This window comes from Boleophthalmus pectinirostris, unplaced genomic scaffold (genome assembly GCF_026225935.1).
Source record: "Boleophthalmus pectinirostris isolate CB_2022bp ecotype Guang Dong unplaced genomic scaffold, ASM2622593v1 HiC_scaffold_1, whole genome shotgun sequence".
Lineage (NCBI taxonomy): Eukaryota > Metazoa > Chordata > Actinopteri > Gobiiformes > Gobiidae > Boleophthalmus > Boleophthalmus pectinirostris.
In genome coordinates this window covers 31,322,981-31,463,013 of record NW_026570970.1, presented here as the reverse complement: position 1 = coordinate 31,463,013, position 140,033 = coordinate 31,322,981, and the positions used below count along the sequence as shown (strand labels likewise).

At 39.7% G+C, this 140,033-nt stretch overlaps 1 protein-coding gene across 1 annotated transcript; it reads left to right on the top strand.

The window, feature by feature from the left end:
• The first annotated feature begins 57,580 nt into the window (after positions 1 to 57,580).
• On the top strand, positions 57,581 to 129,000 carry LOC110158187 (inactive dipeptidyl peptidase 10-like). Its single transcript, XM_055150268.1, has 27 exons — positions 57,581 to 57,630; positions 58,773 to 58,782; positions 62,482 to 62,590; positions 62,672 to 62,767; positions 65,223 to 65,317; positions 66,130 to 66,204; positions 83,148 to 83,200; positions 83,314 to 83,395; positions 87,845 to 87,965; positions 90,628 to 90,782; positions 99,061 to 99,158; positions 101,532 to 101,655; positions 102,054 to 102,092; positions 105,335 to 105,442; positions 107,525 to 107,616; positions 107,802 to 107,849; positions 109,586 to 109,707; positions 111,474 to 111,521; positions 114,260 to 114,358; positions 117,904 to 117,973; positions 119,461 to 119,655; positions 121,385 to 121,439; positions 121,533 to 121,632; positions 123,214 to 123,272; positions 123,647 to 123,719; positions 127,058 to 127,131; positions 128,863 to 129,000. Exons 1-27 carry the CDS (start codon positions 57,581 to 57,583, stop codon positions 128,998 to 129,000), a joined length of 2,388 nt encoding a protein of 795 aa, XP_055006243.1.
• Positions 129,001 to 140,033: the final 11,033 nt, after the last annotated feature.

The following is a 140,033-nucleotide window of genomic DNA, read 5'->3' as shown; positions in this document are numbered from 1 at the left end:
ACTGACTGAAGTGACAACCAATCACTTATTTACAGGCAAAATTTATACTTTTATACTGTTATTTATACTAAAAAAACCCCAAAACAAAACAAACTAAAAAAACAACAACAACATTATTTATTTACATTTATTATCACATCATTCATCATTACATTTACCAAACAACACTGAATAATCTGCGTAGTAAAGGTACACTGTGTAACATTTTGGTTTACGATCCACCAGCTGCTTACCTCCATAGAGATGTTATTACTTTGTTTGGAATGTTTCACAGTATGGTGTTAAATTTCTCTATTTCCATGGGGACCAGCCAAGGTACAGTTCCATCCACAGTAAGAATGCATGTTTGCAACACTTAGTTTTTTTTTATAACAGTGACCTTTAGAAAAAAAACAAAACAAAACAAAAAAAAACCCACAAAAATTCAAAACAAGCTTGTCGACCTTTAAATAATATTGTATTCCCATCTTTTAGATTACATCTTCATAACAGTGACTACACTTGCATTGCTATTACTGCTGTGAGAGCGTGTATTTTGACATGTGTATTATGAGCTCTTTAAAGATATATTTTTAAATAAAGTTGGATGGATGGTAGGTTTCTCAGGTGGAATTTGGTGTTTAACTGTGTTGCAGACTTGCTGACATGGTTTATGGTGATGGTATGGTCTGTTATTACGGTTTATAACACTTTTCTTGGTTAGTAAATAAAAGTAAAAAAAAATAAAAAATAAAAAAAATAAATAAATCACTGGTTTCAGAAAGTGCTTCCATTATCCAACCTTTTATTATTAGTCTGTGTACGTCTCTAAAGCTCCACATGCTCTGTTCCACCTTGTGATGTCATGTAGTCATATAGTTTTTATTTTTATTAGGCTTTTTTTTTTTAGACCAAGAGTTTGTTTTCATACCGACTGATCACTAGCGCTCTTCCTCAGAGTGGTCACGTGATGTTGCTGTGACACGTCCAGCTGATTTATACAGGTTTTGGCTGGTGGAGCTGGGATAAGAGAAAAATTGACCATCTCTGAACACTGTAAAAGTGAGAACCACATTATGGACTGGGACAGAGCAAACATCATTGGGACAGAAGAAAACAAACACCATCACTGGATTAAAGAGGGACAAGAGGACTTTTTTACTCTCACACACCTGGGATACTGTCATGAGAAAGTCGGACTGCAGATGGCGCTGTCGTCCTGCCTCCACTCGTAGGAAGACAGTGCCAAAAACTGTATAATTCAGCTGATTGAACACGTCACAGCAACATCACTCTGAGGAAGAGCGCTAGTGAGCAGTCAAAACTGTCAGGTATGAAAATAAACTCTTGGTCTGAAAAAAGAACCTAATAACATAAATTATTGGAAGACCAAATGAACCTCATTGCACTGTATAGTTTTCAAATTAACAGCTACTTTTATTAACCTTCAGTTCAGTAGAAATGGCCAATTCCGGGGCAGAAATCATCCAAATAATTCTACTGAATAGGCAGGAGGTTTCTGTATTCCTAACCACATGACATCAAAAACTAGAATACAGAAATCTGCAAGGTTTTTGTGTTAATATAAATCAGAAAATAACGTAATTTAGGCCATTCACGTTAGGATAAAAAGAAGAAAACAATTTGGTTATTAGTCCCATTGCAAAGGTGACAGTGTGTAAACAAAGAGGCCAGTTTCCCAAGGACTTAAATCACTCCCCTGCTCCAATTAGCCAGTGCCTAAGAACCATAGCGTCGATAGTCTTAACTGGGGTCAAACTCACGACCTCCTTCTCTAATAGACCGTTTCCTTTCTATTGAACTTTCAACTGCACTGTCTCTAAACAAATCCCCCTGGCTTTTAGTGTGTAGTGATTTTCAGAAAACCAGATGCCCTCCCTAATAATGTGTTCATCTTGTGTAGTTTGCATAAAAGGTGCACTGTGGGTGAGCTTGTCTCCATGGGGATGTTATTTCCATTTCACAGTATTCAGTAGTCAGTAACAGGAGACTTTTTATTACCATAAAAAACACCTCTTCACAGGTCTAAACTAAGACCTATAACTTGGCTGCTTGTCTCCCTCAGAAAAGTTAAACAGTGGAGGGTCTATCAAAAGCTCTTCTCCATGGACGTGTCATTGCTCTGCCTGAAATGTTCCAGCTCTACCTTATGTTTGTTCAGTTAAGGGTGATTTTATAGCTCAAAAATACCACAAAAACTGTGAGTGGGATCGCCTTTCCACAGATCTGCCCTGTAACTTGGCCTGGTTTTATCGCCATGAAGATAGAAAGGTTTTATACCATACTGTGAAACATTCCAGATTTAAAAAAAAAAAAAAAAAAAAAAACTTGGAGAAAAGCATTTGATGCACCCTCCACCAGTAAAGTTACGCAATGCAGCTTTAAAGAAGACCTGTTGTGCTTGTGTCTGCTATGTACCGTATTTTTTTGGACTAAAACTTAAAATCCTTTACGTGTGTTGTGCTTACTGACCTCAAACTGATTTTTTGTGGTACACGGTGCTCAAAAATCTGTCAAAATGTTTCAGTATGACTTTGGTAAGCTACAAAGTAGAGGGCTGCACAGGACAGAAATTTCAGCCTGCACCCACATTATGCAATCCAGTTCAGGCCTGCGCCCACAAAGAATTGTAATTTACATTCCCACCTGCATCTGTGATATTTTGTACCGCTTCTGCCCGCAAATTTCGCAAGATGGAGATGTTTGCTTTCTTAAGATCTATCACACACGGAGAAGCAGAAAGGAATTGTCTCAAATGTGCGCGAGATTAGACCACATCTGCCAATTTAGGCTGCTGAAAATGTTTTTATTAATGCCAAATAACATATCCAGCACAAAGTTTGTGTGATATGCATACATTAATCATTTGCATATTTTATTAAACACTTAAATTTAGTTTGCGGGACTTCAGTTTATCATCCCATCCGCCTGCAGTTCTGCTCCTGCCTGCGCCCGTAATGAGCTTTCAAAATGTGTCCTGTGCCGCACTGTTTTGCGTCGGTTCAGGGTGCAGGGCTCTACTACAAACCTGCGCCACTTGATTGTTTGTCGGTGCAGTACAGCTACCATAGTCAGGAGCCTCGTGGAGTAATACACTTTCAACAAATGGGTAGGCTACTATCTGGTAATGGATCGTGGATGCCTGGGTTAAGGATCAGTCTCAAGTGTCGTCCGTTTATTTCACTGAAAGGTTGTATAGAGGATTTTCCAAGGAACGAGAAATCCAGCGACTGTTTGTCCTTTTTCAAATGTTGCGCATGCGTGAAACCATCCCCTACAGCTCCCTACATAGAAACGCCTTCTCCCGCCTCCTCTTTACGCCAGAAACATGTTTGTTTACAGCCGGTGCTGCACATGACTTGTAAACAACTAACTACAGTGTTGGTTAGGCAAGGCGGAGAAGTGAGGAGCAGGGGGAGCGGGTGTGCGGACATTTCGTTCGCGGACGAGAAGTGAGGAGCAGGGAGAAGAGCGGAGCAGGGAGCAGGGAGAGGAGAGAGGAGAGGGGAGCGGTGCGCAGAGATTCCGTGCCCGGAGAAGTGAGGAGCAGGGGGAAGAGCGGAACGGGCAGCGGGGACAGGAGCAGGAAAGGGAGCAGAGAAGGTTGCGCGGAGATTCCGTGCGAATGAACTAGCTACAACACGCAGCAGCAAGCGGACTCTTTCTTTGCCTTGAAAATTACGTTTTCAGACATAGGATATCGCTTTCGTGTCCTGAAAAACGTTTGTCTAGCTCTTGGAAATAAAGTACATTTTCATAATAAGCAGAAGTGACCTGTCCAGGAGTAATTTGGCGACCAATGCGTCAGTCTTTAGACCCTGCGTCTGCTTCAGTCGCGCCATCGCTGGAATGAATCTTCAAGAATCACCTTAGTTTGGCTTCGCTGCTTTTCCCCTTGTCTTCTTCTTTCAGCGACCTCAAAAATGGACTTTCCTTTGCGGCTAACTGCTCCTGGATTCTTGTCGCCATTGCAACAAACTTTGTGCTAACTGCGAGGAAGATATAGGTCAAAAAAAGCCGCTAAGAACTGTTGCGTTGGTGGAGTAAACAGCGTCTGTGCGGCTTGCGTCTGTGGCGTACGTAAACCACGTACCGGCGGCGCACAGGCAAGTCAGTTACGCTAGAAACGTAGGGAGATTGATTGACAGCCTGTCAGCTCACAGATAACGAGGCAGTGTCGTTATCTATTGGCAAATGTTTAGCCCCACCACGTCCAGAGTTGATGAATTTTTATTCTCTTTTTTTTGGTCATCATAATTACAAGGCTACTGCACCTCTATAATGCTATCATTGACAACTTGAAACAAAAAAAAAATCCTCCATACAACCTTTAATACGCCTTATAATCCTGTGCACTTTATAGTCTGAAAAATCCAGTAGTTAAAATGTATGACACCCATGGATCATTGTGTTATAAATTTAAATCACAGTATTCATCTAAAATAAATTAATAAAGGAAACAAGTTTGCTGATTACTGCGTTAGAAAACTGCAGTGCCTAGGGGGAGCTAACTTCGGCGTAAATGTCATCACAACAAAGAGCCGTGAAGCTGTGACTATGCGATGCTGCCAAATTCGACCGATATCACAGATTAAAAAATAAAGTTGGAGAACAAAGTAAGTAGTGAGCAGTGGGCATATGCCGGTGGTGGGGAAAATGGCGTTTGCACAAATCCCAGTGTTATAGTAGTTTTATTCTGTCATTTTGCAGCACTACAAAACAAAACAAAACATGGACTACAACCCAATGAATCATGACCGAAAGGGTTTAGGCTCAAGTAAAAAGTACTTATGATGCCAAACCCTTTTAAACAATGACAGAATTCCAAGAAAGAAAGCAGCGTGTGAACAGTAAGTTTGCTTTTACAATTTCACTTATGACTTACTGTACATATAAGAGACAAAATATAAATTAAAACAAAGTAAACTTAATGCATAATTCATTCATTCCTGAGCTCTATATCTTTCAAAACATAAAGCTTTATACTCTTTTTTAAAGGCTTCTACAGTGTTAGACTTTTTTAAAATCATCACTGAGATTGTTCCATATACTAACCCTCTAACAGAAATACAATCACAAGATTTATAATTTATGATCATATCAAAATAAAAGGTGATGTTAAAGAAAAGCATGTTTAGTTAGTAGTCGTGGCTAAAAATCACTCCAAATACAACTTTAGGTGAATAAATGAGAAGATGAATCAACTCTAACATGGTGAAAAGCTTTGAAAGGTCAAGTTTGCAAAAGTTCTGCTTTACTATTATTATTTTTTTACCAGTAGACAGCAGATGTGAAACCTGTCTCCCCTGTATATAACTTTGAGCCACTTTCATCAATGCAATATTCCCTTCATACATAGGAGTCATTTGCAAATGGATTGTGAAATGACAGAATAACCTGCAGTTGAATAGACCATCTATAGAAATAATAGGCAATTTCCTGAGTCATTCAACGTGACGTCTGTCCTCGGCTCATGTCTAAAAATACCCTCTAATAAATAAAGCTTGTGATGATAATTTGGTCTGTATCCAGGCACATATGCTGGCTGGACCTGTGGCCTGAGCCCTCATCACTTTGTCTGTGAAAATAAGACCTGAATATTCATGATTTATGCACCAGGACCCCAGTGGATTGTGGGTAGTGGCGAGCCGGTGGAGCCCATCTGTTCCTGCAGTTCAGAGATAGAGCGGTGCCACAGGTGCTCCTCTGACACGCGCCCAACCAGCCCGGCCAGAGCAACAGGGAGGAGGGCCTTTGTTTGGCTATAAAAGTGCTGGAATGTTTTTAATGTTGAAATTTCACCTGTTCAACCTGAGCACAGTAAATAGGTTTAAAAGTGCTCTATGTGGTTTGTCTCCAAGGAAATGCATTGCTTAAAATGTTCTGCAGTATGGCATTAAATGTATCTTATCTCCTTGGGAAGGCCTGGCATGATAATTACTATATCGACACAATTCAGTGTATGTTGGATGGAAGAATACATTTTGTGTGTCAGTGGGTACTTTTTTGTTGTACTAGTGGCAAACGTTTTGTAATTTTATTGTACTATGAAAAGATTTGAGCTGTACAAGGATGAATAAATAATTTTGATAGCTCATTATAAAGACTAAGTACTCAAGTATTTCATTCTGGTATTTATTTATTTATTAGCAGTTTCCATGTTTTTAACTATATTATACCTTTTGTATCTATACCATATTTTCCAGACTATAAGGCGCACCAGATTATAAAGTGCATTATCAATAATGTTGAATTCTCTTGTCTATTTTCATACATAGGGCACCCTGGATTATATGGTGCATTAAGTGAAACAAACGGACGACACTTGAGAATGATCCCTTAGCTCAGCCATCAACGATCCAATGGCAGACCGTGGCATAACTCGCCTGGCGTTGCCTCCCTGTCTTTTATAATTTTATATAAGTTATATAAGTTTAGATAAGTTTTTTTTATTTTTTTTTAATTTCCTACGAGGACTCAAATATACATTGAGTAATAATGTGTTTAATTCAGCTTTGCGCACATTTGTTTACGTTTTACAGAAACGAAACTTAAAACCACATGTCTAATTTGCATAAACTATAAACGCTGAAAAAAACAGCTCGCTCCTTGTGCGCTGATGCGGTTCAGCTTCTGTCAGACTAAAGGACATGACTCAGTGGAATATGAGTGTTATTTCTGTGACAGAGGATGTGCTGCTGATGGTGAGTCTGTTCTGTGCTTCTATCATGTTGGTGATAGTTCATGTGAAACTTTTCAAAGATTATAAGTCTGCAGGTCATACTCATAGACTGTATATATATGAATGGACATATATTCTCTGTAGCATTTCATTGATGTGATAAATGCTCTGACAATCCATTAAGCACTTCGTAGCTTACCAAAGTCATACAAAAACATTTTGACAGATTTTTGCGTGTTGTGTACCACATAAAGCTGGTCGAGGTCAGTAAGCACAACCAGAATTAATACATAAAGTGCACCGGATTATAAGGCGCACTGTCGATTTTTGAGAAAATTAAAGGATTTTAAGTGCGCCTTATTGTTCGAAAAATACGATAAATGATAGTCAACTTCGGGCAGTGTGCACGCTTCCCAGTTACCTCGCTCCAGTCAGCAGGGTGAATCCAGCTAGTATGTAGGTTTTTGTTTGCTTTTAGCCTTTTGTTTTGGCCTGGTGTCCTGCTTTCAGCTCTTTTTTGGGTTTAGGTTTGGGTTCAGTCAGTGGAGCTGGCACAGGCTTGGACGGGCCTGTGCAGGGTTGGGCCAGTGCTGCACGTTTCTGTTCCATTTTGCCGGATCATCAGGTCCATATTTCTGTTTATTTATTTATTTTTTGTACATGGCAGGGTTTCTTAATAATTTCTTAAAAAGAATCAAGAAATAAAAACAAGAAGAAAACTTAAAAATAAAAGGCAAGGCAAGTCAAGGCAAGTTTATTTGTATAGCACAATTCGTACACAAAGTAATTCAAGTGCTTTACAGACTAAGAAATACAAGAGAGAGAGAGACATTACATTAGAGAGGAGAGTGTGGAATGAAAAAATAAAACCTTTCAGTCAATTAAAAGAAAATTAAAAGTTAACCCTTGATTCCTATGTCCTTTAATTATGTTTCAGCCTTCAGATCATAGCAACTTTTATTATAAAACCAATTAAACACAAGAGAATAGCTCTAACTAGGATGAACCCTCACCAAAAAAGTTACATAGTGTACTTTTATACAAAAAAAAAAAAGTGGTCTCAAAAATCGAATTTTATTTCTGTTTTTTTAAGAGTTGCTGTCTGTTTTGCTTTTCTGTATCTATTAAATTTCAATATAAACATCATTTCTCTTTTTAAATTACAGCTTGAGAGGCCCGCGCTTTGAGACAGAATTCTACCGTTCACAAAACACTTCCAAAAGAGTCTGGTCCCTCGTGTCTGCAGGTAGACGATTATATAAGACCGGGGAACAGCGTTAGAATGATAGTCCCATTAATGTATCCAAAATCTGTACAGACGCCAACATTCACATTCAACTTGTACTGAAGATTTATAAAGAAACCTCAAGTGCTGCTTACACTCAATACCTCTCCCATCATTATAAATATCTCAGTGTGCATTCCAATGGCTCTGTGTAAACTGCCAGTCCATTCACTCTAATGGAGACAGAAGACAGAGCAAATGAGCTCTTATGGATCTGTACAGTCGTTTATTCAAATGGTCTTTTCTTGGGGAGGTGTTCAGAACTCTTGATAATGATCATACATAAAGACTCGTGTTTTGCGCTAACTGGTTAATGCCACAGGGAAAGTTGCTGATGTCGAATCGAAACTGGAATTGTAAAAATGTCATTTACAAGCTCCTTGTATCCCTGGATTATTTCAAAATGAATCATGCGCTTTTAAAGGTGTACTGCATAATTTGGCTTGACTGCATGGAGACGTAATTGCTTTGCCAAGAATGTTCCACAGTATGGCATTAAATTTGTGAAGCTGAATGAACTCTGTGAAGTATTTGTTTCATTATGGGAATCTTGTAACTTGACCTGTAACTTGGTCTCGTGCTTGGCCTTCCTCAAAGCAAGAAGGTCCCAAATCTGATTCCCAGGAAGCTATGGAGTTTGCATTTTCTCCCTTTGTTTTATGTATTTTTTTAATTCCCTCTCATTTCCCATTTTCGGAAGATTAGATTTTCATTTGCGTCAGTTGCAGTGAAGGATGAGTCAAATGCTGATGACATATTTCTTTAATAAAGTGTGACTTATCTTAGATGTTAAAGGTCCTGTATTACCTGAATTTGACTCTTCTGACCTTTAAGTCATAATGTTGTTACCTCATCAAAAAAATATACCTGGAGTTGTGTTTTGTTTCATTCACGCATGTTTAAATACCGTAATTTGCAGACTATAAGCTGCTACTTTTTTCTCTCACTTTGCAATGCAGCTAATATATGGACGGATTATTTGTTTGGCACATTGTCCATTCATATATATGGTCTATGGTTTGGTAACACAGCGGATGCGTGCAGCCTGAGTGCAGAAAACATCACTGTCTGTGCGGTTACACATGGATCTAGGGTTCACATGAAGTTGCAGTGTTAGCTAGCGGTGTTATCTGCGCACTGAAACAGTTTATCTCCATGTGATAAAATAAGTTATGATGCTAAATGAACTTTACTGAGTGGGATACGTATTATTCATTTGCGTTAAATGCAGGTGAGTGCATAACTGATGAGAAGAAACGTCTCAAATTTCACTTGCAGGACCTCCACTCATACATGATCGATACAACTAACCTAGCTCCCGGGACAACCTGAAATCTGGTGAAATCCTACAAGACACTGACATGATACCAAACAGCACAGTGACTCTTTCTGCAGGAGACATGCACAGTAGAGCACGGGAAGAGACGGGGGTGAGACGCTGAGGAAGATACCGTATTTTCCGGGCTATTAGATGCGCTCTTAAGCCTCCAGCCCCATCAAAAAACGACTGCCCGCCCCACAATCCATAGCGCCCTATACACGAATCCACTCGGGTGTCCCAGCACGACTTCAGTAAACTACAAAGCCGCACCACCCACAGAACACGCAAACATGCACGGAGCAGACAGCGACCGCGCCGCAAAAAACACTTCTAGCCACTTCTAGACACAACTGAACAACTGAGTCACTGCAAACACGCCGACAATCCAGCAGTCCCAGACAGCACCCTCCCTACACGCCACGACTGAACAAAGACCAGAGTCACCGTGAACACACCAAACAAAGTCTGACTGAGCCATCTAACTGTTGTGTTTCGTTTAAAGTCCGGTGTGGTTTATATGTGAAAAAAGTTTGAAAATAGTCCATTCTATGACAGTGCGCCTTATAATCCAGAGCGCCCTATAGTGTGGAAAATACGGTACTAGTTTGATTGTGTTTTGAACATTTATTTTGTGCTTCATACACACACCCTCCTCATGGAAAACACACTAAGAAACGCAGATGATGCAGCTTTTAAATTAAAGGCAATTGATCTGACTGTCTAAGAAGGAAATAGAGCTGCTGCACGTGAGCTCAGCATCGATGAGTCGATAGTGATATGTCAGGACTCAATGCAGAAGGACGACAAAATCTTTCAGAGGAGATAAAAGCAGACGGCCTGAACTTGAAAACATTCTTGAAGACGAGGGCACCTGCGACTTATATTCAGGTGCAGCCTATATCTCTCTCTCTCTCTCTCTCTCTCTCTCTCTATATATATATATATATATATATATATATATATATAGAGAGAGATATATAGATAGATATACACACACACACACTATATATATATATATATATATATATATATATATATATATATATATATATATATATATATATATATATATATATATATATATATATATATATATATATATATATATATATAAGATGTAGACAGACTAATGATAAATTTGATTGCCGTAATTTCCGGACTATTGAGCGCACCTGAATATAAACTCAATTTTAACTATATATCAATTTTAACTATATTTAAAAATTGTATGTATATACAATTGAATATAAACTCAATTTTAACTATATTTAAAAATTGTATGTATATATATATATATATATACATACAATTTTTAAATATAGTTAAAATTGAGTTTATATTCAGGTGCGCTCAATAGTCCGGAAATTACGGCAATCAAATTTATCATTAGTCTGTCTACATCTTCAAATCTCAAAATGCTCTGTTCTAACTTGTGATGTCATTAGTGGTAGTGGTAGATTTCATTTAACAGTTTCCTTTTACCTTTTGTTCAGTAAAGTTTGGCAGTTCCAGAGCTGAAATGATCTAAGTGATTGCAGTGAAGGTGTATGTAGTTTAAAAACACAATGGAGCATGTCCTGTATTACGACGTTACAAGGTGGAACAGGGTGGAACAAAACACAACTCCAGGTATTTTTTTGATGAGGGAAATGGTGTAACATAGCTCTTTAAATTAGTGGAAAGAGTTGTGCCTGAAAGAAAAGTATGAAACTTTACATTGACTCGCACATAAAACATATATATTTTAAGCCTGGTACATAGCGCTCTGTTTCATTTTTCTGCATCAATAGCCTGGGTACGTTTTGTCATTTTAGGATTACAGCTCCACACGTCTCTGACACGGCTGAAAACCAATCAGTACGCGGCCGTCACACATAGTGTACTTAATCATGACAGCGCTAATTAAAAAAGACCGCAGAAACTTTAACTCAGAGGCGGCGGCCGGTTCTGCCTTATCACAGCGAGATGCTTCGTGCTTCCTTCATGCATGAGGCTAAGTGCACTACATATATTACAGGTCCTGTCACTTCTGCTGATCGAGCACTCTAGTGGAGTTATTAGAACTGTACATGCCTTTGTTTGCATTTTATAGAGGGGGTATTAGGCAAAATCTTTTTTATTTAAATTTAGATTTCTCCCATATTTAAAGGGCCATTACTCCATGTATTCTGAAAAATGCTATGATGTTGTTTCCTCATCACAAACAGATTTCTTCTCTCAATCTGAAAAAAAACAACAAAACAAAACAAAAAAAAAACTGTTCCACCTTGTGATCTGATGTGGTAATACAGACGTACAGTTTCACTAGAATAATTTGGATGATTTCAGCTCTGGATTTTCTACTTTTCTACTGAAGTAAAGGTAAAAGGCAGATGTTTCTTGAAAACTACCACTTTATGACATCACAAGCATTTTAAGCTTTGGAGACGTAGACAGACTAATAATATTGAGTTACGCAAACATGTGTGAATGAAACAAAACACAACTCCAGGAGGAGGTAAAACATTATAAGAAAGCTTAAAGTTTTCAAGAGAGTTTTGCACACTATAGGGTCTTAAGGCTACATTCAGACTGCAGCCTGAAGTGACTCAGATGTTTAGTTTATTTAGTTTAGTTTATTTATTTAATGAGACAGGGACAGTGCACAATCTACATCTTAACAGGAGAGATGCATTGTACCAGGTTGTAGCACCAGTGCTAATTTCCACCTGTAGTCCCTTCGCAGATTAATTGATTGATTGAATTTAATTGACCTTAGCTATCAGCTGTTCTTCCGGGAGACCTATGTACCATGTTTTGGCTGATTTTTTCTCCCCTATGTGACCTGTATCTGATCTTTTAATGACATTCTGAATGACACAGATAACATTTTTAAAAATGCGACCCAGGCCACTTGAATATGTGCTCCTAAAACGATACATATTGGATCTTTTGACACGTGACTTCAGTCTGAACAGCCAGGTCGCATTCATCCCACCTACACGTCAGGCTCGGAGTCTAGTCAATGGAGGGAAAGCGAGGTTTGCGAGTTTAATAATATTTGGGGGGATCGCTGTATTCAGGGCAATTGGAGGGCAGTTTTTGAAATGATTGCCAAAGAAATGGCCGAGCGCAGCTACAGGCGGTCCTGACTCCAATGTCAATAAAAAATAAAGAGCCTGAGAGCCAAATGCAAGGAGACTAAAGACTCAAACAAACGAAGTGGCCATGGACATGTAACCTGTCCATTTTACAAAGAACTGGACCATATTTTGGGAGACAAGCTCAGCGTTTAGGCTATTTCCGTACACACTGGCACACTCACTGCATGTGACGTCATCGTGTCCTCCAATGTACATGCAGGACACTTTCGGGGCATTTAAAGTTCATTACATACAAGTTTCATTTAACTGGAAATGTGAACGACCTCCCAAAAACAGTCAGATTTCACAAAAAAATCTGAATTGAGCATTAAACCCTGCAGTCTGAACGTAGCCTTAGATGTTGTTCCCTCATCATGGATAGTTGTAAGATTCTGTCTGAAGTTCAGTCCACAAATCTACATCACCTATGCTCCCACATGACAATTCAACATAAATGTGCAAAAGCATCTTTCAAAACTGCACACAACTTCACAACCTGATGCCAAGTGAAGTACCGTATTTTCCACACTATAGGGCGCTCTGGATTATAAAGCGCACTGTCATTAAATGGTCTATTTTCAAACTTTTTTCACAAAAATAAACTGCACCGGACTTTAAACGAAACACAACAGTTGGATGGGTCAGTGGGACTTTGTTTGGCGTGTTTACGGTGACTCTGGGCTTTGTTCAGTTGTGGCGTGTAGGGAGGGTGCTGGCGTGTTCACAGTGACTCAGTTGTTCAGGCTAGAAGTGGCACATTGCACTCGCTTTTTCGGTTCGTTCCTCCGTTCCGTTCCTCATCCGCATGGAGTGATGAGTGGTGGCTGCGGGTGTTTTTGGCTGCGCGGTCGCTGTCTGCTCCGTGTGTTTGTGTGCAGGCGGCTTTGTAGTTTACTGAAGTCGTGCTGGGACACCCCAGTGGATTCGTGTATGGGTGCTCTGGATTGCAGGGTGCGCAGTCGTTTTTTGATGGGGTTGGAGGCTTTTGAGTGGTATGGTGCGGAAAATACTGTAGTTTAAATAATTGTTGAGACTGCGCTCTGAAGGGGGAGTGACTTAATGCAAGGGTCAAAAGGAAGGGAGACCCCAAATGTAGAAATACAGTTTGAAATGCAGTTCTGTATTAGTCAAAATTATCAATCACAAATTTCTACTTTGATAACCGCCATTTAACAACAGAAATACTCACTTTTTTGTCCATGACTTGGCAGATTTTTACACCAGATGCCCTTCCTGCATATCACAACCAGCCGTATTACTGGACAGGATAGGGCAGAACTATCTTACTGAGCCGTAAATAGCTCTAGGTCTGGAGAGATTGCATCGCCACGGTCGCCCACTGCACCTTGACCTTGACAGCAGCATTCACCTCGAGCACGATTTGATCCCGCAACCTCCCCGTCGCAGGGCTAATGCATCACTCGCTGTCCCAATATGCATAATGGATAGAAACCTAATTAATTTTGTTTGTTGTTTAGGCAAGCAGAACGTGTGTCTGGATTGATGGATTAGCCTGCCTTATTTGTGTCTAAATGTTTGTGTTTTTATCCCTCTGACTGCTTTACAAATGCAGTGGTAGAACGTCCAGTACACGTTGAAATAGCATGTGGGTTGTGATTCATTAGTCCGGGGCTGAATGCGGCGCTCGGTGTGAAACTGATCACAAATATGACCAGGTGTTCTGAGGGACAAACCAAGGCCTTTTTAATGACGCACCAATATTAAATCGCTGCTAATCCTCTTTGTTAAACCACATTGGATCCCATTCTGTTGCACGCCGGTATTACGCAGCGCACTTGTCACTTGTCAGACAGGAGCTGACAGGAGCAGACAGGGACAATGTGTGGGTTATTCTGTTGTTGAAATGCTAGAGGTCATTTTAAAAAAAAAAAAAAAAAAAAAAAAAAGATCCAAGGACTAAATCAGAAAACATTTGGTAGAAATTAATTAGAAAACTGATCCAACCTGCTTGTAATGGAAAAAAAAAAAAAAAGAAGCTAAGCAGGTTTGGGCTTGGTCAGTTTAGGAAACCACAGTGAGACAGTGTTGTTGTGTCCTTAAGCAAAACACTTCACCCATATTAAGTTGTATGAATGTGGAGTGTGTGAGTGATTGCTGGTGGTTGGAAAGGCCATTGGCACAAATGAAATCCAATGCATCATCATCTTGATTTAAGGAATAAAAGTGGACTACACTGATATAAAGATAGTTTAAAGCCCTGTTTACATGTACATGGGTATTTTTAAAAACTGAGACATTGCCCTTTGTTTGTACCCATCTTTTACATGCAACAGCGAATTTGCCTCTCAAAATGAATCTTTCTAAAACCTCCTGCTAGAATTAAGATTCTGGAACAGAGTTTTAGGCAGCTGACGCACCAAAAGTGCAACCAGTGTTGATCACGATGATGATCATGGAAGTCGTGTTTCTTCTGATGCAAACACTTTTCATGATGTGATGTATCATATCGATGAGCAGAGACGAATGAGGCTCGGAGGTCAGCAACTTCTTTAACATATCTGTGGAGAGGCAAGCTCACTCAGTAATGCACATTTTTCAAGGTATTTTTGAGTAATACTTACAACTGTAATGAAATAAATGCTACAGGTTTGAATCTAATACAGGTGCTGGTGCTCTATACTGTATTTATGTGGGATGATGTAAATGAAAGCTTTTTTGAAAACGATGCTATGTGCACAATATTATTTAGGAAAACAGAGAGAGGGAAATATTTGTTTCTCAACATACCTGGCTATGTGTAAACGTAGCCTAAACTATCCATCCATCCATTTTCTTCCTCTTATCGGGGCCGGGTTGTGGGGGCAGCAGTCTAAGCAGGGACTCTCAGATTTCCTACACCCTGGACATTTCCTCCAGCTCCTCCGTGGGGACCCCAAAGCGTTCCCAGGCCAGCCGAGAGACATAGTCCCTCCAGTGTGTCCTGGGTCCTCCCTGGTGCCTCCTTCCAGTGGAACATGCCCGGAAAACTACCTGAGGGAGGGGCCCAGGAGGCATCCCGAACAGATGCATGAGCCACCTGTGCTGACTCCTCTCGACATGGACGAAGCCTAAACTACTGTAGTGCTAATACAATATAGGACTTACTAGGATTCTAATCTATTAAAACGATTAAGACTTAACTGAGAATTAAACTTTGTCTACACCAGGACTAAACCCATCTGAAAACCAGGTCTGAAGTAGTCAAAGGACTGAGAGTACCACCCACAAAGCCCAGTAAACAGTACTTTTCCACCTTCAAGGCACTCAGAAAGCTTTATATCAACTAACCACTCACCCGTTCATACCTCAGTGTATGCAGACACTGGGGCTGAGGTATGTTAAGTGTCTTGCCTAAGGACACAACAACAGCATTCATCTGTGGGAGCTGGAATCACACTGCCAACCTGTGGGGCAGTGGCTTTGGCTGCTTAACCAACGATGTTTATGTCGAGAGCAGGATTCAAACTGGCAACCTTTGGATGAGTTTAAACTACATTAGAGCTAATATAGGACTTAATTAACCAGGTCTATTCAAACAAGAGTTAAAATAAGAGCTGAATCATGTCTTCCACCCACAAAAAAAAAACAACCAAACAAAAAAACAAAACACTGTACTAAACAAATATATCATCTTTCCTTTTTGTCACAGCTAAAATCATAAACAAAATCTTACACATTTCCAACATTTACAACCTGTTTTGTGGTACTGTTGACTCCAAAATGCACCCTAGCTTCTGTGACACCATTCTCATGCTTTCCCATTTCTCTGGTATCACATGAACGCCCCATAATGTAATGTGAGAGCTCTTTACTGCGCATCACTGACCTTCTGTGTGTACTGAAGTGTGTCTGAAGCTTGTATAATACATATGATACTATCAAAGAGAGCGGGGCTGTGCATGCGACTGATCACACGTACAAGTACAATGAATGCACCCACCGGTGAGCCAAAAAGAACCGTTTGACGCAAATAGGATTGAAAGATGAATTGCTATCAAATTGAAATCATTATCTAGTACCATTATTTCCCCCACAAATAACAAAATATCCTGTCTTATTCTGCACACAAACTGCTAACCCTGTAGTTTTGATCTACTGTATACGAACACGTTCTGAAACTTAATTCTTGAGTTAGTTTGTCAATGTATTTCATTTCAGTCATTGTCAATTCTTCTAATAGGTTTGAAGAGCCTGTCTCAGATGTATTTATTTTTTTATTCAAAGTATTTGAGCAAAATTTGCAGTGGGAGCAGCAGTCTAAGCAGGGACTTCCAGACTTCCTTCACTCCAGACACTTCTTCCAGCTCCTCTGGGGGGACCCAAAGGTGTTCCCAGGCCAGCCGAGAGACATAGTCCCTCCAGTGTGTCTTGAGTCTTCCCCAGTGCCACCTTCTGGTGGGACATGCCCGGAACACCTCTCAAGGGAGGCGCTCCTCCTCTCGACGTGGAGGAGCAGTGTCTCTACTCTGAGCTCCTCCCCTTATCTCTAAGGAAGCACCCAGCCACCCTGCGGAGGAAATTCATTTCGACCACTTGTATCCACGATCCTTTCCTTTAGTTAGATATTTTTATTAAATACTTTTTACACCAAATGTGGCAGAAGACCTTCCAGAAGAAATAGGGAATGTACGATTTCATCACCAACAAAAACAACAAAGCAGAGTAAGAGTAAGGCCTTTCCTGTTCGCCTGGCTCCCCCTGGACACTGCTGTAATGCAGCAGGACACAGGAGAGGAAGTGCATGATGAGCATGCTAGTTGTTGTTAGCTTTTCCGTGATAACAAAACTCTGCTTTGGCCTGTGTGAAAAGCGTTTTTAAACTCATTGGGGACGCTCGCAATGCATAAGGTGAGAGAAACTTTGAACCACTGCAAACTGTTTAAAAATGAACTAGACAATAAAAAGGAGCTGCGCCTTTAAAATGTGAACTTTGAACTGAATGGTGTTATTAAAACATAAATCACAAATCGAATGGCAAAGCTTCAGAGCGAAATCATTTGTCTGTATACCCAAATCCTATTAGGTGCATACCATTACTGTGTCAGGCCGTCTGTTTGCAGGGCTGTGTAATCTGATGAGCTCAAAAACAGTTAGAATGGATTGGCTGAGTGGAGGGCCCTCTGGCTACAGCCTGCATGAAAACAAACCCCGAGCCTGTTTTACTCTGGGGAGGCTGAGGCTGAAATAAATGATTTGATAATTAAATCAAACGCGGAGGTTGCCACGCCGATGGATTTCAGCAGTGTCACTGGAGGAGGGAAAATGTGAGATTCCTCTATAGAGATCTCTGTGGAGTTTCATGATAGAAAATGCATGGGTTTAACACGCAAAATTCCTCCCTCAATTTGTTTTGATCTAATCTTCAAGTGGGCTGACACGATTTTAATGAGAAACTATATGTGCATTTTACATCAATAAGGCTATTTTAAAGTCACTGTAAAAACATAAAAACACTTTAAAAACATGAAAACTGGCTAGATTCAAACTGTTTGCAGCAATCCAAACACGCTTCCCAAATGAATTCCGAGCATCCCATTTTTTCTCTTATAAGTGCTTTTCACAACTCTGTGACGGAGGGCAGAGTTTGACTGACTACAGCTAAAATGCTAACAGTGCACTTCCTGATTTTCAGAAGCAAAAAAAGCTTTAGAATTAAATGCTCATTTCAACTCAAACAGCTGCTTTTGCAATATACTTATACTTCGTTTTACTGAACTACATAGAAAAAATGGGTGCAGCCACTTAAATTACATTGTAAATCATTTAAAACTCACACAAAAGGAAGGCGTCCGAGTGCAGCCGAAACTGTCAAGGTATGAAATAAATAGAGATGTGTACATAAGAATCTAAAGTATACTCTCACAAAACATTTGGCATTGCTCTAGTATCCACATGCATACATAGTACATGCACAACTTTAGAACGGTGTATATTTATTCATTTATGTCAGGTACACTAGCTTTTCATTTTACATAGTAATGTCGGGTAATATTAGCCTGATTCATCAGACGATTTCACTTCGTGGAAACCGTCTGACCTCACAGCATTAGAATTCGTTCGCTTGATGGTACTTCAAAATGGGTACGTTATTAATTTAACAAATCGCTGCTATTTGGTCGTGATGTATGTAATGCGCGGCCAGCAGGGCTATATTAAGCTTTTCCCAAATCCCGTAGGAAGAAGGACAACAATGTCTTTCCCCTTGATAAAATTCACCGAACATTCTCTTTGTTCCGGTTTTAAATCCTCGATCTCAGGAATCGTTGACAACACAAAATGTCTGTCTTCATCTACATCCATCTCAGCCGTTTTGTTTACTGTTGTGCTGTACCACAAAAAGGAAAGGAGTTTGACGTTGACGTCATGGCTTCACACCTCTACACTGATTGGCCAGTGTGCAGTCTACAACTTTTGGGGTTCTTGCAAACCGTCTAGTGTATTCCGATTCCTGACCTAGTCACTGGAGAGAAATGAAATTGAGTGGAGGCACTAGGTGGTGCCAGCCTGGCTAGAGGAGTATGGTGTTAAAAACTGATTCACAATCTCATCCATGTGACAATATATATATTTTGGTGATATTCTCATAACATTATTTAGTTTTTTTCTGTTTATTGCAACATTACGCTCAAATAAACACTTCAGCCACTCACTTGTCCTATTGGTCAACTTCCCTAAGCCTCCGAGTGAGTGACGGATGGAATTAACCAATCATAATAATGTGTGAACTCTTTATTTATCACTTCATTACATAGTCTACATTATTTTTTCTGTATTAGAAAATCTAGAAAACTGTGATTTAGACTTTTGGGTATATGGCTCACCTTTATAATGTTACCCATATGGTTGTGATTACATGCAGTAAAAACTTACCAATAATAGTTATATTAAGATCCATGGCCAGCAGTCGTACCTCAGTATACTGTACCATGCACATCATACCCTGCTTCACTCCCTTTGTGTCTCTGTATTTTGTCCCTGTATTTGGTGCCCCCAGCCCTCCTCTCCTGCAGAAGACTGGCGGACATGTTTAGCCCCAGCCCTGCTCATTTGGCCTGTCAGCTCTCAGCCCAGACGCTCAATGAAGATGAATTATGAGTGCGTTGTGTTGGCGTTTCCGCGGTAATGGGACATGCCCCCCTCCCTCCTCCACTGTCACCTCCACTTTGAGTCTCTGATCACATGAGGGCCCAGCATTAGCTCCACACCTGTTCAGGTCCACTCTGGTATCCTCAGTGCAGCATGTGGTGCTGCAATCTGTCCACAAAGGCAGGAAATATACTAATCAAGGCTGTCATGTATTAAGCTCTCTATATAAATCTACAAAGCATTTAAAATACTTGAGTACACACGATTGCAAATGTACAATACGAAGCAATATGTCTTTAGTTTTATGAGTCAAAAGGCAAAGCTCTTGATTTACTCATCAGTCTACGTTCTTATCCTCTCATATGGTCACGACAAGATGTCAGATACAAGTGGTCGCAATGAGTTTTCCTAATTTTTGCAGGGTGGCTAGACACTCCCTTAAAGATAGGGTGATGCGCTCAGTGACACTGGAGGAGCTTGGAGTGGAGCCGCTGCTCCCACTGGAGAAGCTGCCCAGCCCAAGATACAGCAGAAGAAAATGGATAGATGGACAATATGGAAAGTAGAACTGTTATCCCAAATCCCGAAGGTTTGAATCGTGCTCCTTCAAATTTATGTAGTCTTCTTGTTTGCTTCAGCCAAACATTCTAGCAGTCGAATAGAAATGTAGCCTGAGATTTGTGCAGAGGCAACATACTCTATCCACTATATTTTAGCACATTTTATTAGCAAAACAGTTTGCAGCAAGTGCTGCACACATACATATAACAACAAAAAACAACAACAAAAGATATAAATGCTCAGTGTCTAACACAGTAGTAGTTAGGTCCTCCCTTTAGACAGACAGAAACCAGTGACTCACCTGTTCCCTGTCACAACTGAAGAAGCCTCTGTGAATGATTCACTCTTTTGTTCAGGTGACACAATTCTATTTTCTTTTGCAATGCAGTGAAAGTTGATTTACCATCAGTACTGGTCCTGGACACATGGACGCTGAAACACATTGTGACAGTAGTTTTGCCTTTTTAAGCCTGTGCTACTGTTGTACTTGTAACATAGGTTTAAGTATCTTAGTACATAGTGCACCTTTAAAAGGTCTTGTATGTGCAGAAACCATTCTGTAGTGATAAAAATATACAAAAAAAAATGTATGCAAAGAGAAATGGATGCGCAAATATAACCACTGCCTTATTTTAAAGCATGCAAACTTAGCTGTGTACATCGTAAACATGTCTACAAAACCTGCATTTTCTTTGACTGACTCCTCTGTACATTACTGTGATTTAAAGCAGCCTGCTCCCTGTTCCTCCTGATCTCTGTGAAGATGAAAGAAATCCCTCTTATGTGTTTTTGTGCTGTAGAGATGACTGGGAGCTGTGTTACTTTGACAAATACACTTTAAATTGCTCCATCACAATAGTCAGTGTGTCCTATTTCTCCCAATAGTCCATTAGCTTTTAAAGAACAAGCCACCAGGAAACTTCAAAGAGTATTACATATTACCTTCCAGTACTTCTCCAAAATACAATATGTTTATTTATTTATTTGAGCAAATCCTTTGAAAAACAGATCTATGCTTCAACTAAACTGACAAAAAAACAGAACACTTATAATTGTATAATTATCTACATTCATTGCTATATTTAATTTAGCTTTGTAATTTAATGTAGCTTTATCTATAAATATTAAAGGGCCCATATTACACTATTGTACACAAATCCTCCATATTTAGTACAAGTTTTTCTCTCAAACTGAAAACATTGGTCCATCTTGTGACGTTGTTTGGCCATACAAGAAGTGCTCCACTGTGTTTTTAAACATTTGGATAATTTCAGCCTTGGAACTGACAATCTCTACTGAAGAAAAAGCAAAAGGTAACATCATGTTTGGTCAAAAATTTGTTCATGTCATTTAGTTTGTATTTGAGACCTCCTTTATCATGTGAATAAATATAGTGAAAAATATTGAGCTCAAAATTGACCTTTGATACTTATTTGTCAGTTACTTGATTCTGCCTTTGTATCATGAGCCAAAAATAAAGAGTCGTACAAAGGCAAAAGGCAGTAACTGTGTATGTTTGGTTGGTGATTTACTTCATACATATATTTTATTTTTAAAATCCAGCCTCTCGTCTCCTTCTTTTTGTTGTGGCCTTTACACAGGGTCTTAACACGTCAAATAAATATTCCTTTGTATTCAGTTATACTTAAATTATCTATAATGTGAAATCATTTGGTGTATTTATTCATACTGTACATACGATACTGCAAAGTCACTTGTCTGTCAAACTGTTTAACTTTGTAAGTGTCGCTGCACGATCCTGATCAGCACTAAACAAGAAATCCAAAGCTCTTCTGTATAATTTCAAACAAACACCATCATGACTCGACCTTGGTGAGGTGTTTTTCTTATAATGGAGGAAAGTCTGGTGAAACTCAAGCAAATAATGATCAAGTCAGTTAGTGCCTTTTGCCCTTTCACGACTCCTTATTTTTGGCTCATGATACAAAGGCAGAATACAAATAAGGGTCAAACATCAATTTTGAGCTCAATATACAAATATTTCTACATTATAACAACTAGTTGTCAAGATGGGAGCCCTACCTATTCAATATTGTTGGTCTGCGGAACATAAATGGGCATTTCTTCTTCTAAACGGGGAATGCCTCCCGCCACTGTCAACATCCAGTCTAACATATATGTCAATGTAAGACTTGTTAGTATTGAAGTAAGAGTTGTACACTGATGTTAGCATTAAACGTCATGTAGTAAGGGTTAGGGTTAGTGCAGATCTGAGAAAAAGCGAAAAAATGCAAACTCTTTCTGACTGGTTGATTACACGCTACAGGAACGCCCATTAGGGAGTTTCTGTGGCACGTCTGGAATATCCACGCTGCAGATCGACACTCCTCTACCTATTAGACTTTTGTCTGGACAAAACAGAAACTCTGAAGTCACTTTTCTCAGTTTCACTCTCTGGAGAGTAAAGGTCTTTTGTCGTTTTAGGGCAGAGTTGTTAACTTGAAAACTGCCTCTTTGTGACATCACAAGGTGGAACAGAGCATTTTGAGCTTTGTAGAAGTAGACAGAATGATAATAAAGAATTATTCACGCAAGTGTGAATGAAACAAAACACAACTCCAGGTATGTTTTTGATGAGGTAGCAGCATTATAACATGGACAAACTCTCACAAAGAGTCAATTTTTTCGTAATATTGGACCTGTAATCTACAAATATTAAAGCCCTTGTAATCTATAGTCCATTGATCTGACCTGTAACTTCTCATCACTTGCTTGTTTTTGTGGAGATAGAGTTTAATGTCACATCATATTTCGATTAATTCTGGCAGTGGGCGAAGTGTCTTGCCCAAGGACCATCAATATCAGCTAGTTTGGTCTTTATTATGATTCATACCCTGCATTAATGTAAACCAAACATCTCAACCTTTTCTCCATAAACCTGCATCCTACAGTTTTCAGAACATATTGTATGATCTATTCATGGATGTCGACTTCCTGTTTATTCATGGCTTTCAAAGTGATGTGATATTACCACAGTTGCCATAGCGATTGACAATCATATATCTTTTGAATGCTGAACAGTCCTCAAAATGTCACCTATGAAGATTGAGTTGAAACCCATGAATAGCTGACATTTTGAGAACATTTCACCATTCAAATTATATAATATTTATTTTTGAATCTTTAGCAGATATGGCTATTTTTTCCTCACTTCAGAACCCATGGAAATGTTTTTTTTTTTTGAGAGTTGTTATTATCTTAAAGCCCTGTATGACTTTTCCCATTCATGTGAGCAAAGCAGTAAGTCTTTTTTTAACACAGAAAAAAAATAAATACAGCACCTTTATTTAACACTACACTAGAAATGATTGACATTTTAGATGGATTGAAGAACAAATATCAGAGCAAACAAATACTCAAGAAATAGTAAAAATATCACATGAAAAAATTCAACTTTAGTAAAGTACAGATACCAAAATATTTTTACTTTAGTACTGTACTTTACTAGCTAGGCTGGTGCCACCTAGTGCCTCCGCTCAATTTCAATTCTCTCCAGCGATTAGGTCTGGAATCTTAATGCACTACACAGTTTGCAAAAAACCCGGAAGTTGTAGACCACGCACTGTCCAATCAGTGAAGAGCTGTGAAGCCATGACTGAGTCCCTTTTGTGGAACAGCACAACAGTAAACAAAGCGGTCGAGATGGCTGTAGATGAAGCCATACTTTCTGTGTTGTCAACGATTCCGGACATCGAGGATTTTACCTGTCTGCTTTGTTTGTTGTTGTACCAGCAATTACTTGGACACCACTGAGCTTCCATCCCATTACATATGTAATGACCAAATAGCAGAGATTGGCTAAATAAAAAATAAAAAAACTACCAGTGTATCGTCGAGTGAACGAATCCTAATGCTGTGAGGTCAGACAGTTTCCATGAAGTGAAAGCGGCTGATGAATCAGGCTAATACTTTACTACTTGTACTTTGTTACCTTCCACCACTGGCTTTGACTAAGACTATGTTTAGACTGCAGCCTGCAGTGACCCAAATACATTTTTTGGACCCCTATGCGACCTGCATCTGATCTTTTAATCACAGTCTGAATGACACAGATCCGATTTTTTCAAATGCGACCCAGGACACTTGGATATTTGCTCCTAAAACGAATACATGTCCGATCTTTTGACTGAAGTCTGAACAGCATTCATCTGACCTGCATGTCACAAATGTACACAAACGTTCTTCTCTTCATACAAAAATTGTGTATAAACTCCATGTCAGTGAAGCAAACTTTGCACCCACACGTTCCTTTCTACGCTGCCACTCTCCCACAAAATGCCATGGCCAAAAACCTCGTCCTTCTCCTTCTCTATCTCCTCTTTAAAACAAATAAGCTGTATATGTTCTGGCTCCTGTGCAACAGCAACTTTAAAATTGCCATTGCTCATGTTTATGCTACTTCCCTAAACACTGAGTACACTCGCTGTGTGTGATGTTGTCCTGTCCTTCAATGCACATGCGGGACAATTTAGGGGCGTTTAAAGTTCACATTGGAGATCACATACACGTCACACTTCATTGGAAATGTGAACAACCTCGAAAAAAATCTGATTTCACAAAAAAAATTGAGCTTTAAGCCCTGCTGTCTGAACGTAACCTAAGATGTGAAAGGTTGTAGATGGTAGATGAGTGTGTGTTTGTGTGATTGTGTTTTGTATTTGTTTGTTTGTATGGGTGTTTGTGCGTGTGTGTATTTGTGTGTCTTTGTGTGCGCGCTGTTCAAGGTTGATTCGCACTTGTGTTGTTGTGGAAGTTGATGAATTGTGTGACATTTTGAGCGGTCTGGGCTGGAGTCTCGCTGGTAATGAGAATTCAGACTGGACAAAGCCGTTCAGTGCATGTAACAGTGTCACAAAGAAGGCCAGCGTGTGATAACAGAGCTCTATAATGATATGAACATGCTATTAGAAACACTGACATAAGCTACTTGAATACTGACCTTTATGTTACATAAGGGATTATACAATAGTGTTGTATTGTGTGTGAGTACACTGAAGTGGAAAAGTGGCTGAATGTTCTTGCATATTGAGTTATAAGGTAATTCTCTCACACCTTATTTTATAGTAATTACGTGGATTACGTGATGGAGGCAAATAATATGATGTAGCATAATAAAATAAAGAAAAATAATCATAATCCATTTCCTTTAGAATACACAACAAACAATTCTGTCAGTAAATTTGCATATGAAGACAAGATACCATTTCCACAAAACGAGATGAGACATGAGATTAGATCTGCGAGAATGAGACAGAATGAGATTTTGACCTGATTTACAGTTGTTGTTTTTTTATGTGCACTCCAGCTCGCAATTTTGGCCTCATAATTTTTCATGTTTCTGCTGTCAGTTCAACACTGCTTTTTGGGACTACGGCTTCTCAAAAAATGTAACTTGTTAGTACTTGACTCCACTTTTTTTCCCAGTCCAAACATAAAAACAAAATCTCCCAAGATGTGGCAGTTTTGTCTCGCAAGATCTTGTGACATAATATCTCGCACTAACCTGAAGGATAGGTAACCTGACTTGGCCTAGTAGAGGCAGAGAAAGTAAATAAAGGTACAGCATTTTCCCTGTTTAACTTGCTTCTCTCCTCCTGGCATGATGCTCTTATCAATATCCCTGTGATCATGGTTATTATTTTACTTTTGTTACTGCTTTGTTACTTACTTTTCTCCTGCTTGCTCCCCTGCATCTTTAAATCCTTCAGTAGGATGATGGCGGCTCACTTTGTTGTGACTCAAGTGCTTGCAGATAGCCTGGGCACTCCTACCTTGAAGCATGACCTAGATCAGGGGTCCTCATCCCCTGGGCTGGAGACCTGTACCAGGCCGTGGGTCATTTGGTACCGGGCCGCGAAAGCCACCTCCCATATGCCACGTGGACCGTCCCCCCTCCCGTACACTGCGTGGACCGTGCCTCCTCCCATACGTTGCGTGGACCGCGCCTATTCCCGTACGTTGCGTGGACCGTGCCTCCTTCTGTACGCTGCGTGGACCGCGCCTCCCCCCGTACGCTGCGTGGACCGCGCCTCCCCCCGTACGCTGCATAGACCGGCCCCCCCCTCCCGTACACTGCGTGGACCGTGCCTCCTCCCATACGCTATGTGGACCACGCATCTTCCCGTACATTGCGTGGACCGTGCTTCGTCCTGTACGTTGCATGGGCCACGACTCTAAACCAGAACTAACCAGAACTCAAACCAGGACTAAACCAGGACTAAACCAGGTCTGAACTAGGACTAAAACAAGATTTAGCCAGGACTTAACCATGCCACCATGCACCGTGCCTCCTCCCATACACCCCCTCCCCCGTCCGCGCAGATATTGTCAGATATAAAACCAGTCTGTGGCGCAAAAAAGGTTGGGGACCACTGACCTAGATTATGTCTCCAACAACGACGACTACATTAGAGAACTTAGGGTCAAAATAAGCAAAATGTAACTCAGTGTGCTGGGTCTCACGTAGAGGCTGTCAAGTGAAGGCACATGAGTGTCCAGTAACATGTGACATGCTGAAAGAGCTCCCGATTGATTCATGCACTAATCATTTTAAGTTGTTTTGATTACATTTGAAAGTTTGAATTGGGATAAAATAGAAAAGCATTTGAGAGACTTTTTTTTCCCCATGGATATGAGCTAAATTTGTCTTGCTCCAGATATAGTAGTATTGTATAAACAGTCCTCAAGGTCAAAATAAGTCCGCTGCATGCTGTCTTCATCTAATTATAAAGCGTTTCATTGTCCAGTGATCAGGAAGAGTGTATTATTAGCATGTTAGTTGTTGTTAACTTTACCATCACAAACATACTTCGCACCGATCTCTGAAAGCTGTAAAAAGCTTATAAACTCGTCTACTAACGCACCACTGAACTTTCCTCCCTTTCATTTTTACTCCAACAACTTGTGAGCCACATTGGTCCAATATTTTCAATAGATTTATCCTATTCAAAAGAAAAACTAATTCACTTCTCAAGGTAATATTCTTAATGCTAACCCTGCAAGAAATATTACTGCGTTTTGACATGTTTCATAAAATATCGACTAAAAACCTTGTCTGCCGCTGTCTACATTTTCAAACACAAACGGGCCAAGCCTATTTTCAGAAAGTAAATTCCACTAATTGCTTTTTTTCTTTTTCTTTTTTTTTTGATAAATGATTTCTCCTTGAGTATTAATGGTGATTCTTCCCGGTTGAGACAGATGTGCAGGGGACTTGAGAGTTTAATTAAAAGCGGGTTGGGAGGAGATGATTGGTCAGATAACATCTCCACCTGTCTTCTGACCTCAATTTGGTTTCCTCACCTCCGTAATGAGTCTGCGGGAAGTGTCTGAGGAGAAAACTCACTTCGGTTTAAACTGTCACATTAATGCATCAGGGCTTATGCACAAGTTTACTTTCTATTATCTTTTATATAAGGGGAGGAGGATGCGGTGAATCGGTCAGGACGGTATAGAAATGAGAAGGTAGATCTTATTAGACTGTGTAATAACAAAGTGTTGAAAAGGTCAAATTTATACTGCCTTTGTGCAATAATTTAAGGTTAAAGTTCGAAAGAAAGGTTTTCATGTTTTTCGCAATTTAATTTGATGGCTTAGTAATAGGGGTATAACGGTACACAAAAATCATGGTTCAGTCGATTCAGTACACAGTTTTGAGGCCACGGTTCGGTTCATTTTAGGTTCAGTATGGGAACAAAATGGAAAAACATTTGCTTATTGTTGTGTTTATATTTTACAGACTCCAAACCGTACACAGAAGGACACACCCACAATATACTACATTCAACTAATAAACCCACCAGCACACACACACATACACATGCCCACACACATAAAAAAAAAACATAAGGTCCAGTAGATTTAAACCAACAACTTGTTTTAACAATATACAAATGGGAAAATAAAATAAATGCAAAGTGCTGCTTGGTAATACTAGTAAGTTAAATAAAATATTCTCAGATAAGCAACAAATGTATGAAATATTATTAAAAAACAAAACTTTTCATAAATTAAAGCACAGTACTAACAGTTCCAGGTTGATTTACTCAGTCTTCATATTTTTGGCCAGAAAAAAAACTGCTTGTCCACAGTGTCAGCAGTAAGTGCAGATCTGCTGGGGGGGTGGAGATTCCATTCCGGCAAAAGGCAAAAGTGAGGAAAGAGGCGTTGTAGCTTTGAGAGGATTCACGTGGTTCATGGTGGGGGCAATTGCTGTCAAGATGCCTTAACTATAAAGCGCTGCAGGAAACACTGCCACCCCAATCACGGGCAAATTCCCTCCTGAATATTAAAGACCCGAGCCTTTGCACAAAATCACTCGTGCACAACCACGTACCGAACCGAACGTCCCGTACCAAAACAGTCCGGCACGAATACATGTACCATTTGTAACGGACTAGGGCTAGGAGGTGGCAGCGATCTGAGCAATCAGAATAAGGTCCAGCAGGAGTGAAGGTGTGTGAATTAAACAAATAACACAAAATTAGTTCAAAGGTATATATTATATAAATTTAGAGTATAAATATATAAGGGGTATGAATGATAGAAACTTATTTATATTACATTATTATTATTGATATGTATATATATATATGTGGGTATGATTTAACAGAAACAAAATAGCACACACAAAAAAATGACAAAACCAGTAATAGTCCTTTGAAGTCAAGAGTCCAGTTAATATCAGATGGTGATATAGTTCATCAAGGTTATTGTAATCCCAGAGAAGAGTTGTTGTAATCCGAAAGAGAGTAGGTTCCGTTGCTATGAAAGGGTTATTTTTGTCCTACCGCGATTTCATGCGGCGTTCTTAGCTCGCCATCCAGTGTAATGTTGTTGATGTGTAGAGAGAATGATCCAGAGTGGGGGAAAAAACCTGACCTGGAACAGGGTCAGTAAAACAAAAATTAGCCATGAAATAAATTAACTTAAATTAGCCTTAGCTCGAGTAATAGTCCATTACTAAAGGAAATGAAAATTCAATACACACAATAAATAAACATCTGCTTATCATTTGATCAATAATTAATAAACTAAAATAATACTTCAAAAATATGGTGCACCTTTAAAATATCAATATCAATCAAGTATTATCAATTCAGTATTGTTGCGCAACCGGTTGCATTCAAAATAATCATTGCCGCTTGGGCTCGCGTTGAAAATAGGTTATTATTCTATTAATAGTGAGGTAAATAGATTCAAATTTGGCCGTTCAATGCGAATGACGTTAGTGAAGCATTCGGGTTGATTGAAAAAAAAATAAATAAAGTGGGAATTAAACTAAAAAGTAAATTTGTTTGTCGCGCTGACGGCGTTTGTTTCCGAGGGTAGTGGGCGTTAGCTTAGCTGGCTACTTGGGTGTAGACAGGTACGCACAAACTGCAGATATCTTACGGGAGAGGTAATTCTGTCACTCACCGTTGAGATGTGTTCTGAGGTAAACGTAAGATGTATCGGTCCAGTAAATCTTTATCAGATCCTTGATGAGGCGTCCTTATCCAGCGATTAGCAGCAGCGCTGTAGCAGCGGAGGAGAGGAGCAGGAAGGGAGTGTGTGTGTGTGCGGCACCGGAACTTAAGGAGAGTTATCCCGCCACAGTAAGGGTGCCACCGGACGTGGTGTTACGTAACGTTGGTTACACCTTCCCCCCCTGATCCCATGTTCGTCCTCGGACATGGACCAGGCTGGTAACAAATAGTTGGCTGACTGGAGTATGAAAACACATTATCTTCGTCCTCCTGAACAGCAAAGGTGAAGGCAGTGCTTAAACCATGAAGCAGGGTCTGAATGCTTTTTAAAAGTGGATGGCCAGGCCTTGTGTACTGCAGTCGCTCAGGTGGGTTTCTTGTGCGGGCAGAACGTCGTAAGGGTGGCGGCTCAGATTCAGGGCTCGACGGTTCTAGAACAGCAGGTGAATTGGGTTCTGGATTGCTGCTAGAAGACATGGGAGATGTGGAAGGATTATTTTCTTCTATGACTGAGTCTTCAGCAGGATTGACTTGTCCAGATTCAGTGTCAGGTTCAGGTTCTTCTGTGCCTTCAGCAACCTGAACTTCCCCTTCAGCTACTGGAGGCCTTTCATCCACAGGCTCATAAACCACAGATTTGTGATGCTCTGAAGTGGTAGAGGCTTGGGGTGCAGGAGGGACAGCAGGTAAGTTAGCAGAGGAAATAGGCAGCCGGGCAACAGGTAGGTCAATGACAGTAGAAAACGTTACAGGTTCGTTCCTGGAGGGAATGTACACAGGTAAGATTTCATCTTCTGATTCTTCTTCGACAGGTACTGGAAGAGGTGATGCTGGAGAAGGTGGTATTTTCTTTACAGGTAGGTCTTTGATTTGAGCAGGTAGATACCCACAGGGCAGGAGAAGATCTCTGTGTAAAGTTCTCAGTGGCTTGATTTTGCCTTCAGGTTTCACTGTGTACACGGGGAGATTGCCGGCTTTCTTCACCACAATATACACTTCGGGCTCCCACTTATCCGCCAGCTTGTGTTTACCTCGCAACCGTACATTCCTCACAAGAACTCGGTCTCCGACGTTTAATGTAGCTGTAGTGACATGGCGGTCAAATCTGATTTTGTTTCGGTCCATCAGTTTTTGGGCATTCTCGATGGCCAATTTGTAACTGTCTTCCAGGTGGGATTTCAACTTCTGGACATACTGCAGGTGAGAGGTTGGTTTGTCCTCACTGAGTGGCAGTCCAAATGCTAGGTCCACAGGAAGTCTTGGTTGGCGGCCAAACATAAGTTCATAGGGTGAGAATCCCGTGGCGTCATTCTTTGTGCAGTTGTAGGCGTGCACAAGGGGTTTAACGTGATCTTTCCAATGTCTTTTTTCTTGTTCGCTCAGTGTTCCCAACATGTCCAATAGCGTCCTGTTAAATCGCTCTACAGGGTTGCCTCTTGGATGGTAGGGAGTTGTTCTTATCTTGTGGATGCCAGCCATTTCACAAAGCTCTCTGATGGTGCGAGATTCAAAGTCAGTGCCTTGGTCACTGTGAAGCTTTTCTGGAATGCCATAATGCACTAGGAAATTGTCCCAAAGACACTTGGCAACAGTCTTGGCCTTTTGATTGGGAGTTGGCACAGCGATGGCATATTTTGTAAAATGGTCTGTCATAACAAGAATGTCCTTGGTTCTGCCATCTGGTTCCACAGACAAGAAATCCATACAGACCAGCTCGAGGGGACGCGACGTTCGGATGTTGACAAGAGGTGCAGCATGTTCAGGTAAAGACTTCCGTCTCACACACCTTTCACAGGCCTTGATTTTGTTGACCACATCCACAGACATCCGCGGCCAGTAGAAGCGGGATCGGGTCAAATCCAGAGTTCTTTCGATTCCCATGTGGCCCATCTGGTTGTGGAGTTGGTGTAGCACATCTGCTCGGTACTCTTCCGGTAGCACAAGTTGGTATGTGTGCTCACTTCCCACCTGTCTCCTCCTGACGAGAAGGTTGTTACGGAGCTCCAATTTGTTTGCTTCTCTCAGTAACAGAGGCAGGTCAGGTAGCTGTTCTCTCAGCAGTGGTGGCGGCGACTCTCCACGTTCGAGCTGTGCGATAATGTGCTGGATGGTGGGATCAGCCCGCTGTTTGGTGGCAATGTCAGCGGCTGAGAGTTGAGGGAGTACAGAGGAGGCGAACTGTGTATCATTCAAAAAACTGTCTGGTACACTGTCAGCGTGGATGGACATGGATAAGACAAGGGCTCTAATGGGATCGGCAGTTTCTGGATTGAACACTAGGTGGCGGTCAGAAATGGCTTTAACGGTGAGCTGGTCAATAGAAGCATATTCTGGATCTTGGAGATGTTGCTGGGCAAATTTCAGTATTCGCTCTTGTTCTTTGTGGGAGAGGGGGTCATCAGACAGCTCCCCATGGGGACGGCGTGAGAGCCCATCAGCGTCCGCGTTCTGCTTGCCTGCTCGGTAGACGATTTTGAAGTTGAAGGTGGACAGGGCGGACAACCATCTATAGCTGGTGGCGTCAAGCTTGGCTGATGTCAGAAGATAGGTAAGTGGATTGCTGTCTGTGACAACGGTAAACTGGGCACCGTAGAGATAATCAGTGAACTTTTCAGATACTGCCCACTTGAGAGCGAGGAACTCGAGCTTGTGAGCGGGGTACTTTGCTTCGCTCCGGGAGAGACCTCGGCTGGCGTAAGCCACAACTCTGTTCTTGCCATCTTGTTCTTGATAGAGCACGGCACCTAAGCCAGTGGAACTTGCGTCGGTGTGGAGAGTATAGGGCTTGCAAGGATCAGCAAAGGCGAGGACTGGAGCGGAGGTAAGTTTATCAATGACTGTTTCAAATGCTTTCTGGCACTCTGGTGACCAGCGTCCTCCGAATGGCTCTTTTGGATTCAGATAGGTTTGTAGTGTGACTTTGGACTTAAACCTTTTCTGTGATGGAGGGTAACCAGCAGTGAGGTCATGGAGTGGCTTTGTAATGGTGGAGTACCCCTGGACAAATCGGCGATAATACCCAGCGAACCCAAGGAAGGATCTCAGCTCCTTTAAGTTGGTTGGGACTGGCCATGTCGTAAGGGTCTTGATCTTATCTGGGTCGGTCTTTACACCATCCTGGGAAACAACATGCCCAAGATACTTCACAGAGGTCTGGAAGAACATACATTTTTCAACTGACAGTTTCAGTCCAAACTCTTTCAACCTCTTCAAGACTTTCAGTAGTCGTTCCTCATGCTCCTCAAGAGTTGGCGCAAAGACAATTAGGTCATCAATAAAAACAAGGACCTCCTTTAAGTTTAGCTCTCCCATACATTTCTCCATCAGCCGTTGGAACGTGCTTGGAGCGTTGGTCACACCCTGCGGCATCCTGTTAAATTCAAAGAATCCCAATGGGCACACAAAAGCAGTTTTAGCTTTGTCGGCTTCTTCCATCTCAATCTGGTAGTAACCAGACTTTAGATCAAGCACTGAAAACCATTTAGATCCAGACAAGGCAGAGAATGCATCTTCCAGCTTAGGGAGGGCGTAAGCGTCTTTGATAGTCTGCAGATTAAGTTTGCGATAATCGATGCATAAACGCACACTCCCATTCTTTTTGCGAACCACCACAATTGGAGAAGCAAATGGCGACTCAGACTCGCGGATCACTCCAGATTCCAACAACTCCTGCAGGTGCTTCCTCACAGCGTCGACATCCTGAGGGTGGATTGGTCTGGGCCTTAGCTTGAAAGGACTGGGATCAGACAGTTTGATCTGGTGTTTAACTTTGTCTGTCCGGCCAAAATCCAAGTCATGCTTGGCGAAGACTTCAGGTATGTCATTCAGCTGGTTGATGATGCGTTGTTTCCACTGCGGAGGGAGTGGTGAGTCTCCAAAATCATATTGCAGTTGGGAGGGTGGTTCTGTAGACTGGACTTGGTGATGAATGTTTTGTTCTTTGGACTGAATTATCTGGAAGGCACTTATCTCCGCGATGACTGCTTTTGCGGGGATGGTAATGGCATGGTCGGACTCATTGGTGACAATGACTGGCAGATGGCATGGCCGTCGTTGGGGAAGGTCAGCAAGACAGGATTTGACAATGAGCCCACCAGGGAGAGGACAAGATGCAGGGTGTTCAATAACTACTGCCCTTTCAGCTTGCAGCAACCGGGTGGCGAGGAGTCCCTCGACGACACTGGTTTGACCAGCAGAGATGGTGTATGATTGGTCAGACTGCAAGGGGACTGTGACGTACTGTTCATCCATACTTTGATGGTGGCGGTGCTGTAGAATTTTGATGACAGCTTGATAACCAGAGGCAGTAGGCTGGAAGAACTGGTCAGGGTGCATGTCGGCATATTTGTTGTAGGCAACGTCGAGAGTGTTGGTGCCAATGAGTATTAGAGGGTGAGACTGTTTCACGTCAGGGACAACAAGAGCAAGAGTGTCCAGGTCAATAGAAGTTCCCAGAAAGTCGGGTGGGAAGGTCAAGGTCAGTTTAATGTACCCCAGGTATGGCACAAATTGTCCATTTGCCCCCTCTATTTCCAGTAGATCATTCAGCGGCTTGATCTCATGGTCTGATAGGTAAGTATTGTAAAATGAATGCGGGATTGTGGTAACCTGGGAGCCAGTATCGAGGAGACAGTTGAAATGATTATGATTGATTTGAATTTGACCAGTGCTCTTTGTTCCCACGAGACCTTTTGGCAATGTTGACATGTATGGATGTTTCTTGGGACTGTTCATGGTGGCAGCTTCTGGGCGTCCCTTCACAAAAGCTGCTTCTAGTTTAAATGAGTGTTCTGAGTGCTCTGAGTGTTCTTGTGGGTCCATGCTTGTTGCTTTTGGCGTAACAGTTTTTTCTTTTGCTCGACCAGAGTGGGGTTCGCTGCATTAGTGCAGGAGGGGGAAATGTGCCCATCTTCACCACAGTTGAAGCAGTACCATGGCTTTGGCTTTGCTGCGGACTGAGGTTGGGGGCGGTTGGACTGGCGTGGTGCAGGCTTAGACTCAGTGGGCTTTGTTTTTGACAGAAGGGCAGACATTTGGCGCTGTAACTGTTGCATTTGTTTTTTCAGTTCTTTGAGCTCCTCATTAGAACTTGAGGAATGGCCACATGCACAGGTGCTCTGGGACTGGATGTTGACTTTTTGCTTTGAAGAACTGGCGTTGATGTGTCTTTTCATTAATGACGCTTTGGCTTGTTGTCTGTCTTCTTCTGTGCGTAATAACAGTAGGAGTTCTGAGAATGAAGGTGGGATGTTTTTTTTCTGCTCAAGTTGTAGCTTTGTTATTACAGTGTTGTCCCAGCATCCACGCACAAATTGCTTGACTAGATGTTTGTTCATGTCCACTGCTTTGATTCCTCCCCTCTTGACAACTGTATTGAGCATGAGCTGCAGCCGCTGGAGGTATGAAGATGGTTGCTCTCCTGAGTTTTGTAAGATATTGAGGTATTGGGCATACAACTCCTCTCCGTCCTGTACGGTGCCGAAAGCTGAATCCAGTACACGAAGCAGAACAGTGGGTAATGTCTCTGGGCCCAACCCTTTAACCAAGTCAGCAGCGGGTGACAGCAGGCTCTCCATAATGCGTCTGGTGACATGTAGTGCAGATAGACTCGGGTCAGCGAGCAATAACTCAATTTGTGTACGCCATGATTCAAAGTCCACTTCATTGCTTGGCTTTGGAATGCGTCCAGAAAATGAGCGGAGTCGAAGTGCACTGGGAACACTCAGATCTGCATTGCGGACCACATGTTCCACAACCACTCTCTGTATTTCTGGGGGGTTGAGGTCATTGGCAGAGAGTGACACTCTTTGTGTGAATCCAGTTTCAGAGGGTCTCGTTTGGTGGCTTTGTCGTAGTCGGGCCCCCTGGTGGTCAGTGGTGGACAGATCAGGGGGGTGGCAGAGAGATTTGAGGCACAGGCAGCAGTGGCACTTGAGGTTCAGATATGGGCTGAGCATTAATCATGTCCACTGTGGAATCCTCTTCTTCCTCTCCATCATTATTTCCATCATAATGATCATCATCATCATCATCATCATCATCATAATCATCATCCTCATTTGCTCCTCTTGTGTTCAGATGTTGACTGATTTGACTCATCACTGTTTTGAGCATGACTTCAAAACGTATGCCTCTTTGATCGGCCATTTGTTTGAGTCCTTGGAGGTAGTCGGGGGTGGGATTACTGCTTCCCGCTGTGGCTGAGTATTCGTCCGCGAGAGCAGTGACACGGAACTCACGGTTAGCAGCAATAGAGGTGTATGTGTATGGTAGAAGCGGCTTTATTGCGATAAAAGCTGTTGCTTCGTCAAACTCAACGATCAGGTTTTTATGAAAACTGCTAGTGGGATCATTAACAGGCAAAATGTTTTTTAGCGTACCGTATGCGCGCAAACAATCAAGTATTTCATCATCAGAACTAGAATTAGTTACACCGGAAATCATCACACACTGTGATATATTAACACCTGATTGCGCAACAAAATCCATATTGACTTTTTTTTTCCCCAGTATACAAATGGATATTTGAATATTCGCACACTTTGACTCCTGGCTGGCAGCTCGCCAATTGTAACGGACTAGGGCTAGGAGGTGGCAGCGATCTGAGCAATCAGAATAAGGTCCAGCAGGAGTGAAGGTGTGTGAATAAAACAAATAACACAAAATTAGTTCAAAGGTATATATTATATAAATTTAGAGTATAAATATATAAGGGGTATGAATGATAGAAACTTATTTATATTACACATTATTATTATTGATATGTATATATATATATGTGGGTATGATTTAACAGAAACAAAATAGCACACACAAAAAAATGACAAAACCAGTAATAGTCCTTTGAAGTCAAGAGTCCAGTTAATATCAGATGGTGATATAGTTCATCAAGGTTATTGTAATCCCAGAGAAGAGTTGTTGTAATCCGAAAGAGAGTAGGTTCCGTTGCTATGAAAGGGTTATTTTTGTCCTACCGCGATTTCATGCGGCGTTCTTAGCTCGCCATCCAGTGTAATGTTGTTGATGTGTAGAGAGAATGATCCAGAGTGGGGGGAAAAAAACCTGACCTGGAACAGGGTCAGTAAAACAAAAATTAGCCATGAAATAAATTAACTTAAATTAGCCTTAGCTCAAGTAATAGTCCATTACTAAAGGAAATGAAAATTCAATACACACAATAAATAAACATCTGCTTATCATTTGATCAATAATTAATAAACTAAAATAATACTTCAAAAATATGGTGCACCTTTAAAATATCAATATCAATCAAGTTCAGTATTGTTGCGCAACCGGTTGCATTCAAAATAATCATTGCCGCTTGGGCTCGCGTTGAAAATAGGTTATTATTCTATTAATAGTGAGGTAAATAGATTCAAATTTGGCCGTTCAATGCGAATGACGTTAGTGAAGCATTCGGGTTGATTGAAAAATAAAATAAAGTGGGAATTAAACTAAAAAGTAAATTTGTTTGTCGCGCTGACGGCGTTTGTTTCCGAGGGTAGTGGGCGTTAGCTTAGCTGGCTACTTGGGTGTAGACAGGTACGCACAAACTGCAGATATCTTACGGGAGAGGTAATTCTGTCACTCACCGTTGAGATGTGTTCTGAGGTAAACGTAAGATGTATCGGTCCAGTAAATCTTTATCAGATCCTTGATGAGGCGTCCTTATCCAGCGATTAGCAGCAGCGCTGTAGCAGCGGAGGAGAGGAGCAGGAAGGGAGTGTGTGTGTGTGCGGCACCGGAACTTAAGGAGAGTTATCCCGCCACAGTAAGGGTGCCACCGGACGTGGTGTTACGTAACGTTGGTTACAAAACTGTTCTAAACACAAACAAACCAGCATCTTCCTCGGCGCATCACCCCTGTCTCTCCCCAGCTTTACTGCGCATGACTCCTGCAAGAGCCGCTGTCCTGTCTGTAACATGTCAGAGTCTTAGAGGATTTCAGCAGATTTCAGGCTGTCTTGGGGTGCTAGGCTAGTTCTGTCAGTCAAGTATGAGTGGATGTCCGGCGAATTAAGTTTGAGATGTTTCTTCATTTGCACCCCCACCTGCATTTTACGCATACGGGTAAGATGTATACCCCTCACTAATGTTCATTTAGCATCATTACTTGTTTTATCACATAGCGATAAACTGTTTTAGTGCACTGATAACATCGCTGCACTGATAACATCGCTACAGCGGCGCTTTCTGCACTCAGGCTGAGCGCATCTGCCGTGTTACCAAACCATAGACCGTATATATGAATAGACAATGTGCCAAACAAAGAATCCGTCCATATATTAATCGCATTGTTCAAAATGTGAGAAAAAAGTAGCAGCTTATAGTCTGGAAATTACGGTAAATCTTTCACTCCAGAATTTGTGGTGGTTGTTACTATTGTCCATTCACACTGGGCAAAGGGGGTAAAGTGTCTCGCCTAATTACACAATATCAGTACTTAATCCGGACAGGAATTGATCCTTAGCCCTTCAGGGTTGGTGGACGAGAGCTCTAACCACTGAGCCACCATCCAACAGGGTAACACTTCTTTCTCCATGGAGACAAGCATATGGCCAAGTTACAGATCAGATCTATGAAAAGTTGATCCCACTCACACTATGAACACAGTTTATCCAAGTTAATTTTATTAGAAAGAAAAGCACCTGTAATTATAGTTATCAACTCAAGTAATGTAAGTGTAATGTTCTTTGAAACATTCCAGGCAAAGCAATAACAAATACAGAGGACAAATTTCCCCTAAAGATCAATAAAGTTTATTTTAAAGACATTTGTATCTGACTTTCACTATCTTAAAAACATGAAAAACAGAACTATTTCACTTTTAACAGTTATTTTTTACTCACATTACAAGCACTTTTCACTTTCAAAGGCCAGAGCAGAGTTTTACTGTGACAGTAAAGCACGCAGGGTAAACATCAACTAGCATGCCAACATGGAGTTCCTGATTATTGGACATTAAAATGCTTCCTAATTGGATGGAGACAACAGTGGATTAATTTTTTCACCTCAGTATCTGTACTGGGCGTCATCATCATCATCATCATATATCATCATAGACCTGTGACCATATTTTTTTCTCAGCAGATCCAAATTTAGAAATTCTTCTCTTAACAAATCACTCGGTACTACACGTGCATACAGCTTTATCCGTGCAACATCTGAGCCACAACAGAGTTAAGTAAATGAGCTGTAGACATGCAGTGACTCTATCTCCGCTGGCGGCCGGTGTGCGAGGGACTTGATAAGAGCATCCTCAAGTGGATTTCTAAACACAGGTTACACACATTACTGAGTTGGAGGAAGTGAGCCCAAACCCAACCAGGTGGAAAGGAGCCAAGAGGATCAGGAGCTGCAGGGGAGATGGGGAGCTGGTGAAGTGTGGAGCAAGTCTGAAGATACTGCTCATTTTTAGATGACATCACAGCATCCTATAGGCTAACAATATTTAAAGTGAATATTTAAAATGACAGGTTAGACTACTTGTACAATAACCTTAACACCATATTATCAGCGAGTTAAACTAAAATAGCTGGGGTTACTTAGCTTTTTGAATCCCTTAACCCTGGTTGTCTCAAAATTTGAATCAATTAATAGCTAACATCATTATATTTATATATATTATGTGCATAAAAGTGAAGATTTCTGTTTGCAATTGATCAGTAATTGTGCCTGAACTGATTTGGAATGTTTAGTAAGCATTGGTGTTGATGTATTGTCTTGAAAGGGAGGCAGATAACATAAGATTTCTCTTCTTTCTGCTCCTTTTCATTCATTTCTTGTATGTCTGATGTTGTGACACTCTTGATGTCTTTCTATATTTTATGAATGAAATAAATAAACAAATAAAATAAAAAATTAAGATTTTGAAAAAAAAAGTCTTATCCTACTTAGACTTCTTCTTTTTCTTTTTTAATTTTTATTTTTGGTTAGAATAATTTTACATTCTGGTTGGAAGCAGATAAGACAGCTGTAGAGGTAATTCCATAATTACCAATACAGCAACTGCAGTGTTAACAAGGGACAAAACGTGTCTAAATTACACAATAGTTATCATAAGACTAACGCATTTATTTTNCCAAAGGTGTTCCCAGGCCAGCCGAGAGACATAGTCCCTCCAGTGTGTCTTGAGTCTTCCCCAGTGCCACCTTCTGGTGGGACATGCCCGGAACACCTCTCAAGGGAGGCGCCCAGGAGGCAGATTCCCAAGCCACCTCAGCTCCTCCTCTTGACGTGGAGGAGCAGTGTCTCTACTCTGAGCTCCTCCCCCTATCTCTAAGGAAGCACCCAGCCACCCTGCGGAGGAAATTCATTTCGACCACTTGTATCCACGATCCTGTCCTTTAGTTAGATATTTTTTATTAAATACTTTTTACACCAAATGTGGCAGAAGACCTTCCAGAAGAAATAGGGAATGTACGATTTCATCACCAACAAAAACAACAAAGCAGAGTAAGAGTAAGGCCTTTCCTGTTCGCCTGGCTCCCCCTGGACACTGCTGTAATGCAGCAGGACACAGGAGAGGAAGTGCATGATGAGCATGCTAGTTGTTGTTAGCTTTTCCGTGATAACAAAACTCTGCTTTGGCCTGTGTGAAAAGCGTTTTTTAAACTCATTGGGACGCTCGCAATGCATAAGGTGAGAGAAACTTTGAACCACTGCAAACTGTTTAAAAATGAACTAGACAATAAAAAGGAGCTGCGCCTTTAAAATGTGAACTTTGAACTGAATGGTGTTATTAAAACATAAATCACAAATCGAATGGCAAAGCTTCAGAGCGAAATCATTTGTCTGTATACCCAAATCCTATTAGGTGCATACCATTACTGTGTCAGGCCGTCTGTTTGCAGGGCTGTGTAATCTGATGAGCTCAAAAACAGTTAGAATGGATTGGCTGAGTGGAGGGCCCTCTGGCTACAGCCTGCATGAAAACAAACCCCGAGCCTGTTTTACTCTGGGGAGGCTGAGGCTGAAATAAATGATTTGATAATTAAATCAAACGCGGAGGTTGCTACGCCGATGGATTTCAGCAGTGTCACTGGAGGAGGGAAAATGTGAGATTCCTCTATAGAGATCTCTGTGGAGTTTCATGATAGAAAATGCATGGGTTTAACACGCAAAATTCCTCCCTCAATTTGTTTTGATCTAATCTTCAAGTGGGCTGACACGATTTTAATGAGAAACTATATGTGCATTTTACATCAATAAGGCTATTTTAAAGTCACTGTAAAAACATAAAAAACACTTTAAAAACATGAAAACTGGCTAGATTCAAACTGTTTGCAGCAATCCAAACACGCTTCCCAAATGAATTCCGAGCATCCCATTTTTTCTCTTATAAGTGCTTTTCACAACTCTGTGACGGAGGGCAGAGTTTGACTGACTACAGCTAAAATGCTAACAGTGCACTTCCTGATTTTCAGAAGCAAAAAAAGCTTTAGAATTAAATGCTCATTTCAACTCAAACAGCTGCTTTTGCAATATACTTATACTTCGTTTTACTGAACTACATAGAAAAAATGGGTGCAGCCACTTAAATTACATTGTAAATCATTTAAAACTCACACAAAAGGAAGGCGTCCGAGTGCAGCCGAAACTGTCAAGGTATGAAATAAATAGAGATGTGTACATAAGAATCTAAAGTATACTCTCACAAAACATTTGGCATTGCTCTAGTATCCACATGCATACATAGTACATGCACAACTTTAGAACGGTGTATATTTATTCATTTATGTCAGGTACACTAGCTTTTCATTTTACATAGTAATGTCGGGTAATATTAGCCTGATTCATCAGACGATTTCACTTCGTGGAAACCGTCTGACCTCACAGCATTAGAATTCGTTCGCTTGATGGTACTTCAAAATGGGTACGTTATTAATTTAACAAATCGCTGCTATTTGGTCGTGATGTATGTAATGCGCGGCCAGCAGGGCTATATTAAGCTTTTCCCAAATCCCGTAGGAAGAAGGACAACAATGTCTTTCCCCTTGATAAAATTCACCGAACATTCTCTTTGTTCCGGTTTTAAATCCTCGATCTCAGGAATCGTTGACAACACAAAATGTCTGTCTTCATCTACATCCATCTCAGCCGTTTTGTTTACTGTTGTGCTGTACCACAAAAAGGAAAGGAGTTTGACGTCATGGCTTCACACCTCTACACTGATTGGCCAGTGTGCAGTCTACAACTTTTGGGGTTCTTGCAAACCGTCTAGTGTATTCCGATTCCTGACCTAGTCACTGGAGAGAAATGAAATTGAGTGGAGGCACTAGGTGGTGTCAGCCTGGCTAGAGGAGTATGGTGTTAAAAACTGATTCACAATCTCATCCATGTGACAATATATATTTTGGTGATATTCTCATAACATTATTTAGTTTTTTTCTGTTTATTGCAACATTACGCTCAAATAAACACTTCAGCCACTCACTTGTCCTATTGGTCAACTTCCCTAAGCCTCCGAGTGAGTGACGGATGGAATTAACCAATCATAATAATGTGTGAACTCTTTATTTATCACTTCATTACATAGTCTACATTATTTTGTCTGTATTAGAAAATCTAGAAAACTGTGATTTAGACTTTTGGGTATATGGCTCACCTTTATAATGTTACCCATATGGTTGTGATTACATGCAGTAAAAACTTACCAATAATAGTTATATTAAGATCCATGGCCAGCAGTCGTACCTCAGTATACTGTACCATGCACATCATACCCTGCTTCACTCCCTTTGTGTCTCTGTATTTTGTCCCTGTATTTGGTGCCCTCAGCCCTCCTCTCCTGCAGAAGACTGGCGGACATGTTTAGCCCCAGCCCTGCTCATTTGGCCTGTCAGCTCTCAGCCCAGACGCTCAATGAAGATGAATTATGAGTGCGTTGTGTTGGCGTTTCCGCGGTAATGGGACATGCCCCCCTCCCTCCTCCACTGTCACCTCCACTTTGAGTCTCTGATCACATGAGGGCCCAGCATTAGCTCCACACCTGTTCAGGTCCACTCTGGTATCCTCAGTGCAGCATGTGGTGCTGCAATCTGTCCACAAAGGCAGGAAATATACTAATCAAGGCTGTCATGTATTAAGCTCTCTATATAAATCTACAAAGCATTTAAAATACTTGAGTACACACGATTGCAAATGTACAATACGAAGCAATATGTCTTTAGTTTTATGAGTCAAAAGGCAAAGCTCTTGATTTACTCATCAGTCTACGTTCTTATCCTCTCATATGGTCACGACAAGATGTCAGATACAAGTGGTCGCAATGAGTTTTCCTAATTTTTGCAGGGTGGCTAGACACTCCCTTAAAGATAGGGTGATGCGCTCAGTGACACTGGAGGAGCTTGGAGTGGAGCCGCTGCTCCCACTGGAGAAGCTGCCCAGCCCAAGATACAGCAGAAGAAAATGGATAGATGGACAATATGGAAAGTAGAACTGTTATCCCAAATCCCGAAGGTTTGAATCGTGCTCCTTCAAATTTATGTAGTCTTCTTGTTTGCTTCAGCCAAACATTCTAGCAGTCGAATAGAAATGTAGCCTGAGATTTGTGCAGAGGCAACATACTCTATCCACTATATTTTTAGCACATTTTATTAGCAAAACAGTTTGCAGCAAGTGCTGCACACATACATATAACAACAAAAAACAACAACAAAAGATATAAATGCTCAGTGTCTAACACAGTAGTAGTTAGGTCCTCCCTTTAGACAGACAGAAACCAGTGACTCACCTGTTCCCTGTCACAACTGAAGAAGCCTCTGTGAATGATTCACTCTTTTGTTCAGGTGACACAATTCTATTTTCTTTTGCAATGCAGTGAAAGTTGATTTACCATCAGTACTGGTCCTGGACACATGGACGCTGAACACATTGTGACAGTATTGCCTTTTTAAGCCTGTGCTACTGTTGTAGGGAGTATTATACCATCTTGTATGTGCAGAAACCACATTCTGTAGTGATAAAAAATATAGAACTTGAAATCAACAAAAATGTATGCAAAGAGAAATGGATGCGCAAATATAACCACTGCCTTATTTTAAAGCATGCAAACTTAGCTGTGTACATCGTAAACATGTCTACAAAACCTGCATTTTCTTTGACTGACTCCTCTGTACATTACTGTGATTTAAAGCAGCCTGCTCCCTGTTCCTCCTGATCTCTGTGAAGATGAAAGAAATCCCTCTTATGTGTTTTTGTGCTGTAGAGATGACTGGGAGCTGTGTTACTTTGACAAATACACTTTAAATTGCTCCATCACAATAGTCAGTGTGTCCTATTTCTCCCAATAGTCCATTAGCTTTTAAAGAACAAGCCACCAGGAAACTTCAAAGAGTATTACATATTACCTTCCAGTACTTCTCCAAAATACAATATGTTTATTTATTTATTTGAGCAAATCCTTTGAAAAACAGATCTATGCTTCAACTAAACTGACAAAAAAACAGAACACTTATAATTGTATAATTATCTACATTCATTGCTATATTTAATTTAGCTTTGTAATTTAATGTAGCTTTATCTATAAATATTAAAGGGCCCATATTACACTATTGTACACAAATCCTCCATATTTAGTACAAGTTTTTCTCTCAAACTGAAAACATTGGTCCATCTTGTGACGTTGTTTGGCCATACAAGAAGTGCTCCACTGTGTTTTTAAACATTTGGATAATTTCAGCCTTGGAACTGACAATCTCTACTGAAGAAAAAGCAAAAGGTAACATCATGTTTGGTCAAAAATTTGTTCATGTCATTTAGTTTGTATTTGAGACCTCCTTTATCATGTGAATAAATATAGTGAAAAATATTGAGCTCAAAATTGACCTTTGATACTTATTTGTCAGTTACTTGATTCTGCCTTTGTATCATGAGCCAAAAATAAAGAGTCGTACAAAGGCAAAAGGCAGTAACTGTGTATGTTTGGTTGGTGATTTACTTCATACATATATTTTATTTTAAAATCCAGCCTCTCGTCTCCTTCTTTTTGTTGTGGCCTTTACACAGGGTCTTAACACGTCAAATAAATATTCCTTTGTATTCAGTTATACTTAAATTATCTATAATGTGAAATCATTTGGTGTATTTATTCATACTGTACATACGATACTGCAAAGTCACTTGTCTGTCAAACTGTTTAACTTTGTAAGTGTCGCTGCACGATCCTGATCAGCACTAAACAAGAAATCCAAAGCTCTTCTGTATAATTTCAAACAAACACCATCATGACTCGACCTTGGTGAGGTGTTTTTCTTATAATGGAGGAAAGTCTGGTGAAACTCAAGCAAATAATGATCAAGTCAGTTAGTGCCTTTTGCCCTTTCACGACTCCTTATTTTTGGCTCATGATACAAAGGCAGAATACAAATAAGGGTCAAACATCAATTTTGAGCTCAATATACAAATATTTCTACATTATAACAACTAGTTGTCAAGATGGGAGCCCTACCTATTCAATATTGTTGGTCTGCGGAACATAAATGGGCATTTCTTCTTCTAAACGGGGAATGCCTCCCGCCACTGTCAACATCCAGTCTAACATATATGTCAATGTAAGACTTGTTAGTATTGAAGTAAGAGTTGTACACTGATGTTAGCATTAAACGTCATGTAGTAAGGGTTAGGGTTAGTGCAGATCTGAGAAAAAGCGAAAAAATGCAAACTCTTTCTGACTGGTTGATTACACGCTACAGGAACGCCCATTAGGGAGTTTCTGTGGCACGTCTGGAATATCCACGCTGCAGATCGACACTCCTCTACCTATTAGACTTTTGTCTGGACAAAACAGAAACTCTGAAGTCACTTTTCTCAGTTTCACTCTCTGGAGAGTAAAGGTCTTTTGTCGTTGTTAGGGCAGAGTTGTTAACTTGAAAACTGCCTCTTTGTGACATCACAAGGTGGAACAGAGCATTTTGAGCTTTGTAGAAGTAGACAGAATGATAATAAAGAATTATTCACGCAAGTGTGAATGAAACAAAACACAACTCCAGGTATGTTTTTGATGAGGTAGCAGCATTATAACATGGACAAACTCTCACAAAGAGTCAATTTTTTCGTAATATTGGACCTGTAATCTACAAATATTAAAGCCCTTGTAATCTATAGTCCATTGATCTGACCTGTAACTTCTCATCACTTGCTTGTTTTTGTGGAGATAGAGTTTAATGTCACATCATATTTCGATTAATTCTGGCAGTGGGCGAAGTGTCTTGCCCAAGGACCATCAATATCAGCTAGTTTGGTCTTTATTATGATTCATACCCTGCATTAATGTAAACCAAACATCTCAACCTTTTCTCCATAAACCTGCATCCTACAGTTTTCAGAACATATTGTATGATCTATTCATGGATGTCGACTTCCTGTTTATTCATGGCTTTCAAAGTGATGTGATATTACCACAGTTGCCATAGCGATTGACAATCATATATCTTTTGAATGCTGAACAGTCCTCAAAATGTCACCTATGAAGATTGAGTTGAAACCCATGAATAGCTGACATTTTGAGAACATTTCACCATTCAAATTATATAATATTTATTTTTGAATCTTTAGCAGATATGGCTATTTTTTCCTCACTTCAGAACCCATGGAAATGTTTTTTTTTTTGAGAGTTGTTATTATCTTAAAGCCCTGTATGACTTTTCCCATTCATGTGAGCAAAGCAGTAAGTCTTTTTTTAACACAGAAAAAAAATAAATACAGCACCTTTATTTAACACTACACTAGAAATGATTGACATTTTAGATGGATTGAAGAACAAATATCAGAGCAAACAAATACTCAAGAAATAGTAAAAATATCACATGAAAAAATTCAACTTTAGTAAAGTACAGATACCAAAATATTTTACTTTAGTACTGTACTTTACTAGCTAGGCTGGTGCCACCTAGTGCCTCCGCTCAATTTCAATTCTCTCCAGCGATTAGGTCTGGAATCTTAATGCACTACACAGTTTGCAAAAAACCCGGAAGCTGTAGACCACGCACTGTCCAATCAGTGAAGAGCTGTGAAGCCATGACTGAGTCCCTTTTGTGGAACAGCACAACAGTAAACAAAGCGGTCGAGATGGCTGTAGATGAAGCCATACTTTCTGTGTTGTCAACGATTCCGGACATCGAGGATTTTACCTGTCTGCTTTGTTTGTTGTTGTACCAGCAATTACTTGGACACCACTGAGCTTCCATCCCATTACATATGTAATGACCAAATAGCAGAGATTGGCTAAATAAAAAATAAAAAAACTACCAGTGTATCGTCGAGTGAACGAATCCTAATGCTGTGAGGTCAGACAGTTTCCATGAAGTGAAAGCGGCTGATGAATCAGGCTAATACTTTACTACTTGTACTTTGTTACCTTCCACCACTGGCTTTGACTAAGACTATGTTTAGACTGCAGCCTGCAGTGACCCAAATACATTTTTTGACCCCTATGCGACCTGCATCTGATCTTTTAATCACAGTCTGAATGACACAGATCCGATTTTTTCAAATGCGACCCAGGCCACTTGGATATTTGCTCCTAAAACGAATACATGTCCGATCTTTTGACTGAAGTCTGAACAGCATTCATCTGACCTGCATGTCACAAATGTACACAAACGTTCTTCTCTTCATACAAAAATTGTGTATACACTCCATGTCAGTGAAGCAACTCTGCACCCACACGTTCCTTTCTACGCTGCCACTCTCCCACAAAATGCCATGGCCAAAAACCTCGTCCTTCTCCTTCTCTATCTCCTCTTTAAAACAAATAAGCTGTATATGTTCTGGCTCCTGTGCAACAGCAACTTTAAAATTGCCATTGCTCATGTTTATGCTACTTCCCTAAACACTGAGTACACTCGCTGTGTGTGTGATGTTGTCCTGTCCTTCAATGCACATGCGGGACAATTTAGGGGCGTTTAAAGTTCACATTGGAGATCACATACACGTCACACTTCATTGGAAATGTGAACAACCTCGAAAAAAATCTGATTTCACAAAAAAAATTGAGCTTTAAGCCCTGCTGTCTGAACGTAACCTAAGATGTGAAAGGTTGTAGATGGTAGATGAGTGTGTGTTTGTGTGATTTGTGTTTGTATTTGTTTGTTTGTATGGGTGTTTGTGCGTGTGTGTATTTGTGTGTCTTTGTGTGCGCGCTGTTCAAGGTTGATTCGCACTTGTGTTGTTGTGGAAGTTGATGAATTGTGTGACATTTTGAGCGGTCTGGGCTGGAGTCTCGCTGGTAATGAGAATTCAGACTGGACAAAGCCGTTCAGTGCATGTAACAGTGGCACAAAGAAGGCCAGCGTGTGATAACAGAGCTCTATAATGATATGAACATGCTATTAGAAACACTGACATAAGCTACTTGAATACTGACCTTTATGTTACATAAGGGATTATACAATAGTGTTGTATTGTGTGTGAGTACACTGAAGTGGAAAAGTGGCTGAATGTTCTTGCATATTGAGTTATAAGGTAATTCTCTCACACCTTATTTTATAGTAATTACGTGGATTACGTGATGGAGGCAAATAATCTGATGTAGCATAATAAAATAAAGAAAAATAATCATAATCCATTTCCTTTAGAATACACAACAAACAATTCTGTCAGTAAATTTGCATATGAAGACAAGATACCATTTCCACAAAACGAGATGAGACATGAGATTAGATCTGCGAGAATGAGACAGAATGAGATTTTGACCTGATTTACAGTTGTTGTTTTTTTATGTGCACTCCAGCTCCCAATTTTGGCCTCATAATTTTTCATGTTTCTGCTGTCAGTTCAACACTGCTTTTTGGGACTACAGCTTCTCAAAAAATGTAACTTGTTAGTACTTGACTCCACTTTTTTTCCCAGTCCAAACATAAAAACAAAATCTCCCAAGATGTGGCAGTTTTGTCTCACGAGATCTTGTGACATAATATCTCGCGCTAACCTGAAGGATAACCTGACTTGGCCTAGTAGAGGCAGAGAAAGTAAATAAAGGTACAGCATTTTCCCTGTTTAACTTGCTTCTCTCCTCCTGGCATGATGCTCTTATCAATATCACTGTGATCATGGTTATTATATTACTTTTGTTACTGCTTTGTTACTTACTTTTCTCCTGCTTGCTCCCCTGCATCTTTAAATCCTTCAGTAGGATGATGGCGGCTCACTTTGTTGTGACTCAAGTGCTTGCAGATAGCCTGGGCACTCCTACCTTGAAGCATGACCTAGATCAGGGGTCCTCATCCCCTGGGCTTGGGACCTGTACCAGGCCGTGGGTCATTTGGTACCGGGCCGCGAAAGCCACCTCCCATATGCCACGTGGACCATCCCCCCTCCCGTACACTGCGTGGACCGTGCCTCCTCCCATACGTTGCGTGGACCGCGCCTATTCCCGTACGTTGCGTGGACCGTGCCTCCTTCTGTACGCTGCGTGGACCGCGCCTCCCCCGTACGCTGCGTGGACCGCGCCTCCCCCCGTACGCTGCATAGACCGCCCCCCCTCCCGTACACTGCGTGGACCGTGCCTCCTCCCATACGCTATGTGGACCACGCCTCTTCCCGTACATTGCGTGGACCGTGCTTCGTCCTGTACGTTGCATGGGCCACGACTCTAAACCAGAACTAACCAGAACTCAAACCAGGACTAAACCAGGACTAAACCAGGTCTGAACTAGGACTAAAACAAGATTTAGCCAGGACTTATCCATGCCACCATGCACCGTGCCTCCTCCCATACACCCCCTCCCCCGTCCGCGCAGATATTGTCAGATATAAAACCAGTCTGTGGCGCAAAAAAGGTTGGGGACCACTGACCTAGATTATGTCTCCGACAACGACGACTACATTAGAGAACTTAGAAACTTAGGGTCAAAATAAGCAAAATGTAACTCAGTGTGCTGGGTCTCACGTAGAGGCTGTCAAGTGAAGGCACATGAGTGTCCAGTAACATGTGACATGCTGAAAGAGCTCCCGATTGATTCATGCACTAATCATTTTAAGTTGTTTTGATTACATTTGAAAGTTTGAATTGGGATAAAATAGAAAAGCAATTTGAGAGACTTTTTTTTCCCCATGGATTTGAGCTAAATTTGTCTTGCTCCAGATATAGCAGTATTGTATAAACAGTCCTCAAGGTCAAAATAAGTCCGCTGCATGCTGTCTTCATCTAATTATAAAGCGTTTCATTGTCCAGTGATCAGGAAGAGTGTATTATTAGCATGTTAGTTGTTGTTAACTTTACCATCACAAACATACTTCGCACCGATCTCTGAAAGCTGTAAAAAGCTTATAAACTCGTCTCTACTAACGCACCACTGAACTTTCCTCCCTTTCATTTTTACTCCAACAACTTGTGAGCCACATTGGTCCAATATTTTCAATAGATTTATCCTATTCAAAAGAAAAACTAATTCACTTCTCAAGGTAATATTCTTAATGCTAACCCTGCAAGAAATATTACTGCGTTTTGACATGTTTCATAAAATATCGACTAAAAACCTTGTCTGCCGCTGTCTACATTTTCAAACACAAACGGGCCAAGCCTATTTTCAGAAAGTAAATTCCACTAATTGCTTTTTTTCTTTTTTTTTTTTTTTTTTTTTTTTGATAAATGATTTCTCCTTGAGTATTAATGGTGATTCTTCCCGGTTGAGACAGATGTGCAGGGGACTTGAGAGTTTAATTAAAAGCGGGTTGGGAGGAGATGATTGGTCAGATAACATCTCCACCTGTCTTCTGACCTCAATTTGGTTTCCTCACCTCCGTAATGAGTCTGCGGGAAGTGTCTGAGGAGAAAACTCACTTCGGTTTAAACTGTCACATTAATGCATCAGGGCTTATGCACAAGTTTACTTTCTATTATCTTTTATATAAGGGGAGGAGGATGCGGTGAATCGGTCAGGACGGTATAGAAATGAGAAGGTAGATCTTATTAGACTGTGTAATAACAAAGTGTTGAAAAGGTCAAATTTATACTGCCTTTGTGCAATAATTTAAGGTTAAAGTTCGAAAGAAAGGTTTTCATGTTTTTCGCAATTTAATTTGATGGCTTAGTAATAGGGGTATAACGGTACACAAAAATCATGGTTCAGTCGATTCAGTACACAGTTTTGAGGCCACGGTTCGGTTCATTTTAGGTTCAGTATGGGAACAAAATGGAAAAACATTTGCTTATTGTTGTGTTTATATTATATATATAACTTTATTTAAAGACTCCAAACCGTACACGGAAGGACACACACCCACAATATACTACATTCAACTAATAAACCCACCAGCACACACACACATACACATACCCACACACATAAAAAAACATAAGGTCCAGTAGATTTAAACCAACAACTTGTTTTAACAATATACAAATGGGAAAATAAAATAAATGCAAAGTGCTGCTTGGTAATACTAGTAAGTTAAATAAAATATTCTCAGATAAGCAACAAATGTATGAAATATTATTTAAAAAAATATTCCATGTAAACAGTAAACAAAACTTTTCATAAATTAAAGCACAGTACTAACAGTTCCAGGTTGTTTTACTCAGTCTTCATATTTTTGGCCAGAAAAAAAACTACTTGTCCACAGTGTCAGCAGTAAGTGCAGATCTGCTGGGGGGGTGAGATTCCATTCCGGCAAAAGGCAAAAGTGAGGAAAGAGGCGTTGTAGCTTTGAGAGGATTCACGTGGTTCATGGTGGGGGCAATTGCTGTCAAGATGCCTTAACTATAAAGCGCTGCAGGAAACACTGCCACCCCAATCACGGGCAAATTCCCTCCTGAATATTAAAGACCCGAGCCTTCCGTGTAGCTGCACATGTAGTGGCGGAATGTAAACACACAAATTGCGCAAAATCACTCGTGCACAACCACGTACCGAACCGAACGTCCCGTACCAAAACAGTCCGGCACGAATACATGTACCATTACACCCCTACTTAGTATGGTGTGGAATTGTAGCACTTTGTAAAGAAAAGTAAAAAACAGAAAATAAAGGAAGGTCTTTTTTTTTTATTTCAAACTCACCAAAATGGTCACACTAGGGAAAAAAACTCAGATTTTTTTTCTCCTTATCATTTGACTCATCTTCCAATACAGCAAGAACAACCTGTCAAGAGTCAAGAGCTGTTCCTGAAATTGAGCTGGACCAGGTCAGGACTTCCTAACTGGACAGTTTTAGCCTGTTGTGCATGTTCACTTTACCGTACTTGTTTGATTTTACTTCACTTTTATTTATTTCAATGCACTTTTTTGCCAAAGGCCACCATTAGAACCCCCCATCCTAGATTACAAGTAGATACTGCTCATTAAAACGCATTGTAACTTGGCCAAATTTTCTTTTTTCTACGTTCAACAGCATCACGTTTAGTACTTCTAGCCAAAGAAGTAGCCAATGAAGTGTAGCCAACGCCTTCCTCATGTTATATACACTTCATACAGACCATTTAAAAGTCATGTTTGTATGACAGTTTCTCATCCCTCCATGCAGGACTAATCATCTCTCCTCCACCCATCTGTCCATCCATGGTCCTGACACAACAGTAGATTGTGATTGTGTTTTTAATGACCGTTTTGTCCTTTTGTGACCTTTTGGACCGGGACACATTCATTTCATTCACATCCACTGTTCTGGCCTTTGCTTTGATCCGATTGCAACATACTCCCATCTGCTTCTTCTGCAAAGTCCATGGACATGATCAACCTCTTCCCCATCAGATTTGAACTTTCACAGACCTGTTCCTCTGGTATTTACTGGTTACAATTGTTTTGTTCTAGAGTCTTGTATGAACTGTATGGACTTGTACTTGTGTGTAGTTCAGGAATTGGGTCAGGAAGAAAATAGCTTCTTTGATGGATATGTCTTTACTTGAAGGACATAAAATGGGTTGCTGAATGTGAGAATTGACCCAACAACCTTTCACGGACAAACATCTCTACCAACTGAGATGTGCTAGCTGGCTGTAGCATCTAGAGAGTGCTTGATCTTGACCGATCTCCTGGTTAGTACTTGGTCGGGAGACTCCTGGGAATGCAGGTGTCTCTGTGGGGTAGTAGTGGCTCTAGTTATACTGCCATTGTGTCCACTAGCAAGACACTTAATCTCCAATTTGCCTATTTAACTGTGTATCCCAGGGTTTGGCGTCAAAATAGTCCCATAATACAACCGCACGAGAAAACTTGTGTTTGGGAGTGTTGTATGATTTCACACATGCAGATATTAACTGTGAGCGAGCAAATTATCTGTGCTCGTGAGAAGAAATATGTAACCAGCGTGAAAAACAACCACTGGGCGGCAAGACAACAAGCTCTCTCGCAGTTGATTTCTGCTCGCACAAGATTAATTTCTGCTCCCTACTGGTTTAGACCTGGTTTAGTCCTGTTTTAGGCTACGTTTATATGATGACGACGGTCTGAACAGAAGACGCAAAAGTGTCGTCATGTCTTCACTTTTTTTCCACATTTAGACGAACGTTTTAGGGAGGAAGTCTGTGTGCATACAGTGGCGCAAAAGCGTGCGGAATTCAATTGGGTATGCATGTCAGGCGGCATTCACATAAAGCAACAAGGGCATCTTTGGACAAACGCCATGCATTTTCATCAGCTACTCCTTCCACAAAATTGTCCCACCATTGACTGGTTTTCCAGGTCTCATCCTTATCTGTCTGGCTCACCTGAGACGAACTGGTGCATTCAGAATTTGACAGAGATGATTGCAGATAAATCTCTGTTCACTAAGAGTATCTCTGAATATTCTGTTCACTTGTTGGGGCATTTGTTTCTGTGTACTATATGTATGTGACGGAAACGTGTACACGGCGTGAGCAGATCTGACTAGAGTTTTGTGTCTTGGGCAACGCTACGGCGGAGTGTATTCAACTTGTCCACTCTGAAGGGAGGTTTCAGATTTTTGCGTTTTTAAGCCCCAAAAATGCCGTCACCGTCTAAACGAAAGGCACTTCCGATAAAATATTTTGTTGTTTTTTTAACTGCAAGTGTTCTTGTGTAAACAGGCCCTTAGTCCTGGTTCAGACGTAGGATTAGTCTTGCTTTGGTTCGTATGCGGCGCAAAAGTCCGGCTTCACAGTTTAAGTCATGTTCATTTATTAATTTTGAAAAACGAATGATACATGGATAGAGAAATCCACCTCGCACAAGAGAAAATAGAAAACAACTTTGAGAGAGCAGAAATGAATCTCACACAAGCAGAAATCAACTTCAAGAGAGCTGGTTGTCTTCTCGAGGGTGCGTCTGCCCCCAGTGGTTGTTTTTCCTGCAGGTCACAGATTTTTCTTCGCGCGCAGATTTAATTTGCTCGCTCACAGCTAATATCTATGGTGTGAAATAATACAATATGCCCGAATGCATGTTTTATCGTTTGTGTGTATTATGGGACTATCTTGATGCAAGACTGGGCAGCAGTGACTACAGTAGTATCTTATTATCACCTAATATAAAGGAAATGAATGTAAAGCATCACTGGGTCTGAAAAAATAACTTTTTAAAACACCAAAATTAGATTTAATTTACAAATAAAGAAGTCAAGAAGTATCAGTGTGATGGAGTGAGTGCAGATGGCGTATATGTGCATGATACTGCATATGTAGAGGTCTGAAAATGCTCTTATTCATTTTTCTCAATTTTATCTGTGAATAAATTCCTCTTCTTCTCCACTTCCCTGTAGACACTTTCACACAGACCAAGTGACTATGCCAAGTCCTGGATCCTCACTGTAGCATCCCTCTTGCTTTAATCTGACACAGAAGTCAAGTGGTCCCTGTCCACTCTGGCCCTCTCCGACTGATGCACTATCTACTCTCACCGCCTCTGGGATATTTATTACAATATGTCCTCCCCCTAATTCATCATGTAAATATTGTCCCCATTTGTTGAAACACGGAAATGCGGCGCTCTGGCTGTCTCTACCTCCGCTGTCAGTGAGAAACGATGAGTCAAAATCGGTCAGGGTTAACCAGGGTCGGTATTCATGAAGCCAAACTTAGATCTGTCTCACTTATTCTCCCGGAGTCGCCATGGACAGCAGTGTAAGAGCTTTATCACTGCACTAGAGGGCAAGGAGACTGAAGAGTACACTCTTTAACTTTGCCAGACAAGCTGAAGTAAGTTCTGAAATTAAAATATCTTTTTTCATAATTTGCTAAATGAACCTTGGGCATCGCTCCAATATCAGATACATATAGAGGAGGTCGACTTTTTTATGTTGTTCTTACCATTGGGTTAAAACTTACACATCATGTCTTCATGGATCCAGGACTTTTATTTGGTAAAAACATTAGCATTCCACAGGTTGGCATTCCTTCTCCTGGTGACAATTGAACTGTTAATCTTGTTGTTTCTGGGAGTACAACTTTACCAACTGAACTACTGCACTGAACCCTCATTGAGTGCATTTACATGCACATCAGTATCCCGGTTTCATCATGGTGCATGTATACACAGTATCCCGGGTTTCAGTATCCCAATTATGAGAAACCGAGATACTGTAGCTGGTATATTCTGATAGTAACCGCAATACTGTGGCATGTATATGCAGTATTGCAGTTACTGCAACAGTAATTGCATCCAGAAGACAAACACATTTGAGTCTTTTCATCACAATGACAGCCAACATAAATAAAGTGATCAAGATAAATAAAGTGACCATACATGAGTGAAATGACTGTAAAATTAAGAGCTGAGCTAAACCTGCACTCGTACGACCTGCACACGTACGAGCTCTGAAAATTTTAACATGAACCATCTCCAACTTGATATACCGCACAGAACAGACTCACCATCAGCAGCACATCCTCTGTCACTGAGTCCTGTCCTTTAGTCCGACAGAAGCTGACTGCATCAGGGCACAAGGAAAGAGCTGTTTTTTTCAGCGCTTATAATTTATGCAAATTAGCCATGTGCTTTCAAGTTTTGTTTCTGTAAAATGTAAACAAATGTGCGCAAGGCTGACTTATGTTAGTGGCTCTATAGTGGTTATGGTTTATATGTTGTAAAGTTGAGTTTATTTATGCAGAAGATTTTAATTAAGAATCTGTTGTAGTGTGTTTGGAAAGTTTGGTTTGATCTGTGTAGTGGCTTGTGGGATATCTCATAGCTCCTTACTGCTGGTTAGGAACCTCCCGAGCTTCCTATGCTGAAGGTTGTGGTTGTTTGTATTTTTCCTTTTTTTTTTTTTTAATATATAATTTTTGTGCTTGTGCATTTGTAAGATTATGTCATTATGTCATTTGATCATGTATAGAGGGATATGAGTATCCTGGTTTCTCAGTGTGCATGTATAAACAGTATCCCGAATACTGCAATAACCAGGATACTGATGTGCATGTACACACACTCCTGTAGCATTCCTCCTGATAGTGGTGTTGGATTGTTAACCATCTGGGCATATAAGCATTATGTCATTTTTCTGATGTGGAGTGTTCGCCACACACTTTGCCCAAAAATTACCCAATCTGGCATTAAGCGTATATATCTTGCTTTCATCCACAAGTGTTTTTATTGAAAAATACATGCATTCTTATTGTGGGTGGGCTTGCCGCTCTACAGATCTGACTTGTAATTGAAACATTCTAGGCAAAGCAATAACATTTCCATGGAGAAAAGTTACATAGTGCACCAGACTTATTTTCCAAAATTGACTTTTTAAAGCTTTTAACCATGTTTTTTACTCGCCTGATTTTTAGAGTGATTTGTGCATGTTTGCGCAATCTTACATCACTTATTTTCAAGATAGCATTTTGCTGATTAATCCTTGTTTTTCTCCTGCTCTCTTTTGTCCAGTGGACTAAATTATTTTTTTCTTTTGCTATGGATCCTACCTGGATGACTAAGGGATTACACGGACATGCTCTGTACTTACTTCGAATCTCCAATTTTATTTTATTTTATTATTATTTCATAGTCATTTTAGTACAAAAAAAAACAAAAAACATTACATTAACACTGGGTGGGTTGACAAACTGATCCGTAAAGCTGGTCACGTGATCGGCTGTGAACTGGAGACATTTGTCACAGTGAGGGACAGGAGGACACTGGACAAACTGCTCTCCATCATGGACACTCCTGCTCAGTGCACCAGACTATAGAGGGACAGATAATACTCCCTACAACTGTAGAACAACTCACACTTATGTAATAGATAACCCTATGTCCTGTCAATCATATCATTGTTGCACTGTCTTCTTATGACCTCTTGTATAAAGCTGTGATTTTATTGTTTATCTTTCTATTTTATTTGTACATTTACATTTACATTTATATAATTACATCATTTTAGATGAATATCCCATTTTACAGTGTGCAAATCATAACATAATGATCCTTATGTGTCATTACAGCTATAGCAGACACAAGCACAATAGGTCTTCTTTAAACCACATTATTGTTTTTTATGCTGTACAATAAATGGTCATGGTCACATTTTTATATAGCGCTTTTCTACCTTCAAGGCGCTCAAAGTGCTTTACATCAGGGAACCACTCAGACATTGTGTCCAAAGACACAATGACAGTGTTCATCTGTGGGAGCTGAAATCGAAACATCGAACTTGTGGGTCTGAGCGCTCTACCAGTGTTTATGTCAAGAGCAGGATTCAAACCGGCAACCTTCCCAAAACCTAGTCCAGAAGATGGACACTTTTTACTACACTGTACAATCTACACATATGCTTACATTATAAATATGCTTCATTTTCACTATAGAATTATTACTTATACTTGATTTGATTTGCATAACAGAAAAACATTATTTCTATGAAGATTCATATTGTTTACCAGGGTCACAGACTTTAGTGTTTTCATTTCAAAACAACATTAGCATACATTAACTCAAGTATTCTTTCTCATTTGAACTAAAACTCGTATCTGCTGTAATAATGTTTAATGGGCGTGTGTATAGTGCACTTTATAGTACAGTGTCACAGCAGGGAGAAATGACATCCACTTTCATTATATTCAAATTTACACCGAAAGAATACAAAAAAAACCCCAAAAAAACATAAGAGTCTGTATTTTCGAATAATGACACAAGAAAAACATGCAGTGATGTCTGAGTGGAGTGGTGCAAGTCAATGGGGCAGAATAGCAGCTATAAAGCGACGCATAGAAATGTGCCATATCATTATGACCACCGGCGGGTGATTGAGTAGGTCTTTATTAAGTGGAAAGTCAGGTGCAAGTGAACATTTTGAAAACAAATTTGAGGAGTTAGAGGTAAGCATAAGACCTTGTTTAGTCCTGGGCAAGATCTGGTTTAGACCTGGTTTAGTCTTGGATTTAAACTGGGTTAGACCTGGTTTAGTCCTTGGTTAGACTTGATTTAGTCCTGGGTTAGACCTGGTTTAGTCCTTGTTTAGTCTTGGTTCAAACTGGTTAAGACCTGGTTTAGTCCTTGGTTATAACTGGTTTAGTCCTGGTTTAATCTTGGGTTCAAATTGGTTTTGACCTGGTTTAGTCTTAAATTTAAACTGGGTTAGACCTGGTTTAGTCCTTGTTTAGTCTTGGTTTAGTCCTTGGTTAGACTTGGTTTAGTCCTTGGTTAGACCTGGTTTAGTCCTTGTTTAGTCTTGGTTTAGTCCTTGGTTAGACTTGGTTTAGTCCTTGGTTAGACCTGGTTTAGTCCTGGTTTAGTCTTGAATTTAAACTGGGTTAGTCCTGGGTTAGACCTGGTTTAGTCCTTGTCTAGTCCTGATTTAGTCCTTGGTTAGACCTGGTTTAGTCCTGGGGTAGTCATGGGTTCAAACTGGTTTAGACCTGGCTGGTTTAGTCCTGGTTTAGTCTTGGGTTTAAACTGTGTTAGACCTGGTTTAGTCCTAGTTTAGTCCTGGTTTAGTCTTCGGTTCAGACAGGTTTAGAGTTGGTTTAGTCCTGATTTCGTGCACCTCCTGTGGTTTTCCAGTCTACAGTGTTCAGTCTCTGTTTGAAGTGCATTATGCCGGGTTTAGTTTGGGTTAGTTCTGGATATAGACCGAGTTTGTTCCTGGCTTAGACCTGGTTTAGTCCTGGTTTATTCGTCAGTTGCCTACAGAGATCAATCCTTAAAAGCGCTCAGATGACAAAAGAAGACATCGCTGACAGCTAGAAACCCGAAAGCACGGTGCATCACAATGCGATTCGAGATGATCACAGGAGATCTTTACATGTGAATCCTCCCCAATCTGATACAGTAACCAAAGCACAAAATGACTTCCACGCGGGACTGTAACAGAATGCTAATAAACGAAAGCTGGGATGGGAGTGAAAAACTTGTGGGAATGAGAGGGCTGGGGCTCGGCATGGCTCCAGGATATTTATCTTTGGAATCGCGCTGCCAATTAAAGCTGTTGCTAAGCTAACTGATCCATAAACAGCGCGCGGGTTTGGAGGCGCTGGAGGCGATGTAAGCCAGATAGGTTTATTTACCGCGGAGAGACACAGGGGAGATAATCAGGAAACAAAAGAGCCAGATATGACAGAAAATGGGACGCAAATTGTACTCTATCTCCCTGCACTGCTGTGTTGTCGTACATAGAAATGGTTTATCAAGTCGCCCAAATGAACTTGTCCTTTTGGCACCAATTTGAGGCTTCATTATTGGTCTGCTCTTGTGGGAGTTGTTCTACATATTTGAATTTTCATAAGAATGCGTTGTTCGAAAATAGTTCTACAGTTGCGTCGCCTGCTTGGATATTATCAATGCATATTCTGGCTATATGCATGCAAATGTAGAGAACTCGTAATGTATATATTGTTTATTAGAAGATGGCAAAAAACAGTCAATGCAACACAATTTTGCAATACTGCCAAATAAACAAATGAAGCACTAAACTCTTATGAATCTTTATGAATATTTTGCATTCTGCATTTGAGGGAAATGTGTTACAAATGACTCATGATCATGATCACTCTTATACTATATTCTTATACTCTATACCAGGGGTCCTCGTACCCCGGTACCAGGCTGTAGGTCGTTTGGTAACGGGCCGTGAAAGCGCGAACCCCCCTCCCATATGCCACATGGACCGTCCGACTGCCCCCCCTCCCCTACACCGCACGGACTGTCCCCAGTCCCGTACAACACACAGACTGTCCTCCGTCTCGTACTCCGTGCGGGTCATCCCCTGTCCTGTACGTTGTGTGGGCTGCACCACTAAACCAGATCTGAACCAGGACTAAACCAGGTCTAAACCACGATTAAAACAGGTCTAAACCAGGATTAAAACAGGTCTAAACCAGGATTAAAATAGGTCTAAAAACAGGACTAAACCAGGTCTAAACCAGGACTAAACCAGGTCTAAACCAGGACTAAACCATTTTTAAACCAGGATTAAAACAGGTCTAAACCAGGACTAAACCAGGTCTAAACCAGGACTAAACCAGTTCTAAACCAGGATTAAGACAGGTCTAAACCAGGACTAAACCAGGGTCTAAACCAGGATTTAGCCAGGACTAAACTATGCCTCTTCCCATATAAGCTTGATCAAAATGCCCTTCATACATTATACTGTTCATTGGTTCTGCCTTATTTCACATTTTGTGTTAAAGTGTGGGGGAACACTTAACAATGTACATTTAATCCACTGATTATATTACAGAAACGAGCTCTGCGAATTATCCATAAAGTTGGATTTTTAGAACACACCCATAATCCTTTTATTCAATCCGAGCTCCTAAAGATTAGCCTGATTGATCAGCCGGTTTCCACGAAGTGAAACCATCTGTCCTCGCAGCATTAGGATTAGTTTGCTCGATGGTAGATGGGTACTTACTTGGTCTTGACATATGTAATGCACCAATCCCGTAGGAAGAATGGCAATAACGTCTTTCCCCTTGATAAATTTCCCCAAACATTCTCTTCCGGCTTTAAATCCCATAAATTGTTGCCAACACAGAATGTCTGGCTTCATCTACATCCATCTCGACCGCTTTGTTTACTGTTGTGCTGTACCACAAAAGGGACCCAGACAGGCGTTTGAGTTTGAGGTCATGATGCTGATTGGCCGGTGCGCGGTTTACAACTTCCAGGGTTCTTGCAAACCATCTAGTGTATTCCGATTCTTGACCTAGTCGCTGAAGAGAAATGAAATTGGGCATTAGGTGGTGCCAGCTTGGCTACCTAAACATTTCTGACCTTGTTAAATATTATACATTTGTAATTTTATTTAGAGCAGTCAACAGTTTACTACCAAGTAAACTACAAAGCTTGTTCAAAATGAGAGAGAGAACTCTTAGGTTATGTAACGTAGGTTGACCGTGAGCGGCTTGGGGTTCAGTGAGCAAGGTTAAAAAAAAAATCCAGACACAGACAGGTAGATGTGGTCCACGGTTTACTTTGTTTTCCAATCATTACAAAAAGTGCAAGTGCAAAAAAGTGCAGGGAGCAAAATGGAGGCAGGCAGCAGTTTCCTCTCCAGCAGTAGATCCCAGACTGATGTTTGAAGGCGCCTTTTATGCTGGTCCTACTGATTTTATAAAACTACTATGCTAAAATAGGGATGGTAAAAATTATCATTAGCTTAAAATCATAACCTAAACCTCCATAAAACAACCCAAAACCAGATAACTATTAATACCACCAACTATCTACATAAACACCCTAAAACCATACACCAATTCAAAATTTTAAAACCCATAAACCAATACGTTAGGTAAAACGTTAGGTTTTACCTAATGTAAAACCTCTGTACAAAATAATACACACGGTCCAGCCCGGAACCTTAAAAGAGAGAGCTTGTTTCCGGGGGACTCTATTAGCACCTGGACAGAAGATAAAAAGGGAGGTAAGAAAAAGCAGATCCACACCATTCATTAAAACACAATAAAATCCACTAGTAAACACATCAACACTTAAAACATTTCAAAAACAGATATTGCACTACTTCAATTTAAAATGTAATTGGTAATTGTCTCCTTTTCCTCCAGGGATAAGCAGCTTCCAATCAAAGTGCTAATGTGCCTCAGGATTAAAAAAAATGTAAAAAGGAAGGACAATAAATATATTTAAACCAACTGTGTGCAATTTTTTTCGTCATGTGCAAATATGTTAAAAGTGCTGTTTGCTATGAAAGTGCAGTGTTTTAAAGTGTCCTAGTGAAGGGTGAAGGTACTTAGTGTAGTTCTGGTAACAAACCACTGGCTTGTTTGTTACAGGGTATTAGAAAACTTAAAGGGTATAGGAATTTTCAGTGTTCAAACAACCCGTAAACCCGTAACAGTCTGGATACACGTCTCAAGCAACGCCAAAATATCCATAAATTCAAGTTGTTATATAAACAGATGGTCTGGTCACAATATATAGAGAGTAGGTCTTAATCTTAGAAGTACGTATTAGTTCATATAGTTTAATGTATAGTATCTGAATTTTTTTATTAGAAGAGGGGGGTGGGATTAAATACATTTTCTTCTTCCCTTTTTTGTGGTTATTTTTATTATGATTTCACTAATGTTACATGTTCCATTGTATAAGAATGTACATCTTTACTTGCCCAAAATAAATACATAAATAATCATGTTTTTAGCCAGTGCTTTTCCTTCAAAGCACTTTCCGGGACTGCTTGCCTACTTACTGGGGGTGAAGTGGGTTAAGTGTCTTGCCTAAGGACACAACAACAGCATTCATCTGTGGGAGTTGGAGTTGTTTTTTTTCATGCAGAGAGCGGGATTCGTACCGCCAACCTTCAGATCAGAGGATGAGCACTCTACTAGCAAAGTTATAGTCCTGTTCCAGATCCTGTTGCATTCGAACAGAACGCAGGAGGGACAGGCTCACCAAAAATAACAAATATGGCAACATTTTAATGGAAAAGTCTAGTTTGGCATTCTGATATTATGCCTTTATTGGCCAGTTTTCTTGGACTTTGGGGTAGTTTAATCTGCTGCTTTTCTCACTATGAACCCAAATCTTTATGCTACCTTTTAAAATATATATACTAATGTCTGTAATGTTGTTGTTTTTTTTGTTACAGGAGATTGGGGTGATTGGGAATGACAGAAACTGGAAGGGCATCGGGATCTCTCTGCTGGTGATCGTGGTGGTCCTGTCTCTCATCGGACTGTCCATCGTCGTACTCTCCAGAGGTCTGTATAGTACTACACTACTGCTTGTTTCCATATGCTTTTTTTTAGATCTGAAGTATAATGTGACTGTGTTTCTTTTAGATGATGGAGGAAAGCCCTTTGTCATTCCACTCACAGTCGATGACCTCTTTGATCCAAACTTCCAGATACACGATCCACAAACAAAGTGGATTAATGGTAAGACTAACTAACTAATTAATAGTTTTGTATATTAAGAAACTGACATATGCCAGAAAAGTTAAAGGTCCTAATATTACACAAACTTGTTATATTTATTTCAGTAGATTCAGAGATTGGAAATTCAAGGTCTGAAATTATCCACATTTTCTTTAAAGAGGTGATATTGTGCAAAATTGATGTATTGTGCTTTCTATCATGTTATAACGTTGTTCCCTCATCAGAAACATGCCTAAAGAGGTTTTAGATGTCATCCATGCATGTTTGAATAATTTAGTGATCTCTCCCGTGGCCTATTCGAACTGTCCTTACGGTTTAGCTGTAAGATTCTGTCCAATGCTCAGCTCTCAAGCCTGCATGCTCCCACACCACAATTCTCCAGAAACATACAAAAACATGAAAGAAAACTGTTAAGGGTGTAACAGAACATGTTTCAGTACAGAACATTTGATTCGCTGCAGGGCTGTGCACGAGCGAATTTGCACAATTTGTGTGTGTGTTTGCATTCCGACACTACATGTGCAGCTACATGGAAGGCTCAGGCTCTTTAATATTCACAAGGGAACTCGTCCATGATTGGGGTGGCAGTGTTTCCCGCAGTGCTTTATAGTTAGGGCAGCCGCCTTGTCAACACTTGCCCCCCACCTTGATTACGTCTGTCTGAACCATGTGAATCCTTTCAAAACTACAGTGTTGTTGTGCCGCAGCCTCACTTTCACCTTTTGCCGGAACGGAATTTTCTTGAAAAAAATGTATTTACTGTTTACAAGGAAGGAAAGGAATTTTATTAAACCCATTAGTATTACCAAGCAGCACTTTGCATTTATTTTATTTTCCTGTTTGTATAATGTTAAAACAAATTTTTAGTTTAATAAACACACAAATAAACAACAAGCAAATAGCATTTTGTTCCCATACTGTACCGAAAATGAACCGAACCATGACCTCAAAACCGAGGTACGTACTGAACCGTGATTTTTGTGTACCATTACACCCCTAAAAACTGTGCACCGCAACTTGACAAACATGATGCAATGTGCGGCAGCTTCATTAGCAGAATGCACTCTGCCTGTGTTGTGATAGGGCTCTGAAGGGGTAGTGACTTAACACAGAGACCAAAGGGAGAGAAGAGCCAATAGAAGTTAAACACGCTCCCCCTCTAAAGGTTTCCAACACTGAAACATGATAAAGAGCCTCACTAACCACAGCCTCAGAATGACAGAGCTCTCTGTAGATTTCCTACTTAGTCAAAACTAATCTTTGTGTCTTTTACCTATATTTCCCCATAGATTCTCTCCATTGTATTTCAGTGTGGGAGAGAATCCAGTTATTTTGGCTCTGATTGACACTTCTGTGCTGTTCAAATGACATTTACATGAAACCTGGGAGCCTGGATTGATTTAGTCCTGTCATAAAATATACCGTAAGGCCCCTTTGGACTGTTATAAGGTTTTCTCTAGAGTTATCTTTGTTTTATCTGTCAAGGTTTGAAGAGCACACGGCCTCTCTGTGCCAAATATTTCTTAAATGAATCTTTGTTTTGGCTGCTTCCTTCTTCTCCTTTCAGTCAGGCCCTCCATCTGTCCTTCATCTCATTCTGCGGATACAAGATTTGAGGGCTTTATCAAATGTTACCTTTTGTAATATGAGCACATTTCAACTGTTAAAAAGTTGCAGTAGAGACAATGTTGTAACTTTCTTTTATGGTCTACACTTGGTCTTGGTTTGGTCCTTGTTTAATCATGATGTAGACTTGGTTTAGTCCTGTTTTGGTCCTTGTCTATTACTGGTTTAGTTCTGGGTTTAGTCCTTATATTGATGTGGTATAATTTATGTGAATACTAAATTTATATTTTTAAATTTACACTAGAAGAAGCCAGCTAAACAGTTACTGTTAATGCTTTTATGCCCAAACACCACTCCTAAAACTATTCACTTTCAAAATTCTGATTTAAATTTCAAATGAGATACAATTTTGAGTTCATTTTTTTCCATGAAACCTTAAAGAAGACATCCTATATAGTTATATGTTATAATCTGCACATTTTAAATTGTGATATTCATTTAAAACAACAAAATAAAAGCAATAAATCCACTGATGTACATGATACTACAGATTAAAAAACTGCGGTGCCCAGTGGGAGCTGATGTCACTGTAAACATCGTCACAACAAAGAGCCAGGCAGTTGCTGACACTTCCGATGAATAGCTACAGATCACACTACAGATTATGAAAATAAAATAGGAGAAAGTGCAGGGCAGTGGTCGTATATTGGTGGCAGTGAAAATGACTTCTATAAAGGAGTATAAAGATTACTCAAACATGTTTAAATCATGTTAAACACATCTTAAATGAGAAGAAGAAACAACTATAACATGGTTAAAAACTCAGCAATTTTGAGTTGATTTGAACAATAGATCTTCTTTAAACTTTTCCTCTTGATTTTTGTTGTAGATGAGGAGGTGATCTTCAGGTCATGGGACGGCACTGTGTGGAGAGCAAATATTCACAACAATGAAACCAGCCTCCTGCTCAGAAACACCACTTTTGTAAGTACACAATTATAGCAGTAGTAGTAGTAATAATAGTAGCAGCAGTGGGGACTTGGACTCGAGTCAGACTTGAGTCACTATTTTTAGGACTTGAGAAGCACTTTTAAATCTGAATTCTTTCTATTCTGACCGTAATGATTCACACTATGATCTTGTCAAAACTTTTAAAGGAAAAATGTGCATTTCTACAACTCTTATATACTCGATTAGATTTTTTTTTTCATATAAATTACAAAAATCTAAGCTATGTTTGGTGTTTTGGACTTGACTCAGACTTATGGGCCAGTGACTCGAGACTCGACTTGGACTTGCTTGTATTTGATTTGGGACTTGACTTGGACTTGAGGTGAAAGACTTGAAACTTACTTGAGACTTGTAAACCAACGACTTGGTCCCACCTCTGAGTAGTAGTAATAGTAGTAGCCTAAATAAAATGTATATTCTTGCTAGAACTTTTAAAATGTACTTAATGTACTTAATAGAACTGAAATAGTCATAAAAATATTAATTACAGAAGCAACATGATATATAAACTTTTCACTATTCAGAAGATCCATGTTTTAGTTTTGACGTGTCAATTGCTATGGCAACAGTTCTAATTATTCATCATTTTGAAATCATGGATATCATATTTATTGACACAAATTAATCACAGTGTTACCAGAATCGTTATAATCAGAAAGTACAAATATGATTAAACACAGATTTGTCATACGCAGTGGTTTAAGACCTCAGTTGTCATCCATAAGAGGACAAAGTCATATGTGAGATGTGCACACTACTCTAATGTTCTTTTTGGGTTTTTTTAGGCCACTTTTAAAGCCTCAAAGTTCTGGGTGTCTCCGGATCTGAGCTTCATCCTCCTGGCATACGACGTGAGACCGGTAAGAGCTGTATTCTCTTCTTTCTCTTTCTCTCTCTTTCCCTCTCTTTGTTTCTCTAAGTCTTTCTACCTTCCTCTTTTTTCTCTTTAGCCCCTCTCTCCCTGTCTCTCTCTCTCTCACCCTGTCACTCTCTCTCCATCCCTATCTCTTCCACTCTCTATCTTCCCTATCTCTTCCTTCCTCTCTTTCTCTCTCTCTCCACCCCCCCGACCCTGTCTGTCTGTCTCGTTTCCTCTGACCCTCTCTCGCTCTTTCTATATCCCTCAGTCTCTCTCTTTCTCTCTCTGTCTCTCTCCCTCTCACCCTGTCTCTCTCCTTCCCTATCTATCTCTCTCTGTGTGTCTCACTCATTCCATATCAGTCAGTCTCTCTCTGTCTCTCTGTGTCTCGCTCTGTGTCTCTCTCTCAGTTTGTCTCTCAGTTTGTCTCTCAGTTTGTCTCTCAGTTTGTCTCTCAGTTTGTCTCTCAGTTTGTCTCTCAGTTTGTCTCTCTCTCAGCTCAGCCCATAGTCTCTGTGTTGAAGAAAAGACTCACATAAAACCCAATGGCCCTGGACCACATGACCCCAGCTCTGCGTCTGATTGGCTCCTGTGGTCTGTGCATGGACCGAATCAGGATCACTCCATTCAGTTCCCAATCAACAACCAAAATGTTCTTTTCAGTATTCTCGCAGTGACCGATGTGCCTGGGCTCACAGTTTCAAGAGATCTGGTGAAAAAAGCATTTTATATTATTTTTTCATGAATAAAGTTGAATAAATGTTGAGTGACAATTAAGAGTAAGCATTATTCATAATTTGAGCAGACAGGAGTACTTCATGGATGTAAACAAGTCCTGGTGCTCTTCAGTGCGCTGATCACTTTCACTTCTGTGAAAAGAGAAGTATAATTGAAAACCATCTTACCTGTTTTTCATTTCTATTTATTTGGGGAAACAAATCAAACTGAAAATAGTAAAATGACTGAATGGATAAAAATGTTTTTGCCATACTGCAGTAGTAGCAGTAGTAGTAATAGTATAACTTTAACTTCTTAGTAGTAGTAGTAGTAATAATAGTAGTAGTAGTACTAGCAATAGCAATGGTACCAACAGCAGCAGTAGTAGTAGTGCTGCTGGTACTAGTACTACTATTACTGCTACTGTACCAGTAGTAGTAGTAGTAGTAGTAGTACTACTACTAGTAGTAGTAGTAGCAATAGTAGTAGCAATAGTAGTAGCAATAGTAGTAGTAGTAGTAGTAGTAGTAGTAGTAGTAGTAGTAGTAGTAGTAGTAGTAGTAGTAGTAGCAGCTGTAGTAGCAGTAGTATCAGTAGTAGTATTTATAATAATAGCAGTAGTAATAATAATAGCAGTAGTAGTAGGACTAGTAGTAGTAGTAGTAGTAGTAGTAGGACTAGTAGTAGTAGTAGTAGTAGTAGGACTAGTAGTAGCAGTAGTATGACTGCTACTACTACTTTAGTAGTAGTAGCAGCAGCAGCATCATGAGTAGTAGTAGTTGTAGTAGAAGTATCAGTAGTAGTAGTAGTAATAGTAATAGTAGAAGTATCAGTAGTAGTAGTAATAATAGTAATAGTAGTAGTAGTTGTAGTAGTATTAATAATAATAGCAGTAGTAATAATAATAGTAGTAGTAGTAGTAGTAGTAGTAGTAGTAGTAGTAGTAGTAGTAGTAGGACTAGTAGGACTAGTAGTAGTAGGACTAGTTGTAGTAGTAGTCGGACTAGTAGTAGTAGTAGTAGTAGGATTAGTAGTAGGACTAGTAGTAGCAGTAGTAGGACTAGTAGTAGTAGTAGTAGTAGTAGATTAGTAGTAGGACTACTAGTAGTAGTAGTAGTAGGATTAGTAGTAGGACTAGTAGTAGCAGTAGTAGGACTAGTAGTAGCAGTAGTAGGACTACTAGTAGTAGGATTAGTAGTAGGACTAGTAGTAGCAGTAGTAGGACTAGTAGTAGTAGTAGTAGTAGGATTAGTAGTAGGACTAGTAGTAGCAGTAGTAGGACTACTATTTGTAATTGCGCTGGATTGTGATGGTCATTTTTAAATACATCCATCTTCTTCTTCTTCTTCGTTCAGTAAAATGTTGACATGAAAACACATGTCAAACGCTGATAAAGCCACACAGGTCTGGCTTCTTTTGTGCACATCTTTATTGAACACCTTTTATCAGACCTCTTTTAGATCACACGATTTCAGACTCAGATAGGAGTTCCCATTTTCTCTGCAAAGTGAAAAACAACATCCCCATCCATCGTCCAATCAGATCGCCCGAAACACTTCCCCCTTTTTCCCCGTGGAGTTTGCTCTAAAAGGTAATATGGCAGAACAAACAGGGAGCAGGCGTGTGTCCCGGCTCCATCATTGGACATGGAGTTTACACAGGGAAGTCATCGCATTATCGGCTCCACCAAATCTGCACCACACGGATTAAACGCCGCCCAATCGTCCAACTCCAAGTCTGCTTTTCCAAATTTAAATCAGTCCAAGAGCGAATGGGTTTGGGATAAGGGCAAGGAAAATAGCCATATAAAAAATAAAAAATAAAAATAGCTGCGAGATCAGTCAAATCAAAATTTTAATTAGAAAATCGCAACAACTGCAATTATTTAAATGTGTGTTGTGTGATTTTTCTGGTGGAAGGTTTGTTAAATGCTTTTCTTTGTTAAGATGCTATTGCTTTGTTTGGAATGTTTCACAGTATGGTGTTAAATCTTTCTTTCTTCATGGCGACAGACCCAGACCAAGTTACAGGTCAGATCTGTGGAGAGGTCTACCACCACTCACAGTCAGAATGCCTGTATTTCCAGGTACTTGTGAGCTATAAATCTACCTGTAATTAAAAAATTATAAATAAATAAAAACAAAATAAGGTAGAGCTGATACATCTAGTCGGAGAAATGCATTTGACAGACCTTCCGCCAAAAAAGATACACAATGTTCATATTTCCATCTTCTCATGAAATTGAAATAGTAAATGCAAACCAACTGACAGTTTACTTGATTAACAGATTAATGATTTAATATTGTTTAGTTTTCGTAAGATTCATACTGCAAAAACCAAAAAGCACATTTTTATACAAAAGAGTAAAATGGGATAAGAAGTTGCATATATGTTTTATGAATTCTTTCCAAAAACATACAGAGTCTGGACAGGTCCAAAATAAGTGAGAGGTGGTTTCATTTTTCAGTTTGCAAAATGAACAGTTTGTGTCCATTGTCCTTTTAAGATGATTCTTTAGCAGATAACAGTGATGTAAAAGTTAGTAGCAGATTGCACTTTGTTTGTTGATGATGAGATTTACTCAGACATGTTTAAATCATGTTAAATACATCTTTGAGAGGGTGAATGAGAAAAAGAAACAACTACAACTAGGTTAAAAAACTAAAAATTTGATTGGAACAATAGGTTTGTTTTAAACTCTTCCTCTTGATTTTGTGTTGTACTCAGAGATTGTGAGGTCATGTCAGTAGATTTTTCCATGGAATATTGTCAATAGAGTCTGACTGCTACAGCGCACGAGTAGGGCTCTGTTTGGGAGGTGCACTTGTGGAGATAGTCACTCTTTTTCTGCTGCGACTCATTATAAGACAAGTTTAATTAAAGATGAAGCCAAGTAAGTTCCTTTTGAAAAGTTTTTCAAAGTTTGGTGTGCCTGCTCAAGCCGCCATCTTCGTGTGCTGGCCCTGTCCTGCCGCTTCCCCAGTTTAGGCTCCTGACACCACTAATGACATCACTCTGTTGCAGCAAATGAAATAGCGGCAGGAGTAACCCTGTCGTCATCACTGAATATATCTCAGAACGTCTAATAAACAAAACATGAACTAAAACGTGTTAAATGAATACTATTGAGTTTGGACAAATATCTGAATAAATGTATATTTTTGTTTACTAAAATAAAATGGCAAATATAGGTAGAGACTATTTTGTCTTCCCCAAATATTGGTTGTGACACGTCCCCACCATCCCTATGCAAACCTACACCCTTGGTTTTGTAGTGCTGCATAATGATCGAATAAAACTACTACTACTACTACTACTACAAAAAACAAAAAAAACACACACTCAAAAAATTAACCTACTTTATTTAAGATGCAAAACTTTTCCCACATTCTCAGCTGAAATAATTGGGATTCCTGTTTAACCAGAAGTGCAACCATAAAAAAGCACGGATAAAGAGCATTTAGAGACAAAAGTGGACGGGGCAGAATAAAGTGGATACGATTATGAAAATGTAAGATATTAGATATTTAAAAGTGCATTATGTAACTTTAATTTGACAACTCTTCACCTGCTTGTCTCCACAAAGATGTTCTTACTCCTCCTGGAATGTTTCACGATATGAAAACAGTATTATCGCCATAGAGACAAACACGTTACGATGCCAGTCACAGGTCACATCTGCGGAAAGGCAACCCTGCTTATAGTAAGAATGTGCATTTATCTGGTATTTCTGAACAAAACAAAAGTGACGTTAATTTAAAAAAAAAGATAAAAAAAAAAGACATTGTGGAGCACCTCACCGCCCCAAAGGTTACATAATGCACCTCTAATCTCACATTTTCAATACTAAAATTACAATTTGAGCAGATAGAAAGCCTCATGGTCCAACTGTGAGTATAACATGTAATCCCCGTGAAGCCGTGACAGTTTGAATCTAAAAATAGGCCCAGCTGTTCACACAAAGCTCCAGAACTCATTATGATTTCAACACACAGAGGTCAATGGAGCTCCTGTCTAAACAATGCACTGCTCTCCCCGTCAGGCCTGGCTTCACATCAGCTGCTCAAATCACTAGATGTTTTTGGATCCATTTCACTATGCAAATATTTAAAATTAGGCCCTCGAGCACATGGCGTGGTCGTAATAGGTATCCTCGGATATCGGCAATAAGTGCGTTTCATTTGTTTTGCGTGGAGAGGTGTGGAAATGTAGAGCGAGGTAAACTGCACAATAAATGGCTCTAATGAGATTAAACAGGACTTCCATTTTTCCTGATAGGATTTGCAGTTGGCACGAGCTGATTCTCTGGGACTATAAAGACGACACACGAGGCAGGGATTATTTGTCATTGTGACGGTGAGCCGGTTAGCACGTCTTCTTCAGACTTGTTATGCTAAATCTACTTTTGAGAGCTTTTGTCCATGGTATTGTTGTTTCTCTTCACCATTTACCCTCGTGAAGTTGCATTTAAAGTGAATCGTGCGTGTTTGAGCAATCTTTAATCAGCTATATTCAAGACACTATATTGTCCTCTTTATACACCTACTTCTCTGTAATCATTTCATTCTTCAATTTAATTTTCTTAATCAATGATACCTAGATTTTGGCAGCGTCAATTAAAATAAAATAAAATAAAAATCTTCTGAATGCTAGCATGATGTACAGTTATCTGTAGGAGGTGCTGATGCTTTGTTGTGATGACATTATCTCTGACGCAATTTTCTAATGTGGAAGTCAGCGCACTTGTTTCTTTTAAGTTGTTTTAGATTAATATTGCAAATTAAAATAAATGTGCAAATAATAACACAATAATCCACAGGTGTTATAGATTATTAACTCTTTATTGCTTGTCTCGTGGATATGTTATTGATTTATCTTGAATATTCCACAGTATGGCATTAAACTTCTTGCATTTATTCATTTGTATTTTTAGGAAAATACCTTGAAATTAGGGGTGTAATGATACATATATTCGGTGCAGGGCTGTGGATGAGTGAGTTCACGCAAGTTGTGTGTGCTTACTTTCTCTCACTACATGTGCAGCTACACAGAAGGCTCAGCTCTTGAATATTCACCAGGGAACTCGTCTGTGATTGTGGTGGCAGTGTTTTGAGCAGCGCTTTATAGTTAAGGCAGCCACCTTGACAACAATTTCCCCCCCGCCTTGACTGCGTCCCTCCAAACCACGTGAATCCTCTTAAAACTACAGTCGTCGCACCCCTTTCCTCACTTTCGCCTTTCTTTCGTGCTCCCTTAGAAATAGGGTGAACAGTTCAGTCACACGGGAGGAACTCGGAGTAGAGCCGCTGCCCGTCCACGTTGAAAGGAGCAGCTGAGGTGGCTCGGGCATCTGTTCCTCCTGGGCGCCTGCCTCTGAAGGTGTTCTGGGCATGACCCATCAGGAGGAGGCCCCTGGAAGACCCAGGATACACTGGAGTTGGAGTTGGAATTGGAGGAGTTGTAGAATGGGGTGAAGGAAGTCTGGGAGTCCCTGCTTAGACTGCTGCCCCCACGACCCGGCCCCAGATAAGCAGAAGAAAATGGATGGATGGATGAATTTCTTTCTGAATTCTAAAACATTATTATTATTATACAATGTTGTGATGCCGGCAACACAGCAACAGACAAGACCTTCCAGCAGAAAAGTTCCATCTGATTTATTTTTGTAAAACCCAAACTCACAACAGCAGTCGCCTCTTGGAGCTTAACAAGACCATTGATTTACTCAAGAGAAAGTTAGAAAATCCAACAATGAAACAGACATTGGTCAATAACAAAAGCAGATTAACCAGCATTCACAGGAAGCAAGCAAATGAATAACTGTCCCAGAGCGCCCCCTGTCCTGAGACCCTCCTGTTCAGTAAGGAAAGTTGGAAAAAGAGAAACCTGGACGAGAACCACAGTGAAGGAGAGTTCTAATCCTCCAGACAGGCAGGTTACAGATGTGTCCAGGACCAACCATTCATTTGCAGATCCTGCTCAAGACTAAAGGACAGAGGGGGACAAAAGTTACACAGCGTATCATTAAATAAGATCAAAAGTGTCACTGGGAGCAGGTGGAGGACAGGTTTGGTGTGAGTCCACATGTGTCCGTGCATGTTCAGCCATGGCTCTGCTCCTCTCTGGTCCTGTAGCAGAGACATGTTTATCATCGCCATGACAGCAGGCAGTATGGAGAGTAATGGTCCCCCTCCTTCTGTCTGCCTGCTGTTAGGGATTCATCATAGTCACCCCTGCTTTGTCCGGCTTTTTGCTATGGACACCTCGCCTTACAGAAACTCATACATCTTATGCTATACTGTGCATATCCTGAAGACTATGTAGTTCTTTTTTTTTTTTTTTTTTTTACTGAAAATAGGAAAAAAAATCACTTCTGCTTTCTCCAGCTTTCTACTCTGGACACCTCACCTTACAGAAACTCATACATATTATACTATAGTCTGCATATCTTGAAGACTATGTGCTTTTCAAAACTGCAATTTCCAGTAGATAGAAAAAAATACAATGAGATAAATATAGAAACACACAAATGACTCCTGCTTTGGCCATTTTTTGCTATGGACACCTTGCCTTACAGAAACTCATGCATCTTATACTATACTGTGCATATCCTGAACACTATGTACTTTTTAAAACTGCAATTTGCAATAAGATAAATACAGAAACGCACAAATGACTCCTGTTTTTGCCATTTTTCGGCTACAGATACGCCACCTTACGGAAACTCCTACATCTTATACTATACTGTGTAGACTGTGTACTGTTTAAAACTGCAATTTCCAGTAAATAAAAAAAAAAATAATAATACAGTAAGATAAATACAGAAATACACAAATCACTTCTGCTGTCATACATATTATACTATACTTTGCGTATCTTTAAGACTGTGTACTTTTTTAAATGCAATTTTAGGGAAATAGAAAAAAAAAAAAACAACATTAAAATAAACACAGAAATACACAAATGACTCCTGCTTTCTCCAGCGTTCTAATATGGACACCTCACCTTACAGAAAGTTATACATATTATACTATAGTCTGCATATCCTGAAGACTATGTACTTCTTTTTTTTTTTTACTGTAAATAGGAAAAAATACAGTAAGATAAATACAGAAATACACAAATGGTTCCTGCTTTCGCCAGTTTTCTGCTACAGACACCTCGCCTTAGAGAAACTCATGCATCTTATACTATACTGTGCATATCGTCAAGACTATGTACTTTTTAAAAATGCAATTTCCAGTAAATAGAAAACATAACACTGTAAGATAAATGCAGAAATGCACAAATCGCTCCAGCTTTCTGCTACGGACATCTTGCCTTACAGAAACTCATACATATTATACTATAGTCTGCATATCCTGAAGACTATATACATCTATTTCTATCTATTTCTATTTACAACTGTAAATAGAAAAAAAACAAAAAACATTAAGATAAATATAGAAATACACAAATTGCTCCTGCTTTCTCCAACTTTCTGCTACAGATACCTCGCCTTACAGGGACTCATACATTTTATACTATAGTGTGTATATCCTGAACACTATGTACTTTTTTAACTGCAATTTCCAATTAATAGAAAAAAAAAAATACAGTAAGATATATACAGAAATACACAAATGACTCCTGCTTTCTCCAGATTTCTGCTACTGACATCTTGCCTTACAGGAACTCATACATATTATACTATACTGTGCATATCCTCAAGACTATGTACTTTTTGAAACTGTAAATAGAAAAAAAAATACAGTAAGATAAATATAGAAATGCACAAATCACTTCTTCTTTCTCCAGCTTTCAGCGACAGACACCTCACCTTACAGAAACTCAGAAATCTTATACTATACTCATGCATGTCCTGAACACTATGTACTTTTTAACTACAATTTCCAGTAAATAAAAAAATACAGTAAGATAAATACAGAAATACACAAAGAAATAATCACTCACTACTTTCTGTCTGGTGTCCAGTGCTTGTTTTTTTTCATCCTATATATAAGATTGCTGGTTGTCACACTACATTAAACACTACAACATTTCTTTTTTGTCATCTATTCTCTAAAAATACCAAATTGTGATGAATGTTACAGCTTTTGTCCTTCAAATTACATTTACTTCAAATTGTAACTCACATGGTCACTCTTAAAGGGCCCATATTGCACTACTTTTACTAACACTATATTATATGTTGTTTCATCATCACAAACATACCTGGGGTTGTGTTTTTTTGTTCCATTCACACAAATCCTGCATATTTAGCCTGAGTTCTTCTCTCAAACAGAAAAAGCCTTCATAAACTCCATACAGCTTCACTAGAATCAGTTGGCTTATTTCTGGACTGGAATTTCCAATCTTAACTAAATAACCATGGAGGTAATCATGTAGTGGTAACTTGAAAATGACCACTACATGACATCATAAGGTGAAACAGAGCAGTTTGAGCTTTGGAGATGTAGACAGACTGATAATGCAGGATTAGTCAAAGATGTGTGAGTGAAACAAAACACAACTCCAGGTATGTTTTTGAGGAGGTAATAACATTATAACATGGCTAAATGTGACAGTTTTGCATCATATATAACCTTTATTCTTAGTATTCTTAGGGTAGTAGTATCCTAAAGTACTATTTTTATTCTTGCTTGACTTATTGCTTGGACCACTGTTTTGTAGGTACCGTATTTCTCAGACTATACAGCGCACTGGATTATAAGGCACAATATCAATAATGTTGAATTGTCTATTTTCATACATAAGGCACACTGGATTATAAGGTGCATTAAGCAAAACAAACGACGACACTTGAGACTGATCCTTAGCCCAGGCGTCCACGATCCATTGACAGATCTTTGGCGTAATTTGTGTTGCCTCTCTGTTTTAGTGAATATTTATTATGAATGTGAAAGTGGGTGGATCATTTAAGTTTGTTTTGGTAAATATGGAGGAATAATGAGTATCGATGCAACTTTGCACACATTTGTTTACATTTTACAGAAATGAAACTTAAAGCCACATGACTCATTTGCATAAACTGTAAGCGCTAAAAAACAGCTCACTCCTTGTGTGCTGATGCGGTCAGACTTACTCCTGACGGGGCTCCTGACTACAATAGCCGTAATGTCAATCAACCAAACACAACCAAAATTAATACATAAGGCACATCGGGTTATAAGGTGCACTGTCAATTTTTGAGAAAATTAAAGGATTTGAAGTTGGCCTTGTAGTCCTAAAAATACGATACTTCAGTAATATTATTTTGAAATAATTATTACTTGAGTACAGCTGCATTACAAAATTCGCTTACCTGATCCTCAATTTGTCATATTTTATTGTTATCAACTTTTCATGAGACCGTCAAGGGCATTCCAGGTCATTTTAGTTCAAAGAGAAACTCAAAATATTTCCTAATCTTAGATGGCCAAAACTGAACCGAACTCAACTCTGCTCTTTATTCAGACAGGCCAGTGTTTCAAGAAAAACACTATATGTGTTATGACATCTTATCAATCATTTATAAAACATTCCACTTTTTATGGAGTCCTGGATTGAAAGCTTGTCATCTTCTCAAACAATCAGCCCCCAAAAAAGAAAAAACATTCAAGATCATACTCCCAAACTGTCAAGATGTATTATTAAAAAAAGAATTATAAGGTACAGCAGCAAATCTTTAGAGGTTAAATTGGAAATATAGGTCTTAAGCCCAGAAGATCAGAGCAGTGACATCGCACCATTGTTATGCTAATGCTGAAGCTGATTTGCATAAACACTAAGGCTTTCCGATCATTAGCCTAATGAAAGCTACAAGGAAAGAAACTAGACAGTATTGATTCACTAGCGTAGAGATAAAACATGCGCTTTTACGGTCAGCTTCCGACTCCAGGATCCGCCAAGAATACACATCGCTTTTATTGTAAATGAAAACGTATACAATATTCTTAAAAGACTAAATGTGCTTGTCAAAAACTGTTATTGTAATTTACTCTGCAGATAAGAGAGACACAAGACAACAACCCCTCCACTCCCAAAGATCTCTGTTTGCTCATTCAGACTCTGATCATGCTGGTCAAATATTACACACAAAATAAAATGGACTCAAAATAATCCAAATGGTGACCATTATAATAACGAAATACAACATTCTCCCCTACATTTTATGTTACTTTTTAAGTATCCTTGATTTTTTGGTCTTGTCTTGTTTTGTTAGTTTTTTTTGCTCTCTTGTGTAATTGACTGCACATCACCCCAGGTACTGTGTGTCTTGGATGTCCCTGGATTTGAACATTGAAAACAAAACAAAACAAAAGATATGTACACATTTTTATGAAGAGACCTATTATATCATATAATATATCTTATACTTATATATATCATATACTTAATCAATATTTTCAAATATGTTATTAAACTCAGAATTTTACTTACTTAAAGCAAACCTTTACTTTACTATTGAGGAAATGTATATATGTATATAACTCTTTCTCATACTATATATATGTATGTTTGAATAAAGACAACTGGTGCCAGTACTGAACCCTGAGGTGCACCACTAATAATGTTAAAGGTCTTATATGACACAAAATTGACTTGTGAGCTTTACCCATGTTATAAAGTTGTTACTTCATCAAAAACATACTTGGAGTTGTGTTTTGTTTCATTCACACATCTTTGAGTAATCCTTTGTTATTAGTTTGTCTAAATTTCCAAAGCTCAAACTGCTCAGTTCCACCTTGTGATGTCACAAGGTCACAAGGTGGAACTGAGCATTTTCTGTTTGAGAGATCTTCTGAAAAGGCAGGATTGTGAATGAAGTGTGAATGAAACAAAACACAACTCCAGGTATGTTTGTAGTAGAAAAAACACTGGGCACTGGCTACTGGGCAGTAGCTCAGTTGTGTCCTTGGGCAAGACACTTAACTCACCTTGCCCACAGTGTCTGTGTACACTGGTGTGTGAATGGGTGAGTGGTTCCTTACTGTAAAGTGCTTTGAGTGCCTTGAAGGTGGAAAAGTGCTATAGAAAAATGTGACCATTTACCATGACCAAAACATTATAACATAGATAAGAAAATGGTGTAATATGGGCGCCTCAGAGCAGAATTTTCACATATATATATTTTTATGTATTCGATTTTTATGGATTATATAAATATGGATTGTGTTTAAGTAATTTTTAAAGCAATAAAAAAAAAACTACTTCTCTCTTCATTTAATTTAAATTGTGCCATCTCCTTTCTTTCTTATAGACACTGTAGACCTTGTGACAAATGGACCATAGATTTCTGCAGAACTTTCTTGGATTCCATCTTATTATTGAAAAGATGAACAGACCGATGTGTTATTTATTATAAAACGTCCTTGAGATGCTATTAGTGCCTTTGTGTTTGTGGCCCATTTACTTCTGTTGAAAAATGTGAAATAAGTATGAGGAAATTGTCTGTTTGTTCAAAAATATTCAATAGAAGTTGCTTTTAAAAAGTCTCAGGAATTTCAGAATGATGTGATATTGTTAAGGTTGACAGTATTTCATCTGCAAAATGAAGCAATTAACCCCATTTAAGTATTATTCAACTTTTGAGATTAAAAATGAAAAAAATAAATAAATAAATAAAAATGTTGCTTTTCAAATTATCTACCATTTTTCCATTCTTGAATATTAGTTGGTTTATTTTTGCAGCATGTCACCTATTCATAAGGTTCATGTAAATTAATTAAATGCAAGGTTTAATAGTTTCTGCAGTACAGTGAAGTTTAGCTGACATATGTGTTTTAAATAAATGAAAAAAAAAAAAAAGCTTTTCCAAGAAATACCAGACATTTCAGAATTATTATTATTATAATTATTCAGCTTATAAGATACATAATACATAAATAAAATGTAACCAGTTAAACCTTAGCATGAGAGTCAGGGGATTTGCATTGGACTATAAGTCGCACCAGCCAAAAATGTGTAATGAAGAAGAAAAAACATATATAAGTCTCACCGGACTATAAGTTGCACTTTTTGGGGGAAATTTATTTTATAAAATCAGAGACCAGGAACCGATATTTCATCTTGAAAGGCAAGTTCTAGTAAAAACAATAGAACAGAGAACAACAGACTGTTAACGTCACATATGAACAGTTCTTCAGATAAACTATAACATAAACAACAGAACAGAACAAGTTTAACAAACTCTCCATCTCACTCCAAATCACGAAATCCATTGAATTCTTCATCTCGGTGTCACTTCTGAGTAACTCCATGACCTCCAGAGGTAAACAGAGCGCCGCTTCCTCTTCTGTGTAGCTGTTGTCAGACTCAGCATCAGTTCCAGTTTGAATTATTCTGGCTTTTCTGAATCCTGACAGGATGGTTTCAGTGTCACTGAAGTCCAGGCTTTGTCGATCCATCCATGACTTCCAGGAAAGTTGCACGCTGCACCCTCCCGGAGTCACAAGTTTCTCGCTCACACCAAACTTTCTTTCTGCTGCTCAGTTACCTTTTTTGGCTGCACATTTCACTAATTGCTGCTTGTAATTTGCAAAATATGATTTTATTTTTTGGGGGCATTTATGTTCAGTCTTCTCAGTCGTCTTCATAAGTTTGTTTATAGTTTAAATTTTCAGTGGTACAGAAGTAATGGTGCGATCGACTGACATGAGACAGACAGAACAGAGGCTCTTTCTGCAGGAGACATGCGCAGTAGAGCCAAGTGACAGTGGTACAGGAGTAATAGGAGCAGCAGATACTGACACACAAACCTAAAACTCCCTGTCACCAAGCAAACCATGAAAAAAAGTGTGACTTATAGTCCAAAAAATATGATAACAGTTTTGGCATAATTAAGGGTGCACTATGTCACTTTTCTAGTGAAAGGTTTGTCACTTGGGGTGTGATGCTAACTGAAAGCACTGCTCTGTTAGAAACTCTGTTACTCAAGTTAGACTTAATTTGAGATGATTTGTGTTGTTAAACAAGTCTCTCACACATAAAATTACAGTCACAAGTTCCCTAGCATTAGCCTACAGTTTTTCACATTTTTTGTTATAGTGAGGGACGACTGTACATGAATCTTGGAATTTAATTGAATTTGAAAACTACAATTACATAACATTACAAGATTACAAGAACATTTTGAGCTTTGGAGATTACTCAAATGTGTGAATGAAACAAAACACAACTCTAGATATATTTTTCACACAATAACAACATTATAGCATGACTAAGAGAGTCAATTTTAATATAGACCCTTTAAAGCCACATTCCGTTACAGTATATTTTAAAAGAGTATAGAAAAAAGCATGGAGAGAAAGCTAAGCCCTTAATGAATGTTTTGACTGTTTTCTAAAGCGCTCATTGTTAAATCGCAGCTTGTGTCCTTGCACCTGCTGATTTCAAAGTGTATTATAAATGTACACCTTTGTGGTTTGCTTTTGGTTTGAATTAAACCTCGGTTAGAAAATTCCGCTTCACACAGAGCTCACTCTTGTGCAATAATTCAAAAGGCCTGTGAATATGCAGAACTTTGCTTCAGGCGAGTTTGCACACTTTTAACTTGAGTTGCATATTACCTACACACTGCTGCTGTCGTGAGCTAATCTTATTTCACCTGATTTCATTGTTTGTTTGGGCTCAATGAAATACAGCACTTTTAAATATTCATCTTTCTCACAGAATTACCTTTGAGACTAAGTTAATTAAAGGGTCCATATAACGCTGTTTTCTGATCCACGTTAAAATGTTGTTTCCTTAAAAAACATACCTGAGTTGTTTTTTGTTTCATTCACACATGTTTAAAACACAAAATCGACATATTTAGGCTGAGTTCTTCTCTCAAACAGAAAACACTCTGGTCCACTGATGTTATGTGGTAGTATAATACATTTGTTTTAAAATTTTTTATCATTTGGATAATTTCCTTGAATTGCCTAGTTTTACTGAACTAAAGGCAATGGTGTAGTGAGAAATTCTAAGTGGGGGGTAAAGGTGCCAGCCCAGAATTTTATTTTATTTTTATTTTTTTCAGAAAAAGTATTATTTGATGTTTTTTTTTTTGTTTTTTTTTGTTTTTTTACTCAAAATGATGTGGAATCAAGTTATTAACATTCACGCCGTTCATAATCACCTACAGAACATAAATCATAGACTGCAACACATGAACCAGGACTGAACCAGGACTAAAACTGGACTAAACCAGGACTAAACCAGAGCTGAACCAGAACTGAATCAGAATTAGACCAGGTCTAAACCAAGACTAAACCAGGTCTAAACCAGGTCTAAACCAGGTCTAAACCAGGTCTAAACCAGGACTAATCTTGGACTAATCTCTTTTGAGAGAGAGAGGAAGAACCCCAAACCTGCGGAGCAGGGTGTACACATGTGTGTATGCTTAGCCCCGTGGGGCGCGAAGCTCTGTGCCGGTTCCTTCACCTGCGGCCACCTGACAGTCTACGCAGGCGCACCTCCGGGCCCGTCCCAACACTCAGTCCTGGTTCAGTTCTGTTTTGGACCTGGTTTAGACTGATGTTTAGTCCTGGTTTAGTCCTGTTTCAGTCCTGGTTCAGTCCTGGTCCCTCATGTCTCATATCACTATAGGACAGTAGTGCAGATTTCATGAGCCTATGCAGGTTGTTTTCACCATTACAAATAGCTCTGGTTTGACATTTAAGTTGTAGCTATTTTATATTTGTTTTGGGTTTTTTTTATTTGTTTTTTGCCCACTACACCCCTGACTAAAGGTGGAAGTTAGCTGTTAACATGAAAAGTACCGCTTCATGACATCACAAGGTGGAACTGAGCATTTTGAGCTTTGGAGATGTAAACACACTAATAATAAAAGATTCCTCAAACATGTGAATGAAACAAAACACAACTCCAGGCATATTTTTGATGAGGTAACAGCATTGTAACATGACTTAAAAATCCATGTATCATTTCATTCATTCATTTGTTTTTCAAAATAAAACCAAAAATAAGAAATTGAAAAAACAGTTATATTCTTCACTAATTGTCTCCAAAACCAAAATGAAAAAATTGATAACGATTCGTTTTTTTCAGTTTTCGGTTTTGAATTTAAATTAATAATGAAAAAAAAAAAACAGGTAAAGGTTTCCTGTGACTCCAATGCCATACTGAACCAGGACTGAACCAAGACTAAAACAGGATTACACCAGGTCTAAACCAGGACTGAGTGTTGGGACGGGCCTGGAGGTGCGCCCTCATAGACCTGATCAGGACTGAGACCAGGACCAGACCGGGACCCGACCAGGACTGAGACTGGGACCAGGCCAGGACCAGGATCAGGAACAGGACCAGGACCAGGACCAAGACCAGGACCTGGACCAGGACTCAGACTGGGACCAGACTGGGACTGACACTGGGACCAGACTGAGACTGAGACAGGGACTGAGACTGGGGCCAGACCGGGACCAGACTGGGATTGAGACCGGGACCAGACCAGGACTGAGACCGGTTTAGTCCTAGTTCAGTCCTGGTGTAGTTCAGTTTTAGTCCTGGTTCAGTCCTGTTTTAGTCCTGGTTCATTCCTGGTGTAGTTCTTATTTTAGTCCTGGTGTAGTTCTGTTTTAGTCCTGGTCCAGTCCTGGTGTAGTTCTGTTTTAGTCCTGGTCCAGTCCTGGTGTAGTTCTGTTTTAGTCCTGGTCCAGTATCACAGTTTAAGTCACAGAAACAGGAAACATTTTCTGTTTTTCTCCATTATTCATTTAAACACAAAATCGAAAACTTAAAGGTGAATATATAACTTTTCTGGTAGAGGGTCCACCAGTTGCTTGTCTCTATGGAGATGTTATTGATCTGTATGGAATAACAAATCCTCCATCAGAAAGGTTACATAAATGCACCTTTAAGGCTGGACCTGGTTTAGTCCCAGTTTAGACTTGGAGTACATTCACACTTGTCTCGATGTGATCCTCTTTGAACCCATTTTAATGAACTTGGGTTGGACCTGGTCTTGCCCTTGTTTAGTCCTGGTCTACATCAGGGTTTAATCCTAAAACTATGTGCGTGCAAGTGTGGATTTAGCCTCAATCGTCTTTCCAAATCAGTTTTACCCCTTTTATGAAATATTATGAAAACTGTGTAATCGTGTTCAATGAAAATTTGCATAAACCTGCCGACCCATCTGACCCTGGACTGCTGGTGTGAAATTATGAATATATTTAGTAAATCCTTCACGCTTTTGGATTTTACTGACAGTTTTGTTTCATTTTCTTGTCCTTTGCCCTGTAGGTGTACCAGAAGTCCTTCCTGGCGTCTTACCTCATCTATAATCTCTACACAAGGTGAGGACAGGAAAGATGTTTCACAATATCAATGTTCAAATATGTCAAGAGATTCAAAAACACAGATGTACCTAAAGTAATTAAAACATACTTATTTTTGTGGTTTCATCCAGAGAGGTGCGTGAGCTGAACCCACCAGAAGTGTCGGACTCTGTGCTGCAGTTTGCGTCATGGGGCGTTCAGGGACAGCAGCTGGTGAGTACTTCACTGACACTCCTACATCCTCCTCCTACATCTACGTGTTTTTTCAGGTCACCTCTCAGGTAAATCTGTTCATTGTAATGAACATCCTGCAGCAGCCACAAAAAGGATCTACTGATCCTGGTCTAGTACAGGTTTAGTCCTGGTTTGGTCCTGGTCTAGGTTTGGGCCTGTTCTAGTCTGGGACTGGTCCTGGTCTGGTCCTGCTTTGGACCTGGTCTAGTCCTGGTTTTGTGCTGATCTGGTCCTGGTTTGGTCCCAGTATGGTCCTGGTTTGGTACTAGTTTAATCCTGATCTGTCCTGGTTTGGCCCTAGTCTGTTCCTGCTTTGGGCCTGGACTAGTCCTGGTTTGGTGCTGGTCTACTCCAGGTTTGGACCTAGTATGGTCCTGGTCTGGTCTTGGTTTGGTCCTTGTTTGGTCCTGTTTTGGGCCTAGTCTACTTCTTGTTTGGTGCAGGTCTAGTCCAGGTTTGGTCCTAGTATGGTCCTGATTTGGTCCTGGTTTAAATCCTGATCTGTCCTGGTTTGATCCTAGTCTGGTCCTGGTTTGATCCTAGTCTTGTCCTGCTTTGGGCCTGGTCTAGTCCAGTTTTGGTCCTAGTCTGGTCCTGGTTTGATCCTGGTTTGGGACTGGTTTGGTCCTGCTTTGGGCCTGGTGTAGTCCTTGTTTGGTACTGGTCTAGTCCAGGTTTGGTCCTAGTATGATCCTGGTTTGGTCCTGGTTTAATCCTGATCTGTCCTGGTTTAGTCCGAGTCTGGTCCTGGTTTGATCCTGGTTTGGTCCTAGTCTGGTCCTGCTTTGGTCTGGTCTAGTCCAATTTTGGTCCTAGTCTGGTCCTGGTTTGGTCCTGATCTGTAATGGTTTGGTCCTAGTTTGATCCTGGTTTGGTCCTATTCTGATCCTGGTTTGGTCCTAGTCTGGTCCTGGTTTGGTCCTGGTTTGGTCCTAGTCTGGTCCTAGTTTGGTTCTAGTCTGGTCCTAGACTGGTCCTGGTTTGCTCCTAGTCTAGTCCTGGTTTGGTCCTAATCTGGTCATGGTTTGGTCCTAGTCTGGTCCTGGTCTGGTCCTGGTTTGGTCCTGATTTTGTCCTAGTCTGGTCATGGTTTGGTCCTTTGGTCCTAGTCTGGTCCTGGTTTGGTCCTAGTCTGGTCCTAATTTAATCCTGATCTGTCCCTGGTTTGGTCCTGGTTTGGTCCTTATCTGGTTATAGTTTAGTCCTGGTCTGGTCCTGGTCTAGTCCTGGTTTAGTTTCTGTTTAGTCTCATGTAAATCAATCGATACGAGTGAAGTGAAGACAGTCTGAGTGGAACAAACCAGCAGTTTAAAACCGTGTATTTTTAAAGTGAAAAATGCCTCCCAGGACTTCTCCATTCTTCTTCTCCACTCAAACAGAGATGTAATTAACCATGTGACGACATATTTATCTGCGCTGCCTCCTCTGGTTGAAGAAGTGCTGTGTCAGTGGCTGCATTAGTCATTATGTTATCACTGGTTAAATAGGCTTTATAAACCAGCACGCTCCCTGTACTTCATTACTCTTCCCAATATGCCATTTGTACGAGCAGGTCTGTCTTCAAAGTGCTCAGCGTTCACAATAAATCTTTGAGAAATGCAAATACACAAACCGGAGTGCACAAAATTAATATTAGAAATCAAACTGCGAGATTTGCAAGATTCAAAACTGGAATAATAAAAAAACACATTAATAAACTGAGATAGAAGAGTCGTACATCGGGCCTAGTCTGGTCCTGGTTTAGTCCTAGTCTTGTCATTGTTGTTCAGTCCTGGTTTGGTTCTGGCTCAGTTCTGGTTTGGTCCTAGTCTGGTCCAGGTTTGGGCCTGGTTTGGTTCTGGTTTGGTTCTAGTCTGGTCCTGGGTTTGTTCTAGTCTGGTCCTGGTTTTGTTCTAGTCTGGTTATGGTTTGGTACTGGTTTGGTCCCAGTCTAGTCCTAGTTTGGTCCTAGCCTGGTCCTGGTTTGGTCCTGGTTTGGTCCTAGTCTAGTCCTGGTCTTGGTTTGGTCCTAGTTTGGTTCTAGTCTGTCCTAGTCCTGGTTTGGTCCTAGTCTAGTCCTGGTCTGGTCTTGGTTTGGTCCTAGTTTGGTTCTAGTCTGGTCCTAGACTGGTCCTGGTTTGTTCCTAGTCTAGTCCTGGTTTGGTCCTGGTTTTGGCCTAGTCTTGTCATGGTTTGGTTCTAGTCTGGTTTGGTACTGATTTTGGCCTAGTCTGGTCATGGTTTGGTCCTGGTTTGGTCCTAGTCTAGTCCTAGATTGGTCCTAGTCTGGCCCTAGTTTGGTCCTAGCCTGGTCCTGGTTTGGTCTTGGTTTGGTCCTAGTCTGGTCCTGGTTTGGTCCTGGTTTGGTCCTGGTTTGGTCCTGGTTTGGTCCTGGTTTTGTCCTGGTTTGGTTCTAGTTTGGTCTTGGTTTGGTCCTGGTTTGGTCCTAGTCTGGTCCTGGTCTGGTCCTAGTCTGCTTCTGGTTTGGTCCTGGTTTTGTCCTAGTCTGGTCCTGGTTTGGTCTTGGGTTGGTCCTGGTTTGGTCCTAGTCTGGTCTTGGTTTGGTCATGGTTTGGTTCTGGCTTAATCCTGATCTGTCCTGGTTTGGTCCTGGTTTGGGCCTGGTTTGGTCCTGGTTTGGTCCTGGTCTAGTCTTGGTTTGGTCCTTGTTTAGTCCTAGTTTGGTCCTAGTCTGGTCCTGGTTTGGTCCTGGTCTAGTCCTGGAACATTAATCAGCTGAGATACAAGAGTCATACTTCATATAAATAAATGCAAAAATAAATAAATAAATAAATAAATAAACACTGAAAATGAAAACTTAAATTTGATGAAATGCAGCTATAAAGAGGTGAATTCAGCAACAGAGAACTTTAAGAATTTTGTGGTTTGCAATGAACACAACATAAAATAATGATCTGCGTAAGTGACAGTTTAAAAGTAAAAAAGCGTGATATATTTACTTGTAATTGCCCCGCTGGGAAAAGTGTAGATTTGATTGACACTTTAAACAGAGCAATGAACAACAACAAAAGAATACTCCAGTGTCCATGTGCCAGTGCTCCTCAGCTCATTAAAGGAAGTGAATGTAGCCCGGGCTCGTATTACAATCACAACTGAACCTGGGTTGCCAGCTCCTTAAGCGGCACATACACACATATACACATAAGCAGTGGTGTAGTGGGGATTTTTTAAGTGGGGGTACGCAATTTGTGATGTCATGAATCCCGCTGACCCGCCAACCCATCCACCTCCACCCCAAAAGCCTTTCAGTACAAACAGAAAGGTGCCAGGACTACACCAGGACTAAACCAGGAGTGAACCTGAACAAAAACAGAAAAAAAAAACAGGCCTGAACTAAGACTAAGCCAAGACTAAATCAGGACTAAGAGAGGACTAAAAAGGGACTAAACCAGGACTGAAACAGGATTAAAAAAGGAATAAAACAGGTCTAAAACAGGGCTACACCAGAACTAAACCAGGACTAAAAAAGGACTAAAACAAGACTACACCATGATTAAAACAAGACTGATCCAGGATTAAACTGGGACTGAACCAGGACTAAATCAAGTCTTAAACCAGGACTAAAAAAGGACTAAAATGGGACTAAACCAGGACTATACCAGAACTAAACCAGGACTAAACCACGACTGAATCAGGACTGAACCAGGACTAAAACAGGACTAAAACAAGACTAAACCAGGACTAAAACAAGACTAAACCAGGACTAAACCAGGACTAAACCAAAACTAAACTAGGACTAATCTTGGACTAATCTTGGACTTGAGACAGAGAGCACCCAGAGCCCACGAAGCAGTGTGCCCACAAAGCGCGATCGGGCCACAGCTGCACATAGCCTCGTAGGGCGTGGAGTTCTGCGCTGGTCCTTTCGTTCAGTCCTGCAGATATCATGAGTCTATGCAGGTTGATTTCACCTTTGCCAATAGCTCTGGTTTGACATTTAAGTTGTAGCTATTTTATATTTGTTATTATTTTTATTTTTTTTATATCTCACGTCGGGTGAAGTGGGTGGACGGCATACCCCCGTGTACTCCTGCGTACCACGACCACTACACCCCTGCATACAAGTTTTTCTCCTTCTCTGTATTTAGACGGACAGCATCACTAGAGGCACTGGCTAATGACTGCAGATGTTGGGGTTGAGGTAGTGAGGATTCAGATCAGAGAGAGGAATTTTAGGTTTAACCCAACTGGATTTCAGCACTGAAACTGGCAACCCAAATTAGAGTCTCATGTGAGTCTTGACAACCAAAACACCAAATAAATATCACGTCTTGTCTGATGTTTTGTAATTAAGAATAAATCAGCATTACAGTCATTCTCTGTAAATCTGTATCTGATTAAAACATGTCTACCTTTAACAGGGACAAGTTTTGATATCTGATAAGATGTTCACATTAGAATAAGTTCTGTTTCTATGTCTCTTTCCAGATGTACATATTTGAGAACAACATCTACTACCAGACCGATGTGCAGAGCAGCTCCTGGAGGCTCACTTCCTCAGGGCAGGAGGGCATCATCTTCAACGGGATCGCAGACTGGCTCTACGAAGGTACAAGACAATTTCATATACTAGTATACTTTCTGTGTCTGGAAAACAAAACAAACAGAGTTCGAAGACAAATTATGTAAACAAATATATGTAGTAGAAAAAGTACTTCTAAATGTGATACTACAATGGACCAAAACATAATATAAAAGAACAAAAAGAACAGGGGGAGAATGTAATTATTTTCTCTTTTTCAAATAGTTCTAATATTCTATCTAATACTCCTCCCTAAAATATGTGTATTCATCATTTCAGCTCTGGAATTGCAAATCTCTACTGAACTAAAGGTAAAAGATAAAAGGAGCTGTTAACTTGAAAACTACATGACATCACAAGGTGGAACAGAGCATTTTGAACTTAGATTAAAGGATACACAAACATTGGGGTGGGCGATATATATTTAAAATATATTGAGATATTTTTTTTAAAATAGAAAAATGGATTCTGAAATTGTCTTTGCTTGTTTGCCTTCTCTGTGCTCACCCCCACACACTCTCCCCTTGCACACTGTCTAATTCAACACGGCGGCACCCACAACCAGCCAGTGAATGCCGAAAGTTGGTGTCAACCAAAAGCTTCTAGCACCACAAACCTTTTCCACCATTTACAGACTCACCATTAGCAGCACATCCTCTGTCACAGTTTGTTTCTGTAAAATGTAAACAAATGTTCGCAAAGCCGCATTAAACACATTATAATCTCAAACGGGCTGATGTGGTTCTATAGTGGTTATGGTTTATATATTGTAAAGTTTAGTAATGTAAAGTTTATTTATGCAGAAGATTTTATGTAATAATCTGCTGCAGTGTAGAATGTGTTCAACAGTTTATTTTACAGTTAAATTTATATTTTTGTATATAGGGATTTTTTTCTTTTTTTTTTTTTCTTTTAACATCGCAGAAGCACTTTGTTCCTACACAAACTGTCTACCTCTTGGCACTTCAGTAAAAAAGACCTTGCGGAATTTGGTATATTTGTTTTTGCAGCAGTTTATTTTTTGTGTACAGATATCGAGATATTTCTCGTATATTGAAATTAGAGCCCGACCGATATGGATTTTGCTGTGGCCGATATGAAACCGATATAATGGGAGTTGGCGCTGCCGATAGCCGATATAATCGCCGATATATTTTGTGATGTAAAAATTCACTGTAAATGTTGAATTGTTTAAAAAACTTAGGTTTGGCTCTGGTGGATTTTAAATTGGGTTTATTTAGGCAACATTTATTGTTATTCTGCCTCTTTACATCATATTTACAGACAGTAGGTTGGCTTAATGGCATTTTTGCATCACATTCTAGACACTAGTGATGGGTATTCCAGTTCTTTTTAGAGAACCGGCTCTTTTGGCTCGGCTCACTAAAAGCTGCTGGTTCTTTTGGCTCCCAAGTGGCTCTTCAGATTGTTTTGTTGCAAGCAGGACTAAAGCACGTCTAAAGCAGGACTGAATCAGGACTGAACCAGGTCTAAACCAGGACTGAAAAAGGACTAAACCGGGACTTATTTATTTTATATGCTAAACTACAGTCAAATATGCTAGGTTTTTTTTTTTGTTTTTTCCTACGTACACGCAAATTTCTCAAAGTTTCGTTTTTAGCCGCTGCTGCTGTCAAACCACGAATTCACGCGGCGTGAAGAGAAAAAAAGTGAGAGAAAGAGAAAACACGACTCCCAATAAGGATCAGGCTCCCGTCGTTCCCTTCAAAGAGCCGGTTCTAAGAGTCATTTCGTTCGCGACGGACCCATAACTAGTAAAGAAAGTAGCGCTATTAGCCTTTAGCCGTAAATACGTGCGCGCCGCAGGTAATTAATTATATGCGCAAATGTCATAATTCACACGTCTGTTCACAGCTCATTTACATATCAGTGCAGGTCCAGTAGCAAATATACGGCCAATATAGTCACTTTAGAACAGACCAATAGAAAACAGTCTGTTTATGTGCGGGAGCTACAGCAGCTAACCCATAACAAATGGACAAAAACTAGCTTCAGAGTCGACATATTTCCAACACTCACCGCTCATACAGGCTCCTCCTCACATCACAAATCTGCACTAATAAATGTCCTTTTAATCCAGACTCAAACCGATTGTCCATAAAAAGAAAATAATCTCAGTGTTTGGATCTGTGTCTGCAGGTGTAAACAAACGCACGTGAGTGACGCGACTCTGTGGTGTGTTCAGGGACAGCACAGACACACACAGACAAATGACTCCGTAGATAAATACTGATGTGGAGCCACATATTAGGACATTTATCTGTCTGTAAATTGGATTAAATGAACAGAATGTAGAGAGTCTAAGCTTTATAACGAGGTATAACATGCCCACGTGAAATATCGGCCCCTATCAGCAAGCATATCGGCCGATAGCCGATATGCCTAAAGTTGCCCATATCAGCCGACAATATCGGCCAACCGATATATCGGTCGGGCTCTAATTGAAATATAGCAAAATGTATTGAGATATACTTGTGTGTATGTGAAGGCAACAAAAGACAACTCAAGATTTGTTTTGGATGAGATAACAACATTATGACATAGCGTAAAGCTCACAAGAAACCATTTCAAACTGTGAAAACCTTGTACCTCTACTTGACACTGACGAAAAGTGAAAGTGACAGTGTTTCATGGATTGTTTTGTTTTGGTGTGTTCTCTGTTTTATAGTTGAAGTCTTGAAAACTCCTGTAGCTCACTGGTGGTCTCCTGATGGATCTAAACTGGCCTATCTGACCATCAACGACTCAGAGGTCCCAAACATGCTCCTGCCACGCTTCACCGGAGCCCTGTACCCAAAAGGACACGAGTACCCCTATCCCAAGGTACTATATGCTACTTCAGTATGTAAGGAACAAGATAGTATACAAGAATTTAGAAATATATTTATATAGGTACCGCATTTTCTGTACTATAGGGCGCACTTTAAAGTCCCTAATTTCATTAAAAAAAACAACTGTGCGAATCCAGAGCGCCTTATATATGAATTTATTGGGGTGTCTTAGTACGACTTTAGTAAACTACAAAGCCGCACCACTTGCAGCATTATGGCTCCTGTAGTCAGGAGCATCATGGAGTAATACATACCTGTCAAGAGACATGCTTACAATGCAGACTTAAAACTCAAGGCTATTATAAAGTTAAACTACGAGCTGTGTGGGAGCAGTGGATGAGAGAAGGCGAACACACATTCACCAAGACAGGGAGACAGCGCCGAGTGACTTACGCCACCCATGATCTGCCAATGGATCGTGGACACCTGGGCTAAGGATCAGTATCAACTGTGGTCCGAGCTTTCACCAAGACCAGAATCATCACTGAACTGCCAGGGAACAGTAACCACACTGACTCGGATAATGACCAACTGTTTGAACAATTATGAGTTATTTTGAATACTTTACGAATTTAGCGTCTCAGACGGTATTTTTTACGCGTTACAATTGAACAAAGTTGAAAGTTATTGTGAATGCGTTAGGTTGTATGTAAGGTTGTATGGAGGATTTTTTTTTGTTTGTTTCAAATTGTCAGTGAAAGTTTAAAATACCATTACAGAGATGCAGCCACCTTATAATTATAATGACCAAAAAATAAAAAATAAATAATGAAAATCTATCAACTGTGGACGTAGTGAGGCTAGATAAACATCAGCCAATAGATAACAAGGCTCTCTCATTTTCTATTGCCTGTTAGGTTGTCAGTCAAACTCCCTAGTGTAACTGACTCACCGGTGTGTGGGGATTACATGGTTTATGCAGAGATTCTTAGAGGCTTTTTCAAACTGTAGCTTCCTCGCATTTCGCAAAAAGTTTATTGCGATGACGGACAAGAATCCACGACCAGTTCGCTGCAAAAGAAGGTCTGTTTTTGAGGTCACTGAAAGAAGAAGAGAAGGGGAAAAGGAGCAAAGCCAAACTGAGGTGATTCTTGGAGATTCCTTCCAGAGATTGCGTGACTGAAGCAGACGAAGGGTCTAAAAACTGATGCATAGGTCGCTAAATTACTTCTAGGTCACTTCAACAGTAATTCTGGATGTAAACAAGCGTGATTTCTAGAGTAAGGAGGAGGGAGGTGGTGTCACGCATGCACAAGGACTGTTACTGTATTTCTCTTCCCTTAAAAAATACTCTATACAACCTTTAAATAAACTTTGACTGACTTATTTATCTAGTTCAAAAATAGACCATTCAATGACAGTGCGCCTTATAATCCAGAGCGCCCTATAGTGCGGAAAATACGGTAATTGTATTGAATTGTATAATGAAGGAAGAAAGAAAAAAGCATTGTGTAACCTGGAAGATGTTACTGTTTTGATTATAATGTCCCTGTATATGACATTAAACTTATCAATCTCCATGGAGATAAACCACCACACCAATCTATAGATCAGATCTATGGAGAAGCAAGCCCATACACATTAACAGTGCTTGTATTTATATTTGTTTTATGTTTTTTGTGTGTGGTTTTTTGAGCATTAAAACACCTAATGCATAAAAAACACAAAAATAATTTAATAAATAATAGTTTAATGTCATACTGTGGAACATTAGGTGCACCTTTAACTCAGCATAACCTGTCATAATACAACAATATTCTACAAGGTGGAACTGTGAGTGTGAAAAAAGCCAGAGCAGACCCACAGCATACAAAATCAGAGAAAGTCTTGAAATTTTTTTTTTTTTTTTTACTATTTATACAAAATTTGGTTTAACATTCTAATTGAGGAAAGACAATAAAGCAGTTCTAAAATGCGTACTTTAAATGGATTTTGAGAAAACGGTCTTTGAATTTACAATGCCCCATATAACTCTGTGACTGCAGGTTGATTAAATGACCTATTAAAACCTCTTTCAATACAGAGTGGACAATTAAATAGTTTCATGAAAGCTTGTATGTCTTGAGACCAAACTGACCAAAAACAAAAAAGCCTCTAGTGTCTCCCTTTAAGCAGATATCTTGTTGAGTCTTAGGCTACGTTCACTGCAGCCTGAAGTGACCCGAGTCTGAATTTTTCGCCCTTATGTGACCTGTATCTGATCTTTTAATGACAGTCTCAGTGACGCAGATCCGTTTTTTTCAAATGCCACCCAGGCCACTTGGATATGTGCTCCTAAAACCGATACATATCCGATATTTTGATGTGAGACTTCAGTCTGAACAGCCAGGTCGCATTCATCCCACATACACGTCATCAACAAATGTACACAAACATTCTTCTCGTCATACAAAAATTGTGTATGAACTCTGTGTGAGTAAAGCAGTGAAGCACATGGCAATCCCTCTACTCTTGACTGTGGCTCCGCACCCACACGTTCCTTTCTATGGATGTTGTTGCCACTGCCCCACAAAACGCCACGGCCAAAAACCTCATCCTTCTCCTTCTCAATCTCCCCCTTAAAACAAATAAGCTGTACATGTTCTAGCCCCGGTACAACAGGGCCTGGTCAAGCAGAAGTAAACAGCAAGGCCAAAAATACAAGTTAATGCATCTGATATAAAACTGTATTGAACAGATACATATGTACTCTAGTTTATGAAACTGTTGACCTTTTTTCTGTACCATTTTTGGTTCTAAAGTTCCATATGTTTTAAACAGACCATGAATGAAACATGGAACAAAAATGATTTCCCACATTTCAAAGACCTGCAAATCATGTAAATAAATGGATGTATTTCATCATATCTTGTGTTATTCCATCTTTGAACTGTTGATGAAGGTTCATGATTTTTTTTTTTTTAAGTTTTTAAAATGATCAAAATTTGCTTGGAAGGACTGACATATTTTATAGAAATAGTTTCCTTTCATTTTGAAGTAATATTAAAATATTCGGAAGAAAAAAAGTTGACAAATTATGTAAAGTCATGCACCTTCTACTTGTTTGAACAATTTTCCCTCCGTTACTTTTCCCTCCGTTACCATGACCTTTCTTAATAAAAAATCTCATTACTCAAAAAGTAAGAGGTTTTTCAACCTAATCTTGTCCCATATGGTAGAAAACTATATGAAGCAAATATTCAAACCAGTTTGTTAAGGATATGTAAGTGAGAACCACTAGTTTTCACTGTTTGTATTTATTGCCCAAAAAGTGCTGCATATTTCATTCCCTCTGTTATCGACATGAGTTTTAAAAAAAGAATAATATCACAGGTTTAACTTGACCCTGTTGGAGTGTAACTCTTTCCTACATTCTGATACTTTACTTATTTCAATAGTCCCTCTAGTTTCTGAATAAGAGACATTTGAATGTCAAAAATCTGCCCCTGTTTCCCTCCGTTACCACTTGACCGGACCTAACAGCAACTTTAAAATCACCAGGTGCTCAATGCTAGAGCCCATGTTTAGGCGACTTCTGTAAACACTGAGCACGATCGCTGCATGTGATGTCATCGTGTCCTCCAATTTTCATGCGGGACACTTTTGGGGTGTTTAATGTTCACACTGGAGATCACATACAACTCGCATTTAACTGGAAATGTGAACAACCTCGCAAAAAAATCCAATTTGAGCATTAATCCCTGCTGTCTGAGTCTTACAATTTGTTGTGTGTTGTCTTTAAACGCTGCCGTAAAGTGTATTAAGTGTGTTAATGATCAGAGCAGAGGTCGTACTCATGCGTCTGTTCTGTCGCCACACACCACACCTGACGGACTCTGACAGCACGCAATTAGTGAAAGATTACACTGTCTCCTGTCTCCCAGTGGACACAGTACATGTACACCAGCTCATGCTTTACACATAATGAGAAAGTATAGTTGAAGTGCCTTCCTACTGAAAACTGTTTGTTTAATCAGTTAATCAGTGTTCGGGGGCAGACTGACAAAGATGTTGCAGTAATATTGTGCCAACAGCCTTAAAATCTGAATTTGAGTTGATGCAGTTATCCAATTTCAAAGACTGTAACTATGCAGATAATAGAAAGTCCTCCGCAAAGAACAAAATATCCTGTCTTTACAAATCCAAATCCAGTTTATTTATAAAGCAATATTACGCAAAGGTAAAAACATAACACACACAACACACAACAATAATACAAAATGAATACAATGAATACAAAAATAATACAATGAACAACAATTATTGAACTGTAAAAGAGCTCAAAATTTGTTAAAAGCCAAAGAAAGCAAGTCTGTTTTAAGAAGTGATTTAAAAGCAAAAAAGAAAGTCAGCTTGTCTTATGTGAATAGGCAACTCATTCCATCATTTAGGCCCAACAGCTCGTCTAAACTTCCTCCTGGATTGAGGAATGCGAGAAGAACCTTGTGAGCAGATCTGAGGGAGCATTGGAGAGTATGGCACCAGCAGGTCAGCCAGGTATTTTGGGGCAAGGACAGTTAGGCATTTAGAAACAAATAAAAGTATTTTAAAATCTACTCTGAAACCAACAGGGAGCAGTGAAGGGCAGACAGGATTGGGGACGTGTGGTCATATGTCCGTGAACCAGTTAAAAGACGAGCAGCTGCGTTTTGAACGAGCTGCAAGCATGAGTGAGGACTGGCTTATGCCGACACAGAGGACACTGCAGTAATCCAGTCTGGTCGTGACAAAAGTGTGGATCAAAACCTCAAAAGTGATGGCTTTATCTGATGGAAATATCTTTACCACAGCACTAATTAGTTTGTCAAGTTTAAAGTCTTGATCAGTTTTCACTCCCGCATTTGTAACAGAGTTTGACAAACTGTGCCAAGGATCTGAGGTTAACTGGAACTTGTTGTTGAAGCTGTAGTTTAGATCTAAACAAACATGTTCTGAAATACATGAGGAGTGATTCTTGTATTAGTTTGTCAGTTCATATTTCAGTCTCTGTTAAATAATAATACATATGTGATTTTTTACAATGTGCACTAACAAAAGAACTCAACTTTTTTCTTTTAAACACAAATTGCCAATGTAATTATATGTATCCAAGACATATACGCAGATCAATGTGTGTCTTATTATCCAGAGCCCAGTCTCCCTAGAGAAACTCTGTGTGTCTGTGTATTGTGTTGTCTTTTCTATACACTCCATACGTCTCTGTTTTATACGTTAATGAGCTGTGCTCATGACAAAGGTCATGATCTATAAAGGACGATAATGCTCCCTAAGGCTGCTTCCTTTTTCCTTCCTCTCTCCTCTTTCTCTCCTCTCCTCTCTTTTACCTCTCTCCTCTTATCCTGGATCTCCTCTCCTTTCTCCTTTCTCTCTTTCTTACCTCTCTCCTCTCATCCTCCCTGTCCTCTCTCATTCCTCTTTCCTCCCTCTATCCTCTCTCTTACCTCTCCCCTCTTATCCTCCGTCTCCTTTCTCCTCTCTCCTTCCTTTCCCCTCTCTCTCCTCCTTCCCTCCTTCCATCCTCTCGCCTCCTCTCTCCTCTTTCCTCTTCTCTCTCTTACCTCTCTCCTCTTCTCTCTTTTACCTCTCTCCTCTCATCCTCAGTCTTCTCTCCACTCACATTCCTCTTTCTGCTCTCTCTCTCACCTGCATCCTCCCTTTCTCCTCTCTCTTACCTCTCTCCTCGCCCCCTCCTCTCTTACCTCTCTGCTCCCCCCCTCCTCTCTTACTTCTTTCCTCTTATCCTCCCTCTCCCCTCCTCCCTCCCTCCCTCCCTCCCTCCCTCCCTCCCTCCCTCCCTCCCTCCCTCCCTCTCCCTCCTCTCTCTCTCTACTCTCTCTCTCTCTCTCCTCTCTCTCTCCCTCTCCTCCTCTCTCCTTCCCTCCCTCTCTCCCCTCTCCTTTCCTCTCTCATTTCTCTTTCCTCCCTCTCTCCTCTCTCTCTTTTACCTCTCTCCTGTCATCCTACCTGTCCTCTTTCATTCCTCTTATCCTCCCTCTCTCTTCCTTCCCTCCTTGCCTCCCTCTCCTCTTTCCTCCCTCCTCTCACCTCTCCTCTCTCCTCTTATCCTCCCTCTCCTTCCCTCCATCCTTCCTTCTCTCTTCCTCTCTCTCTGTCCTCTTTCCTCTCTCCGCCTTCTTTCTCCTCCTCCTCTCTCTCCTCTTTCCTCCCTCCTCTCTTCTTCCCTCCCTCTCCTCTCCTCTCTCCTCCCTCCTTTCCTCCCTCTCTCCTCTCCTTTCTCCTCGCTCTCTCTTACTCTCTCTCCTCTCATCCTCCCTGCCCTCTCTCTAACCTTCCTCTCCTTATCCTCCCTCTCCTTTCCCCTCTCTCTCTCCTCCCTGTCTCCTCCTTCCCTCCTTCCTCCTCTCTCCTCCCTCCTTTCCTCTCCTCCCTCCTGTCTGCTCATTAGAACCTGTCCTTGCTCTTTAGTGCTTTGTTGGCTTTGACATGAGTATAAATAGAGAGGCGCGTTGCCTGCAGCTCATTGTTTCAAATCCTAAAGTGCATCATAATAATCAGGCTCTGGACTGTGTGGGCGGAGTCAGAAGAGCTACAGATGTAACCTTTAAGACAATGGCAACTCATTATGGTGTATTTTTGTAGGTTTGATGCGAGTGCATGGAGGTTATTCTCTCAATCCGTTATGTTTTATTTTAAAGTTCCCACACAGTTATGAAGCTGGTATTACAAGGCATTTAAGGAGAGATATCTAAGGTATTTTGTGAACTCGAGCTCAGTGTATCAAAACTGGTACACAACTGAGACAATAACTGTGACGAAACTGAAACTAAACCACAAAGTGTACCAGGAGGTTTAAAGGTGCACCGTGTAACTTTTTTGTTGGGCTCTGTCACCTGTTTGTTTCTATGGATATGTCATTGCTCTACCCTCAGTGTTACACAGTATGACATTAAACAGCTCAACCTTACAATTACAAGTCGTTTTAACTATCCACAAAAAAAAAAGCAATCTGACTGTAAGAGGGGTTGCCTATCCCTGGATCTGACCTGTAACTTGGTCTGGTTTGGTCTCCATGAAGGTGGAAAAGTTTAATGCCATACTGTGAAACATTCAAGACAAAGCAATAACAGCTCCATGGAGAAAAGCGTTTGATAAGACCACCACCAGAATGTGTAATGAAGAAGAAATAAACATATATAACTCACACCGGACCACCGAGTCACACTTCTGGGGGGAAGTTCATTTTATAAAATCAGAGACCAGGAACCAACATTTCATCTTGAAAGGCAAGTTCTAGTAAAAACAATAGAACAGAGAACAACAGACTGTTAACGTCACATATGAACAGTTCTTCAGATAAATATAACATAAACAACAGAACAGAACAAGTTTAACAAACTCTCCATCTCACTCCAAATCACTAAATAGCTGTTGTCAGACTCAGCATCAGTTCCAGTTAGAATTATTCCAGCCTTTCTGAATCCTGACAGGATGGTTTCAGTGTCACTGAAGTCCAGGTTTTGTCGATCCATCCAATGACTTCCAGGAAAGTCGCATGTTGCACCCTCCCGGAGTCACAAGTTTCTCACTCACTCCAAACTTTTTTTCTGCTGCTCGATTATTGTTTTTTAATAGCAGTTCAGTCTTCTCAGTCATCTTTATAAGTTTGTTTAAATGTTAAGTTTTTAGTGGTACAGAAGTAATGGTGACATGATACAGACAGGACAGAGCCTCTTTCTTTAGGAGACATGGGCAGTAGATCAAGAAGTGACAGTGGTACAGGAGTAACAGGGGCAGCAGATACTGACACACAAGACTAGAGCCTCTCACTGCTGTCAGTGTGAAAATGTTAATATATAAGTCACAGAACCAACCAAACCATGAAAAAGGTGCTTATAGTTGCACTGTATTATAAAATACAGTATATGGCAAGACACATAATTGTACATAACTGCTGAAGGCAGTTAAGGGAATCTCTGCAGAAAAAAAAAAAGGTATAAAGTAACTGTTAACCTGAAACCACTTTGTGAGAACATAAGGTGGAACAGAGCATGTTTAGGTTTGGAGATGTAGACTAATAATAAAGGGTTACTCAAACATGTGTGAATGAAACAAAACACAACTCCAGGTATGTTTCTGAGGAGGTAACATAAGATCTTTAAGCTACAGGGTTGGGCATAGTTCACATCTCATTCCTACCAGGCAACGTGTGTCCTGCCTAAAGACCCAACAATAGAGCAGGAATAGAACAGTCAAGAATGTGTTGCGTAACTGTATTGTGTGTATTATATGTGTAACTGTATTGTAAATAAAGATATGTTCTGTGTTTTCAGATGGGTCAGCCCAATCCCACAGTGTCTCTGAATGTGGTGAGTCTGGATGGCAGCTCAAGGACCACAGAGCTGGGACCTCCTGACAGCTTCATAAAGAGGTTCAGTACACACTGTGAAACACTAATGTAGTGTTGAGTGTACAGCAGTGAAATGCAGAGGTGTAGTACTGCCTGATGCCATATTACATTTAGTCACAATATATTTTTGGAAGCATTTGGCATTTTTATACACATTAACTGTAACTGAGCAAAATTATAACTCTTCTTCTATTTAAAGGTCACTGCAGAAATTAGATTTTTCTGCAGTTTAAGGCAAGTTAAAATGTTGTTACCTCAAAAAGACACCTATTGTTTTTTTGTTTTGTTTTTTCACACATGTTTGAGTAATGCTGGTTTTAGTTAGTTAGTCTGTCTGCATCTCCAAAACTCAAAATACCCTGTTCCATCTTGTGATGTCATGGAGTAGTAGTTTTCACTTAACAACTACCTTTTACCTTTTGTTTAAGTTTGGAAATTCCAAGGCTGAAATTAATCAAAATGATTCTAATGAATGTGTATGGAGTGAAGCACTTCCTGTATTACCACATGACATCACAAGGTTTTCTGTTTGAGAGAAAAAAAAAGAGAGAGAGAAAATCAGCTTAACTATGCAGAGTTTATGTTTTAAACTTGTGTGAATCAAACAAAACACAACACCAGGTATGTTTTTGATGTGGAAAATAATGCAATATGGGTTCTTTAAGTGTATCTGCTACAATGATTGGGACCTTAGATCTAGAATTATTATTCTTTTTTGTTTGAATATTCTTTGAAACAATCAGAATTTGTACAAAATGTTTGATTTGAAAAGACTGTGAGTTATAATTTTTTTTTATTATATATTTATTTTTTGTCTTTCTATCTAATAAATTATGCAAACAAATGACTCAGAACAGCCAATCCCAAAAGATGCACAATAATGTAAAATCCTCCAGCTGAGGTAGTCCTGATTGAGATTAGCCAAGATTTGGAGATGGGTCCTCGGGCACCCACTTCTCCTGACAGCCACTGCTCCTGACAGATTGCCCCAGCGGCACTGATGAACAGGTCAAATGCAGAGGACAACTTTTCCTAATGCATACCTTATCCTTAATCACAAACTTTGTACTCCATCCATCCACTTTCATCTGTTTATCTGGGGCCAGGTAGAGGGGGCAGCAGTCTAAGCAAGGACTCCCAGACGTCCTTCACCCCAGACACTTTCTCCAGCTCCTCCCAGACCAGCTGAGAGACATAGTCCCTCCAGCATGTCCTGGGTCTTCCCCGGGGCCTCCTTCTGTGGGACATGCCCGGAACACCTCCCAAGGAAGACGAACAGGAGGCATCAGGAACAGATGCCCGAGCCACATCAGCTGACTCCTCTTGACGTGGAGGAGCAGTGGCTCTACTCCGAGCTCTTCCCATGTGACTGAACTCCTCGCCCTATCTCTAAAGGAGTGCCCAGCCACCCTGCGGAGGAACCTCATTACGACCATTTGTTTCCGTGATCTTGTCCTTTCGATCATTACCCAAAGCTCATAAACATAGGTGAGGGTAGGACCATAGATTGAGCAGTAAATTGAGAGTAGAGGTCTGCCTGGGACAGAATTTTCAGTCCCGTTCCCGCTGCGCTCCCACAAAAAATTTTAATTTTCAGTCCTACTCCCACCTGCATCTGCAATATTTTGTCCCGCTCCCTCCCTTTCTTAAGCTCTATCAAACACGGAGAAGTGAAAGGAATTGGGCTGTGTATGGGAGGAGGCATGCTGGGTGTCTAGCAGCATGGTTAAGTCCTGACTAAATCCTGTTTTAGTCCTGGTTTTAGACCTGTTTCTAAACCTGGTTTAGTCCTGGTTTAGTTCTGGTTTAGTGGTGCAGCCCACGCAACGTATGGAAGGAGGGACTGTCTGTGTGGTGTACAGAACGGGGGGACTCTCCACATGGCGTGGCATACAGGAGGGGGGACAGTCTGCTGCTTAAAATGTTGTTAATAATGCCAAATAAAATCTCCAGCACAAATTATGTATAATATGCTAACATTCATCATTTGTATATTTACTTTACACTCATATTTAGTTTGCGGGACTGCAGTTCATCCCTCCCGCCCACTCCTGCATTGTGTAGTCCTGCTCCCGCATACACCCACAGTGAGCTTTCAAAATGTGTCCCGCGCTGCACTGTTTTGCGTTGGGTCCCGCGGGTTGCAGGGCTCTAATTGGGAGCTTTGCTGTTCCACTTAGCTCCCTTTTCACCACAACGGTTCAATAGAGCAACCGCATCACTGCCAACGCTGCACCCATCGGCAGCTTTGTACTTTCTTTAGTAATTATTCAAATCACCCCTTTTAACTTTTACTTGAGTAAAATGGCTCTAAGGCAACTGCACTGCATTACTAGAGTGTTACTACTACTACTACTACTGCAGCTTACACATCTTGTTCCATCTTGTCCCCAGTGAATTCTACATCTCCATGGTGAAGTGGGTGAGCAGCGAGAGAGTGGCCGTGCGCTGGGTGAACCGCGCTCAGAACATGTCCATCTTGTGTCTGTGTGGAGTGTCCTCCGGGGCCTGCACAAAGGTGAGTCTCCTCTAGTGTCTCTTATGTGTCTACGCTGTCACTGGACTGTAATATGTGTGTGCAAGACAGCGTGAGCCATAACCCATGCCCTCTGTCACACACACTGTATAGAAATGGACAGAGCTAACCTGCTCTCCGTCACGTTCCAAATAGAAAGCGAGTGAGGTCTGCTTGCAATTGACTTCTGCTGAAAAACTGTCACTCCTTGCTCTGTAATTGCTACTTTCAGCCTCGTTGTTTTGGTCTTAGGAAGTTCATTTTAATTCAATTTCAGTGTGTTTTAGGTTCATTTGGTTGCAACTGTCTATGGTCTGTCACTGTACTTTATGTGTGTGTTGTGAGAGACAGTATAAGCTATAACCCATGTCCCCTCTGTCCTCTTTGTGTTCCTGAAATAGAAACATGTGGCGTCGAGTGAGAAGTGGCTGGATAGACAGGTGAGAGAGGACACTCTTTCTGTATAAAGGAGCACATTTGTTGCTGTCTAGCTCTCGCTATACTGGGCTAGATAGGTATTTCAGGATATTTCTGGCTCTATATTAAACTCACATCAGAATCAGAATTAGTTTTATTCATCCCCAAAGGAAATTATGTTCGTCACAGGCATGCAGCCGACCAGCGGAAGGAACTGTTACCAAAAAATACATTTAAAGGAGCCCGACCTGATTTTTACTTCAGTGAAAAACAGAAGGAATTCATTTAAACAGATTGCAGTGATCCAAAGTTATTCCTTAATTACCTTATGCATCCTGAGGCCTTGTCACAACTTTCAGAGGCCAGTGCGGAGTTTTGCTGTCACTGTAGTGCTCATGACAGCTACCATTCTAATACACACATTATCAGACAATCAAAAATGTAGATGCAGACAGTACACAGCAAAATTATTCTGACCCCAATAGCAGTGTGCAAAAATATTGAAATATAGATAAATCGTATCATTTAATGTGATGATACAGTATTGATGTCGTGGACTGCTGTATCAATATATTGCCAACATAAATGATTTTGTTATCAGTTTTGTAGACAGGCTGGTGCCACCGAGTGCCTCCACTCAATTTAATTTCTCTCCAGCGACTAGGTCAGGAATCAGAATACACTAGACCAGGGGTGCTCAATACGTCGGTCGCGATCTACCAGTCGATCGCCAAGGTCGTGTGGGTAGATCGCCGTGTCTCGTCTCGGACTCACGTTTGGACTCGGTCTTGTCTCTCACTCAAGGTCTGACACTTAACAAGTGTGATCATATGTCATTATGGCCGCTGCTGTTGGCAATAAACTTGTACAGGTGTGCAGGAGCGTGTGGGGCGTCTCAGTGCAGCCTGTGCGCTCAGTGCAGCCCGCAGAGACTCTACGGCACATCACAAACACACACGCTCCCTATGCACGGCTCGTCTGCAACAGCATGTGCCCTCGTGTACCAGCGTGCATCACAGGGCAGGTTCAACTTCCTAAACATCCTACCTGTCCATCTGCCTCACGTCAGCACGCCGCCCCTCGCCTTTTCACGCTCTCGCTCGTACAGCGAACTCAAGCCCCTCCCACAGTGCGCGCTGATTAGAAGAGCAAGACCAAACGTGAAGCAAAAATTTGTCTAAATTTGTGTTACAGTGTTGGCACAAAGCAGGTCTACAGCATAGAGCGGATCTACAGAACAGACCTACTGCCACATTTGGCTGAAGTTTGTCTAACAAAAGTGCACAAATGCATCTGTGTTTGTCACGATGTGCGTTTGGTCTGGTAAACGTGCAGAGGCTGGTAAATATCACTGCAAAACCAGAAAAGAATGCAACTCCAGTTTGGAACTTTAAAAAACAGGTTTAAAAATCTTCCTTCACTTTTTCACAGTTTTGTGTAAAGTGCCAGAGGAAGTTCTCTTAAAGAAGGGGTTCTCAAACTGTGGGTGAGGGTCCAAAAAAGGGGCACAGAGTGTTTCAGTGCAGTGCAGTTTGCTTGGCTTTGTATTAGGTAGATCATTATGACTTGGTCATTTTTTAAGTAGCTCGCATGCTGAAAAAAGTGTGAGCACCCCTGCACTAGACGGTTAGCAAGAACCCCGGAAGTTGTAGACTACACACCGGCCAATCAGTGAAGAGCTGTGAAGCCATGTCTGGGTCCCTTTTGTGGTACAACACAACAGTAAACAAAGCGGTCGAGTTAGATGTAGACAAAGCCATACATTCTGTGTTGGCAACGATTCCTGAGATCGAGGATTTTCACTCTCTGCTTTGTTTGTGTTGTGCCGGCAATTCCTTAGACACCACTGAGTGTTCCAGCGCATTACATACGTCACAACCAAATAGCAGAGAATGGTTAAATAAATTAAGTACCCCCTACCCTCGAGCGAACAAATCCTAATGCTGCGAAGTCGGACGGTTTCTGTGAAGTAAAACCGACTGATGAATCAGGTTACCAGTTTTGTTACTTGTTCAGAGGTAGGAAACTCGGAAAAATAAACTGAGAGAACTACAAATACCATGATCCTGTGCTCTGTTTTAGTAGAGATTACTAGTACATTAAGAAAATAAAGAAAAGAAAAAACTGTTTTTGAACACGTTTAAAACATAGCATATTCACAATTTTGTTTGCCTCCACAAAATATCGCAATAAATATCGTACTGTGAGATGTATACTGTGAAAGTATCGTATCGAGAAATGTGGATAACTGCTGCTGTGAGCCTCGTGGATTTGGTCTTAAAATATTAATGCGCTCTACATGATCCTGGTGTTTTTATTTTGCTATTTTGTCCATAAATATAACTGCTATCGTGAGATTAATTTGACAGAACACCGAATGCTACGGGCGACGTCATGCTCCTTTAGTCCACTTGTTTATACAGTCTAAGGTCTATACACGTACAGGAGGCCATTAAGATGTATGTATGAATATATGTATGTATGTATGAATGAATGATGATATTATAACAGATATTAGCAGTAAAATGGAATGTTATGTGGTTTCACTTAAATTAAAGGTTGTATGGAGGATTTTTTTTTTTTTTAGTTTAAAATTGTCATTGAAAGTTTAAAATACCATTACAGAGACGCAGCGGCTTTTAATTATGATGACCGAAAAAAAAAAAAAAAAGAATGAAAATCTATCAGTTGTGGATGTAGTGAGGCCAGATAAACATCAGCCAATAGAAAACGAGGCTCCCTCTTTTTCTATTGGCTGTTAGGTTGTCAGTCAAACTCCCTACATTTTTAGTGTAACTGACTCGTCGGCGCTCAGGGATTATGTGGTTTATGCAGCGGTTCTTTGAGGCTTTTTCAAAACTGTAGCTTCCTCGCAATTCGCACAAAGTTTGTTGCGATGGTGGACGAGAATCCACGACCAGTTCGCCGCAAAAGAAAGTCCAAAGGGTCTAAAAACTGACGTGTCGGTCGCTAAAAATATTTCTAGGCTGGTCACTTCAACAGTAATTCTGAACATGCACTGGATGTAAACAAATGTGATTTCTAGAGTAAAGAGGCGGGACGAGATGTTTCTACTGAGGAAGGTGGTGTCACGCATGCGCAACATTTGAAAAAGGACTATCGCTGTATTTCGCTTCCCTTAAAAAATCCTCTATACAACCTTTAAACCTATAAATGCTCCAGAATAGAAAATGTCCTTGAAGTCTGTAGGCCAACGTATACAAAAGCCAATGTAAACATTTAAATCTGATGGTGTTTTTCCCAGAATGAGGAGCCAATTTTTTCCAAGGACTACTCCACATTCTTCATCACAATGCCAATCAAACACGGAGGACGAGGGACTTTCAGCCACATCACAATGATCTCCAACAAGGTAAGGAAATATGCTCTTTTCATGGCAGTTAAAGATAACATTATCACAAATAACTGCAGTGACAGTGTTGAAACCGGGACTAAACCTGGATTAAAACAAGGATTAAACTAGGACTAAACCAGGACTAAACTAGGACTAAATCATGAATAAACCAGAACTAAACTAAGACTAAACTATGACTAAACTAGGATTAAATCAGGACTAAATCAGGACTAAACTAGGACTAAACTAGGACTAAACCAGGGCAAAACCAGGACTAAACTAGGACATAACTAGGACTAACTAGGACTAAACTAGGACTTAACTAGGACTAAACTAGGACTAAACCAGCGCAAAACCAGGACTAAACTAGGACTAAACCATGAGTAAACTGGGACTAAATCAGGACTAAACCAGGGCAAAACCAGGACTAAACTAGGACTAAATCATGAATAAACCAGGGCTAAACCAGGGCTAAACCAAGACTAAATTGGGACTAAACTGGGACTAACAAGGACTAAACTTGAACTAAACCATGACTAAACCAGGACTAAATCTGGACTAAATCAGAACTAAACCATGACTAAACCAGGACTAAATCTGGACTAAATCAGAACTAAACCAAGAAGTTAAAGGAGTTTAATAAAAACAAGAAGAGCTCAGCCGAAATATACAGAATTTTTGTGTCTTTTCATGTTAAACATGTGTGAATGAAACAAAGCACAACAAAGTTTGTGATGGGGAACATTAGAACATACATCAGAAAATAGTGCAATATTGGCTCTTTAACCAGAACTAAACCAGAACTACACCATGACTCAGTCAGGACTTAAATCTGGATTAAGCCTGGTATAAACAATTTTAAACCCACGATGGAAACACACTGAGCACTGCTTACTAAGACCAACAACCTACAAACCAAGACTAAACCAAGTCTACCTCAGATTAAGTCACGTCTAACAGTGGACTAAACCAGGTCTAAGGCTGTGCAATGAATTGAATTTTGATCCCAAGTTTGTGTGTCAAATGATCTCCCCAATTCATATAATCGAGTTGAAACGATAAAGCTTAACAAAGCTTATTTTGGGATATTTCTTCTATAAATAAGTATATTTACTTTATTTTAAATATAGAGATTGTTGAACAGTTGGATATATAGTTTATTCTGGATACATTTAGGTTTTTCTCTGCCTTATTTCATGTTCAAAATATATTTTATTCATTTTATGTTTTATACATCGCAAAACTGCTCTAAGGCATATGTTTGTAGCCTATATTTATTTTCAATTTGAAAGTTTTGCTTAAATTATCAATAACAAAATGTTTTTATTGGGAGAAAATGCTGAATAAATTCAAAGTGTAACTCAAAAATAATTGTTTGAATAATCGTGATTTCAAAATTGACTAAAATAATCGTAATAAAAATATTTTTTTCCATAATCGAGCAGCCCTAATCAAGTCTAAACCACCTAAAACACTGCAGGACAGGAACATCACACAGGAGCTGCACTAAACCAGATGTAAATCAGGACTTAACAAGGTCTTAAGAAGGACTCAAACAAGTCTAATAGACAAAACCAAGTCTAAACAAGCACACAATCAGGTCTAAACCAGGACTAAACCATGTCTAAAGCACTTCTAATACTGACACTCTGCAGTTTTGGTTCTGCTCTGAAGTCTTTGTCATTTACATTATTTGGCTTTTATCAAAACACTCAAATTAATTTACTGTTTTCATTTATTCCAAAGATAGTATTTATTGTTTTTTAGTTTTTAGTTTTTTTTTTTAGTTTTTTTGTTTTTTTTTACCAAGATGTTAACCTTATTATATCAATTCTTGCATTATCTCCTTTGTGTCCCCATCTGCACTTTTGTTCACTCATAAAGTTAACTGCAAACTCTTATCTCCTAAAATGATGGTCTATAAGTCTGCTCCCTGCTACAGTGGAGAAGGTAATTAAGAATACATTAAGGGGCATTAAACCACACTAAGACTACAACCCCTGCATTATGGCAAACTGTAAAGCAAAAATCACCGCAGAAATGTCTTTATTTCATAGTTATCGTGCTTTTTTTGTTACTTTTTTTTTTTTTTTTTTATAGTCAGAAGGAGAAGACGTCAACATTCGGCATCTAACCTCTGGAAGCTGGGAGGTCACGGACATTGTGGCTTATGATGAGAACTCGAATGTGCTGTAAGTTTGATTTAATATGTAATAATTAATGATGCTCTATGTAACTTTTCTGGTGGGGGTGTGTATTGTGTCATGATGGTAACAGCTGAACTTTCTTCCATAGATATAAATGTAGAACCTCCCACTATGATATATCAACATTTCCATATTTGTAATTGTAACAGCAGAATGTGTTTGTTTCCTAGGTATTATCTGAGCACTGAAAATGGAGCCTTGCAGAGACAGTTGTACAGGTAAAGCCAGTGTGCTTGTGTCTGCTCGTGTCTGGGTGGGTTTCATCTGGGCCTCACTGTTCCCCCTTCAACCCAAAACATCCCCACTATTCCTGACAGGTCGCTCCAGCACTTCTGAACCATGGATCAAATTCCCTTATGGGGACAATAAAGTGGATCTTAGTGTACTAGTATGGCTAGTAATAGTAGTAAACAGAGTACTATTGGTGGAAGAAGCAGAATAAATCTTAGTAGTATTAGTATTAGTAATAGTAGTAGTAGTAGTAGGACTAGTAGTAGTAGTAGTAGTAGTAGTAGTAGTAGTAGGAGGAGGAGGACTAGTAGGAGTAGTAGTAGTAGTAGGACTAGTAATGGGACTAGTAGGACTAGCAGTAAAAGTAGTAGGACTAGTAGTAGTAGGAGTAGTAGTATTATAGGACTTGTAGCAGAACTAGTAGTAGTAGTAGGACTAGTAGTAGTAGTAGTAGTAGTAGTAGTAAGCCTAGTAGGAGAACTAGTAGTAGTAGGAGGAGGAGGACTAGTAGGAGTAGTAGTAGTAGTAAGACTAGTTGTAGTACCAGTAGGACTACTAGTAGTATGATTAGTTGTAGTAGTAGTAGTAGTAGTAGTAGTAGTAGTAGTAGTAGTAGTAGTAGTAGTAGTAGTAGTAGTAGTAGTAGTAGTAGTAGTAGTAGTAGTAGTAGTAGTAGTAGTAGTAGTAGTAGTAGTAGTAGTAGTAGTAGTAGTAGTAGTAGTAGTAGTAGTAGTAGTAGTAGTAGTAGTAGTAGTAGTAGTAGTAGTAGTAGTAGTAGTAGTAGTAGTAGTAGTAGTAGTAGTAGTAGTAGTAGTAGTAGTAGTAGTAGTAGTAGTAGTAGTAGTAGTAGTAGTAGTAGTAGTAGTAGTAGTAGTAGTAGTAGTAGTAGTAGTAGTAGTAGTAGTAGTAGTAGTAGTAGTACTAGTAGTAGAGTAGTAGTAGTAGACTAGTAATGGGTACAAGTAGGACTAGTAGTAGTAGTAGTAGTAGTAGTAGTAGTAGTAGTAGTAGTAGTAGTAGTAGTAGTAGTAGTAGTAGTAGTAGTAGTAGTAGTAGTAGTAGTAGTAGTAGTAGTAGTAGTAGTAGTAGTAGTAGTAGTAGTAGTAGTAGTAGTAGTAGTAGTAGTAGTAGTAGTAGTAGTAGTAGTAGTAGTAGTAGTAGTAGTAGTAGTAGTAGTAGTAGTAGTAGTAGTAGTAGTAGTAGTAGTAGTAGTAGTAGTAGTAGTAGTAGTAGTAGTAGTAGTAGTAGTAGTAGTAGTAGTAGTAGTAGTAGTAGTAGTAGTAGTAGTAGTAGTAGTAGTAGTAGTAGTAGTAGTAGTAGTAGTAGTAGTAGTAGTAGTAGTAGTAGTAGTAGTAGTAGTAGTAGTAGTAGTAGTAGTAGTAGTAGTAGTAGTAGTAGTAGTAGTAGTAGTAGTAGTAGTAGTAGTAGTAGTAGTAGTAGTAGTAGTAGTAGTAGTAGTAGTAGTAGTAGTAGTAGTAGTAGTAGTAGTAGTAGTAGTAGTAGTAGTAGTAGTAGTAGTAGTAGTAGTAGTAGTAGTAGTAGTAGTAGTAGTAGTAGTAGTAGTAGTAGTAGTAGTAGTAGTAGTAGTAGTAGTAGTAAGTAGTAGTAGTAGTAGTAGTAGTAGTAGTAGTAGTAGTAGTAGTAGTAGTAGTAGTAGTAGTAGTAGTAGTAGTAGTAGTAGTAGTAGAAAGAGTTCATATTCAAATCCTTGTGTGTTTTTCAGAGTGTCCACTGTGGATCCGTTGAGCAGAGAGTGTGTGAGCTGCTCTCTGTTCAAACCTCACTGCTCCTTCTTCAGTGTGCTCCTGAGTCCAGACTATCAACATGTCCTACTGCACTGCACAGGTAATACACACACTACTTCTACTACTTTACTCATACTTCAAACAGGACCCATCCAATGCCATAGTTCACTGTCTTTTAGAATATTACAAGGCCACAAGCTACAAGATAATACACAGAGCAAGTTCAAAAAACCCCGCACTATCAGGAGAGAGAGAGGCCCTTCAAATCATAACTCCTATACCTACAACATTTCAGAATAAATTTGCCATAACTTTAATTCCAGGACATAAAAGGGTGTCTGAAGTCTGTCAAGTGAACAAAGTTTTGTATAGTGAAGACATTTTGTCACTAACTTTGGCCATACACCTTATTGCTTTATTGTACAACTGGGTTGCTATCAGCTATTGTTCTTAGTCTTGTTTAAAATGCTTCACCCCTCTGTGCAGCTGCAGAGAAGCAGGTCTTTGCGCCCTCTACTTGCAGTTGTGGCTTTGTGTACACTCAGACAAATAGGGTCTGAATCTATGCACTGCAATAAAACAAATACTACAGTGTCCCAAAATCAAATCAAATCAAATGTATTTGTATACAGGGGTGCAGTGGCCGTGGTACATGGGGGTATGCCATCCACCCACTTCTAAAAAATATAAAAAATAATACATATATAATAGCTACAACTTCAGAGGCTAATGATATCTGCAGTACGGTCCTATAGTAACCTGCCACATGAGGGACCAGGACTGAACCAGGTCTACACCAGTTCCAAACCAGAAATGAACCAGGACTGAGTGTCAGGACGAGCCCGGAGGTGTGAGTGTCGGGTAACTGCAGGAGAAAGAGCCGGCACACAGCTCTACGTCCCACGGAGCTAAGCCCAGCCATCGCCGATCACGCTTTGCCGACACTCTGCTCCGCGGGCTCAGGATTCTCCCTCTCTCTCTGAAGTTCAAGATTAGTCCTGGGTTAGTCCTGGTTCAGTCCTGGTTTAGTCCTGTTTTAGTCCTGGTTCAGTCCTGTTTTGGTCCTGGTTCAGTCCTGTTTTGGTCCTGGTTCAGTCCTGGTTCATGTGTTGCAGTCTATGATTTATGTTCTGTAGGTGATTATGAACGGCGTTAATGTTAATAACATGATTCTGCATCATTTTAAAGAGACGGGGGGTCACATCAATGGTAAATGGTAAATGGTCACATTTTTCTAAAACGCTTTTCCACCTTCAAGGCACTCAAAGCGCTTTACAACAAGGAACCACTCACCTATTCGGCACACATTCACACACCAGTGTACGCAGACACTGTGGGCAAGGTGGGTTAAGTGTCTTGCCCAAGGACACAACGACAGCATTCATCTGAGGGAGCTGGAATCACACCAGCCAACCTGTGGGTCAGTGGATCTGACCGCTCAACCTGTAATGTTTATGTCAAGAGCTGGAATCGAACCGTCAACCTTCAGATCAGTGGGCAAAAAATGCTCTGCCCACTGAGCTACTGCCGCCCAATGATGTCATAAACCACATACCTCCACTAAATCCCCACTACACCACTGTTTATATAGTACATTTAAAAGCCAAACAGTTGAATAATATTTACAATGGAATAAAAACATACAGTAAGCAAAACAAACAGTTATTATAATAATTAAAATATATATATATCATAACAGCAAGGTGCCAAGGTGTCTCCTCCTAGCTCTGGACAAATGCCAAAGAGAAACAGTGCATTTTGAGCAGGCATTTAAAGCATGAAGTACTTTATTGAAAGTTTAATTTGCATAAGTATCTGTTTATTTGCAATTATGTATTTTATTGGCTAACTGAATTGTCTTTTTAGGACCTGGGATTCCTCAAACCACTCTCCACAAACTGAGCAACATGAGCAGTAAGTGTATTTACATTTTCACCCCTAATCCAGTCATATTTCTGTTCTGTTATGGGACCATTTCCAGTATGGACAGTAAACACAAAGTGGATTAACTCATTTAGAGGGACAGTATTCTTGGCTAAAGTGAATGTTTATCAGGACGAGGCCAAGCTGCAGCATTGGGAAGTCAGAATGAATTATCGCTGTATAATAATAAGCTAGATAGAGTGTATGACAACTGAACAAACTGCTCTCCATTATGGACACCCCTGCTCACCCACTCCAGCAGATTCTAGAGGGGCACTATTCATACTATGATCCTGATACTTTTTTGAGCTTTCTACCATGTTATAATGTAATTTTAATAAATGAATTTCCTGACCAAGGTTTAGTTTTCATTGTCTCCCGCTGTGTTTGGTCAGCTGATTTAAAAGGACAGTTCAGAATTTTGGACATAACCTCATTTCCTAGTGAACCAGAGTGTTGGAGACATGTGGAGACACTTTTTAAAATATTCCATCCAGTCCTTTTATTTGTAGAGGTCACTAGTGCTAGGCTAGTGCATGTCAATGGCCATAGTTAGCCTGTCACTAAAAACAGTCTTACCCATTCCACAAAACACCCGAAACAAAACAATTATAACGCCAGACTGTCGATGTGAATGTCTGTGTCAATAGAATAATTTTAGAAGTAAAACCAACCTTGCATCTGAGGGATTTACGTCTGAGCAGCAGCAGCGAGTTGTCCTTCCTTATAGAAAACCTGGCAGTGGTGGACTGATATATGAGAAAATAGTCCCTCAACATGCGACGATTGATGCGATGCAAGGTTAGTTTTATTTCAAACATTATTCTGTCAACACAGACATTCACATGGACAGTCTGGTGTAATAATAGATTTGCTTCGGGTGTTTTATGGAGTGGGTAAGACTGTTTTTAGTGGCAGGTTAACTATGGCCATTGACATGCACTAGCCTAGCACCAGCGACCTCTGCAAATACAGGGGTCAGATGGAATATTTTAAAAAAGTGTCTCCACACGTCTCCAACACTCTGGCAAACTACAAAATGAGGTCTCCAAAAGTGGTGTCCTATGTCCAAAATTCCAAACTATCCCTTTAAACAGGTTTGTAGTCCGTTTTCTTCAAGACAGTATAGCAGGTGTGTGACAGTAAAAAGGCCCCCTCGTCCCGGTTTAAAGTCCCATGAGCATATTTCCTCAGTCCAGTGACGATGTTTCTTGAAGACAGCACCAAAACCTCTTTAAATCAGCTTACCAGACTGAAATACCAAGCCTGAAATACTTTCAATAAAAGAATGAGTGTTACCGATAAATGAAAGTGTAATTTTCAACTGTGTAGTGTATTTTCCTTTCCCATCGCTTGTGTATACAACAAATAAACACGGTTGTAAAATCCGGCTTTTATCATTTGCTGCTTTTATCTAAAATTAAACCTTTTTTATCTTTTAAATCATTCAAGCAGGTCAAGCATGCTTTTATCTCCTCTTGTTTAGACGACTGTAAAGCACTTTTCTCTGGCATCGGCCTCCATGCACTTTCTCGCTTATAGTTGGTCCAAAATTCTGCTGCTCATCTTTTAATTGGAACCAAAAAACGTGAGCACATTACTCCGATTTTAGTGTCTTTGCACAGGTTTCCAGTTAGTTTTAGACTTGATTTTAAGATTTTATTGTTTGTTTTTAACACTTTGAATGAACTGGCCTCACAGTACGTCTTGGACCTCATCCAAATTTACTCTCTGAGGTCCGAGGGCCAGCTCATGGTGCCTAAAACGAGACTTAAAACCACACACACACACACACACACACACACATCTGAACAGCCCCCACAGTGGAGTGTTTTAAGTCTCGTCTTTTATTCCCTGACTTTTAACACCGCGTGAGTTGTGTGGTCCTCGATGTCTTTTATTTATTTTATTTACTTTATTTATTTTACCATTTACTGCAATTTTATGATTTTTACAGTTTTGCTTTCATTTGATTTTACTGGTTTTGTTGTTTTAGGACTGGTATAACCAAATTTTACCAATTTAGCTTTTTGTTGTCTTCATTTTATGATCTCTGTGCAGCACTTTGGCGATTTGGATTTGCATATAGGGTAGTGATATTTTATACTATACTACTACTACTACTACTACTACTACTATACTACTTTTAAACTGTTTTATTTGTAACCTTTCTGGTGGAGGGTCCGTGGAAATGTTATTGCTTTGTCTGGAATGTTTCACAGTATGGCATTAAACCTTTCTATCTTCATGGAGATCAAACCAGACCAAGTGACAGGTCAGATCTGTGGAGAGGCGCCCCCGCTCACAGTCAGATGACCTGTTTTTATGTATTTTTGAGCTACAAAACCACATGCAATTGAATAAGTGTAATGTAGATCTGCTTAATGTCATACTGTGGGAGACATTCCAGGCAGAGCAATGACATATCCATAGAAACAAGTAACCTCCAACCACAAAATGACATTGTGTATCTTTAACATATTGTCTTGTACATATACACATCTGTACATTTGTATTCCGCACTCTTTTGCTATCTTTGTTGCTTTCATTATCTTGGATTTGATTACTGTCTATTTCTTGCTCTTTGTTCTTCTATTGTAATGTGTGAGCGACTGTGTAATTCTGTGTAATTTCCCTTGTGGATCAGTAAAGTTTGTCGAAGTCTTTTATTGAGTTTCATGTGGTGTTGAGTCTTAAGTGTTTTATAATTATTCTCTTTGTCTTTTCAGAGGTGAAGACGGTGGACAATGGAGCTGAGCTGAGACACTTCCTTGTTAACAGGACCATACCCAGATGGGAGAGGAGGATAATACCCATCAATAATAATGGTATACATATATTTTCTCCTTTGTAGACAACAAATACACTTCAGTCTTGCATTGTTAGAAGTTATATTAGTTTTATAGTTGATAACAGCTCAGGAAAAGGAAAACCTGAGACGTAAAGGAACTGTGTATCGTATTTTTCGCACTATAAGTCGCCCCGGCCGCACGCGACAAATAATGCATAATGATGAAGAAAAAAACATATATGAGTCACACTGGATTATAAGTTACATCATCATCATCATCATCTTTATTCCGGACTCATGGTCCATTTAAAAAACAGACAAGGACACTTTTTTGGAGAAATTTATTTTATAAAATCAGAGACCAGGAACCGACATTTCATCTTGAAAGGCAAGTTCTAGTAATAACAATAGAACAGAAAACAACAGCGTCACATATGAACAGTTCTTCAGATAAACTATAACATAAACAACAGAACAGAACAAGTTTACCAAACTCTCCATCTCACTCCAAATCACTAAATCCATTGAATTCTTCATCCTCTGTGTCACTTCTGAGCAACTCCATGACCTCCAGAGGTAAACAGGGCGCCGCTTCCTCTTCTGTGTAGCTGTCGTCAGACTCAGCATCAGTTCCAGTTAGAATTATTCCGGCCTTTCTGAATCCCGACAGGATGGTTTCAGTGTCACTGAAGTCCAGGCTTTGTTGAGCCAACCAATGGCTTCCAGGAAAGTTGCATGGTTCACCCTCCTGGTTGTCACAAGTTTCTAACTCACTCCAAACTTTTTTTCTGATGCTCGACTACTGTTTTCGGTTGCATATTTTGCTACTTGCAGCTTGTAATCCGCAAAATATGATTTTCTTTCTGGGGGCATTTGTGTACAGAAGTAATGGTGCGATCGACTGATATGATACAGACAGGACAGCAGCTCTTTCTGCAGGAGACATGCGCAGTAGAACCAAATGACAGTGGTGCAAGAGTAATAGTATACTGGCCTTTCACAGCTGTCAGTGTGAAAATTTTAATATAAGTCGCACCGGAGTATAAGTCACAGGACTACCCAATCCATGAAAAAAAGTACGACTTATAGTCCGACAAATACAGTATGTATGTAGTTGGTGTAGTCTCTCATCCTTCCAAAAGTAGAAAAGCTTTCAACAGAAGTAATTTTCAGTTTGCAGGTACTAGGGATGAACGCTTTGGGAAAATATCTAAGTGCAATTTTTTTGACAAGCATTTTGATTACAATATTAGTGTTGTCATTTGTTTTAATTTTATGATTCTGTTCAAAGAGAATTGACAAAAAGACTAATATGAACAAAGTAATCCAAGAATCAAATTTAAAAACACATTTGTACAGATCTGAACATGATTACCTGTTTTCTTTTTTCTTTTTTCTTTTTTTTTATGCAGAAGTAGACAGGATATTTTGTTTGCTTCAAAAATTGCAGCCTAATTGCGTCCATTCAAATTCCAATTTTGATTCAATTGTGATTCATCCTGAAGCTCCTGGGAGGTTCCATAATGCACCTTTGCTTTACGACCCAAAACTGGACCATTAGATTAACGAAGACAGAGCAGTTTAAACATAAATAAAAGATTCTCAGAGCTGTTCCTTCAGATTGAAACGGACTCCTGGACGACAACCCAAACATCTCAATTTGAAAGACCTCGAGACGACTACCTTTGAAACCTCACTACCCCTGTGAGTGTAATATCCCTCTGATCCCCCATCTGGTCCTATAGACGAGCCTGTTTCTAATCTCACTTGAGACTTTGAGTTCACACCAGTTACACTTAAGGCGCAGTCCTTTCTCACTCCCCTCACAGTGAAAATTACCCACGAGCACTAGCGGTGCCTGTGGAGCTGTCACTATTCTCTGTGTGATCTCTATGGGAAAAAGATATAGCGTGTTTCTTGTCACTGACTGAAAAAAATCAAAATCAAAATAGATCTTCATCACATCGACATTTATTATTTAAGATAAGAGCTGCTAGTTTGATTAATGAGTTTCAAACTATGGCAAAAAATCTGTGTATCATTCGTTCTTTTGTTTTTCAAAATAAAACAAAAAATTTGAAAATGAAAAAAAACAACAATTTTCTTCATTATTTATCTCCAAAACCAAAAACGGATAACGATTTTTTTTTTTTTTTTTTCAGTTTTTGATTTTGTGTTTAAATGAATAATGGAAAAAAAAAAAAAAAAAAAAAAGTTTCCCATTTCCCTGACTTAAACTGCAATGCCGGACTTTGCACCGCATACGGACTGAACCAGGACTGAACCAGGATTGAGCCAGGACTGAGTGTCGGGATGGGCCCAGAGGTGCGCCCATGTAGACTGGAGACCAGGACTGAGACCGGGACTGAGACACGATCACACCGGGACTGAGATGGAACCAGATCGAAACCAGACCGAGACTGAGACCGAGACCAGGACTGAGACCAGGACTAGACCAGACTGAGACTAGGACTGAGACCGGGATCAGACCTGGACTGAGACTGGGACCAGACTAGGACTGAGACCGGGACCAGACTGGGACCAGACCGGGACCAGACCGGGATCAGTCCAGGACTGAGACTGGAACCAGACCAGGACTGAGACCAGGACTGAGACAGGACTGAGACCAGGACTGAGACCAGGACTGAGACCAGGACTGAGACCAGGAGTGAGACCAGGAGTGAGACCAGGACTGAGACCGGGACTGAGACCGGGACTGAGACCGGGACCAGACCAGGACAGGACTGAGATAGGTTTAGTCCTGATTTAGACCTGTTTTAGTCCTGTTTTAGTCCTGTTTCAGTCCTGGTTCAGTCCACATGTGGCGCAAAAGTCTGGCATCGCAGTTTAACGGGAAACTGCCATTATCATTTTTTTCCATTATTCATTTAAACACAAAATCGAAAACTGAAAAAAACAAATCATTATCTGTTTTTCATTTTGATTTTGGACATAAAAAATGAGGAAAGAAAAAAAAAAAAAAAAAAATATATATATATATATATATATATATATATATATATATATATATATATATATATATATATATTTTTTTGCATTTTCTTATTTTTAGTTTTATTTTGAAAAATGAATGAACAAATGATACACGGATTGCAACAGTTCTCTATTACCTTAGCAATTAAGCAAATCAACTCAAAATATTACATCTTTCAAATGATAAATAGTCCTCACAAATCCTTCAAATCAAGGTTAAGAAGAGAGGTAGAGCTTTTAATTGGGTCATAAATTATAAAAGTAGATTTGCTCTTTGAGGGTTAAGTTCAAATCTTAGCAAAATGTGGACCTTATTTAGTGTTAAAATGGACAAGGTACAAACCTGAGGCACACTGATAGATTATAATAAAAGTTTTTTTATTGCATAAGGAGGGACACCAGCACATTTTTGGCTGAATGGATGCTCTTGCTCTGGACTACCATTGGAAAATGTAGTTAGCTTGAAATAATGAATACAACTTGAATCAGGTTAAATGAATTTCAATTCCAGACATCATAAGTTCTTGTTTACAGTGCAGCCCTGTATAAACATGTGTGTATTATATTCATGTGTATGTTTTGTTGCAGCATTGCGCCTGGAGCTGTCTGTCCCGGCAGATCTGGACGAGGGACAGCTGCACCCACTGCTCCTCATCCTGTAAGAACTCAAGTTTAGGTCTAAAGTACATTTAACCTGCCCCATCCCAGCAGCATTGTGTGTCCAGTTATAACTCTACTGTAGGGAATTGTCCATGTATTGAGGTTTAAAGTAAGGCCCGACCAATATGGATTTTTTTGTGGCTGATATAATACTGATAAAACAGGAGTTGGAGATGCCATAAGCCCATACAAAAGCCGATATATAGTGAATGTAAAAAATTACTATAAATCTTATTAAATATAGATATAAACTGATTATAAAACACAGGTCTGGCTCTACTGGATTTTAAATTTGGTTTGTTTAGACGACACTTATTGTTATTCTGACTCTCTACTGTCATATTTAAAGAAAGTAGGTCGACCTAATGGCATTTTTGCATGACATTCTAGCCAGTAAATAAAGTAAGTAAATTACTGCTAACAGCCTTTAGCAGTAAATGCGTGCGCGTCACAGCAGTTACTTATGTGTAAATGCAGATCATTCACATGTCTATTTACAGCTCATTTACTTATAAATGCAGGTTCAGTAACATGTATACAGCCACTATAGTCACTTTACACTAGACAATGTAAAAAACAGGCTGTTTATGTGTGTATCTTGCAGCAGCTAAGCTCTAACCAATGAGAAAAAAACATAAGTAGCTTCAAAAACTGATGCATTTGCAACCCTCACTGCTCACACAGGCTCCTCACAGATCACAAGTCTTCATTAATAAGTGTCCTTTCAGTCCTGACTCAAAACGATTGTCCGTAAATATAATATAATCGAGCATGTGGACAGCAGCTGCATGTGTAAACAAGCGCACTTGAGTGACGTGGCTCTGGGGGTGCATTCAGGGGCAGGACGACATCACACACAGACAAATTACTCCACAGATAAATATTGATGCAGTGCCACATATTAGGACATTTATCTGTCTGTAAATTGGATTAAAGGGACCTAATATAGACAGTCTAAGCTTTATAACAAAGTATAACATACCCACGTGGACTATCGGCCCATATCGGCAAGATTTAGGCTGATAGCCGATATGTCTCCAAGTGCCCATATTGGCCGATACTACCAGCCAACCAATAGTGGTTGATATTGGTAGTTTAAAGTGTATCATTTAGTGTTATTAAAAGATTCTATATTCTGTGGTATTGACTTTGTTTCATGTTAGTTTTAACTTAAGACAATTTGACTAAAGACATCCCCTGTAGATCAGTTATTTGACTAAAAAGGGGGCGGGGCACGGCTCTTGTAAAACCTCTCAGAATGATTAGAATAGCACAAAGACTGCTACATATACAGAGAAGTGCTAGTAAACAGTGAATGTGAAAATAAGTGAAAATGTAGATGAAACTGTCTAGCTGTACTTCCTCCATGCCTGTTTTCAAGTGTCTTCCTGGTTTGTGACACCTATTGCTTCACTTTGCAGTAGTCACACAAGTCGGTAGGGTGGTGAGGCTGTTACATTCTGTTGCCCCCCTTCTTGTGTTCAGTGACAGCGCCCCCGGTGGTCAGGCGGTGAGTGAGCTCTTCTCTCTGGGCTGGGACTCTGTGCTGGTCAGCTCTGACAGTGTGATCGTGGCTCGTCTGGACGCTCGGGGCAGTGGATTCCAGGGACAGAGACTCCTCCATGAGCTGCACCACAGGCTGGGCACTGTGGACCTGCACGACCACATCACCGCTGTACAGTCAGTATACACTGTACTCTTTTAATATATGTAAAAAAAAAACAACAACAACAACAAAAACACACTGCAAAAAGAAATCAATATCTAAATAAGTTGAAATGACAAAAATCAAGAACATTTGATTTTATTTGAGTAGATTCAACAAAAAATGATCAGGTAACATCGATTTAGTTTCTTGTTTTAACTGCAAAGAGTTTTTGTTTTTCTTATCTTAAGTGTAGCAAAGATGTATTTTTATATTGTAACTACAAAAAGTCTTGTTCCATTGGTAGATCATTTTAGACTTTATTGTCCCCAAGGGGAAATTTATTTCACAGAGATTGTCACAGCAACAACACAGCACGACAAACACAGACATTACAATCGACATTACAGTGCACTCAGCGGGGCCTGTTGTTCAAAAATGTGATGACCAAGGGGATCAGGGATCTGCCAAAGAGGGCCCTCCTGCACTTGAGCACCCTGTAGGTGGTAGGTGTTCATGTAGCGGGTGAGTGGAGTCCTGTTCTCTTGAGAGTGCAATGTGTCCAGTTGTCAAGTGACTTTACTCAAATCTTGATCAAACTTTCTTAATCCAAGTCGTCTTAACTTTGCAAGATTTTAGTTTTTGCAGATTACAGTTTAAATCAGTGTTTCTCAACTGTGGTACTACTTGTCAGTTGGTACACAGATCCCTCAATTTAGTCTATTTAAAAGACTTTTTTCCTCTATTGGGTCGCTCCTAGATCTATTGCCTCTGCTCAAATTCATTTCTCTCCAGCGACTAGCTCAGGAATTTGAATACACTAGTCCAGACATGTCAAACTCAGGCAGGGGGGCCATATCTCAAAAGAAAACGTGCTGATGTTGTTAAAATTTTTCAATAAATATTTTGTTTGGCCTGCAACTTAGTCCCAGTTCTCAGAGTTTGACACCCCTGCACTAGACGGTTTGCAAGAACCCTGGAAGTTGTAGACTGCGAACCGACCAATCAGCGAAGAGCTGTGAAACCATGACGTCACATTAAAGCGCCTGTCTGGGTCCCTTTTGTGGTACAGCACAACAGTAAACAAAGCAGTCAAGATGGATGTAGACGACGCCATACATTCTGTGCTGGCAACGATTCCCAAGATCGAGGATTTAAAGCCTGTTATTGCCCTTCTTCCAACAAGATTTGGAGCATTACATACGTCACGACCAAATAGCAGTGATTGGTTAAGTAAAAAAAGTACCCGTCTACCGTTGAGCAAACAAATTCTAATGCTGCGAGGTCAGACGGTTTCCACGAAGTGAAATCGGCTGATGAATCAGGCTACTATAGCATTTGGTGTCCAAATCCAAATTCCTCTCTAAATCCACTTTATTTCTAGAGCACATTTTACAAACAATGCAGTTTCCAAAGTGTTGCACAGAGAACATAAAATAAAGACAACAAAAAGGTAAATTGCTCAAAATTCGATTATACCAGTCCCAAAACAATAAAACCAGTATAAAATCAAATAAAAGCAAAATAAATAAAAGACATGGAAAACCACACAACTCACGCATGTGGTGTTAAAAGCCACAGAGTAAAAGTGTGGTGTAGCCCTGTTTTACACCTTAATTTATAGTATAATCTAAATAATCTGGTATTACTCTGAAGGTTCCGTGTTTTCTTAGGTGGTACTTGGTGTAAAAAGTTTGAGAACGTCTGACATAAATCATTATTTCTTGGTAGTTTTTGTTACTACAGTTTCGTGTATGTGCACAGATACCTGACCAGACTGCCTTATATTGACGGGAACCGAGTTGGGGTGTATGGAAAGGTATTCTATTCTTAATCTTGTTGATAATCCCAAAAGTATTTCCATAGTTTCGTAATACTTTTTTTAACGATACTCTCCTCCTGTTTTTCTTAGGCATACGGAGGTTTTCTCTCCTCTCTCATGCTCCTCTCTCACAGTCACATCTTCAAGTGTGCTGTGGCTGTGGCGCCCATCACCAACTGGAGACTATATGGTACAAAGAAAAGAAATCTGATTCATCTTTTTCTTTTTTTTTTTTTATATGAAATTGTAACATTGTAAAGAGCATGGAAATTGAAGCAGAGGGCAACTAAACATTTAAGATTAACTTCATGTGGACTTAAATCTTACAAGTGTCAATTTTGCATAATATAGGATTTTTAAGTCATGTTATGTCAAATACATAAGTAGAGCTGTGTGTTGTTTCATTCACACATCCTTTTATTATTACTCATACTATGTCTACAAAGTTTAAAATGTTTTTGGTGAGGAACAACATCGCAGATCAGAAAATGGGCCCTTGAAACTTTTATATTAGATGTTTTGACCAGGTTAATTCAAATGAATGAAAACTAGCACAAAGCCCAATGTCTTCTCTGTCAGATGAAATGAAACAAAATGAAATTAGGAGATAAAAATAGCAGCACTAACATCTCACACAGACGTGCTTCTATTGCCTATTGATCCTGAATACAGTAAGTGCTCCACTTTGTTTTTAAACTCCATACCCCTTCACTAGAATCATTTGGATAATTCCAGCCCTGGACTTGCCAGTCTCCACTTAAATGACAGTAAAAGGTAACTGTTAACTTGAAAACTATTGCTTCAAGACATCACAAGGTAGAACAGAGTATTTTGAGCTTTGGAGATGTAGACAGTCTAATAATGCAGGATTACTTAAACAAGTGAGACCGCTAAATCGAGAGCCAAAAGGCAAAGCTCTGGATTTACCGGTCAATCTACGTTCCTACCCTCATCTATGGTCATGAGCTTTGGGTAATGACAAGAGGACAAGATCGCGGATACAAGCGGTCGAAATGAGTTTCCTCCGCAGGGTGGTTGGGTGCTCCCTTAGAGATAGGGTGAGGAGCCCAGTCACACTGGAGGAGCTCGGAGTAGAGCCGCTGCTCCACGTCGAGAGGAGCCAGCAAAGGTGGCTCGGGCATCTGCTCCGGATGCCTCCTGGGCGCCTCCCTCCAGAGGTTTTCTGGGCATGTCCCACCGTGAGGAGGCCCCGGGGAAGACCCAGGACACGCTGGAAGGACTATGTCTCATGACTGAGGTTCCCCTGGAGGAGCTGGAGAAAGTGTCCGGGGGTGAGGGAAGTCTGGGAGTCCCTGCTTAGACTGCTGCCCCCGCGACCTGACCCCAGATAAGCGGAAGAAAATGGATGGATGTGAATGAAACAAAACACAACTCCAGGCATGTTTTTGAGGAGGTAACAACATTACAACATGTCTTAAAGCTCACAAGAGACAATTTTGTGTAATATAGTACCTTTATTATAGTTAATTTGTGGATCTTACTATTCACAAAAACATTATGGATTTTCATATTCGGCATTTCCTTATAGATGATTCATTGAGATATTGGTCCTTTACATTGTAAAATTCATGAACACAACCTTTTATATTTATGTTTGAATACACGCCCCCCATTTCCTATATGTATCCCTCAGCCTACATCTACTCATCCCCACTGACATTCAACTCTTATAATAGTGGATTTATTCAGAAAAATGACTCCCTCCTTGATTCCGTGTTCATTGTGTTTGTGTCTGCTCTTCCACACAAAGCTTCAGCCTTCACGGAGAAATACTTTGGACCTCTACTGAATGACGATCACAAATACCAAGTACGAACGTGGGCACAAGGTTTCGCAGTACAAAGATATATACTGTCGATGCAATTAAGTGGTAAAAAGTACTAGCTCAAGTTTCAACCTTATTTTCACGCTAAAACTTTTCTATTGTTGTACTTTTCAGAAAGTTACATACTGCTAACCTGATTCTTTAACACTTATTATTAAAAAGATTACGTAAGGTTTAAAGTAAAAGAAAAATATTTATAAATATTTTACTCCTTCTATGAATGTTTAACCAACTCAATATTGGCCACGTATGAGAAACTTGATTGTAAAATTCAATAATACTAAAATTTTAGTATTATTGCAATACAATAATACTAAAAATAAAGAAAAATTCACCAAGACATATTTTTGTTTTTCAGATTTCAAATTTAATTCAGAATTTTACCAGAGAAAACCCGGTGAACTTCCTGATCATTCACGGCACAGCTGATGGTACGTACTAGTCTATATATTTTTAAAATATCTTTCCAAACAGTGTCACAATACTCAAATTTCAAACTCATTTTGAAACCACATTTATAAGAAACCACTCGTTTCTTTTATAGACCAGAATGATATTTTCAACACAAAAGACTAGTAGTATATATTAGGGCTTCGAATCACAAGGCCACTCACCATTCAGTATGATACATAATGCATAATACATGGTTCATGATACAATATTATCACAATATGATGATACACGTGATAATGCATATACTGCTCATGATAGTCTGTGATATGGTGGTGTTTTTAAAGAACCACATACATGTAAGCACAATATGTACACAATGCACAATAGCAACAATAATTTTTTTGATGTACTTCATTGATATGAAGTACATCTATTTAAATCACCGGAACAGTGAATATGTCAAGAGTATTCCGTAAACCAGTTTCCTTTCACTAAATAAGCAACAAAACTGTAGTGCGGCACACAAAAAAATGTTAAAGATGCCAAAAAATACTCTCACCAAAAATACTAAATACAAATACTGTATTTTTGGACTATAATTGCACAATATCAATAATGTTGAATTCTCTCATCTATTATCATACATAAAGCACACTGGATTATAAGGCACATTAAGCGAAACTATCAGACGACATTTGATACTGATCCCTTAGCCCAGGCGTCCACGATGCATTGGCAGATCGTGGCGTAACTCGCCCGGTGTTGCCTCCCTGTCTTGGTGAATGTGTATTATGAATGTGAATGTGGGTGGATCATTTAATTTTTTAATTTTTTTTTGTTTTCCTTACAAGGAGGGCCTAAATATACATTGAGTAATAATTTGTTTAATGCAGCTGTGCACACATTTATTTACGTTTTACAGACACAAAACTTAAAGCCACTTGGCAAATTTGCATGAACTATAAGCACTGAAAAAAACAGTTCGCTCCTTGTGTGCTTTGTAGCTTACCAAGATCGTACTAAAACATTCTGACAGATTTTTGAACGCTGTGTACCACATAAAATTGGTTCGAGGTCAGTAAGCACAACCAGAATTAATACATGAGGTGCACCGGATTATAAGGTGCACCTTAAGATTTTAAGTGCACTTTATAGACCAAAAAATACAATAATACATAATAATACTATAGGAATAACATTGGGAATTGCAACAAAATTGTACTGTGGTCACACACAAAAAATGCAAAAAGCTGCTATAAAATGCTATATATGTGATGTCGCTCTAGTTCTGATATACCTCAAAACTATTCAAGAACAGTAGAAATGTATGAATTAGGCCTGACAGATTTTGCTGGACGATTTATTGACCAAGAAATGATTGCGATAAATAATAATATTGACATTTTGACCATTTTCAGCTAATATAATGACAATGGAATAAAAATGCAAATACAGACTTTTAAAGATGAATAAACTTTATTTTCTAAAGAACATTTAACACAGGAACTGCAAGACAAGCAAAAACAATAGACCGAAATAAAACAGACTTGTTAAGATAAGAATAACCTAATGTAGCCTTGTTTAGAGCAAGGACCTGTTAACAAAAATGCACTTGAATAAACCATTGTTGAACCAAACACAACCAAAACAATAAATAAGACGGATTATTAAATCTTAAAATTGCCCTTAAAAGTTATCTTAGTCATTGACTTACATTGGAATATTGTGGCCCCTCTCTCTGTAGCTGCTGCTGTGGTCTTGAAGTGTTTGTTTTAACTGCATTGTGTCAGTGTCTTGTGGGATTTCAGCAGATTTTGGGCTCTCCTGGGGGCTAGACTAGTTGTTTCGGTCGGGTATGGGTTCAGTCGGGTATCGGGCTTGTTAAAATTTATTGTATGCTTAATTGATTTATTGATTATCGTTATAGGCCTAGTATGAATACTTTTTCAAATAAGTGCCAAATACATCAACTTTTGACAATTTTAATAACAAAGAGTGAAAGAAATCAGGAATACCAGGGGAGGTGCCCCGGGCATGTCTCTCAGCTGGCCTGGGAAATCCTCTGAAGAGCTAGAGAAAGAGCAGTGTGTGGAGAAAGAAGTCCGGACTGCTGCCTCTGCAACCGGATACCACGGATAAAGCGAAAGAAAATCTTAGGAATTTTATATGGAAATACTTTAATAATTTACTTATGAATGTAACAAGACTATTAGCGTATGCTTTGAATACATTTAAGATAGGGATGGGCATAAAATTTTCTTAATCGATCGTCGGGAGAATTAACAATCGATTATCAATTAATCATTAACGTTTTTTATATAAAAATGTATCATCATTATTATTACTATCTGCACTTCTAATCTGCATAAATAAATTCAACTTTACAACATATAAACCGTAACGACTCTAGAGCCACATCAGCCCGTTTGACATTATAATGTGTTTAATGCAGATTTGCACAACTCTCACAGAAACCAAACTTAAAACCACATGGCTCATTTGCATAAACTAAGTGAAGAAAAAAAAACAGCTCTTGTGCGCTGATGCGACACGAATCAGTGGAATACAGGTTAGTGTGACCATATTTGCATTTGTCAAAACCAGGACAGCGTACGGGGGGTGGGAGGTGGAGCCTCGTCATCGACATTGCGCGACTCTCACCTGGGAAAACTTTTTAACACTGGACACCGAAACATATGTGCTGCTTTGTACACTGTGCACATGGCCTCCCACTTGTCCTAACCGGAACGGAAAGCGTGGAATTTCTTGTACAAGTCATCGTTAAATACACATTTGCGCTTCGGTACGCTGCAGACTGACCGACTGTTTGTGTCTCGCTCCTTCTGAGTGCAGAGAGACACATGTACAGACCCCTGTTTGGTCTCCCTAAGCTACGCACAGCAGTCTACATTCAGTTTGTCGATTAAAATGAACATAATCAAAGAAATTCTTAATGATCAATTATCGATTAATCAACTAATCATGCCCATCCCTAATTTAAGATAAAAACATACAAATAATACATAATAATACTACAGGAATAACATTAGGAACTGCAACAAAAAAATCATTTGTACAGTGAGAAGTGAAGAGGCTTTATTTCACACACACACACACACACACACACACACAGAGGGGTTTGACTGGGTATTGATTCGGCAGTGGCCTCTAAACTTACTGTCGCGTGGTCAAAATAAATCACATTTTCAAGGATCTGTTTGTTTTTTTGTTTTTTTTCTTTTTTCAATTTTCGACTTGCATCTGTCTTTTTTGTTCCAGCAATACCTCCTTCTATTTCCACAACTGTATTTAGAGGAAGTTGTTTTAGAAGATTTTCATTTCATTTTGTGTGTTTTTTGTGTGTGTGTTTTTGCAGCCACTGTTCACTTTCAGCATTCAGCAGAACTGGTCAAGCTGCTCTCTTCTCTCAACGTGAACTACACTCTACAGGTCAGACACAAAGGACAGAATCAGGCTCAAAAATCTTCAGGCAGATGTCCACGGACTGAAAGAAATTGAACCCAAAGATACAATTTCATAAAAGACCTGTCACGATAACAAATTTTGAAGCACGATTTTAAAATTATTAAACGATTATACTGAAACTACTTTATGTCAGTGACACAATAAAAATAAAGCAGGATAATCAGAGGAAAGTATTTTTAAATAGATGTCTCATTAAAAGGCCTGAGCTGCACCAGATAAACAGCAGAATAAACCAATAATTATCAAGAGAAGTAACTTATTGAACCTTGTACAGCTCAAATTATATGATAGTATAACAAAACTAGCCAAAATCTCCCCACTTTTACAAAGAAATTTCATACACAATAAATATTTAGCCTCAAACTATATTGTTCTAGCTTTCGATGCAGCTTTCGATACAGCAATTAAGCTTATTTAGAGTATTTTGTTTCAACATTGGGGTTAACGGTTTTATGCCAGATTTTCAAAAAAATCATAAATAAAATGGTTGCTGTTCCACTTTACAGTTTTAAACGTATCCATCCTTCTTTTGCATGGTTTTGGGACCACCTAAAAACTTTAGGACTATGTACGTAGTAGACTGTGAAATAAAAATGTTTCATTGATACTTTGCAGTGACATCACGCTGGGGGTGTTTTACATGTAGGTGTATTGGCTGACTGTTCATCAGTTACCACGGAGACACAATAAACACAATAGCAAACATAACCAAATATGTTTTAAGATTCTGAAAACTCAAGGAAAAATACAAAATGGATTTAACTTTTCCAGACTGACGGTATCATATATGATAACTGGGAATATGTTTTACGTAACCGCACATAACTTTCCAACTGTAAAAGATAGAAACGTACTTGTTTTTTCCTCGAAAAGCTGACAGTTGTGGCTTTCTGAGCATATCTCCACCATTATCCTACGTCACATGCACTGCGTCATCACATACGGAAAATGAGAGTCCAATAGGAACTTTGTTTTTCGCCAAACACATGTGCTCCATCCATTTTGATTGGCCCAAACTTTGCCAAAGAGTGTAATGAGTCAAAATGGTTGACGCTTTGAGCTCCGGTGTTTGTAACAATTGAAAAAGCCACTCTAAGTGCCATTATTTCTCAAATAAATGGCAAATTACACATCTTGGTCTGTGTAATTGTGCATCTCTTGCTATTTTTATTTGAAAGGTTTATTTCAGTCAAAATGTACAAATCCAAATGTAATATAGACCATGGAAATGCCTGGAAATGAGGTGGCTCTAAGAAAAGAATTAAGAAAATTAAGAAAAAAAATTCAGACGAGGCCAAATGTACTAAAATTGCCCTTAGGTCTGGAAGAGTCAAACAATACATTTTCAGGAGCCTGTTATCAATTCTAGTGTTCATGTCCTGTTTAGGAGTTTGATTAACAACAAAAAAAGAAGTAGCTTGTGACTATAATTTTACTGACGGGGATTTATTTAAAAGCACAAATAATCTCAGCTGTTGTAGTTCCAGCTAAGTCAGTTCTTTCTGGTCAGGTTGTGTCCAAATAAAATTCAGATTTAAGTCTTAACGAAGCCTCAGACAGAGCAGAGCCTACTGTGATGACATCAGCTGTGAACTATCATTGTAATCTCATAAACATTTAAAAGACTATTAATGTACTGTGAGGAATAAAGAGTTATACACAGAATCTGAGTGCACATTTTACCTTTTACCCCAGATTTTTCCAGATGAGGGCCACGACATCGCTTCAATGAAGAGCAGACACTACATGCTGACCTCAGTCGTCAACTTCTTCAGAAACTGCTTCGTTCCCGACCCACAGTTGGCGCCAGAGAGCTCCAAGGAGGACGACTAGAGGCAGAAGCACTTCCTGTGGGCAGACCTGGTGGACGAATCGTGCTGGGTTAAAAACGAACTGTTGTTAAGAGACATTTGCGGGCTAAAGTCTCTGTAGGCATGGAGAAGAGGAGAAGAAGAAGAAAGTGTCTATTATAATGCTATATTCAAATGTCAGGGAATTATCTAATGTCGAATAGTGTATTTTTACATTTTAGAGACTAGTCTGGACCATAGACCAAGTATTATTGAAGTATTATTTTGAAATGAACTATCCATTATTAATATATCCAGGGATGTGAGTGGGCATTGAAGTGTCTCGCCAAATTACGTAATTGTGTTGTGATAATATTAACATTTCAAGCTCCATTTTGGTACTATGGAAAGGGATTGAGGTTCAATACCAATTTCAGTATCACAGAGATCATGAAAGGGTCCATATTACGCTATTTTCTGATCTGTGCTATAATATTTCCTCATCAAAACGTACCTGGAGTTGTGTTTTCTGTAATTTCTTCACTTCCCTCAAACTGAAAACACTCTGTTCCGCCTTGTGATGTCATGTGGTAATACAGGTCCAATGTGTTTTTAAACTTTATACACCTTCACTATAATCTAACTTCTTGGGTTCTTTTTAAAGACAATACAGTAAAGTGTGTTTACCCAGCTGCAAGCCAACTTCTGTCACCGGTGTTGGTGGTGACGTGTTGTATATCAGCTGTTGTTACTTCCTGTAGGCGTGGTCAGCCTGATGGACCTGGCAGGTCGCTCAGACTGACCACGCTTCCTGTCGCCCGGTGTTCTTTGGAGGAGGGTGTCCCAGGTGTGTGAAAGGAGGAACGCGCTGTCATCGCGGTTAATGCTGTCTGTGCCTCGTTTCCTGATTTCAATGACCTCCTTGATCCAGCGTTTGAACTTCAAACGCTGGATCACACTCTTGGGACACCCTCCTCCAGAGAACATCGGGCGACAGGAGGCGTGGTCAGTCTGAGCGACCTGCCAGGTCAATCAGGCTGACCACGCCTACAGAAAGTAACAACAGCTGATATCCGACACAACACCACCAACACCGGTGACAGTTCTGAAGACGGCTTGCAGCTAGCAGCCGAAACATGTCAATAAGGTAAATACACTTTACTGTATTGTCTTTAAAAAGAACCCAAGAAGTTAAAGTATATAAGAAGACAAAATCAACATCTTTGGCTTCACTATAATCATTTGGATAATTTCAGACCAGGAATTGCCAGTCTCTACTGACCTAAAGGTAAAACGTAGCTGTTAACTTGAAGACTATCGGAGCAGAGCATCGAAAACTTTTGGGACACAAGGTGGAACAGAACATTTTGAGCTTTGAAACTGTAGACAGACTAATAATAAAGGGTTACTCAAGCAAGTGTGAATGAAACAAAACACAACTCTGAGTTTTTTGATGAGGTAACAGCCTTATACGTTTATATTACATTTCACGTAATATTAGGGATGTAACAATAACCGAAATATCGCTATATCATATCGTCAGTAGTCTCACAATAATACGGTGAGCTGTCACAATATATCGAATTACAAAATCCTTTGCCTAAATGCATTGTTTTATAGTAGCAATAGCAGTGTTGTGCATGAACGAGTTCAAAAGAACGCGTTCATTGAACACGTTCATTTTTCAGTGAACTTTGAACTGAACGCAACACTTTTGTAAATCAAGAACTTGAACGTGAATTTGTTCAAATTATGTGTGATGAACGACGTACGTCACTGTTGGGGTTCAGTTAAATGTCGGAATTTGACGAGTGACGATCTGCTCGCACTTCACCTCGCGAAACCACAGCCTCGTGTCAACACGAAGGTGACTCCACCGGCAGCTTTAGCGGAACGTACGGGCTCTTGTGTCTCTCAATGTGAAGTCAATCAAACTTGACTGGGCGCGTTTAGCTGCTTGTATTTACCTTCTGTACAGGCTGACCACGGCAAATGCAAGGATTTCAAAAGTACATTTCAAAGCACTAATTAACAGTGTATGTGGATCTGGGCTCTTTCACATGATACACAACTGCCCAGGGAGCACAATGTGCTGATGGTAAATGCACAAATACAGCAATAGATCCATGCTCTCTGTGTATTTTGACGGGGATACGCGCCTACGCTCGTGTAGAGCGTCAAAAAATAGGATGGATCCTATTTTCTGAAATCTACACGCACAGGACGTGCTGCTCCGCGCGTGTTATTTTACTTGGTACATATGTCAGTAACGCGCGTCACAATGCTTTTTTAACCTGGATTGAAATGGTGGGTTTTTCTTTTTTCTTCATACAAATTTGCTAACATCACCGCGATATCAGCAGCGGTGAAACGCTGGAGATACGCCCGCGTAGACCGTGATCCTGAGCGAAAGGACCGACGCACAAGTCCGCGCTCCACCGAACTAAACGCAGCTGACGCCCGATCGCACTCGGGGTTCTCTCAGGGGCGGTCCTAGATTCCAAGTTCTAGTCCAGGATTAGTCCTGGTTTGGTCCTTGTTCAGTTCTGGTTTAGACCTGGTTTAGTCCTGGTTCAGTTCTGGTTTAGTCCTGGTTCAGTCCTGGTTTAGACCTGGTTTAGACCTGGTTCAGTTCTGGTTTAGACCTGGTTCAATTCTGGTTCAGTCCTGGTTTAGTCTTGGTTTATTCCTGGTTTAGACCTGGTTCAGTCCTGGTTCAGTTCTGGTTTAGACCTGGTTCAATTCTGGTTCAGTCCTGGTTTAGTCTTGGTTTATTCCTGGTTTAGACCTGGTTCAGTCCTGGTTCAGTTCTTTTTTAGTCCTGGTTCAGTTCTGGTTTAGACCTGGTTCAGTCCTGATTTAGACCTGGTTTAGTCTAAAATAAATGCAGCCTTTCATTTACAGATCTCACCTAAATATAAAATGAACTGAACTTTGAACTAGTTCATGAAAAGTGTGAACTTGCACAACACTGAGCAATAGCTATTAAACATCAGTAACTACATATCCCATGATTCATTTCAGTGCAGACAACATAAAGAAATATGTTTTTACTTGAATTCTTGTGATTATGACAGTAATAATTCACACCAAAATCTTGTCAAGGTATTTTAAAAGCATCTATCTACAATTACATCAGCCTCTACAAAATATCTCAATAAATATCGTACCGTGAGATGCATATAGTGATAATATCGTACCGAGACTACGTAATATAGAACCTTTAAAAGTACTTGTTTACAGACAATGTAATTTTTTCATGTGGTCTTCAACGAGCTCTGAAATCAAGTCCATTCTAAAACTATTCAGTAAAGGTGACATTTTATACTCTTTTTAACTTTTTAATCAGTACTTCAGTATAAAATATCAATATCTAGTTTCCATACTAATTTGAGTGTCCATTAGTATTGGATAGGGATGTAACAATAATCGAAATACCATGATATCGTATCGTCAAAGTTCTCACAATAATATCGTGGACCATCACATTAAATTGAATTACAAGTCTCTTTGCTTAAATTAAGAGTTATGGTGCAGCAATAACTAAAAAAAGACAGAGGGAACTACATAGACCATGATCCTTTGCTCCGTTTCAGCATAGATTACATGAAGAAATAACAGTTCTAAACACTTTTAAATCTAGATTCTTTGGATTAAGTCTTTTTAAGAAGAAAAAAGTATCATGTTAACAGTTTGGTAGCCTCCACAGAATATCACAATAAATATCATATCGTGAGACTTGGATATCGCTACACCCCTAGTATCGGAGTATTGAATAGTTTGACAGCCTTATTACAGAACAACAGTATGCAATGGATCTGAGTTAAACCACACTCCTTAGTCAAATTCATGAGGTTATCTTGACAAAACAGTCAGGGTGTTCTATGTGTAATGGCAAATGTTCAGGAGTAATCATGGTGACACAGTGCACGCTTTGGCAAACACAGACAGGGACTTGAGGGACTTGTTTAACAGCACTTTGGCATAGTATATTTTCTAGTTAAATTCCAGTTCTAATATGAAATTCAGCAGTAATTGCATGTCTATGGTCCAGACTTATGGTTTAATGAAGTACTGTGAATACTTCTCTTTAGCACTGACCACAGCCACAGCGTTAATCAGGTGCCTTTACCTCATGATCCTCACTATAGGACTACAGTAGCATTTCTGTAGCACTGGACTCATACGCATGGTTAGGTAACATAACACTGTAGCATTAAAGCCACACTGTGTAACTTTTCTAGTGGAGGGTCCGCCACCGGCTTGTCTCCATGAAGAATATCCCACGGTGTGACATTAAACAAATTGATCAAGTGTTTTTAAAGGGACTGTTTGGAATTTTGGACATAGGACCTCATTTCCTAGTGAGCCAGAGTGTTGGAGACATGTGGAGACACTTTTTTTCAAAATATTCCATCCAGTCCTTGTATTTGCAGAGGTCGCTGGTGCTAGGCTCGTGCATGTCAGACTCTCGATGTAAATGTCTGTGTTGATAGAATCATTTTAGAAGTAAAACCAACCTTGCATTTGAAGGTTTTATGTCTGAGCAGCAGCAGCACGTTGTACTTCCTGATAGAAAGCTTGGCAGCTGTGGACTGATATATGAGAAAATAGTCCCTCAACATGTGACGATTCATGCGATGCAAAGTTAGTTTTATTTCAAACATTATTGTAGACATTTACATCAACAGTCGTACAGTCAGACATAATAACAGTTGTGCTTCGGGTGTTTTGTGGAGTGGGTAAGGCTGTTTTTAGTGGCAGGCTAACTATGGCCATTGACATGCACTAGCCTAGCACCAGCGACCTCTGCAAATACAAGGACTGGATGGGATATTTTTTTTAAAAAGTGTCTCCACACGTCTCTAACACTATGGCTCACTAGGAAATGAAGTCCTTGAAAAACATGCATTCTCACAGCAGTGGGCTCACCTTTCTACAGATCTGACCCTCAACTTGGACTTCCGGTATCACCTGCTTGTCTCCAGGGAAGCTGATATGGAGGTTTAATGTCATACTGTGGAACATTCTAGTCAAAGCAATAATATCTCCATGGAGACAAGCAGGTGGCGGACATAACCAGAAAAGTTACACAGTGCACCTTTAGACCAGTTACATGTATATATGTGGTTGTTTTCTCCATATGAACAAATCTATAGGATTTTGACCTTTTAGAGTAGACTTTAGGCTGTTGTCTGCTCCTTATGTGTTACAAGTACACGTTTCTTAAACATGTATCTTATGCCATGTCAACCTTGGACTATGTAAGTTTCTAAGGCAGTAGTAGTTTACAAAATGCATTCTATATTTACAACATGAAATCAAGTTCAAAAGGAGTGAGGGACTTGTTTGTAGCAGTAATGGATCAAATCTGTGCGATAAGGCATACAAATATACCACATTAGAAACCTTCCTGTGGACTGTACAAACATGTAATCCAATGGACATTTAATGATACAATTTGAAGGTTTACAATGTTCTTCTTTAGAGAGAGGATCTACCATCGGCTTGCCATCATGAAGATGTTATTGTTTTGCCCGTAATTCAGCTTAAAGTGCCTATGACAGGTTGGACATTTTACTAAAACATCACTTAAAGGGACTCTTCGGAATTTTGGACATAGGATCTCATTTCCTAGTGAGCCAGAGATTTGCACATGTGTGGAGACACTTTTTTAAAAAAAAATTATCCAGTCCTTGTGTTTCCAGAGGTCACTGGTGCTAAGCTAGTGCATGTCAATGGCCATAGTTAGCCTGCCACTAAAAACAGTCCACACCACAAAGCACCCAAGGCTGTCGATGTGAATGTCTGTTTATGTCAGAAGTAAAACCAACCTTTCATTTGAACAATTTATGCCTTTAAGCAGCAGCAGCGAGTTGGGACTTCCTGATAGAAAGCTTGGCAGATATATGAGAAAATAGTCCCTCAACCTGCAACGATTCATGAGATAAAAGGTTAGTTTTATTTCAGACATTATTCTATCAACACAGATATTTACATTGACAGTCTGGTGTAATAATAGATTTGTTTCGGGTGTTTTGTGGAGTGGGTAAGACTGTTTTTAGCGGCAGGCTAACTATGGCCATTGACATATGCTAGCCTAGCACCAGCGACCTCTGCAAATACAAGGACTGGATGGAATATTTTTAAAAAGTGTCTCCACACGTCTCCAACAGTCTGGCGAACTAGGGAAATGAGGCCCTATGTCCACAATTCCAAACTGTCCCTTTAAGATTATTATATTTGAGATATTACAAAACATTTTACACTTTCTTTCCCAGTCTGGCCATTTTTTAGGTTTCAAATTTTACCTCCTGGTTGGAAATCATTATATCACATTAGTGAATTGCATAACTGTTTCCTAGCAACCGTGATGTAGAAGGCCAAAACCCCTCTAATGTACACAGAGATTTGCCAAATAAAAATATGAAAAAATGTGTTTTGTGAGTATAAATAGTGTGTCTAAATTTGGAACCTTTAGAAACTCCAAAACAGAACTGCTTACTTCCTGTAATTTTCAACACATTTTTCAATTTTTCTTCACAAACTGCTTCTCAGTTGGTGTAAAACTATAACATTATATATATTATACACAAAATTAAGTATAAATTAGAGAATGATCCAAACCTGTCATACGCACTTTAAACATGTGGACAGGTATAGTATGAGAGAGTCTGTGCTATTTTCAAGAGAACATTTAACCCTCATTATTGCATGAGCTTTTCCAGCAGCAGGTCACTAGCTCCGCCCCTATCTGTGGATCCTATCAGCCTGTGTACATAAGCCATAGGGACATGGGATAGGGATATATTTATGACTAATGTTTGTATATGACTAAATAAAGTGTTAAACAGTTTGGTTTGGTTGTGCTTTATTTGTCAAAAAAGGGAAAGGATGCTTACAGAAAAAAACATTTAAATAGTTGGTAGATTATAGTAAGTAAATGGGTAAGAGGAAATCAAATATAATACTTTACAACAACAGAACCAGGGATACATGGTAGGGATGTTTTTGGTAGACCCGGTTTCATATTATTACTAAGAAAAATTGTACCATATTAACCATGTTCTCATCATTTACAATCTTGACTTAGGGTAAATCTTATGAAGCAAATTATGGCAGATTCAGTTTAGTAGCTTTACAGAAAATACACTTAAAAATGATTGCCTTGCTAAATTGTGCTGTAAGTAAGATCCATGGACTGTATATATGGCCTTGTATACCATATTTTTCAGACTATAAGTCACATTTTTTTTCATGGTTTGGATGGTCCTGCGACTTATACGCCTGTGTGACTTATATATTGAAATTTTCACACTCACAGCCACGAGAGGGCGCTCTAGGCTTATGTGTCAATATCTGCTACTCCCATTACTCCTGTACCACTGTCATTTCGCTCTACTTTCTGTGCATGTCTCCTGCAGAAAGAGCCACAGTCCTGTCTGGTATCAAGTCAGTCGATCGCAGTATTACTTTTGTACCACAAAAAAAAATTTACATTTAAACAAACATATAAAGACAACTGAGAAGACTGAACACAAATGCCCCCAAAAAGAAAATCATATTTTGCAGATTACAAGCTGCAAGTAGTGAAATCTGCAGCCACGGTAATTGAGCAGCAAAAAGAAAGTTTGGAGTGAGTGAGAAACTTCTGACACCGGGAGGGGGCAACATGTAACTTTCTTAGGAAGTCATTGGATGGATTGACACAACACGGACTTCAGTGACAACCGAAACCATCCTGTCAGGATTCAGAAAGGCCGGAATAATTCTAACTGGAACTGATGCTGAGTTTGACGGCAGCTACGCAGAAGAGGAAGTGGAGGTCCCAGAGTTGCTCAGATGTGATGCTGAGGATGAAGAATTCAATGGATTTAGTGATTTGGAGTGAGATGGAGAGTTTGGTAAACTTGTTCTGTTCTGTTGTTTATGTTATAGTTTATCTGAAGGACTGTTCATATGTGACGTTAACAGTCTGTTGTTCTCGTTCTATTGTTATTACTAGAACTTACCTCTCAAGATGAAATGTCGGTTACTGGTCTCTGATTTTATAAAATAAATTTCCCCCAAAAAGTGGTACTTATAGTTCGGTGCGTCTTATATGTTTTTTTCTTCTTCATTCATATAAACAGACAGTTAGCCCGCTAGCCACCTCATTCCAAACAGAAAGTGAGCATGGGCACTCTTCCGGCTCCATCGACTCTGGTTCTACTTCACTTTGTATTGAGAAATTGTCGTCCTTCTTTCTATATCTTTTTGGTCTTAAAATGTTCGCATTAACCCACTCTGCATGATCCTGGTGTTTTTATTTCTCTGTTGTGTCCATAAATGAATTCACTTCTATAACGACAAGCCTCGATAAGCTTCATCTGACTGGAGCCGAACTCTGTGGGAGATGTCGCACTCACTTAGTCCACTTCTTTATACAGTCTACGGTAAGACCCAAGTTTATCAAATCTCTGGTGCATCTAAGCGTAAAGAGTGGGCTTGCTCCTAAAAGTTTCACATTAATCAGTGGGGAAATTACCAACAAGTACACGGGTATATTCAAAAAGTTGTAATGCCTAAAGTCAGCAAAGTTAGCTCCACAGCCAGTAAATATTGATAGTTTTATGACTTAATCTTCAACTACTGCTGCTCCTGCAATAATTGATTCATTCACAAAGCCAGTTTTTCAAAATCCTTTTTGACCTCACGGGGCTTTTTGCATGTTGCAGCCATGATAACACGTGGCTGCTAACCTCACTGCACGCACTTGTGAACAGATTTGCTGGTTTGATGGAAAGTGTCCAAATGTTGAGTGGAGCTTATCGTGGTGCTTCAAATCGGACATCATCGGTTCAGTTCTCCAGGAGAGTCAAAAGAGTAAAGTCAAATGCATTCTGACACTACAGACACTACACACACTTTTTCACAGTAGTGCTCCTGTCCAGCAGAGAAGACCCACAGCTTTTTTGTTTGCTTTCTATCATCGTCTCCCTCTTTGTGCACTTGAATCTTGTAGAATTGAGTGCAATTTCTTTTTTTATCAAAACCCATTTCATGATTCCAGGCTACTTTTTAAGTGGTCAGAACTTTAAATCTTTCAACTACAAGAAGTTTTTCTGATGGAGGGTCTGCCATCTGCTTGTCTCCATGGTGATGTCATTGCTTTGCCTGAGATGTTCCACAGTATGGCATTAAACAAATATTTCTTGTATTTATTCAATTACAGGTGCTTTTATTTATCAAAACTACAGTAAAAACATACATTCCTACTGTGAAGAAGCCCAGTTCTCCACAGATCTGACCTTGTGACCTTGTGTCTGGCCTTGTGATGTGGTCTGCGTATCTATAGTTAAATTACTGTATTTTCAGACTATAAGTATAAGACTATAAGTCACACCAGCCAAAAAATGTGTAATGAAGAAGAAAAAACATATATAAGTCGCACCAGACTATGAGTCGCATTTAAGTCGGAAATGTATTTTATGAGACCATGAACCGACATTTCATCTTGAAAGGCAAGTCTAATAACAACAGAACAGGCTCTTAACATCATACATGAACAGTTCTTCAGATAAACTATAACATAAACAACAGAACAGAACAAGTTTACCAAACTCTCCATCTCACTTCAAATCACTAAATCCATTGAATTCTTCATCCTCAGTGTCACTTCTGAGCAACTCCACGACCTCCAGAGGTACACGGAGCGCCACTTCCTCTTCTGTGTAGCTGTCATCAGACCAGCATCAGTTCCAGTTAGAATTATTCCAGCCTTTCTGAATCCCGACAGGACGGTTTCGGTTGTCATTGAAGTCCAGGTTAAGTCGATCTATCCAATGACTTCCAGAAAAGTTGCATGGTGCACCCTCCTGGTTGTCACAAGTTTCTCGCTCACTCCAAACTTTCTTTCTGTTGCTCGATATTTGACCATTTTTGGCTGCATATTTCACTACTTCCAGCTTGTAATCTGCAAAATATGATTTTCTTTTTGGGGGCATTTGTGTTCAGTTCTCAGTTGTTTTTATAAGTTTGTTTAAATTTGTAATTTTCAGTGGTACAGAAGTAATGGTGCGATCAACTGACAGGACAGCGGCTCTTTCTGTAGGAGACATGCGCAGTAGAGACAAGTGACAGTGGTACAGGAGTAACCGTAGTAGCAGATACTGGCACACAAGCCTAGAGCGCCCTTTTGTAGCTGTCATTGTGAAAATTTTAATATATAAGAAGTATAAGTCGCAGGACCATCAAAACCAAGGAAAAAGTGTGACTTATAGTGTCATGATTCATGTTTTGAAGTTGTGTATTTTTGCTTATTTTTGTGTATGTGTAGTGTTGCGTGCCCTTGGTGTTTTATTTTAACATTTGTCTTGCCTGCTTGCAGTTTTGAGTTTTACTTCCTGTATTGATTGTTTTCCCCATCCTGATGTGTTTCACCTCTGTCTGTGTGCATTTATACCCTGTGTTCTCCTCTGCCCTTTGTTGGTCCATTGTCACTGTCAGAGTCAGAGTCTCTTGTCATGGCAGTTTAGTTTGAATTTTGGATTTTTTTATTTTTTTTGTATTTATGGATTTTTATTATTGTTATTAAAGAACTTTTACAGCAGTCCTGCATTTTGGGTCCTCCCTCTGTTTCTATGTGACATATAGTCAGAAAAATACAGTACACCCTTTCTGTCACATTGCTGATGTTGAATTTAAGCTCACAAATACGTAACTCTTGTATAAATGACACAGAAAAGTACTCCAAAGTTGTGTTTTTCCATGTTTTATTATCATCATAATCATCACTAGAGGACAGTCACAATAACCCCAGACCCTACCTGTTCCCCTTCCCCTTTAAAACAGCAACAAAAGAACCGGAACAAGCATTTTACAAAATCCATCCTAAGAAAATCAACAGCTGAAAGGAAAACCAGAAAATAATATAACTCTTCAATATCATCATAATAATTAATAATAATAATAATAATAATACAAGACGTCCAGGTCAAATCAAGCCATCCCCATTGACTAAACTGTCTATGAGATCTGACATCTCAAAAATATAGTTATATATACACTCTGCTGTAATGTTCTGTACAAAATGTG

Excerpts from the sequence above, each read along its gene's own strand:
- LOC110158187 (XM_055150268.1), top strand. The coding sequence starts at position 57,581 with ATGTCTGAGTGGAGTGGTGCAAGTCAATGGGGCAGAATAGCAGCTATA. Across the intron at positions 66,205-83,147 it reads TGGCATACGACGTGAGACCG|GTGTACCAGAAGTCCTTCCT; the intron begins GTAAGAGCTGTA and ends TTTGCCCTGTAG. Across the intron at positions 90,783-99,060 it reads ACGAGTACCCCTATCCCAAG|ATGGGTCAGCCCAATCCCAC; the intron begins GTACTATATGCT and ends CTGTGTTTTCAG.